Here is a 144,179-nt window from a genome sequence, read left to right as displayed (position 1 = left end):
ACATCAATTCAGGACTTATGGCACTGAAGTCAAATTTTTCCTGTAAATGAAAACAACTGTGACTTATCCCAAGCAGGATGCATGATTTTATGGACTGAAAAACACCTAAGGCAAGACAACCTTTTACAGAAACATAATCTTGTTACCCAGCTTATATTATACAATTGTGCTTTCATTAACTTGTTACAGTAGCAATGTCAGGAAAGTGTCAGTGGTATACTGGTAGAAATATTCCAACTTGGAAAGGACCTGGTACTTCTAATACCACAGACTAATAATTAGACAAAAATAGTGCCAACGTATTTTGAAAAGTACCGACAACATGCAGTAATCATAAAGTGGATTTACAGATTAAGCAGCTGGATTGTTTTAGAAGAAAAGACATTTGAAGAGAATGTGTTAATGTAGCTACATGCAGTCTTGGGTTTTCCCAAACCCTAAGAAACCCGCATATGTGTTTGTGTGTCAAATACACTATGTTGTAGGGAAAATCCTTGTAAGTCTAATTCTATGCTTTAGATAAGAAAGTTTTATGATACATAAACCTTCTTAAAATTTTTCAGTGTTTTCGCCATTTACATTTTCAACATCTAAGCTTAAAGATACAGAAGAAAGTACAGTAGATACTTCATGAAGGAGAAATGCACTGAATTGTTTGTACATTATGTCTTTCTTTCAGAAAGGTTTTGTCAGTTTGTAGTCATTGATAAACTATAGCACTATAAAATATATTTAAATGTTTTATAAAATAAAATTAATTTTAGCTATATAGGATGGACTCAGGAGAACAGCTACACACAGTATCATGAAATTATAATTTCTAAAATTGGATCTTTATTTTTTAAAAAACACATTTTATGTAAGTTAAATTCTTTTAGTAAAGCATTAATGGAGAAACATTTCTCCAAATCTACAATCCAGCTATTCCCATCATTAATTTTCTTCTAAAGAGGCTTAATTGTTTAGAGCAGTTTTAGATTTACAGAAAAACTGAGATGATGTAATAGAGGTTTCCCATATCCCATACTCAGTTTCCCCTATTATTAGTATGACTCATTTCTTAAATTTAATGAATGAATTCTGATGAATCATTATTAACTAAAGTCTGTTTTATTTAGCTGTCCTGAGTTGTTACCTAACGTCTCTTTTCTGGTCCAGGACCTCATCTTGGATAACATATTATAATTAGTTTCCATGTCTCCTTAAGGTTCTCTTGACTCTGATAGTTTCTCACATTTTCTTTGCCTTTGATGATCTTAACAGTTTTGATAATTACTGATCATATGTTTCATACAGTGTCCCTTTGTTGGGGCCTGTCTTGTTATTAAACTATGATTATGTCTTTTGGGAGGAAGATCACAGAGGTAAAGTACCATTTTCCTTATGTCACGTTAAGGGTGCATACTATCAATATTAATTGTAATTAATTATAATTGACATTGACCTCTGTCACCTTGCTGAGGTGTAGTGTAGATCAGGTTTCTCCACTGTTACTTATTCCCGCTTTACATATTACATTCTTAAGAAGAAAGTCACTCTAGAAATCCCACATTTAAGGAGTGGAGAATTATGCTGCAGTTCCTTAAGAATGTGGTATGGACATAAATTACTTTGAATTCTGCAGGGGGAATTTTTTTCTTCACTGTATTTTAAATTTAGTCATTCATATACATCAGTATGTACTCATTTAATTTGGCACTTTTTCTCCTTTAATTGATATGTTCATGTGGTAGATTCCATTATTTGATTTTCAAATGCTGAACCAGTGTTAGCTCACCTTCAGTAAACCTCACTTGTTTGTTACGTATAATTTTCTGTATATTGATAGAATCAACTTACTAATATTCTGTTATTTATTTTTAAAAACATCAGCCCTGGTATATTTTATGCATATACATTGATAATAGATTGACTTATATAAATTGTTACTAAAATAGTTAAAAATCCTTATGCTGTAAAGAAACTCGTTAATCTTTAACATTAAAAAATAAGCTAAAGTAAAAATAAAGAACTTGTGGACGTTTTAATTTAAAAATATTCACAACAAAACATATTGATCTCAAAAAGGTTATTCTAAGGATAAGAAAAGTAGTTATGGGGCACCTTAAGACTGGAGTCTTTTGGTAATTTTTAACTGTTTTTATTTTAAAATTCACCAACTTACTAAGTCAATGGGATTCTTAAACATCTTCTAAATAATCTTCTTTCTCATTTTTAAATTATTGTTAGTATTATTATAAAATTATTATAACATAATGTGAAGGAAAAGCTGGGCTGGTCTAACAAGATAACTCACAAATCTAAGTATTGGAATACTGATCTGAGTTCTGCTAGACTAACTTGTAAATCTAGGTTAATTAGTGTTGGTTTGCTGTTTATGTGTTTTTGCTAGCCAGCTGGATTTTCAAAGATACATACCTGGCTTTGCAATGTTGGTTTGCTGCCTCCCCACCTCCACTTTTGTGATGATAATGCTGCTAAAGCTGTTCCATGCCTATTGGCCGAATACCCCAAGCTTGTACTTTACCCTATAAAACCTCATGTGCACATCTTGAAGGTGCTCAGAGCTTCGGAGCAGAAGCCCCTCTGAGCCCGCCGGCGTAATACTCCCTCCGAGTGGTGCTTGTTTCTTGACTGGCCTGTCGTTTCCGTAACAATAACATTTTCAATCTGTTAGGTAAATATTTATATTAGTCTTATTTCAACTGGACTCATCTTCCGGGCTTTTTTCTTCTTGAATTCTTTGTTTAGACCACTTCTTAATCAGTTGGATTTTTGTCTTCAAGTAGAGATACCAAGGAAGGCTCATGCATGTTGTCATCCCTGAGTTCTTCCATAGTTGACACTGCCTACTCGTTTATATCCTGAACTTGGAAAACGTCTAAACTGAATGCAGTATTCTTAAGTTATACCTTCCATCATTCAGAGCTTTTCAGTCATCACTGCATTGTTTTTAAGCATTTCACGGTATTAAGAGATGTTTGAGGCTATGCTGACTGGTTTCCCTTTATACAAGTTTTTTGCCTCATTTGGTGACTAAGATAATCTTTTCTCAAACTTGAAGTTCTGTAATGTTTCTCTGTAATATAAAGGACCATAAAGAGCTCTACGATTATGTCATTTCTACCTTGTGCATTCTGTTTCTTGCTGGTTTGAATTTTATTTTCTCAAATGCTGTTTTTTTCATTGATCTGACTTTTAAAGTCTGCAAAGCTACATTTATATCCCATTCTTCCCTTTACATTGTCCTAGAGGCATTTTTTTACTAAAATATTGTTACATTATTTTAAGCATTTAAATCATTTGTAGGAAATTTTGTTCTGTTTCAGCATTATACAAACTAGTCTGTGTTGTACATAATATAATCGTGGCCTTTATTCATGAATTAGTTTGCATTGCTACCATTCCGTGTCTTTTCACATGGTCCAGATCTTTTCTTCACTCTTTGTCATGTCCACACTATGATACCACAATATCTATATTGTTTGTTTATTTTCTGCTTTTTTTTTTTTTTTTTTTTGCTGTGTAATACTAAGTTATTTCCTTTTTTAACCGCATCTCTGTAACATGAGAGCATGACAGATGAAGGAGAAAGCTCCAATTAGGCAGTGTGTGCAGTCCTTGTCAGAAAACGCAAGCTCTGCTTTGGTTTCTGCAACAATGTTGAATGCCGCCCATATGTATGTCAGTGCCTGCCGTGGAATCTGGCACATTGTAGATGCTCAATAAATGGTTATTAGTGAAAGAGGGAATAACTATCTTAGACCAGAATACCTGTCTTGTAACTGAATGGTTACTGCTCTTCTGCTGTGGGTTGTTTTCCCTATTCATTGTGTTTGAAATTCACACTTCAGGTAGAAATAGCAGACTCATATAATGCTACATAAAACTGGAATTGACACACTGTTGCATTCATTCATAATTTATTAGCCCAAACAGGACACACTGTTGAGCCTGATACTGGGGAAAAAATACATCTGCTATCCTCAGGGAGGCACTAAAAATACCAATGGGAAGAAGTGTATACTTCTCTTCAAGTGAAGGGAATAAATATTCAGGAACAAAAATACAATAGATCTTAAATTGTTCCACTCCTTCCATGTAGACAGCCCTTTATAGATTTCACCAATCTTAATAAACGTAAGATAAGGACACAGTCTCAGATTTTTACTCTTCATTTTTGAGGCTAATATTAAGAATTTTCTGTCCTCTGCCTATCTGTGGGCTTCAGTAATCTTGACTGCCAATACTCTTGGCAGTTTTTCCAGTTTCTAGAATCATATGTTACTTTGCCTAGCAGACATTTTAAAGGGTTTTCTTTATAATGTTCATTTATTTTAATATTTACAGAAAATGGTAATGTGATACAGTTCAGTTCTGCCGTTTTTACATCATCTGTTCAGGCTCAAATTTTGACCAAGCTCTCTAAAGCAGTTACATGTTCTCTAGTATCTTACGTATCATCTCTTAACATTACGACACTATGCGTAAGACGGTTTTATCTGTATATGCTTTCAGATATTTAATATATGATACATTCTGATGGTTAGTCTGATGTTAATGTCTCTGCTAATATCTTCTTTATTATCTGCTTATATTCATATCAGAGATTGAGAATTTTATTTAGTTAATAATTTGATTTATACCGTTCTTTTAAAGGTTCAGGAACAAAGACGCTTTCTAAAACTTGCCAGTGTTTTAAATTTTATGTTAATTTCTTCATCTAGTAAACTAGTTTTTGAAAGCTATTAAACCTTTTTTTTTTTTTTTTTTTTAATGTGCCCTTCAACTTAAACACACTGAGCAATATGGTGTTCTGCACATCTTTGCGACGTTCTGTTAGGATCTGTAGGAAAACTGCTGGACAGTAGGTCAGATTTTTTGTATCAGAGAGCAGCTGCAGAACTTGTACATAACCAGAAGCTACATCCTCACCGTCATTTGTTATCACTGGTCTTTTTGATGATAGCCTTTCTTACAGAAGCTGTGAGGTGATATCTCTTTGTGGTTTTGATTTGCGTTTGTCTAGTAATTAATGATGTTAAGTACCTCGTTGTGTATATGTCGGCCATTTGAATTTCCTCTTTGGAAAATCATCTCTTCAGATCATGCCAATTGTTTAATTAGATGATGATGATGATGATTTGCTATTGGATTGTATGAATTCCTTACATATTTTGGTTATCAACCGCTTCTCAGATGTGTGGTTTGCAAATATTTTCTCCCATTCCTCAGGCTACGCTTTCATCTCTTTTGCTCTGCAGAAGCTTTTTAGTTTGATCATCCCACTTGCTTAATTTTCATTTGATTTCTTTTGTCTTAGGTGTCAGATCATAAAATCTATTGCCAAGATCGAGGTCAAGAAACTTTGTTTTATTCCAGGAACTTTATAGTTTCAGATCTTAAGTCTTTAATCCATTTTGAGTTCATTTTGTGAATAGTATAAAATGTTTTCTTTCTTTTTAATGTTTGTTTTCATTCTTACTCTGTTTTCATTATTTTGCATGTGAGTGTCCCATTTTTTTAAATTAAAGAGACTGCCTTTTCTCCATTGGGCATTCTTAGATTTCTTGTCAAATATTTTTATAGCATTTTGCCCCCTTAGCTATCTCTCTCTCTTTCACATTACAGGATATGAATATATGTAGATACTGTTCTTTCTTTCCAGTTTAGTGTGTAATATATTTTTTCACTGTAAGGCATTTGAGTTTTATAATAGCTTACAAAAGTGTGGAGGTGTTTGATATGTGAAAATATGTCGGCATTGTTAAAGCTAATTGCCCAAAGATTTGCAAGTGAAGACACATTTAAAGGCACAATCATTACAGTAATTGCTGCAATGAATGCTGTGAAATTCCAGTATATTATTAAGCAATGCCCTGGAGAGGTGTCATTTCTAACACATTGTTTTGGATATGCAACTTAGACATTAGCCAGCAAATGCTGTATTTATTATTGAGTATATATTTCTACTATTACTTATTAAATCATCTGTAATCAATGAAAAATTATTGTTCCAACCAACAGATCGAATCTACATTCTAGTTAAAAAGTATGGAGAGTTAGATTTTAATATCTGTGACAATGAAATAGCTTAAAATAAAATCAAAGAGCTTTACTTGGTTGAAAAACAATTTTAAGGAAAAAATAGATGAAGATTATTAAAAGTACAATACACATCCACCTAGTTTTTTAAAGTAAATACAAATGACAGAGTTTGCATAGTGTTGAAAACCAAATGCCTTGAAGAAGGATAAATTATTAATTTTACAGTTTTGTACAGGATAAAAATAATTTAGGATAAATTATCTTTAGAAGGATGAATTATTTAATTTAGAAGGATAAATTATGTTTTTTTACTATTTAGTTTCACGCTCTGTGTAAGGTGAATTGTAACAAAATAAATTTTTACTCAATCCAAAAAGAACTACACTCTTCTAATTACTAAAATTTGTCAACTGAAATAAATGCACAACCTAGAAGTTGAGAGTTATGTTTTATTCAGTGGACAATTTTGAGGACTCAACCTGGGATGACAGCCTTTCAGACTGCTCCAAAGAGGTAGGGGAGGAGCTAGGGTATATAGGAGTTTTACAACAAAGATCAGGTAGCTGGAACATAAAAAGATTACTTGTTAACTAAAGCAAAGCAGGCATCTCAAGTTGGAGAATTTAGCGCTTTTCTATGTATGGGAGGAAGCAAACATTTGCATTTGGGCTCATTGAATTCATTCCTTTGACAAGCATCTAGCAATCTAGGGTGAGTATCCTGTCCTTTCTTATTCTGAGTCCCCTCTGAGTGCACCATTGTGAGTGGCTGCAGAGGCTGGGCTGCAGGCTTGTCTTCCCTAGGGGGTGGCGGCCGCTGCTGACTTGATGGTTTCAGCATTCTTTGTTTACTGATATGGCTTGCAGTATTTTTCATTCACAAATTCAATACATATATCTCTGAATGTAATGGAAACTTAAATATCACTCAAAGGGGCTTGAGTCTCATGCTCAGGTTACAAGTGGCATCATTTGAAAGATCTACATTTAGTTTGAGATTTTCAGTTTTTATTCATCAAGATGGCCTTAATGTTCCTGCCAGCTTCCCTAAGCTTTAGACAAGCTTCTTCGCAACTGCAGGCCCCTGACCTCCCTTTACTTAGAGCACTTACTTGTAATTGTAAATTTCTCTGCCCTTTTGAGATGTAAAACTTTTTAAAAGCCTCTTGGAAGTTTTACAACCTAGGAATGAATGTTCTTCTCAAGGATTTGAGAACCATTTATTTGAAAGATAATCATCAAAGGTGATAGTACAGGCGTACCTCCCTAGTTTTATTGTACTTCATTTTATTGTGCTTTGTAGATACTGCGTTTTTTATAAATCGAAGATTTGAGGCAACCCTGCATTGAGAAAGTCTGTCAGCACCATTTTTCCAGCAGTTTGCTCACTTCACCTCTCTTGTGTCGCATTTTGGTAATTCTCAAAATATTTAAAACTTTTTCATTACTGTTTGTTTTGGTGATCTGTAATCAATGATCTTTGATGCCAGTGCTGTAATTGTTTTGGGGGTGTCACGAACCACGCCATGTAAGATGGCAAACGTTATCAGTAGAAGTTGTGTGTGTTCTAACTGCTCTGGCCACCAGCTGTTCCCATCTCTCTCCTTCTCCGTGGGTCCCTCTATTCCCTGAGACACACAATATTGAAATTAGGCCAGTGAGTAACCCTACAATGTTCAAGTGAAAAAAAAAAGTGCCAGATCTCTAACTTTAAATCAGAAGCTGGAAATGATTAAGCTTTATAAGGGAGCCATATCAAAAGCACAGACAGGCTGAAAAGTAAGCCTCTGGTGCCAGTTAGCCAAGTTGTGAATGCAAAGGAAATGTTCTTGAAGGAAATTAAACATGCTACTCCAGTGAATACAGGAATGATAAGAGGGGAGGCTATAGCTCAGTGGTAGAGTATATGCCTAGCATGCACAAGGTCCTGGGTTCAATCCCCAGTACCTCCATTTTTATTTATACATACATACATACATACATACTTACATACGTACATACCTAATTACCTCCCTCACAATGAAATGGCCTTGTTGCTGTGATATGGAGAAAGTTTGAGTGGCCTGGATAGAAGATCAAACCAGCCATAACATTCCCTTAAGCCAAAGCCTAATCCAGAGCAAAACCCTAATTCTCTTCAGTTCTATGAAGGCTGAGAAAGGTGAGGAGGCTGCAGGAGAAAAGTTTGAAGCTAGCAGAGGTTGAAATATGAGATTTAAGGAAAGCACCTATCTCCATTATTACCTAAAAGTGCAAGTTGAAGCAGCAAGTTATCCAGAAGATTTAGCTAAGATAATGAGTGAAAGGGGCTGCACTAAACAGCGGTTTTCCAGTGTAGACGAAGCAGCCTTCTGTTGGGAGAAGATGCCATCTAGGACGTTCATAGCTGGAGAGGAGAAGTCAATGCCTGGCTCCAAAGCTTCAGAGGACAGCTGACTCTCCTGTTAGGGACTAAGGCAGCTGATGACTTTAAGTTGAAACCATTGTTCATGCACCAGTCTAAAAATCCTTGGTTCTTATAAATTATACTAAATACTCTGCCTGTTCTGTGTAAATGAAACAACAAAGCCTCAGTAAAAGCACGTCTGTTAATAACATGGTTTACTGAATATTTTAAGTGCAATGTTGAGACCTGCTCAGAAAAATAGATTCCTTTCAAAAATACTACTTCTCATTGGCAATGCACCTTGTCACCCAAGAGCTCTCATGGCAGTGCACAACAACATTCATGTTGGTTTCGTGCCTGCTAACACAGCATCCATTTTGCATGGACCAAGAAGTCATTTTAACTTTCAAGTCTTATTATTTAAGAAATATATTTCTAAGGCTGTTGCTGCCATAAATGATGATTCCTCTGAGGAATCTGGGCAGTCAATTGAAACCCTTCTGGAAAGGATTCACCATTCTAGATGTCATTAAGAACATTTGTGATTCCTGGGAAAAGGTCAAAATAGCAACATTAACAGGAATCTGGAAGAAACTGATTCCAACCCTCATAGATGACTTTGAGAGGTTAAAGGCTTCAGTGGAGGAAGTAACTGCAGATGTGGTGGAAACAGCAAGAGAATAAGAATGAGAAGTAGTGCCTGAAGTTGTGCCTGAATTGCTGCCATCTCATGAGAAACTTCAATGGATGAGGAGTTGCATCTTATGGACGAGCAGAGAAAGTGATTTCTTGATGGGAAATCTACTCTTGGTGAAGATGTTGCAATGACAACAATATTTAGAATATTACGTAAAACTAGCTATTAAAGCAGTGGCAGGTTTTGAGAGGAATGACTCCAATTTAGAAAGAAGTTTGTGGGTAAAATAATATCCCATAGCATCACATGCTACTGAGAAAGTGTTCATGAAATTAAGAATCAATCAGTGTGGCAAACTTCATTGTTGTCTTATTTTAAGAAATTGCCACAGGCACGCCACCCTTCAGCAACCACCACTCTGATCAGTCAGCAGCCATCAACATCACGGCAGGACCCTCCACCAGCAAAAAGATAACTCAATGAAGGCTAAGATGGTGGTTGATATTTTTAAGCAATAAAGAATTTTTTTAAATTAAGGTATGTACATTGTTTTTTAGACATAATATTTTGCACACTTACTAGACTGCAGCACAGTGCAAACATAAAACTTTTGTATGCACTGTAAAACAAAAAAAAATTGTATAACTTGCTTTATTTCAGTCTTCACATTATACAGTGGTTTGGAACTGAACCTGCAGTACCTCTAAGTTATGCCTGTCCTCTTACCTCTCAGTTGCTGTGGGAGAGTAGGAACCTAACTTCTGCAGGCACCTTGCTCCTGTACTTCATTGGAGTTGAGTTTAAACTTAGTTCTAGCCTCTCTCTCCTGTTCAAATATCCTTGAATAATGTCTTCATTGCCTGATTAACTTTGTCCAGTGTAATGTTTGCTTTCAAAGAATAAATATTTGAATTATTTTAGTAATGTTTGAAGAGGCCTTTAACTTATTTAATTGCACGGTGGAAAACAAAGCAAAATAAAATATCTGACCTTGGATAACAAAAATCTGGATTTGAGTTCATTTCCTCCATTTGCGAAACTATTGAAGAATGTAGTTCATATTTTTCCTGTAATCACCAAGTGAACACTAGCCACACACCGAAGATGGGATACGTATTTTTTTTAGCACTTGTTATCTACTGGATATTTGTGTCCCCTCAAAAAGTCATGGGTTGAAGCCTAATCTTCACTGTGAAGGTATTTGGAGGTGAGACCTTTGGGAGGTATTTAGGTCATGAGGGTGGAGCCCTTTTGAATGAGATTAATGCCCTTATAAAAGAGACTCCATCACTTCTGCTACATAAAGACGCAGTAAGAAGACAGTGTCTGTGAACTAGGCAGTGAGCTCTCACCAGATACTGAATCTGCTGGTACAGTAATCTTGGACTTCTCAGCCACCAGAACTGTGAGAAATAAATTTCTCACTCAGTTTTAGGTGTTTTTGTGATAGCAGCCCAAATGGTCTGAACCCCTTATACTTCTGTACCATTACCAGATTCATTTTTGTTTTCCTTTTAGTATATCGACTTAGTGATGGCATAATGTATGAATAATTAACCAGGGCCATGATTAAATTTGCTATGAACATTATTTTTCAATATTTTTAAATCAGTATCTCCTAGAAAAAAGTACAGATTTTCTTAATATAGTGTGATTGTAGTTCTGGCCACCATTAGCATATCTAAAGATGAATCAATTTAAATAAGAAGGAACACAACAAGTTTTATGTAAGAAGCATATGCTTATTCTAAAATGGTAAAGTGGAGATGTTATGAGATTTGCATAGACGTATCATCAAATGACAGCCTGTGATCAGCAGTGACAACATGCCTTTGCATATCCTTCTTGGTTGTGTGATACGCCTTTGATATAATACTGATGTTACGATAATTATAATCACATTCACTAATTTACAGTTGCTTTGTAAAAAAGTATTCTCTGAGTTGAATTATTTCATCCAGAGCTCCTGCTGCTTAACTTGATTTTGGTTAGGAAAAGATGACAAGAGAAAATCAGAAGCTATCAGGAAAAAAGGCCAGCAGTTTTGCCTACACAAAATGAAGATCTTCTTTATTAAAAATATCATAAATATAGTTAATAGACAACATTTAGGGAGGAATATTCTGAACAAAGAGAGAAGGCTAATGATTAATATGTAAAGATTTCCTATAATAATTGTGGTTTTGATTTGTCTTTCCCTGATGATTAAGGATGGTGAGCATCTTTTTACGTGCCTGTTGGTCTTCTGCATTTCCTCTTTTGAAAAATGTCTATTCAGGTCTTCTCTCCATTTTTTAACTGGGTTTTTTTTGTTTTTTGTTGGTTTTTTTTTTTTTGATGTTGAGTTGTGTGATCTGTTTACATATGAATTATCAATGGTAATTAACTGGTGTCCCAGGGACCCCGTGATGATTTAGTCAAAACCAGGTAAACTCACAGGTTATTTCTGATCATTTCATTCTTACCAGATAACCTTTACTTCCGACAATAACTTCTTAAGTGGAACTCGAATTACTCTTCCAAAGGATATCACATCTAAGGGAGTGGACTGTCAATGATTGCTGAGCTAACCATAATTTTCAGAGCCAGCCTAACTGGCATAGGAGTTGGACATAAGCCTTCACCTACCTTTTAGGGTTTGGCTTCTCTACTTCACAGAGACAGTGCCTTAGTTTGTCACTCATGTAACTTGTTTCTACTGATACTTATTCCTTTGTTTTCAATTAATATAATTAAATCACATACTTTTTTATTTTTTTGTTTCATAAGCACTGTCAGAAATTTTTTTATGTTTGTCCATACTCAAGTAGAGAGAAAGCACTTCTAGCGGGGGTTGCAGTCCATATTTTTTGCAAACCATATGCTAAAACCTGAGAAGCCTGCAATGAAAAGTAGCCCGTTATGTCCCCTGGTTTCTGAATAGACTGAGTGGCAATAATAGCTAATACTTGTACACTTCCTAACATGTACCAGATATGATTCTGAGTTACACTCTTCATGATTCCTCACAGCTGTATGAGGTGACTGGACTTTTATTCTCACTTTACAGATGAGGAAAGTGAGGAAGAAAGAAGAGACATAAGTTATCCAAGATCGTATGTCTGGTAAGTAGACGGGCTCTGATTTGAATTACGGTTATTAGCCTTCAAATGTTGTTTCTTCTTTCTTCCTTTTTGTTTTGTTTCTTGTGATTATTTCAGCCTTTAGACTGCATTTCAGGTAAGACACCAAATCAATTTGTTAATGAAAAAAATATTCACAGAGCTGAGATTCAAACCCAGTTTGACTTGGAAGCCAAGCTCTGAACCACTGTTCTGTACTATGTTTCTGTATCTCTGTGCCTGTGTATACCTATCCGTTTATACTTATGTGGCGTATATATGGGTGTATATGCTTAATTTGCATTGCGTGCACAAACACAGTATCGTATTTCAGGGAAAATATACATGTACCTTATAACTTAAGGTTTTCCTGAAAACTAACTCATCAAGCCTAACAGAGACCGATACGTGGAGCTCCTCTTGTTTGTGGTGCGGGAACTATGTGTGGGATTAGTCCCTTTGCTGTGAACCAGAGACCACTGACTATGGCCATCTGAGATGGAAAACTAAGAGAGGTCCCTTGTTTCCCAAACAGAAACAGAGAATCTTTATGAAACACTGTAGTCACCCATGCACCACTTCTAGGGAGTAAAGTGAGAGTTTTGCCTCTAAGGATTAAACATAGCTCTTCTGCCTTGTCATCTGTGGCCGCTGGTCATTCACGGGTTGGGGTTTGTGGTGAAAAGAGAGGCTGTGTGGACAGTGGATGAAGTTATTCAATTTCACGAAGCTTAAATTTTCCCCTAACACACTACTGTTTGTAACAAGCTTCTGGTAAACATTAAGTCCCCAGTGAACACAAAAATTCCCACAAAATAAAAAAAAGTGCAAACCATGTAGGTTAGGGGCATGATCTGAGGGTCGTCCTGAGGAAATATGTCCCTGGGGATGCAGAATTAAAGAATAAGAGCCCAGGAATGGAAGGGAGACCCAAGGACCCCATTCATTCTACACCTACGTTAAAAGAACCTGAAGAGAAATGCTGAAATTTAAAGAACTACCTCCATTTTTAAATTCAGCATGTTTTGGAAAGGTTCAAAGGAGTTTAACAATTCTCTAAAACTGTTTAAAAATTCTTAAAACTAGTTCTTAATTCTTTTATAAAAGAATGTTTACGTTGAAATCTGGGCATTCTCAGAAAAAAAAAAGTTTATAATTGCAAACAGGATCATTATGAACCCTTATGAAGAAATCTGTTATAGCTGTAAAAAAAATCATAATATAGATATGGTATTGTTATTTAAAATTTCCTCTTGTTTCAATGCAAGTAAACAGGTAGAGTGGTGTCCACTCAGGGATAAGTATGAATATTAATGAGAAGTTTAATGACTTACCTTTTATAAGCTGAAAGCAATCAAGCAAAGACATCTCTTACAAGGCAGTGAGAAATACCAGATACAAAAAAAGCTGAGGATTAAAAACATCTATGCAGAAGTCCTAATGAATTTATGAGGAGTGAATTACTACTAATTTTGCCAGTGTTTATACTGACTCAAGTGCATTAGAAGATTGACATATATATGCTTTTTGTTGCATTGTTCTTAGTAGCAAAACTGGAATGAATGTAAAAATCAATAGGCGTGCTGAATTAATTGTGATAATCTGATGCAAAAGCTATCACTTACTAAAGAATAAGGTAGATCAAGGTATACAGACATGAAAAAGACAATCTAAGGTGAAATAGAGTGAGTTACAGATTTGTGTGTGTATATGTGTGAGTATCTGTGTGTATATGTGTGAGTATCTGTGTATGTGTGAGTATCTGTGTGTATGTGTCTGTACACGTACGGGTGTGTGTGTGTATAAATACATATAAAACTATTTGTATGGAAGGTGTGCATATGAAAGTGTATGCTTACATACACTTGTGTTCAGAATATTTCTGGAAATGTATAAGAAAAATGTTGTAAGTGGCTACCCATATGAATTTGGAAGGTGAGAGTGAGAAATCAGAAGATTTTAAATTTTACTATGTATCAGTTTAATAGCTTTTAAATTTTTTTGCCATGCATGCACATATTTTCTCACAATGTCCTAAGGTTATTTGAAAACTCTGTGGCTGTTATTTACTTCCTTGAGAACTTTCTATACACCTTTCCTCCCTATCACGTACAACAGTAGACTTCTCGTTTCTGATGGAGAAAAGGACTGGGTATTTCCCTCAGTCCTGTTCAGCGTAGGCCAAATAAAGTAGTGAGAACAAGGTGGGAAACAATACACAATGGAAAAGCAAACAGTTGAAATTTAAAACTTCCTGAGTCTTCTTCCTTCATGGTTTTATTTGCTGAAATCTCAAAGGACTACACTGGGGAAGACTGATAACTGTAACTATAAAAGGAAATAATAGAAATGTAAGTGGAAAAAGAGGGCAATTATCCTTAGTACCAGAAAAAGGGATTTTAAAAAGAATAAACTTGGAGGAAAAAAAAAGAAACAACTATATAATGGCTATCATGGCCATCAACGGCCAGCTCTGAGGACAGCAGCAGCGAGTGGCAAAGCCTAATACTGGTGTTCTCATCAGGTTGATGAGAAAATTCACATTTCTAGGAAGAAATGTAACCCGCAGCTCTAATGTCTACTTCCATAACTGCTCCATTTTGGACAGAATGGAAAAGAGTGGCTGTTGGACCCATTCAGATCATTCCTTCCCTGCCTAAGGGCCCTATAATGCGGGAAAGCAACGTAAAAGAAATTGTGCCTGTGTCTCCAGTAAACCACTAAACCTCTCAAAGTATTAAGTTTAAGAAGCAGGTTGCAAAGAAATTTATATGAAACAAATACAAAGCAAAACTGCATATTTCTATGCATGCATGTGAATATGAATATGTCAGTGCACACAAACGAGTCTGGAAGTTTAGCCATTAAATTCACCTGGGTTACCTCTTAACGTGGGAAAACAAGTTTGTGTATTTGACATGGAGCAATATTAATTTCTCTGGTTTTTGAGTTTTTAACGGTAAGGTTTTATTAGGATTTCGTGTATTTTAAAAGTGAATAAAAGGATAGATGAATAAGTTAATGATAGACAGATACACTACAGGAAGAAAATTATATGATCTACCAAACTTAAGAGTTTTTTCTGATGTTTTTCATCTAGATTTGAATTTTGAAGAATTCTTACCCCTTTGAGAGGCTAAATAAAATGTGTTATGTTTTTATACTCAATGCCAGTAATAGATACTTTATTCCTTAAAGACAGAGACATAGGTAAGTTTTTCTGCTCTGCAGATTCAAATTCCATCGTGCTGATCTAGAGTCTACACTTCAGGGAAAGAAATGGCAAGTAAATCATTGGGTGTGTAGTAACTTACGTCTTCCAACCCATTCTCTATTGTTAATAAAATTAGTATTTTTTCTCTATCTGCTGACTGGCTAAGTTCTCAATTAGCTCAAAGCTCAGAGAGGAAGAGGGGTGTTATTTATTAAGCCCCTTTCAAATATCTCACATTTCATAAAGTGTAAGGGTGCATGTCTACCTCCATGGGAAATAAGCCACAGTTGTTTCTATTTTGAATAACAAATATAACCTCATAGAATTCCCCAAAATAAGATATCAGTCATTCATATTCTGACTAAAATAAAATAACTCTAGAAATTAAGATCGAGTTTAAAATGAAAACCTACCAATCAAAGAGAATTTGGAATTTGGACAAATGTGTTTGTCATAGCTGAATAAAATGTGGAATGTTTGAATCAATGAATAAAAATATTTTTAAAAACAGCAAACATTATTGCCAGACCAATCCATGCATCCTGAGTATTCAGAATGAATGTTAATAAGCTTTTCAGACAATTCACGTAACAGTGTATCCTAAACTTGGCATCCTAAAGAAGAAAGCGAAGGAGGGCTTACCTTAAAGTTGTTCCTTTTAAGGTCACTTCCAAAGTTGCTCAGAATTAGCAAGGCAATAGAATATCAAACAATGATATTAAAAATTAAACTGGCTAAGCTGTTTACCTCACCAAATAGTATTCTGGTCTCTCTGTTCCTCACTGCACTTCCTTAAACCTAGTTTATATGTGTTGTACATGTGTGAAAACATTCTTCCCTCATAGTCAAGTGGATACTCCTGGGGGAAAGTTAAAATGGGAAACGGTCCTTTGAAGCTCTGTGGCAGGCACAGGGCTTGTCTTTTACTTCTCCCCATGATTTCTCTAACCTTGGATGATGTATCAGTCCCAACATGACCCTCAAATTAAGTAATTGGAGGAGAGTTTAATAAATACACTGCTTTACAGAGATGTGGGCAGGAAACCAAATGAGGAAAACACAGGGAGCCGTGGAGTATCCTCGTGCCAGCAACAGTGCATGAATTTGTGGAATGACCCAGAGAGAGAGCTGTCATTATTACCCCAAAAGTAAAGACCCCCAGTTCTTGTCATACCTGAAATATAAGTAAATAGTCAGGAGATGGTGTGTTGTGTAGCAAAAGATTTTAAAGGATTTATTTTAAAAAGGAAGAGCACCCCTCCAAGAACAGGAGGCGGGCTGATCTAGGGAGGGGAAGCGGCAGGTTTTGTCTCCCCTTCTCTCACACCCTCGCTTAGAGGTGGTTTCTTGGTTGATTGACAGCTCTTGTCCCTGGAGTGCTTAGTCATGCTCGGCCCCCTTGCGCATGTCCTTGCCCACGGTAAAACCAATGGGCGAGGGAGCCTAAACCTCAGTGTTAATTATAATACAATGAATATTGGGTTGTGTCCGATTAAGTCCTTTCTACTACTGTGCAGTCGTGGCTGTTGGGTTCCAACCAGTTTCGTCATCTTCGAGTCCATCCTCCCTCTCCTCCACTAGCTGCCCGGTGCCCCCGCTTATGTAACTACCTAACAGTGGGATGTAATCAGCCAAAGAGCCCACAGAAGAGAGCCAGGATCTATCTTACCCTCCTCCCTCTTTTGGTGCCTCAACCAGTGAGTGCTCTTCATTCTCTATTCTTAACTGGAGCACAAAGGATCACATGGGTAAATCCACAGATTTCAGTCTCCCAGGGCATAAAGCTGGTTGGAGAAGGCAGAACATGTATGTGGAGGGACAACCAAAATAAACCCGACTCAGATCTCATGAAAGAGAGATGGGGAACATGGAAAATGGCATTGGGTATCAATGCTAAGCCTCAGAACTGACAGACCTCTGGAATAGTGAAATGTTTCATCTTTGAAAGAGCAATTTCTCAGCAAGATAAAGGAATGAGGACACTGATAATATTGAACCAGAGGTAAAGTTCAAGGTTTTGCGTTGTGCTCATTTTTCTAGGTAAGCCACCCTGAGAAATATGTTAGCCTCTTAATAAAGTAGATTCACAATTGAGTCAGACAATTTAAGCATGACTGTTTCCTTACCCAAGAGAAAACCTTCAAGAAACACAGTGTGAAAACAAAACTATGACATCCCACAGAGATCTTACAGCACACTCTTCACTGGAGAGGTAGTCGTCTATTTCATGTGCCTCAGGCTAACCGCCTCCCCTACAGCTACAGGAACCACTGTGTCTGTCAGAACGGTTGCAGTATCCTCCTTTTTAAAGGAGAGTGCCACATAGACTTCATCAGTTTCGATTTGAGTATGACATTGCTTAGATTATGCAATGAGTTTGAGATACCATTGTGTAAATTGGCTTAAGGGATTAAGAAGTATTTTAATTGCTAAGTATCAGTAGATTTCTTCACTCTCAATAAGTTGAGCATTATGCCAATAGTAATATAATTTCCTGCTTCTTGGAGCATATCTGAGAAGGGCAGGAGCCAAGAGAATGACTCCCCATTCCTGATCTAAGCAGAGATGTGATCCAGTTGAAAGTTGTTCTACTTTGCCAGACAGAGTTGGAGATGTCATTAAATAGGGCTGGTGTGGTGGATGTTTTAGACAAAAATAAGGGGGAAACTGGAGAAACGGAGAACTAGGTGTGGTGTACATTTTGCTTGTTGAGGTGATATTTGAGATCCAACTGGAAATCCATAATTTTCTACAACAAACACTTGGGAATGAATATAATTAAAATGAGATGATAGTCAAGTAATAGTCCAAGAGAAGACATTAATAATAGACATCAGTATGAATAGATCAGAGCCACATCCACGTCAAGAGATAAAGCCTGGACCATAAGTATATTCTGACATGATACTATGAAGGATAAAGCAGGACCCCTCAACCCTATACCTCCACCCTTAAAGGACCTGGTGTATTTAAATGAGCTAAACTTTAATTACTCTATCTACTTTAAAACCACCTGGGTACCTTAACAGTAATATAATATAAAGATATCTTTATTCATTTTTACTTAATGGGATATTTATTGAGTGCTGTTATATGCTAGGCACTGTTTTAGGCACTGAAGATACAAAATAAACAAAAGACAGACAAGAATCTGACCTAGTGGAGTTCAGATTCTAGTTCCTTCCTTCCTTCCTTCCTTCCTTTCTTTCTAGTATATTAGTAAATTTCTTTCTTTGGATGTTTCTAGTTGAAAGCATCATCCCCAACAATCCACCAGGTTCCCAGCACAATGTTGAATGAACCAAAAATTATCCCACTGATCAGGTGGTTTTGATTTGAACTCGTAGGGAACACACAGTCGTGCTCTCTTGTTGATGCTCTGATACTATTACTTTTACAAAAGGACCAAATCATTTTTGTCCAAAGCAACCAAATTAAATCTATAGAATACAGAATAGATTCTAGTTTCTAAGACAATGAGTAAATAAAGCAAACAGATGGATAACAAAATACAAGCAATGATAAGTAAAGAAAAATAAAGCAGGATAAGCATATAGAGTCACTATAAATTCTATTTCAGATAAGGGGGCAAGAAGGTGTGACATTTGAACATAAACCTGAATGAAGTTTGAGAGCCAATTAATGCACATGTCTTGAGGAATATTCCAGATGAAGGAAACATCAAGGACTAAGATCTTTTTTAATTTTTTAAAATTAAGAAAAAATTTTATTGTTGTTATTTTTAATGGAGGTACTGGGGATTGAACCCATGACCTCAAGCATGCTAAGCATCCGGTCTACTGTTGAACCATCCCCTCCTCCCAACGGCAAGAATCTTGAAATGGATTGATAATTCACATGTTTGATAAACAGCAAGATGTCTACTGTGTTTTCAGCATGGGATAGAAACACGGGCTGAGAGAGAAATAGGAGCCAAAACATACAGAGCTATTCAGGCAAAGGGGAAGGGTTTGAATTTTATTCTAAACATGGTAAAAGACCTTGGAGGATTTGGGGTGGAATAATGAGATGACCTGAGTCAAAAAAAAAAAAAAATGTCACTCTGTATTCCCTAGAAATAATTGTCTAAGGGAGGAAGATTTATTCAGGGAGACCAGGTAAGGAGTGATTATAGTAGTTTAGGTGAGAGATGATGATCTTATGCCTGTAGAACTTGTGACCTTTCCTTTTAATATTCCTTTCATGTATAGTTTTATGCTTGTTTTGAAATCAGAACTCTGTTCCTTTCTGTATTTCTGAAATAATCATACAGCTTTTTCACTTAGAGGTAAGAGAGTCAATGGAACTTTGGGTCTGGAAGACATACTTAACCTAAATGCAGTTTGACACCTGCAATAAGTCTCTGATGGTTTCTCTTATTACTTGCCAAAACATTCCCCAATTACTGCGTTGCATTTGCTTCGTGAGACTCAGCCTCGTCTTCTGTCATCTCTGGACCAGCTGTTCTGGTTGTGAAACTTCAGATAGTTTCTCTAATCGCCAACCTCCCATGACTGTGTTTTAAGTTCTTAAAACCTGGGATAAGTTTAGAAATCAAGAACAAAGCACATATGAGACTCTAGATTTAACAGTTTGTGGCTTTTAATGGCATCTGTCGTCGTGTCTTTGAAAAGCTGTTTATCACCACGATTCCCTCCTATATTGTTTTGAAATGGTGGCCTTTTTATCTTCTTTACCCAAACATTTCATGTGAGCAAAATCACGAAGATGAGAATAGAGTATCATATTTGATAAATAACTGGTTTCTGTGTGCTTTGGAAAAACTTAAAGGTTTCTGGCATCAGATATTCAGAAAAAAAAATGAAATATGAGATTTCCTCTAGTATTGTAAAATATTTATTTCCGGTATTACCAAGTCACATGGCATCAAGTTAGACTTTTTCAGCTTCACACAAGCAAGGACAACATGCGATACAGCAGAACAGAGTGGCAGGTGAGAGTAAGGGTTCGTATTAATGGTTTGTTCTGTGCCATTGGGCATGTGCATTGTCCATATGGGCTACAGTTACCTCCTCTGAAAAACTAGAAATTTCAATTAAATATATGTAAGTTCCATTTGGGGTATGAACATGTACATATTTTTGAGCAATCAGATCTTCCAGGTTTGGTTCCCAAACGAAATGGTAGCATGAATCACTAAGAAAAAGGATAAATTAGATCTCTAAGTTTACTTGTTCAATCCATTATCAAGATAGATTTTTACTCCTAAGGTGCTTGTTAAATTAGTAACACACGATACAGACTAATTTAGCTTGTAGTAATTTTTAGTTGCACAGTAGGATTCTCTACTATGCTTTTAGAAAAGTAAATTATTTTTACACATCTTAAGAACATAGATCTGGTAAGATTTTCTTTACAATAAATGGCAGGCTTTTTTTTTTCCCCTCTTCCATCTGTAGTAATTCATAATTAATTCATGTTTTCCTCTGCTCTTTTTTTTTTTTTTTTCTTCCTTTTATCATCTCCCTAGTATTCTTCTCTGAGAGTGTCAGAGTTAGTCTGGTAGATTATAAAACAAGCTAATGTCATCTGCATGAGGATGTCATTGGGCGCTCAAAATCTTGCCTGTCTGTGGACAGATTTTCCATCAGGGTCCTGCCATTTCTCTTTCTCCAAATTCTCTTCTACAGGTTCTTTATCTGAAATGAACAAGGCAACTTTGTGAAATGGAACATGCTGTTACTTACTACCTTTTCCCATTATATTCACTTTGCAGGAACTCTGCAGGTCACATCAGTTTAAACTATGAATAAATGCCATATTATCTTGGAATAATAACTCAAGATAATTTTTATTTTATAGGCAATTTCTCATCTACAGAAAATTAATATTTAATTTCACAGGGAATGGTTTGGTGTAAGTATGTGTCAGTTTGCTATTGTGGTGTTCCTGTCAGTTTCCTATCCCCCTGTTTTCTGAGTAAGAGTGAGTGATGCATCAGTAGCACAAAGTGCTCCATTCAGCCCTTCAGGCAGCTCAGCTGGCATCTTCCTGCAGTGAGATAACAGCCAGTATAGGCGTGAGCATTAGCAGAGAACTGGGTTAGTTTTACAACCTTAGAAATAGTGAGCTCAGGTTTTTCAAAGAAAAGACAAATCATCTGTTAGTCAGTTATAAACATGTGCAGAGCAAAATTCACTTTCTAAAGCTTCAACCTACCCTCCCCCCCTGCAAAAAAAAAAAAGAGAGGACCAGTTGAGGCAGCATGAATGCTAGATGTGTTACCATCAGTTTCCAATGACAAGATGTATCAGTAAGTTACCTGGATAGTGATCTCTCTTCACTTTCTTTTATCTGGTTAAATACAGCGTTGTATGCTTTGTAAAAATAAGGTTTTGTTTCATTTTTTCTTAATCAAGAAGACTTTCTTCTAATTCTTCGTTATACTTGGACACTGTCATATCCTGAGACAAGAATACAACAAATACCCTTATTAAACTTGTTCACACATTGGAGAGGTAGATACGTAATAACATAGGGAATATCACCCGTAGCAGTTTCCTTGATTTAGAGTTGGTAGGTTTGATGGTGATTCCTATGTTAACTTCACATTTCAGCTGTCAGTTTTACATTACCTTTCTTCCCTATACACATTATTTCTATCTGTTACAGCAAAGTGCCAATATTTTTGTACTATAGCTTGTTAGAATTTAATAAACCTTTAGTATAGATGAAACTAAACAAGGAGAAATGAGGATCCATGTGACTTATCACTGGGTTTTAAGAAAAATGTACCTAGACATTTATAAAGCTAAATTAATCTGCCTACATATCTCATTTGAAGTGATGAGTATTGTCATACAGACTACAGAAACCCCTGAAATTGGTTTATTGGGTCCTGTGGCTCTTGAAATCATTTGAAACCGTGATAAAATGCATGCTCTATTTGCTGTCTCTGATTTCTAAGTGTGTGTGTTTTTAATTGGCTGAATTTTTAATTGGAAATTTATTTGATACGTATTTATATTCTGTTGATACTTGTTTTGAATATTTGTGATATTTATTTTAATAATATTTAACCAGAATTGTAATTCAATTATATCTGATAAATATACATTTATCCCTTGATTCATATGGATTATTGATGCATCTATGTGACTTTTTAAAAATTTCTGTAAATTAGTTTGTTCTGCCAGCTGCTGTGCTACGCAGAATTTTTTTTTTCAGTGTTCATCTTGTTTCAAGAGTAAAAGGAGTCTGAAACAAATGTCTTAAATGTTAACTATACATTTAGCCTAGCAAACATTCATTTCCAAATCAGTGAGGATTGTTCTACAGTTCAGTATTAAGTGTTCACTACTAAACTGTTAGTTTTGATAATTTATAAAATGTTTTATATGTATCTAAATTAAAAGAATCATTTAAAAAATATATATGCATGGAATGAAATGTTAGTTTAGGGATTCATTTTCAAAATATTCTTTACCCTAGAGTGGCCTCAAGTGTGCCACTCCTGTTTTATAACCCTTGATATATGTATTTAACTGCTTACCTATCCTCTTTTTTATTATACTCTCAGGTGGCTCAGCTCTCTGGAGCTTCCCATGATTTATGTTGTCACCAACAGTTATCTCCATAGGTACTGCTATATATAGACCCTCTCAATCCTTAACCACAGTGCCAAACCGCAGCTTTATATTGGATTTAAACACAATACTAAAGGCTCCTGTATGTGTAACTTCATGTGACCATAGCTTCAGAACCTAACAGCAATATGTGTTCTTACAAATATAAAGAAGATTTCTAGATATGTAAAAGCATATTTAACATTAGGATCATCTTTGAATATCCAGTAGAGAAAAGATTTGAATGAATACTAGATTGGATACAAATTAGGTTCCAGGGTCCCATCTGGGAAATATTTAGTTTCCAAAAGCAGAAATACAAACTCAATTCTAAGTCTTTCATTACATTATCATACCACTCAGACTCAGAGTGAATTATCAGACCTTTAAAAGGCTTTTTATAAGAGTAGCTTTTTAACTTAACTTTGCTATAGATTTTTAATGAATCATTAACTTGTTTTTTATATCTCAAGTCATAACTAGAATCCTTAGATACACAATGTTCTATAAAATGATTAGGCACCCATCACCACCCATGGCCTCGCATTTCAGGATGATCATCATTAGATAAATTAGGTTCCCAATTGCCATAAACTAGAGATAAATTAGAACTCAGAAACCATTTTATTTTTAACATAATTTGATCTCAAAAGGGTAATCTTAATGAGAGCTTCAAAGTGATTCTTAAGATTCCAATTAATTTACCATGTGAGCTGGAGGGGAATGAGTTACACTAAAATGAAGCAAAAAAAAATTTAAGATTAATATAGCAAAAATTGTCATACTAAAAGCAATTACACTTATATTTTCAACAGAAAAATATTAGAAAACCTCAAGTGCCTTATTAGTGGGTATGACTATGGGACACATTCTTAATAATCAGAAATATAAGTCAGATTGCTTTTTAAAATTAGTATTTATTTGCAATAAATGTATTAGATGAATTAAAGAAAAACTATCTCTGAAATGATTATTTTAAAAAAATTATTCCTTGACACTTTCAGACCAATCCTACACCTCAAAGGCAAACACATTTAATATTTAACTCTTTTGTTTGGTAATTATTTTCATATGTCTAAAGAATCTGAATACACTGTTGTATCTCACTTAATCAATTTAAACCTTAAATGACAGATTCTTATTGTAAGATTTTATCATTTTGACTGTTTTCCTCTCAATATAATTATGCCTCAGTTTTCGCTTAAAAAACCTTTAGTGTTTCCATGATGACTTTAAATATTCTTTACTGCTGAGCCAAGAAATATGCTCCTCTACTTTTGTTTTTCTTTTTACTGGAGTTAAAAATTGTCCCCCTTTTGATTTTGTTTACTTGCAGATTATGAGTGTCACCCCAGAAAAGCTCTGTAAAGTGCTTCATTAATTTTTTCATATGATCGCAGCTTTTAGCTCATTTTCAAGCATATTTTATTTTTCCGAACACCTGCCCAGTGGAGACACCTGACTTCCTACTGAAACAGGACTTTGGTGCGCTCCAGGCCTACAGTACAGCTATCGCGTGAATACTTCCCTTTTGCCATGCTCTTGAGAATTTTTGTCATCTCTCTGCAGTACTACATCTCCTGTTCCCTGGATCACAGTTCTGGGTTGGTTTATTTCCTCGTTTTGATAGAAGTCATCCTCAGAGAGCTTCCTGATTCAAGGTACAGGAGAGTCAAATTTTCTATACTTTGAAAGTCTAAAAATACTTTTATCATTCTCTGTATTTGAGAATCTGATGGGATGAAGAATTTTAGGTTGCAAATATATTTTTCCTCAGAATTTTGAAAACATTGTTCAAAATTTTTCTTGCTCCTGCAGCTGGATTTGAGAATCCATCATTCCGATTCACCATCCTTTGTACTTGACTTTACCTGTTCTTTGAAATATTTTAGTGTTTTGTCTTTTAGTCACCCTGTTAGGGAGGGGCTCACACTCTAGGGTTACAGGGATGTCTGCACATATGACCTCTGACCCTGAGCAGAGGAGATTAACAGTTCTATTAGTCACATGTCCTTACAGCCCAGGGGAGGAGAATAGTTCAGAGAGGTGCCCTTGGGTAAATCACAAGGGGTCGTGGGAGGCAGGCTTTGTAACACCAGGAGGTTGGACTGCCCCTCATTCCTGTAGGAGAATAACTGGCTTGTTTAATCCATGGGCTGACAGAAAACTGAACCCCAGGGATAAGCAGGAACTCTTGGTATCTCTTTGATAAGAAGCCTTGTTTGTCTGGGGAACCTCTTCAGCAGGTGCAGAGTGGGGTGGGGAGCAGGCCATCTGAGGAGGTATGGATTTTCCCAAATATCAAAGCAGTGAACAGTACTGATCTTGGGACTTACGCCCCATTTAGGAACTTCCTCTTACTTTCTATGTTCTAAAATGTCATGGTAAAATGTTTTAGTAAGAGTCTATTTTTCATCCTCTGTGCCAAGCATTTTTTGGACCCTGTCACTCTGAAAATCCAGGCATCTATTTCTGAGATTTTTTTTTTTTTTAATAATTGCTTTCCAAAGTTCACTTCCTTTAGTTTCACTTTTCTCCTTTTGTTGAAGTTCTTGTAGCCAGATTTTGGATGACTTCAATTTCTCTACAAATTTTCTCATCTATTTCCTCCTATTGAACATCATCTTGTCTTCTTTTTATTTTCCCTGAGAGAGAAGACTCGACTTTTCTTCCAATCATTTTACTGTTTTTTTTTTATAGCTGTTATATTTAAAATGTCCAAGACCTCTTTTCTTTTTCTCTAAATGATTGTTAAGTATTGTTCAATACTTCTCCAATATCTCTGAAGACATTACTAATATATACATTTTTTTCTTCACTGTCACCATTTCCTTTTTTCTCTCTGCTTGCTTTCTCTAAATCATTCATCCTTAAGTGTTGGCAGCTCATTTATATTAACAAATGAGGTACTAAAAATTGATTGGAAGCTCTGTGTGCATTGAATTTACTGTAAGGCCATCAGGTGTCCTGCCTGGGTGCCATAAATTCGGCTGCTGTTTTTCTGGATCTGCTTAGGCAAAACAGGCAGGTAGTCAGAGACTAACTTAATACAAAAAAGGTATTTCCACATTGGGCACCTACACTGGGTATAGGACTTAGGGGCCAAATATAGACTGCCCCCCACCTTTAACCACTTTTCCACCATGCTCTCATTTTTTGTACCACTACCCATACACGCACGGTACCAAGTATGTCTGATCCTTAGTTTTCCAAAGGTTACACTGGGTTTCCGTTAGTACTCCCATCCCTTCTTCCTGGCTCCAACTTGAAGGCTGTTAGATGACTTCTTCCTCTTGCTCAGTCTTTCATCATTTATTCTTCTGCCTGGTGTATTCAAATACTGGGACAGGTTTGCAAGTTTATCCTACTTCCATTGAAAGTAGATTTTGTGGGTGTATAGTCTTGAATTTTTCTCCTTTTTTGATTTTCTTCTTATTAAGGGAAGTATTCTTTAGGTTAAGATCGAGGTTCCGTAACTTCAGAAATGCCTTTTTTGAATCCTGAGGTTGTCCCTTCCTTTTAACTCTCTGGGTGTCATTTTCCCCATATTTAAACAAAAAAGGAAAAATAATAATATAGGCATCAGATACATGTTCTAGGGATTAAATCTGAAAATCATTAAAAATAATTGGCAGAGTGGTTAGCACATAGGAGAAGCTAAAGGTCATACTATTCCGTTTTCATCACCAGCAACATCAACTGAACCATTTTCATCATCAGTCCAAGTATCTCTGCTCTTCAGTCTGACTTACCTATTTACTTCGCTTACCTTCTTTCATTTAAATGTAGTAACTTCCTTGAAAGTCTCTTTGTAGTTTCTGTGCTTTGAGCGATACTCACTTCCATTGTTTTAATCATTTCTGTGTTGTTGATTTTTGGCAAAACCTCACCCCTAGAAATTACCTCTTTCTAGAAATCTTGCCCTATGATTATGACTTTACTCTACCTAATTCACCTCAGTCTTTCATTTGCAGTTGAAATTTGCTGTTCCCAAACACCAGTGCCCCCACTGTTTTTAAACTCGTCTTTTAACACCTGTAGGTTGATGACTTGCTGTCCATTCTTTTAAGTCTTCCAGATCAAAACCTTGGAATCAACTTTGACTCCCTCCTCCCCCCCCCCACCTTTTTTTTTGCCCCTTAAAACTCTTTCTTTGAATTCATTACCACTGCCCTGTCCTGTCTCATGCCTTAGTTCTACTTGATTAGATGATTAGTCTTCAAACTCATTTAGTCATTTCTGTGCGTTTTATTCTTTCAGTCATTCAGAAAAGCTTTTTTGCTTCCCTTTTTGGGTGTCAGATACTGTACAAACTTCTGTAAATGAGTGCCTTGGAGGTGCTATGTGAGGTGTGCGTGTGAAGTGATGGACTCAGATTTAGGGTCAGTACTCTTTAATTTACATAACAGCCTTTGAAAAATAAACGAGTTGGGAAAGTGGTTCTCACAAGTCATTGTGTATACAGTTACTAAGTTAAACTTTCTTATTCAGAGATACATTTAATCAAGAAGCTTCAGTTTCTCTACTTCCTAGTCTGTAAAATCTAGCATCTCTTCAGCTTGACACTCAGCCTTTGGACAGTATGACCCAATCATACTTTTCAGCCTTCATATCCCAGTTCCTGCTAAGGGTCTTAAACTATTTGCTGAAGTACCTGAATTACTCACAGTGTCTTCTTACACTACCCCTCTTACTTTTGCAAAATTTCTTTTTCCTCATTTGGGGTGTCCACCTCAGGCTTTCTCCTCTGACATTTCGGTGTGTGAAGCCCTGTTCACTTTCACACGGAAGCATTTTCTGATATTTTCCCCTGTATTATCCTTTTCTCCACTACCTTTCCCCACTGCATGTTTTAATGTCTTTTGCAGTATCGGTGGTATTCAGCTTTTTATTCTGTCTGTGCTGGATTGCAAACTGCTCGAGAGCAGTCCCTGTTACTTACTGTCTGTGTATTTCATCACAGACTGTGCTATACTTACTTAACAGGCATTCAAATAGTTGTTGATTTACATTTGATTTTTAATACCAAGTTAATAATATAATCTTCTTCCCCCAAACCAAAACTTTGCTGGAAGTTTTCATTTTCATAAATATTATGTCTTCAGCAATTATGCTGAGTTTAACATCTAATTTTTTCCCCAAGTAAGAGTATATTAAAATAACAATGATTCCTCCAGTGCATGTGCCATTACTGAGTTTCTTCAGAGGTAGGAATTATGATAAGATGTTTGCTATATAAATTTCAACATAAGCTGAACTGCCAGCAGGCAGAGAACACAAGTTGTCTTCAGAGCTAAGAAGAGCCTCGCATTTTCAATGCTGCTTAGAATTCATAAAAGTATATGGTCTGTTGTCTTATGCTAGTTTTGTCCTATTAGGCATATATAATTAATGCAGTTTGTGGTTTGGTGTGTGCATACATATGTGTACAACTCATGCCCATACTACATTTTTTTAATCCTACATAATACAGCACAAAATTGATATTAATACAAAGTTTAATAAGAAACACTATAATTTTCACAACTTTTTGTGAATAACAGTTACACAGGTAATGGTTACAAGGAATGTTTAAAAATATCACCTATTTGAGACTATTTATAGAATATTTACATTTATGTGTAATTCTTCTCAAGTTCCTATACTGCATCAATTTAACAAGGTGCAAAATAATTCTTAATTGACCTTCTTAGTTATTATATTATTTCTATATTTTGTTAAGCTTACTATTTGCTATTCTTTAATGCGTTTGCCTATTTCTATCAGAGATGTTATTTTGAACGTCATGGGTACGTATTTGTCAATTTGAGTGTTTTCTTGTGGAAAAAGTATCTGAGTACATAGAGGATGGCTTGAGTGAGAACTCCAGATCCTACAAAAGAAAGAAATGAATCCATAGTATTTTCTTCCAGTTAGCACCTCTCATGAGATTAGATTTATGCCATTCCGTTTTCAGCATAATAGCTATTTTAGTCATAAGAATGGACGAATATTGTGTCTTTTTCAGTCCCCAGCATAATCTCTGTGATGAGAATATGGTATGGAAATGTTCATGTTTTATATATTTCTGACAGTAATAATGTACAATTCTATTCTGACCTTTCCAGTATGATACAGATCGATTAGCTGGCCACTTTATATATTCCTTTGCCGACTATAATAGTCTATTAAGAAAAAGGACAAAGTGATCAATCAATCAAACTTTCTAATGTATTAGATCGTAGTCCTTCAGTTTTGCCTGGTTAAGGCAGACATATGTTCCTTGTTGAAACATACCCATAAATATATTCATGTCAGCATAGTTTTCTAGTGTGTTGAATATATCATTATAAAGTTTTTCTTATGAATTTTAGTTTTATTTAATATCTAATCTCATGCTTTCCATTGCCAGTTAACAGATTTTGGAAAAAAAAAAAAAAGATGGCTTTTAGCTTCTAATCCCTAAGCGTTTGAGGTGCTTTATTTGACAAAATGGAATGAGAATTCTAGGCATATTCAACAAGGTAACGGGGTCCCTCAGTGTTATTTCAAAATAATAAAAGGTCTGGAGGTTTCTGCACACACAAGCGACATGGCTGAACTGAGTATCTGAATGCACACTTTCAAGTTATTTACTTACGATAATGCAGGCAGAGGAAGGAAGAGCAAGTCTCTCTCATTCATGGAGTCAGCATATTACTATATAGTTTAAACTGATTGGTTCTTATTTGTTCCATACAAAGTTATCTCTTTTCTGAAAACCAAACATTTCACTCCAAAAACTGTATAAGCAGCATCAAAATCACTGCATTACAAGTGGGAAAGAGGTCTAATAAGTGGTGTCCTGCTGGGTCTGGCTCACTCCTAAGGAAATCAATTAATAGCAATATGGTGATTAACAGCACTGTAGGCCAGGCTCCCAGAGTCAATAATTTCCATTTTCGCCACTGCAGGGATATCATAAAAGAAATACAATATGTTATCTTGAAGTTAAAATTAGTGTTTTTGCCACCTATTTGGCAGCCTTCAAAGCAGTGAGGATTATTGAGGGTCACTGCTTATAGAGTCCAGGTGACTGTTACGCTTTTGATTTCCAGTAGGAACATATTATTTGAATATTTGGAAGAAAAAGTGTAGTGTGCACCTCTTTCCAAAGTGAAATAAAAATGTAATACAATCTTACTCTTTTTGGAGGACATAGCGTGGGTTAAGATGCTATGACTCAAAAGAACTGGCATTGCCTATCTTTCCCCTGGTGATCTTTGATGTCCACTCAAGTTTTCCAACACAAGGTGGGTTATAAAATTTCATTAAAGAAAGGAGAAAGTGAAGAAACAAAGTTACAGGCTAACATTTATTTGTGTTTATGTGGAGATAAATGGTACGATTAAACACGTTAACACTCATACCTGTAACCCTTGAGCAATCCCTTCCTGAATTATCTCAAGAAGAAATCTAGGAGTCAGTTAGATAACTTCACCTGCCTCCCCATCTGTATCCAGTGGATGTCAAAGCTCTGCATCCCCTCCTCACCATCTCAGCTACCACTGTCTTCTTTAACGTTCAACCAATATTTGTCCGGGTCCCAGTTTGTGACAGGCACTCTGTCTTGAACTTCACCCATATTTGCACACCTGTTTATGTTGCTCTTACCTCCAGTTTAGCCTCATCTGTGACATTGACCACACTGCTGTTAGGTCATTTTAATGTCTCTGGGTACAGGATTGAAAGGGAGTCACACATCTTTTAAGGTTTTTAATCCATAAACATTGATGTAGTCACATACTCCCTAAAGACTGGCCACTAACTCCCTGTCCAGTACAATCTCTCTTCTCTCACCTGGAGAGTACTTAAAATTACCTAATACTCCTCAGAAATAATGTTTTAGACTAAACTACATTGTTTGCAGAAACTAATCTTTGTGCCTGGACTTCTTTGACTGACTTGCTAATTGCCTGATTTCATTCTACTGAATCTCTTTAAACTACCAGTCTAGATTATGTAGCCCTGTTGTGTGCTCCCATAACAACTTGCGTTTCCTTTTATCTTAGCACTTGCCACATTGCATTTCAGTTTTGCTTTAATTAAACCTTTTAGTCTGAGATCGTTGTAGGTTCACATGCAGTGGGAAGAAATAATGCAGAGAGATTCGTGTGCTGTTTACACAGTTTCCCTCTCTGGTAACATCTTGCAAAGCATAATATTACAGCTGGGATATTGACAGTGATATAATTCAGTGATCTTACTCAGATTTATTGGACTGTGTGTGTTTGTGTTGTGTGTGTGTGTGTGTGTTATTTAGCTCTATGCATTTTTAGCACAAGGATAGGTTTATCACCGCCTCTGTCAAAATACAGAACAGTTCCAAAACCACAAGGATTCCTCAGGTTGACCTTTCTTGTGCTTAATTTTCCCAGTGTTCTAACCTGGCCTGATTGCGTAAGAAATTCCATGAGATTGGGCTTACTGATGTTTAGTAAATACTGGATATTTTCTGGTTGTGTGTGTGTGTATGGATGGATAAATAGATACATATATACATACAAGCATATATATAGTTCTTTGAATTGGTATTCTGTTAAATTTCTGTTGATGAAAGTTCTTGTCAGTATATTTGATTCACACATCCAATTGTTTATTTCTCCTAACATGATAATTGCTATATAATGCTATAACAAAACACGCTGTTGAGAAGAGTGTGTGTGTGTGGTGTAACTCTAGAAGTCTGACCCCACAGAGCTTAGTAGAACTTCTGGCGCACAGAAACTAGTGTTTTGGGAAGCTTGGATAAATCATGAAATGTGTGATTTAGCACTTCACATGATTACTGTGATTCACACATATTTGAATTCATGCTGATGCTCTGTGCTAAATTCAGTTAGGTGCCAAGATTTGGAATTTGGGCGCATCCACAATATTTCCCCCTTTTCTGTTTAGCCGCTTATTGTGACTGGTGATTACCGGCAGCTGCTGTGCATATTTGCTGATAATAAGAAATGTTTAGAGTTCTGTATCCAGTTTTTCTTGCTTCAAACCTTCCATGATAATCAGCTTATCTACATTTGGCTTTGATTCGATAAGATTATCTTTCCCCTCTCAGTTTAGTCCTTCCATCGTGGATATAAATCACTGTGATTGGACACACGGAGATGTTGGCTAGAGAGCAGGCGAGAATATGGCTCATTCTGGCTCAGTAATTGGAATCAGCCCCCACCCCTTACAGAAAAGATTTAGATTTGGTCATGTAACATGCTTGTCTGCATATCCTCTGGTTGTTAACTGGTCCCTGGTGATGGAAGACTGTTTCTTAACAGTGCTTCTGCGAAGAAGACCCAACCAACAGCCAGAAGTCTGCAAATAGATGCTCAGAGATTCCTCATATTTGGATGTTAATGTGAGTGTGAGGTTGCCAGAGGAAAGTTCCAGAGATGGTCAGCAGGCATTCTTTTCTTCTATTTGCATACTTCAGTCCTGACAAGTGATCCAGAAGGGTACATCTGGAAGCAGAGTAAAAGCCCACATTCTCTGATTCAGTTCATGTCCTTGTCAGTATCTTTTTTCCAGAGTAGATAATACAAGAGAGGGTAACACAGAATGAGACAAGTCCATTGACTGAGAGGAAGTGGTGGTCTTTACTCATCTCAAGATACGTCGTTTTAGCAAAGATCTTATTATTAGTTAAGTAGCATGAAAAGATGGCTCCCCATGCTCAGCTTTTAACAGGTTGTGTATTGAAAACATTTATCTATGTCAACATTATGTACCCAGTAATATGAAATACTTTAAATGCTTCTAAAGCCGTTTTTGTTTAACCTTAGGTAAATGAGTTTCATTCTGTTAGCTTCAGCTAAAGAAAGGATATTAATGTATGTATCCAGTCTGCCACCTGGAAGCAGAGTCCCTGTTTTGCTTCCAGGAATCGCAGCTCACTCACATATTTTCAGTGACTGTGATCAACCCACAGTATGGAAGTAGTATCTCCTTGCATTGTTACTCTCTTCTTGAAGCTAGTAATCATCATATTATGTTGTTCACTGTTCTTTGTGTTTAACACAAACAATGGAGACACATGTCAAAAGAAAAAAGTAATATTATTTGACTTAAACTATTTGCTAGTATCAGTTTATTCTTAATACCTGAGCCTTTTTGGTTGGTTGGTTGTTTGTATGTGCATGAATCTGTGTGCAGATGGGTATTTGTTGGAGTTCAGGAGCAGTTTCAAATTGAGATAATCCTTGACTCAGAGTTATTGATGAAGAGGGCATAGTGGGTGCTTGATTCCATAAACAGATTATGAGAACCCACGCTGCCTTCGCTGCTATTCTGAGATTCCTGTTACTGCCTTTTCTGAATTAAAAATAAATAAATCCCAGATTCTCAGAATCTATAGACACCAAGATACTTCTGTTCCTAATCACAGTCTAAGATAATGAGAAGAAATTGGGCAGCATTAAAACTGGTTTGGAAGAGTTGTAACAAGTTACACTAAGAACACAAGAAGCCACTGACTTAAGAGAAAAGCACTGGAATTTAGTTCATACTGAAGGCCTGCTTCCCTTTTTTAAATTGTATGTTAAGATCACTATTGCACAAACTCTACTGGCAGAAAAGTGAGCTGCAGTAAAAGTCCTCTTTGATACAAGGTCCCTCTAGGTATTTTAGTATTTTGATCATGGCTCACGGAAGAAAGAATTTTTGTGAGGGGTGTGTGTGTTTTATTGGGTTTTTTTTGCTTATCTATACAAAAAGTAAGATAATGGCATAGGAAGAAATTTGCCTTGGCTTATATAGTGGAAACCCTTAGGACTCCTTCATATTCATAGCTCTAGCCCAGAGGCTGCCAGAGACCTTGACCTTGAATGTTCCTGGCATAATATATACAGCTTGATAAGTCACAGCCCTTCCAGAGCATCTTGGGAAATTTTAGTAACTTCAGGATCATGACCAGGATTAATACTTTCCCAACTAGGTGCAAATATATTTTAATAATATACAGAACTGTGGCTTATTAATATGTTTTACATTTTTAAAATGTTTAAGAGTTTATGTGGAAAAGTTTGAGAACTGTGCTTCAGAAGAGCCAACTAAAGTTAAGCATACTTACATAATGTATGTTGAAATAGAGAAAATTTCAGGTCCAAATTAGGATTTTATCATTCTGAATCTTTATGTTAAGAGTTATAGAGAAGTATTATAAGAACTTAATTTCACGTATCTGAAATACATGATTAAGAGTATTAGGGCACTTCAGCCAAAAAGTGGTACTTTAAGAGAACTCTCCATTAAAATAAAACATTTTTCTTGGGTTAATAATGGTATTCCTAATACTTCTAGGTTTTGCTTGTAAAGTGCAAAATGTAATTAGCTATAAAGCAATAATAGCTATACAGTGGGTTAATTTTTGATCTTATCAAATGACTTTATTTGATCAAGAAGTAGGTGAATCATATTAACTGGCTCCAAAGTTTTGTTTACCTGTAGAATGAGAATTTAGAGATTCTGTGCCATTTAAGCTGCAGTAACAAATGTACACAGAATGGTAAAGGCTTAAGCAGAAAACAATGTATTTCTCTCTTACCTCAGTGAGAAAAGATGTGTGTGTGTGGCAGTTGTAGGGATTGGGGGGGTGGGGGGTTCCTGCTCCAAGCTTTCATTTAGAGTCCCAGACTAATGGGGACTGTTCCACCTTCAACACTTGACTATTTAATTTCCTCATAAACATTATCCTTCTTATTTTAGAATACTATAAAGCATGACTTAAGCAGAGAGAGCCTTTTCGCTCTCATGCGTGTGTGCGCACACACGCCACACACACACAGATTGATTCTGTACTTGGAACAAACCAAAAGAAGAATTTGAAATCTAAATTTGCTGACCCTTGGGTACCAGCTTGGTTTCCTCTTGAACAATCAGCCATGCTACATCATGCCAGGAAAAGACTTGGGGTCAGGGAAGGTCTTAGGGGTGGGAGAGGCGGCAGGATGTGGCCACAGAAAGCGGCAGCCCGTTCCTCAGACTCTTGTGCTGTAAGTAGTTGTCGCAGCTCCAGCAGCTTCCCCTCTTAGGAAGAAGGGTGCTGCCCCACAGTAGGAACCAGGGAATTCCGGGGAATTAGGAGCCCAAGGCAGTAAAAGCAGGCAAGAGGACTTCTGTCATCTTACAACCACGGCCTTCTTCAGACCTGCTTCTAAAACCTCCCCATCCTTTGCAGAAGGGTCTGTGAAGCACAGAGTTTTCTGACTAAACAGTTAGATTTCAAGCACGTAACCATCTAGTCCTGGATTATCTTTCCAGAATCCTCAGACACTTGGAAGAATCTTCCTTCCATACTGTTCTGACAGTTCTTTTTCTACCTCTAACACCCCCTCAAATCTTTTTAGCTGATAATTGCTTTCTTCAGACCCCAGTACTCTTGATTCCCTGAACATCCTAGACTGAATTAACTCTCCCAAGTAGGGGTTGCTCCTTTACCCAATCTGTGCATTACCTGACAGATGCTACACTTCCTTTGATCTGTTAAATGCTTTGCACTCCCCTATTAAACTGTAAATTCCCTGAGGACAAGGCATATCCACATCGCCACCCAGGGCAGAGCACAGCCTTTGGCAATTATAGGTGCCAGTAAATAGGGTGAAAAAGGTTTTTTTTGTAGTCGTCAAATATATAGCATGCATCGGTCATCACTTACCATAGACCACTCACTTATATGAAGTACTTAGTTTAACTTTAGAGTCCCTATATTAATTCCAGAAAATCATAAAGGCTCAGAATTAAAGATATCCCGCTTTGTTCTAAAACCAAGTGCTCCCCGTGTTTATTTCAGTTGACCAAGCCCATAAGCGATCAAGACTTTAGGACACCCATAGATTATCTTGCTAACACATGTTTTCACCATAAAGGATTGCAAGCCTGTGAATGGTCATTGCATTTCCATCATTATAACCAAAAAAATTATTTAAAACAAATATTGCACCCCGAGGCAGTAGATTCTTGTGTTCAGAAGAGTTCAGAGAACTCTTAAAGGTGTTAGGAAAGCAGTATTTTCCAAAGTTATAGAAAGGTGACATATCATAGTGGTTAAGAACATTGATTCTGGAGCCAGATCATGAGAATTCAGATGTCCGTTTCACTGCCTGTGTGACTTTACGGGAGTTACGTAACTTCTCTGTGTACCTTGTTCCCCACTGGTGGTAAAATGGGATGAAAATAATGTCTTTTATATAGGTTATTTCATATCTATTTTGTTCCTTCTCTAATATCTCCTCCTCCTTTTTCTTTTTCATTTTTGCTTATTAATTTTCAGAAGCATCAGACATAAATGTAATTTTTATTTTGGGAAGCAGCAATAGAACGTGATTTCTGGAATTGTGCAGTAAATCGGCCAGTGAAATAAGAACTACTGACTTGTTAATTCAATATTATTTTGTTAGATTATACTTGAATAATGGTTGTATAAATGGCAAAGCTTAAATCAATACCATGATTGTATTTTTTTTTTTAAAGGTACCCTAGAGAAACTAAAATTTAGGCCCAAGTTATTTTATCAAGACTTTATCCTTACTCTCAAATAGAGTAATGTTGAAAAATACTAGTTATACCTAATAATAGCTTTAGGATCTCAAATTAAGAAAGTTGTATCCCCAAGCAACATTTTGCTTTGTGAATGAATTTAGGTTTTTCCTAATAAATGCTGATCCATTCTACTGGAATCAACCTGTAGATACTACTTATAAAATATAATATTTTTCAAAGAGGCTCTTAAAAATGAAAGGGAAAAAATTAGGTAGCACACAAGAAAGGCCACTTTTAATACTAACCAGAAAATGTTATGTGTGAGATGATATGTGTTAACAAGTAAGAGACTGTGTTGCAACCAGAATGAACCAGCTTTGGGTACCAACCATAGTACAGTAGCTCTGCTCTCATATGCTGACACACAGACTGGCTCCATAATTTGCCCTGATTGCCATAATATTGCCTCTTGGATTACAATTGTATGATGCACTCTTCTGTGGAAGCATTTAGTATTGTTTCTAATGCTCTAGAGTTTTTCTGTAAGATTCATATGTATTGCATAGAATTTGGCTATTGTAATTATAACCTGAAACTCAATTGCAATGTACTTTAAACTTAGCTATCAGTAGCCTAAAATTTTTTAGCTCACACTGTGTAGAATATCATTCTGACTATATTTTTTAATCTAGATGACCAGTTACAGTTATTCAACAGTATCCTATCACTATCATCAATTTACCCATGTCTGCTCATGGAAGAAATATGTGATCATCTATGACAGAAAAGGTGGGAAGGATTTTACACTGTAAATCTGGAGGATGTTCCTTCCTGGGAACCTAAGAACAGAGATTTGGCGTAATAATATATACATAACGTTGGAAATGTAATTACTAAGATAAAATATCAGTATTATATGTTTCCCAAATTTATCAGCCCTTTTACAATGCAAACTCTGTCACCTGTGTCTTAGAGTCCCTACCCCAAACTTCCTTATCAAATATTGCAAACCAAATTCATATTTTCACAGCTTTAAATCCATTGGCCGCAGGGAAGTAGAACTATCCGTGCTCCCTAATATATTCTGGTGACTGAAATGCCTCATGGACTCCATCCACTTAGCAAGACACAATCCAGTACTATGTTCAAAGCCCAGATCTGCCTTTACTTGCGGTAGCTTGGGGTAAATTACATTTTTACTTTGTGCCTGTTCCCCCAAATGCATACATATAATAATGCTAACTAGAGTACAGTGCCCATGTCACAGAACCCTGTGAGGGTTAAATGAGCAGATACTTAGAAAGCATTTACCATGTGTCTAATAAGAGTTTATTCCCTAATAAATATTAAGTATTAGTGTTAATATTTTAAATAAGAAATATATTAACTCATCTTTACTAGTATTCTTTCCAGTATTCATACTCCTGACTAATAGTCCCAAGTAATAGTCTCTTAAAATAATAGATACATATGTGCAAATGTTGTACCTAAATTAATGATGAAATAAGAATGAATGTAGGCAGGATAAAATTTGAGGTGAAATATTTCAAAAGGAGCAATTCTGTGATATATTTTAAGTAATTTCACTTTTACGCAAAAAATCAATTTACTTTTCTATTTTTAAGTGCAACACTTTAAAACATTAACAATTCTCTTTTTAAAGGATTGGATTAGCTCATAATAAGCATTTAGAATTCCCTGTAAACTATTTAATTAGTATTTAATAAAATGATCCCAGCCTTATTACATTGTAACTAAGTGAACATGCACATTCCCTAGAGTTCATATGTTTACAGAGCATGCAGTTGTCAAGTATTTTTGAAGAGGCAATCAAAATACTGAGAAACTATTTTTTATGGATGACATAATTCAAAAGCTGAAATTCATTAGAACGTTCTCTGCATATTCCAGAGTTTAATGACCAACCTCATCTTCATTCGCCATTTTTCATCTACTTATGCTTAAAAGGATAGAAGTAATTCTAAAATCATCTCTCATACACAGTATAACCTCTACAAATTGCAAGAGCGTTAGGAAATGCAAATGTAATATGTTACCTGAGCAAAACATTAGCCCCTTACCTCTGATGTTTCTTCACAGCTTTACCTTTGAAAGTCCTTGCCAATTGCAAATCAGCAAAATGTGTGAAATCTCTTTATAGTGGAAGTGCACGAAATCGAGCAGTTACTAAAGTTAGATAAAGTCAAGTACAACAAAGCTGCATGATAAACAGAATGAGACATCTTTCTTATAAGTACATTTATTGGATGCAGATAACATACTGAAATTCTTTTGGCCCTTTCTATTTGGGGTAAAGACCATCACTGAGTTTGGGATACTGAATGATCAGATGTTACCACGCCAAATGAAAATGATCAAAGTGATCTCCTTATCCAGCAATTAAAAGGCTCATCTAACACACAAAAAAATCTTACTGGAATGAAAAACCTCAGTTTCATATTTTTATTTATAGATAATGAAATCCTTTGTTGACAATGTTAGCATTGTTCTTTATGTTAGATTTTAAAATATGTTGTATTTCATAAGCAAACATCTCAATTCATTTCAGAAGACTGAGTTTTGAGTCATTTTTCTGGAGCCATAATTTTTCACTAGTTGATTTGTGTATATCTAACTTTCATCTAATCATCCCAGTTACAAACATCTTCATGGACTAGGTTTGACTAGGGTTTTTGTTTTGTTTTGTTTTGTTTTGTTTGGTGATTTTGAATATAGTGCTTTCAGGCTAAGGAAATTGTTGACCAAGCATATTTTTAATTTATTATCAGAGAGCATTCATATGTTAAACTGGGTAAAGAGGTGAAATGTTTTACCCCAATCTCAGGATTTGGGGTTCCTTCTCTTAGCAGTCCCCGCTCATTCCCAGCCCTTTTCCTACTCCTCTGAGTAAGGTAATGCACTGAAAGCAATCCAGTTGGCAGCTTACTCCCTTCTGATTAGTTCGAAATGGTTTCCCCATCATTATTTTCCCTGTTCAACAATCTATTCACTTCCAGGATAGTGATAATGATGTTTTCTCTTACAGAGCTATTGTGTACTTAATTAATGTTTGTTACATACTTGGAGATCCTTGGATGGTAGATGATATTCTGGTGCCAAGTACATTATTATTTCATTAAAATTAATGCCAAGATGAAACATAATGTGGAAGGTGATGGCCTGGAAATTATTTCCTGTTACCAAGTGGAAAGGATGTATTTGTTTGGCAGCTTTCTAAGTATAGTGTAAGCAGGTGGCCACCAGCAAACGGATATGTAGAAGAGAAATATTTCATCTAGATGATTTAGATTTTAATTGGATTATTTACAAAGTATACAAAGTCTGGGTTTTGTTTGCAAAGTGGAGATTTAGATCAATTACTTTGTGAAAGGACAAATAGAAACCTGTAAGAGAAAAAAAAAACAAAAGTTTCAAATTGAACTCACCAAAAAATGCTTATTACTTTAGTGTAGCGCAAGAGTATGAGCTTGGAGTCAAAGGAGATGGCCCTGAATCCAGGGGGTGTCAATGTTGGAGTTCCCTGGGCACATACCAGGGACTCAGCATCTATTTGTAAATTAATAAATGTGCTTGACTTTGGAGAAGACATATAATAATACTAACGTTTACTTCAAAGTCTTGTGAAAACTCAACTTAGATAGTGGATGTAAATGCTTTGTAAGTATCATATGGCATCAGTGTTGATGAAATATTCTGTTGATCTAAAACCTTTCTGTATAACATCACATAAAATTAAAAATAAGCCAGCCTAGGGGGAGGGGTATAGCTCAAGTGGTAGAGTGCATGCTTAGGATGCATGAGGTCCTGGGTTCAATCCTCGGTACCTCCTCTAAAAATAAATAAATAACCCTAATTACCTCCCCCTACCAAAAAAAAAAAAAAAATCAATCTACTGACTTTCAGATGCTTTTTGTTTACCCTCCCCAGTTTCAGTTTCCTCCTTTCTGTTTTAAGTCCTGACCTGGTCATTACCATATGTTTCTGACATAACAAACATGAAACAATATAGCTTAATCTGTAAAATACTGATTATAAAATTCTGAAGCCCACAAATGTATATCTTATAAGACATGTAAAATATAGCAAAGGATAAAGAATACATTTGAAATATACTCTGGTCCCACCTCTTGGAGATCATAATCATTGGCCCTTTCAATGTGTTTCCTTACTCTGGTGCACACACGCACACGCGCTCACACACACTCATATACATATAATAAATAAATAAACGTGCATTCTGCATTTTGAATTCATATTCTGAGTCATTAAATATTCCTCAAAATGTTATTCTGAATGACTACTAAATATACTTTATATCACTATTTAAAAATCAGAAATTTATCTCACCAGTGTTTAATTAGCATAAATAATAGTGTGATAAAATGAGTATGTGTCAAACTTCACAATCATAGCATTTTATTTCCTTAGCACATGTCATTTGATGAGGAATTGTTTAAAAGAGCATTAATAGTACATGTCCCTGATACAAAATGTACAATAGCCCTCAAGAGTAAGAATTACACTGCCAACTGCAGTTCCCTTGTACATATGCTTTATTGCTCATTTATATTTCATATTCTGACATATGTGTCCACATTCTTTGCCAGTTTTTAGCATCACATGTGATGGTTTGCATTTGGTTGATAATGAATTATATGTAAAATGTAGAACTTTTTATGTAATAAAAACATTAATTATTTGTCATATATTTTCCCATTTGGAACAAAGTTTCACAAGCAGGAACACGCCCAGAATGTTAGAGGGAAGGGAAAGTGGCCACCTGAATGGAAGGGAGTGGAGCAGATCATTTTAAAAGATGATATCTGAAGTGGGGCACTGAGAGTGTGCGGCCCTTGCAGGATATGTAAGATCAGTAGCATTAACTTGGGGAAAGTGGCGAGCTGTGGCAGGATTTTGAGGCGAGGAGTCACTTAGCTTTCTAAGCTGTAACTCTGCTCTGGCAGCTGCTCTCTTAAGAAGAGCCAATGAAGGAGGCAAAGTAAAAGCAGAAAGACAAGTTAGCAAGTGTTATAGAAATCTGGGGAGAGAGAATGTAGCCGTTAGACTGAGAAGCAGTGAAGGTGGTGAGAAAAGGTCTGATTCTGGAAATATTTTAAAGATACTGCTAAAAGGATCATTAATTAGAAGTTCGTTCTGATAAGGATATCAGCAATTATATACATACAGGTCTGGATGTTAGGAGGGAAAATCGGCCTTGGGTATGTAAATCTTTCAACTGCTGGTGCAGAAACAGTACTTCCAGCACCAGATATGAGTGAGATCTCAAAGGGAAAACAGGAGAAGAGGAATGTGCAGTGAGCTCTGGGCTACCACAACGCTTAGAGCAAAGAAAGGAGAGCAGAAACAGCGAAGGAAGCTGCGAAGGGGTGAAAAGTGAGCTCTGAAAAAATTAGGAAAAATGGAAGAACATGAATGAAAGAGAAGAGCATGGTCAGCCGTGACAAATGCTAGTTCTAAGTGCGCCAGTGGTGTCACACCGTGAAAGTCATGAGCACAGTGTCTGTGGGGCAAAAGCCTAATTGGATTGGGCTTAAGTGAGAATTACAGTGAAGGAGAGGAGGATAGAAAAGTCATTTAAGGACTGGTGCCATGAAAGGGAAGCAAAACAATGAGTAAATAGCAGGCAGGGAAAATGGGTTCAGGAGAAACTTTGCATATCACGTCATACTTAGAATGGGAGAAATCCAGTCTACTTGTAAACTAATGAGCATTATCTCGTAGAAAGCAAACATTTGAATGTATAGGTTAAGCAGGAAGGAATTACTAGAGCAGTGTTCTTGATACAAAAGAGGCTATGGAAGTTAGCACATAGGTATGGGGCTCGGTTGCACACGGGAGCAAGAACAGGCTAACTCTGAGCCGTGAAGTCAGGTGCTGTAGGTGTGCGCAGATGCTCGTGGCAGTCGGTGGAAACGGTTCTCACAGTTTCTGATCCTCATTCCTTACCCTGTTTATATATTTTTTCTTGATTAAACGTTCTAAGTTTTGGTGTAGTCAGTTTATACTAATCTTTTCCTGTAGGCTTTATAGTTTTCATACCTTTCATTAAAGTCTTCCTTGACTTGACTTGATTAAAATGCGTTCCTATACAGTCTACCCTTGAACAACACGCGTTTAAACCACCTGGGTCTGTTTCATGCAGATTTCTTTCAGTAAACCCACACTGCAGTTCTGCACCCTCCACAGCTGGCTCAGTTCGAGGCTGTGGACCCAGGGGTACAGAGGGCTACGTGTAAAGTTACACGCGGATTTCCGACTGCACGAGGTGTCAGCGCCCCCAAACCCCATGTTGTTCAAGAGTCAACTGTATTTTATAAATTTTGCTTTTTACATTTAATCCTTTAATCTACCTGGATTGCATTTGTTAGACTAAAAATGATGAAAGGTAGGAGAAACATTAGTAGTCTAATTTGGATTTTTAAAATTAGAAATTTATTTGGGGATATATGTAATATACTAATACTTTGTCTCCTAATAGATTATATTATACCTTTTCATTGTGGCTTACTGTTTTTGTTTTTTTGTTTGTTTTTTTCCAATAAAGTCCTACACATATTTTGTCAGAGTTATTTAAAGTAATTAATTGTGTTAATATTGTAAGTGATATACTTCTTACAAGTTATTTAAATATCTTATTAAAATACTGAACTTGGATGAATACCTCAAGAAATATCTGTATTTTTATCCAACTGCCCTTAAATAAACTGTTTAATCTCCTTCCCCTAATCCGTGTCTCTTGAGTAACTCCTAAGACAGAAGCCAGCACTTTCAGAACACTTTGTTACAGTTACGGAACAAATTTTCTCTCAGTAATTATAACTCACTTTTAGGTATTAAAATGATAGTTCCAGTCAATTTCACTTTAAAATTTAAATCTCACTCCCAGCTCAGATTTTCCCTTTCTTACACCTTGGAGACCTGGAGTAGAAGTTCTTTTATGTTCCTCCCTTGCTCATTACTTTTCCAAGCTCTTTGCAATTTCTGGGTTTCCCTTTCTTCTCAAATGTAAGTGTGGTGTCAAAGCAAAGATTTCATTGGACAAAATTAAACAGGCAGGGAAGATTTATTCAAAACTATTGCAATAGGGGAGAGAGGCCAGAGCTCAGTCTGAGACCAACACTGCTGAAATAGAGTTGGAGAGTTTCTTAGTTCACCTGTGTTTGCTAATTGGCTTTAGCTAAGGGAAGAGTAAACTTTGTCTTCTCTTCCTAAGTGGAAGCAGTTTTGCAACTTGGGGCGAGGCTCCAGTAGAGTCAGGCTCCTGTCCTCCCACAGAGGCAGGGAGGAAGGCGCTCTGTATTCCTTAGTGATACTTTTTTTCTGAAGTAAATGCCCTACATAAAGGGAGGTCAGGGCCTTGAGTCAGGAAGAAGCTTGTCTAAGGAGATGAGGGGGAGATTAAGGCCATCTCATCAGTGGGCGCACATCACTGTTCCCTGTCTTGTGCGTTAGCCAAAATTTAGAGACAACAGGAAAATCCCCGTTTTTCATCTGTAACTTTTTCTAAGCATTTGTGCTGGTGTTCAGGAATACAATTGATTTGTGTAAGCTGACTTTCGTATTATTCCAGAAAACTTACAGAACTCTTTTTTTTTATTATAATAATTTCTTACAAAGTCTCTTAGCTTTGTATGTAAGTGATAATCTCGCCAGCAAATTTTGACAGTTTTGTTTCTTTGGGATGAATCTCTTTTACCTTTTGATTTTTTACTTTTGGTACCCACTAGTACTGCTCTTACGATGTTCAGTATATGCAGTGATGGAAGGCAGGTATTAAATGAGATGCAAAGTGACTGTTATCAAGCTACTCCTATATTGTTTCATTCACCCAAATCAGATCTTATTTAGTATAGTGTTAGAGTACACATTAATATCTGGTATAAATGTGCTCATGTTACTTTTCTTTTTAAATATATTCTTAGATATTCTTAGATATCCTTACTCATTTGTCCTTATTCTGTCAAATTTAAATCAGCATTATATTTATTAGAAATATTTTAACATTTATTACATTTGATTCTACTTTTTTTTATATTTTATTTATTCTTGTATTATATATTTTATTTTGGCAGAAGGCTAGGTAATTAGGCTTATTTATTTTTAGAGGAGGTACCGGGGATTGAACCCAGGACCTCGTGCATGCTAAGCATGTGCTCTACCACTTGAACTATACACTCCCACGTATATTTGATTTTATTGATAAAAATAATAGATTTCATAACCAGACAATTGTTATTGAGTATGATTATTATGTTTGTGCTCCCTTAAGAACTACTTTTGCTATTTCTCTTACTCGTATCCATTTTTATGTTACCTTAGATTGGCTTTTCTTTCATTTTCAAGGATTCATGTTATATTTTGTTGCATTCTCTGCCCTTCATATCTGTAATTTACTGTTGTCACATTATATTAATACCCCATATTTAATATATAATGTCCTCTGATTTTAATTCTTTATCTTCTCTAGAATATGAGACAGACTTACATTTTTCTTTACAATACTGATTCTAATTTATATAGTTTGCATTCAAAACAGGTCAAGTTTTAAGAATTTGTTAATTTTCCTTATAATATTTTTATATCTCAGTGAGATCCCCCTTCATTTCTCCCTCTCTCTGCACTTAATTTTTATCAAAATTTTTCATTTGAATTTATTGTGTTATCATCTCAACTTTTACCTATTTTTTATGATCTTTTTTCTTGAATTTTAAAGAGTACACAATTATAATTCTCATATTTATCTTCACTGCTATTTTAGTTTTTATTTTGCCTTTTTAAAAATTGGTTTTATTATAAAATGCAGGTGCTTTTTGTCTTCTCGTGTTAAATGGAGTGAGCTCCAGTCTAGCTTAGGTCTTGACATGAATAGAATAGGTAAATTGTTTCTGCTCTCCTAAATCTCTGAGTTAGAAAATAATCTGGATTATAAAACATGTGTCCCCAACTGTCTGCTGTTTAAGGTTCATTTATCTAAAATGATTCTTCTGAAATTAAAGGGTTTTCCTTGACTCAGGGAGAGGAATTTATTACTGGGAGATTTGAAGCAGGATGTAGTTCTTTCCTTTTCAGAGACAGGACATGAACCACCGTAACCCTAACATACCAACACTCCAGCTTTTTCCATCTCTGTCCTTCCCTGTGATGGACTTGATGTCCTAGGGTCCATCCAGGTCACTGGGTGCCAGACTCAGCCCTGAAATGGAAACAAGTGAAAACAAGAGCATCCAATGTAGTCACATTCTTGGGGGAAAGAAAAACCAGAAAGCTAATCCTGTAAGGTGTATACATGTATATTTTGGGTGGAGAAAGGAATAGAAAAGTTTCCTTTTTCTAATCTGAGAAGATTTTGCCTTCTTTGTGATTGGACAGAAATCTGCTATCACCTTGCTAACTTTTTATTTCTTGCTTTAGGGTCTTATTTCTGATGTGGTTGGTAATGGTTTCTTCAGGGACTTGGCAAATCTTTGATCAGTGTTCACAGGTTTTAGCTGCTTTATGACTTTGTATCTCTTGTGTTTTCATGGGTATTTCACTGGAATTCAGTAGCTTCAGCTAGCAGTCATCATTTCAAGTGGTAGCCAAATTTTCCTTATTTTCACTATACATTTCATAAACCAGTTAGTAGCAGAAAATCATGTAAGATTTTGGCAATAGATTGACTGTTGACCTTTCCTTGCAAGGCTGAAATTTAGGGTACTATTTTGTATCTTTACAGGTATTTCAAATAATTTATGAAAACTGGGCAGTGCAATGTCTGGTGAAGTCTTAAATTCTGAATTGCAGTTTCATTTTTCTTAATCATCATTTTTTCATTTTTATAATTATCAAATCAGCCAACTAATCTTTCCACGTATTTTCAAGTTATTCGGTCATGAAAAGATATTTTTGAAATACTGTGGAGTTTAGCCACACTTTTCAGCGGAGGAGTTTACAGTTACATGTCAGTAATACACCAGCGTGACCTGGCGGTGGTGATGTGAACGTCCACAGGCTGTGTGTTATTCTGGTGCTGTTCTGCCAGAGCAGTGCGACCACATGATGAGATTCTGTGTGGACGCAGACTGGGAGACTACATGTTATTAAACTACTTTTAAACAGTTGACATCACAAAGTCTGAAATGTTTTGACCTGTTTTAAGTAAGTCACAAAGGTATCTCTCACCCAACTTCTCAGTCTCTATTATTGTTTTTCTGTCTTATTCTTTTGAAAATAATTGACTTCCATGCGTCCTTTCATCTTTTTAAAAGCTGAAAGAGGGCCTTTAAAAGAAGCAGACTGAGCAAAAAAAAAAGAAAAAAGAAAAGAAAAAAATGCTTCAAAGGAAAACCGAAGCCCAATTTGAAACTGTCATAGAACTAGGAGCTGCTAAAACCAGAAAATGTGCTCAGACTTATGGAGAGCTGCCTGGGTGGACCGTGATTTCTTCAATAACTCTTACAAGCAGCAGTGCATTCACTAAATCACAGCTTTGAACCCAGGTCATAGAAGTGTCTCTCCTTTTGTGCAGCACTGCGGGTATTTGGCATCAACTAGGCTAGCTCTTGGCCCTTTCCTCTAAGACAGACCTCTTATTTATGTTGTGCTCTTCTGTCTTAGCTCTGTTTCTCTCTAAAATCACAAACACATGAAGGGAAAACGGAAATATATCAGGGTATTTGATGGGAGAAACCGTTCAGTGCCCTCTCCTTCTCTTTCTTCCACTCGTACCCACTCCAAGTCATGACCACAGGATATTGTCATGAAATGGAAAATGGAAAATATGCAGAAGCCGTAGAAATAATCAGAAGACTAAGTAGATTTTTCTCATGCCTGCAGAGCATGATCTTTTGGTCTACTGATAAGTGGCCGACAACAACATGCCGGACTTTAAATAACCACCGCTTAATATGTCTCACTGTTTGGTGCGGCAGCAGTATGGGCACTAGCTCGGGGTGATTCTTCTGTTCCATATGCGTCAACTCCTCAGTCACGGTATTTTGCTGGCACCTACACTGATCTGGATGGTTCGAGGTGGCTTCACTCATCTGGTATCTTGGGAAGGAAAGAAAGGCTGACGGCTGAGCTCAGCTAGACCCGTCTGTGATGTAATTTCAGGGTCTCTCCAGATAGTCTCCACAGCAAAGTCGCTGGACATCATTCATGGGAACTCAGAGTTCCAAAAGGCTAAGACAGAACTTGCTAGATGTTTTAGAGCTGAAGCACAGAATGTTGCTTTTATTCATCAAAGGAGTCTTGAGCCAGCCCAGATTTAGGGAGAATAAGAACATACTCCAACTCTCAGTGAAAGGGGAATTAAAGAATTTGTGGCTCTTGTGGCATACCTCAGGACACTATGTTTTCAGGGCTTAATAATCACATGTAGAGTATTTGTTATCCTTCAGTTTAGTTCCATGTGTGCATTGAGCTCAATGGTGATTAACGCAATGCTGTGTGTGGCAGACAGGACTTCACATTTTAGTATAGTCACTGTGTGTTCCCTATCCTGTGTGTGTGAGTGCATGTGCGTGTGCACGCTTACACATGCACAGTCACACCCACGTGCACGCAAGCAAGTCTCCCTTCCCCCACTCCTCCTCAATATCATCTATGTTACAGAGTGAATTTGAGGCAGTTAGCTTGTGTTCCAAAGCATTTTAAAGTGGTATACAGTAAGAGCCAAAGATAGTGTCTCTCTAGGATAGGAAACAAATACGGCATAAGCACCATACTAGTCAGCAGTGGGTTAACCAAGTATTATTTTAGAATAAGAAGTGAAAAACAAGTTGCCAGTGGTTGATGAACGGAGGCGTAACCTCTCTGAACTCTTCATCTGCCTTCTCCTCAGCCAAAGACATTGGTGGGAAAGGCAGCGTAACAAGAGCTAGTGAAGTTGAAAGTGGTAAATCAAGGTAAAGAGGAGGCTAGCGGGGATATTCTTATTACCCTGTCTGACTATAACAGAATGGAATTCAGAGGAAAGGAGAGAAGGAAACATGCAAGGGAAAGATGAAAACAAGGGGAGATGGAAGGAGGAAAAATACAAGAAAAAAGAAAAAGGTGGAGAAAGGAAACACTACATCTCAGATGCTAATAATTTGTGTCCTGCCAAGTATCCATCAACGCAAGATAAGCTTTATTGCCATGATGACTATCCCCAGGTAAATTTTGAGCTGTTATTCACTAAAAGGGAAGAATTATTCATTTTGTTAATTTGATGGCCTTTCAGGTACTTGATATAACGCTAGGAACTGTACACACATTAATCCCAGGTTACAGGAAAGAAAGATAATTCAGTCTAAACAGTTGACCAGGTTGAGGAATAATGAACGGATCACAGGTACTGGCTTTATTGTTACATTAAGTGTGCCATTTTATATCACTTCTGTCACTTTATATGGAGCTATCATCTAAGTAAAGAGATTAAAGAAATACAAAAATTAGATATTTTGTCTTAATAATTAGGTAATTATTTTCACTTCCTTGATACATGGTTGCAAACTTGGTTCAGGATATGTCTAAGACAGCAATGTAAGTATTAACATGTATCTAAAGAATATCGCACTTATATTTAGAATTAGTCTTTTTCGTCCATAAGGCAGTTTCCCATACTCATCGCAGTGCTTATGAAAAAAGCCACCATTGCCTTGTAGCGTAACACAACCCATTTTTCGAAGCAAAATTGTGACTTGCTTCCAGACCTCTGTTCTAGGAATCTGGAGGGAGTTTGCCATCTTAAGAAGGGCTATTCAGGTCATTAAGAATAAATCTACACAAATCTATATTGGAGATCCAAAGGTATCTTCAGTTGAACATAACACCTTGTGGGTGTAGATTTAAAAATGCATCATCTCTAATTATGTATTTCTCCTTTATAATGTATCATATAAATATATAAAGTTTAGGAACATACACATCAAACTCTTATGCAAATCTAAAAGTGTAGCTTGACAAGTATTATTGTGAAATTATATGTCTAATAGAAATGATTCCTGGAAAGTAGTTATCATGTTTATATGACCATAATTTTGGACTTGTTTTGTCAGTTTCTGGAATCAATTATAATATGTATATAAATATTTTAAATACCCCTCATTTGAAACTATCAAATTATAATGGTTTTATACAAAGATTATTAACTGCTGTAGAATTTAGCTAGAGCCTCTACTTGGTGTGTCTGAGTGTGTGTCTATGTGTATGTGTGTGTGTATATAGTACATGTAGTAATTTCCTTGAAATGCCTGGAACTTTATTAGTGCTGTAATATTATGCACCTCATTATTGGTTTAAAATGTTTATCTAAGGCAATCTGTATCATATTTTTCAAAGAACAAACAAGAGAGACTACCTAACATTGTTGTTCTGATATAAAGCCAGGAGGAGGCAAGGATCTCCACTATTTGGAAGCTTATGATTTTTCAACATTTGTTTTTGGTTCAGAGAAAAATAATCAAAAGACAGAAACTTCTTTACCTTATTATACATACTTCTCATAAATTACTCTTCTCCAAAATTTCCTGGGTTTTGTATACAAGAAATACACTTTACATAGACATTTCAGAAACCAGGTGTTTGGGGCATGCTTATTCCTACCAATGACAAATTTCAAAAGAAATATCACTGTGTTCAAAGCTTAAACAGTTTCAAGTGCAGAACATTGTCTTAAATTTTAGAATAATTGAAAATTTTTTTCTCCTCTCTAAACTCTGCAGCCAACTCACTACCAGATTTTATATATATGTAGGAGATAACGTATGCAGGAATGGATTTGATAACAAATGTGAAAGTTAAAATACTAATATAATTTCAAGGTATTTAAATTAATGCTTAAATTGTTTGTGCATATATCCTTTGGACAGATAGTGTAGTGCCCAGTACATACCAGGTGTTATGATGGTGCTGGGGGTTTAAAACTTACACACATGCTCTGTACACAGTTGATGAAATTCCCTGAGAGAAAAGATATATCCAACTTGAAGTATATTCTTTGGTGACATGAAAATATTTCAGATACTCTTTAATTCTAAAAGAGGCAAAGAAGTTTTGAAGAATCAGAACAAATTTTGAAATTCAATCACTAATCAAAGTCAGAAAAGAGTTTACTTATTTAATCAAATAGCTCATGTAACCCACAAATTCTTCATTATCTTTAACATATAAAAATTCAACTATTTAATTCAGGAGGCAGTCTGTTTCATTGTTTTCAGATACCTAGAGGGCAGAGTTTTTACTTAAAATGAACAAAAAACTTCTGGTTGTCATTCCCAGGTTCTTGGGGGAGTGAGGAAGGGAGATGCAGACAATTTATCTAAATCCTAAATATTTTCCTCTGTCTCTTAAATATATAATCATTTGCTTTTTTTTAACACCTGTCTTTCTCGCTGGAATAAAATTTCCATAGGAGTTAAGGATTCTGTTTTGTTGACCGCAGTTTTCCAGACATTTAGAACGGATCATTCCCAATGAAAGGTGTTCCATAAGTATTAGATGAATAGATAAACAGAGGATCATAGGTAGAAAATAGAGTGTGGCAGGTGAGGTCGATGAGGCAGCGCATGGCCTTGAGCCATTTGAGTTCACCTGTAGCTGCAATTTCCAACATGCTCACTGCTTCTATACTCAGGCAGGCCCTGCACCTGTCCCCTTCCCTGCCTGAGGGCTTTCTCCGACACCAGGGCTCTTACTCCGCACCGCTAGATGCAGTCCTGCAGGGTGGACTTAGCACCCTTGAGAGTGGTGCTCCACCAGTGCAGAGTGAGAGTTAGTAGATGAACACTACCTTCCCGCTGGTCAGACAATCCTGGGGTTTGTTCTGCAGTGTTTTTCAGATGTCCCCCACACCCCTGAAAGGTTGAGCCTTAGTTGTCCTTAGGAGCAACTCCCTCATTAACATATTCTTTATTAGCTTTTTCTCTGTCCCACTTTCCCCAGCCCTTTCCCTGTGCTCCTCAGGACTGCACTTGGGAGAACCTAAACTGTGGAAGTGTTAAGTCGTCAATGATGACATTTGCTCTGGGCAGTGTTTGTTATTACATCAAGTTGCAAATACTGAGTGAGTGCAGGAGAATTAACTTGGCTTATTTTGCTCTGTGTCTGAAATAGGAAAAAAACAAACTTGGGAATCACCAAAATTATACATTAAAATAACTTGGTCAATAGTTAAATTAAAAGTACTTACAGATTTCAGATATGCTTTGTGTAGAAATGTGTATTCATCCTTATGCTTTATGTCAGTGCCTAGCACCATGCTACTCTGGAGAGTCCCTCTGGGTTTAAATTGTAGAAGAGAACCCATTTTCTCTGTATCTTTTCATATAGAGTATATCATTTTACAATTAACAATTATCTTTCCTAAAGTTTAAATAACTACATTTCAAGACAAATATAAAACCCTGAATTCTTTATTCTTGTACATTTCTTATCCACAAGGATTTCAGACTTGGTATATAAACAATCCAGATATCATTTTGCATATTACTTGTTTTCAGTGAGTTTTCAATTACATTTGATTTTTGAAACGTCTCTTCTTTAAAGGATAATCTCTAAAAAAGAAATGTGGAATAACTCATTTTAACTTTAAATGAGAAATATCAAAACTGACATGTTTTTGCATACGGATAACTTAGCAGTGGTCCTTTTTGATCTTTGGTGTGTTAATTTTGTGTGATGTAAAATAATGTAAAACAAGGTCCATCTTTTCCATTATCAAAAACATACTAACTAACCCATGTGATGAAAAGTGATAAAAAGAGGAACTCGACATTTGGTGAGAGATTCGATCTTAACATCTCCCTGTGTATGTACTATATAAGAAGGTAATACTAAAATTACTATGCCTTGTTGCTAAATCAAATGACTATAATGAGTTCATTAGTGTTAATGTAAGCCCCATAACACAGTTGTTTGAAAAAACAAACAAGTTAATTTCACTTTTATGTACTAGTTATAAATTAATAGTTAATATTTACAAGACAGTTCTGTTCACATGGACATTCGGAGACTCAGATGTCTTCCATCATGTTGCAGTCACATCCCACAACCCATTTTCACTGTCTCAAAGCTGAATCACTGAGTTCTAACTGTTCTGTCCATGGAAAGGATAAGGCCACCTTCTTGTGGACTAAACACCAAAGTGATAAACGTCACTTCTGCTCACATTCCATTACCAACCACTTAGTCATATAGACACCCTTCACTGAAATGGAAGTGGGACATATAGTCTCACCATGTTACCAGAAAAAAGAGAGGACACATTTTGGACAATAACTTGCTATTCCCTAAGTACAGGGTTAGGGCTGAATCACTTGTCGATATAAAAACATTTTATACAGTTTTAGAATTCTTGAGATTGGTATAAGGTTAAAAGACAATATATATTGTATTCACCCCCACTGTGTTTGCTTAATAAGTCTTGTTTGACCAGCTCTTGTGAACAAGGATTTATAATTTTTAATATACAAGTCAAATCGAGTTTATGACATATTTTAATAAAATATTGATGTAAAGCATTAGCAACCTGTCACGTTCAAAGAACTTTAGAAGCAAAACGTCTCATGTAGGCATGTCTAACTGCTTGAATGTATATATATTTCAGAATTATTAAAGAATCATTCTGATTCATATCATTGCTAGATTTTTTGCAAAAGCTGAAATATAGAAACTGCAGTTATTGTACACATTCTTCCCTGGTGATAAAATTAATGGCACTGAGCAAGGAGACAAAGACAGCTTCACTTTTCAGTGAGCTTATGTGGACATTAATAACCTAACAAATAAAATTCTCAAAACCTCTCCTATTACTACTCCTTAGAGAGCTGAAATCTCAGTAATTTCATCTTTCAATACAGCATACTACAAAGTTGAAGAAATTGACTGGCCAGTATTGGTGGAAACATTTACCTCATCTGGGTATTGTCATAAACTTTATCAGTATATTATAATTGTTATTTAATAATTATTGTATTGGCCTTTAGTTTCAGAAACATCATTTCTTCACCTTGTTCTATTATGTGGAGATTGAAAACTATATAAAATTGATGATTTGTATACAAAACTCTAGCATTAATTTTATAAATAGCCAAATGAGTCAGCTGGATAATGATTTCATCTAACAGTGAAATATTTTTGAATATTATGTATTTTTGAAATGAAGTAGGCCAATGGCAGGGACATAAAAATGCTAGGGTATTTATCTAGTTTATCAGGTATGTAGATCGTCTTATTTAATCATGAGTCTTCCTTTCTCACTCCTGCCATGGTCTAATGTGGGGAAAAAATTATTTTCCCACTGACTTTTGCCTTGGCCAGGTAACTTTTGTGACCAAGGGAAGATGGGCAGAGCAAAATTTGCAGGTGCCAGGCAGAGGTTTTCAGAGATGTTACATGTGTGCATTCACCACTTAATTTCCTCTGTCTTCTACTATGAGAACATGTCTCCTATAAGATTTGCTCCTTCATCCTGGTCTTGTTCCCAAAGCAAGGAGACACGTGAAGCAGTGTTTCACCGAATTTACATCCTACATCCAAGTCCAGCAGACGTAAGTCCAGTAGAGTTCTGAAGAATCATAGTAAATTGTTAAACACTAAAAAATGCAGGGCATTGTAAATGTCAGAATTGTCAGCTGAATATTATGCATAATTATAACAAAACCAGACCAACACAGAAATTGATACCAGATGTAGAATACTGCCATAACACAACCTAAGGTATGTGGCATTGACACTGGAGATACATGGTAATCAGCCATTAGGCTATTATAGACAAAATTTTCAAGCCATGTCTAATAGTGGAACTAAATTTGGCAAAGCATATCTTGAAATAACTTGGGGTAGACATATTCCTAATGAACTCCTGAATGAGGGGACAGAAGTTCCTTGAGCAGAAGTGATGTGTGCTAGTTCTAAGCAGAAAACTTAAGAGGCACTGCATGTTTGTTTACTCCCCTTGCATTTTTTCCTTTCATGAAACCCCACGTCCCAGATGAGAAGTGCTCTTCCAGTGTGTGTCCCACACTGATGAGATGGGTGGAACAGATTTCATCCGAACACTCACCCTGTGGTCCGTCCCAGGGGACCCTAGCAGAGGTAATCTCAGCAAATCACAACATATAAAACTAAGTAGAGAAGCAGCCAAAAATGCATGGATCTGTGAGCAATTAATAATGTTAATTGTTGTAACCCCCTGCTTCCTGTGCAGTGCTATCACAGTGATGCTGATGAATTACACTAAGATGCCATCCCTCGTTTGCTTCTCTGTCATTATTAGATTAGCTTTGTGAATGTAAAGAAAAACAAACAACATAAGAGTTGTGAATTTAAGTTTTATTCAGGATCTTACTGAGAAGTATAGCCTGGGAGGACAGCCTGTCAGCTCTGAGAGAACTGCTCTGAACAGGCAAGAGAGAGGTTAGTTTATATATGATTTTTTGGCTGAGGAATGCGTTCAAACATTCATTTTAGTAAAAGACTACTGCTAGTCACAAAGAACAGATATCTCAAGTTAATGATTTTAGTGATTTTCTATGTATGGGAAGATGCAGGGATCTGGGTTCATGAAAATTCATCCTGAGAGACACATCTAACTATCAGTGGGCCTGTTTTCCCAAAGCACAAAGTGCTTCGTCCGGGTTTTCATCCTGAATTCCTCTGATGATTCACTGTCTGTCAGTACCTGCCGTGGGTTACAGCTCAGTCCTTGTAGAACTGGGAGGTGGGCAATGTTCTTTGTCCTTCTTTGTTTACCCCTAGGTCATCACTTTTACTTTAGTTTGACCATTTTTTCTTAGAAGGTACATGATTTCCTGACGGTATTTACTCTAATACAAAAATAATTGCAAATACTATTTATGGGCAAGGCCTTTTAACATAAACAGGAGTATTTCCTAGGAGGAAGAGAGTGTATGATACATTGTATATGAGGGAAGAGATCTACTGCACAACTTTATAAAGAGTCAGAACACTGCCTCGTGCAGTCTTGGGTCATAGCAGCACACACAAACCTAGGAAAAACCTGAGGTTCACCTTCAACTCAAAACTTACCACCATTATAGAAATTTTATTACACAGATACGGCATGGCAGATATAATCAGATAATAAAATTTCACTTTTACTGCCAGAAATGTATTAATGTTGTTATTAAAGTATTTTGAAAACAAAATTTCTTTTTCTACAATATTTCAAATTTATTGATTATATTTGTAATGTTTAAATGTTCAGACTTTTATAATTTGTCTTTATATTGCTGTCCTATATGTTAGAGAGTTTTGTTATAGATAAGTAAAAAAAATTTTAAGTACTGTTTCACCTAATAGATGTGTGTCTGGGATGTGACTAGCTTCTTATAAGGAAAAAAATTAGTTGTTGGTTTCAATTAGTGGTTGAGGCACTTTTTAAAAAATAATTTCTGCTAAGTTAGTTAGCTGGTGTTTGAATTGCAAGTACTATAATCTCATTAAAGGCACATAGCGGTAATTTACCTAGAGATAATATTTTAACAGGCAGTGCTGAAAATGGTTTAATGAATTACAAAAATCATTCACAAAATCACTCATCATCTGTGAAAGATTCCTTCAATAATTTGCCTAATTTCAAATTTTATATTAGTAATTACAAGGTTTTAAACCTACCTACTACAATCAGCCATGTGCCTCAGTATCTTTCCAAAGGCAAATACTGTATACTAAATCAGACTTTCCACAATGCTTAAGAAGGTAAATCTGTTTCAAAAATGGCTGTATTAGTAGCTGATATTTTATATTTTAATCTAAATTTCAGGCTATAAAAATATGGTAGCAAGGAGATGAAAATATACTAATAGTTTCAACTCTTTCTTGTCAAATGATCCCTAAGTAACTTGTATATCCATTTAACCTGGTTTTCTTGAAGGTGGCTTTGTCCCTGTGTCATCTTTATATTGGGTCAATTCAGTAACTCCTTCAAACAGAATATTACATTTAAATTTCAAATTATTACCAATTATGCAAAGTGAAAGTAATTCACTTTTGTCTCTTCCTTCATTTAAATGTGGATAATAATATCTCACTCATTTAGTTACTATGAGTAAAATGTGCTTTTCCATTTCCCTGGGAAATCCTCATTCCATCCCTATGTGATCACCAACATTGTTTCCAACAGTTTTATTTCTTAGTAAAAATAATTTTCATACTTACCACTGACTCTGAAGAGTAGACAAAAATATTCTGATGCTACCTTATACAAAGGAAACCATTTATCTGTACACATACACGTTATAATTCTCAGTATGTATATATACAGCTGTATAGGGAAATGTATACAGATGTGTGTGTATTTATGTATAAACACTGTGAAGGAGGGAAAAGGATATGTTTATAATAGATGACACAGGCTCTTGTTGGAGTACATCTCCAGTATTAGTTTCTCCGCTTCCTTCCATCCAGCTGCTAAGTCCATGCCACATATTTTTGATTCTCACTAAGGCAGAATCTTACTTCAAAGAGTCACTTTTTATATTAGTTAGGAAACTTTCTGTATTAGTTAGAAGCTGTATGTGATAATGAGAAAGAAAAATTATTTATCAAATAGCCTCCACCCTGGTATTTAAATGAAGTCAAAGAGGCTGTTCCTTAAACCAGTAACTTTATGGTAAATATGCAGATAATGCAAAATATGAAAGGGTGCTCGAGAAGTGTAATGAGAATGAAATATAATGAAGGTGACATTCTCCCCTGCCCCCCCCCCAAACCCAGAAATACAAAAAATACAAAATACTTCTATGGCACTTTTAAAAATTGTGAACTAGGGGTTATGTATACATAACTTAATCTTTCTCCAGGTATCAAGGAGACAGATTTTTTTTAAAAAAAGTCTTCAAATAGAACAAAAGAAATTGTTTCCTTACTACTTAGCCAACATCTTCATATAATCCTGACTTTTTAGATGAATAATACTTAACAAGTTGTTTAGAAATGGCTACTGATACCTTTCCCCCTAAGTCTAATAAGGATATATCAACAGCTACAGAAGAGAAATATATGCAACAAGGGATTAAAGTCGCCCACCTCATTTTATTCAAGGGTAGAGAGGGAGGTAAGTTTGAATGAGGATTTCCTAAATATAAACAGAGGGAAAAAGGAAATTACTTTGTTAAAGAAATGAGCCTCAAGAAATTGATTTTTACTAATGATAATAAATAGAAATGTTCTCAGGAAAGCAAGTTCAAAAGGTAAATGAGTCCAGGAAATCACAGTGCCACTTTTGGAAATTATTCCAGCTATGTTTTCCACACGGATAAAGAGAATAGGAAGAGGAACAAAAATAAACCATCTAAACTGAGAGCTACATACTAATGTGAAATTTAAATCCACCAACATGGAAATAGAAGAACAATCAGGATAAAGGTAGTTCAAAGGTACACTTCTAGAATATAAAACAGAGGAACATTTTTTAAGATATACTCTGCATTTATGAGGAGATAAACAAAATAAAGCATCAATACTTTATTTGAAGGTCAATGGAATAGATTAGATACTAATGGTAGCAATTAATGTGTATAATTCTTTTTAATGTTCTATTTACATTTTTATCTGTTCTTCCATTGGGAACAGTACCACACGACGGAGAAATGAACCTCTACCTTAACCCTGCCCTGGCTTCTCATTATCCTCCCAGAGGCGGCCATTGTTCTCAGTCCTTGTTTGTGCTTTCAAAGGTAGTCTCAGAAATCAACACATTGTAACTGACTATACTTCAATAAAAAAAGAAAAACAAAGACAGTCTCAAAGATACTTTAGGTAACAGAAGCATACATGCATATACAATTATCCACATACGCACATTTAGACACCAAAGTTTAGCCCACTCTACACAGCATTCTGAATACTGATTTATTTAATTAGCAGTATATCTTGAAATTTTTATATAAGTAGATAAGCAGCTTCTGTATTCGTTCTAACAGCCACATATGTAGGCATATATACGCATACCTGTGTATGCCTGTATCATAGTTATTGTCAGCCATATACAAATCAAATAATACCATTGCTATGTCAGAACGCATGTGAAATCTCAATTTTGATAAATATTCCTAACTGCCTGATAGTTGAACTCCAAGGAGCAGCGTCTGCATGGCCGCTCCCCTGCAGTCATCACCCCTGCGCCTTTCTGCCTGACAGGTTGATAGCTTCAAAATTCCTTGTCTTCTTAATTCCTCAGTGAACATCATCTTTTTGCTTATCTTTAGAATCATCCCAGACCATGCACAGATATAGCTGTTGTTTCAGATAAGACATGATAGGTTTTTTCAGACAAGGCTTACTCCATTCATTGGAGTAGGGGAGATCTTATTGGTTCTATAGGATTGTCCAACACCCAGAATGGTAAGTAGGCCAACATACTGTGAGTCAGGTATTTCCAAGAGTTTGTCAGGCAGGGCCACTTACATGAGAACTGTTTGATATTACTCTAATAAGAGTATATCTTCTAAAGAGCATTCTAAAGTAAAATACTTGAAAAAATTATATTTTTAATAGCATAACTGTGTGCTATATGTATAAAATAAAAGTTTGGTAAAATATGTTGATAAACTGCAGAGGGCAGAATAAATAAGTAGAGAAGCATTATTCAAAAATTAAGTAAACAGTTTATAATAATATACTAATTGTAAAACCAATATTTGAAATCGCCCATTATATGTTTTGTATGAAACGTTTGTTATAAGGAGTGTAATCTAAGAGAAACAGAGACATTGAGGATGTAATGGAGCTTAAATGATCTCAGTATTTTTTCTCTTAAGCAAGTGTGTGCAACAATTATTTACAGTATGCACATCAACCTCTTAGAAGCCGAACTATGACAGAAAACTATAAATGGGTAGAATTCAAGCAGTTGGTTGGAAAAAAAAAAAAAAGATGTCTTTAGTATTTGCATAATTTTCTATTACTGGTGTATGTTTTAAATGAGGGTTATTTACTTAATAATCTGTAAAAGCCATCTGATTCCTCCATAGATTTTTCTCATGCCAAAGCCTATTAGAGTCTTTGCAGTGAAATATTAAACCCCTAGGTTATAAAACTTACAAATGAGCCATTACTGTCTATTAGGTCAGTACAGGTGCTATGTATGGGCCATCTTCTGGTTAAAATGGCTTATAATATTTCAGAGATTAAAATACCAAACCTGTATTGCAGTGATTTACTATCATTTTCAAGAAAAATCTTGGAAGATGTTTGAAAAAGTTAATTCTTAAACATTTTAGAAGCATTATATTTCAAAAAATATTCTACAGCTGTAAATTTTTGGAAAAGTATATAGAAGTGTTATTCTGATCTGTTCCCAGTCATATGGGAATAAAACTGGAGGAAATGTCCTAATTTATACATAAGGCTAGAGGAATATAAGATAAGGGTGGAAATTTAGCAGTGTTGGGAAGAGGAAAAGACCCAGAACTCAGAATTCAGAAATCTGTACTGTAACCTGAGCTCTGACACTAACTAGCTCTGTTGTCCTGGAAAAGCATTTCACTTGTATCTTCAAGCTGACTATCTCTAAAACAAGGAGCTTAGAGTGTAATTTCTAAGGAAAATCTCTATGTTAAATTAAGTTCTCAATTATAAGTACCTTATTAAAAAGAAGTTAAATTTCAAAATCACATGTAATTTTTAAGAAAACAGTAAACGTGGATGCTTAAAATATCTAAATCTACCAGCTTTCTCAAACTAAGAAAGACCTCTACATAGTATAGAGAATATATCAAAACAAGTATACGTTTCTAGGGAATATATCAAAACAAGTATACGTTTCTAGGGAATTCAAAAATTATGTCAGTTAATCAAAAGTGAGGTTGACATTGAATTTGAGAAGTAGAACAATTACTTCCTAAATGCTTCTTTTAAACAAATGTGGTATTCTGGATTGAATTCTGGAACAAGGAAAGGACCTTGTTGAAACAAAAAAATACTAATATAAGCATGAACTTTAGTTAATAATAATGGGTCTATATTGTTTCACTAATTGTGATGTATGTTATTAATATAAGATGTTAACTGGGCATAGGGCATATGAAAATTTTACTGTCTTCAAAACTTCCTTATAAATCTATTCTAATTTTTTCTAAATGAAAATTTCTTGTTAGCCAGACTAGTTGATCGATTTTATTGAAATTTTCAAAAACTAGTTTTTGGGTTTGTTAATTTTTTAAATTCTTTTGTTTTACATTTCACTGATTTCTACTGTAATTTTTACTGCTTTTTTTCTTCTACTTGCTTTGGACTTAAATTATTCTCATTTCTCTAATTTCCTAATGTGAAAGCTTAGATTATTGATTTTAGATCAACCTTCTTTTCCAATACATGCATTTCATGCTGTAACATTCCTTTTAACCACTGCTCTTGCTGCACCCCACAGATTTTTATATATTGTATTTTTACATTCACAAACTTCGAAGTATTTTAAGTTTATTATACCTTTTTCTTTGGCCCATGTAGTATTAGCAGTATTTTGGTTAATTCCCAATTATCTGGAAATTTTTCAGTTATCCTGTTTTTGAGCTCTAGTTTAATTCCATTCTTTCCTGAGAACATAATTTACATAAGTTCTATTTTAAAATGTTTTCAAGTATATTTAACGGCTCTGAAGTTAGTAAATTGTGATGAATGCATGTGAACTTGAGAATAATGTGAATAGTGTACAGTCTGCTGCTGTTGGAGGGAGCATTCTCTAAACGTCACTTAGAACAAGTATATTTATATTGCTGTTTGGGTCAACTGTATCCTACTGATTTCCTGGTTGACTTGTCAGTTCCTAAATGAAAGATGCTGAAGCCTCCAACTAAAATAGCAGATTTGCCTATTTTTAATTCTCAGTTTTTTCCTCATGTGTTTTACACTGTATTGTGGAGTGCATATACATTGTGGGTTTTGGGGGGGGGGGGTTGTTTGTTTTTTTGAGGATTGAACCCTTTTTTCATTATTAAAATCACCTCTTTAACCCTGATCATCTTTCTTGTTCATAATTGGGCTTGACATTAATACAGCTTATTCATTTATTTTGATTACTGTTAGCATAATATTTTTCTCCATCTCTGCTCTCCTTACATCTGTTTCTTTGTATTTAAAGTAAGTTATTTTTAGACAACACACAGTTGTATCTTGGTGGGTTTTTTTTTTTTAATCAATTCTAATTGGTGTACTTAGACCATTCATAAATAAAGTAATTATTGCTATAGTTGGATCAATATATGCCATATTTGAAACTTTCCTATCTGTTGCATTTGTTCTTTATTTCCCCTATCTGCTTTTTCTGTTTTTTTAATTGAGCATTTTACAAGATTCTCTTAGTACATCAACACTGATTTTTAAAAAATTTTAGTAACTGCTCTAGAGTTTAATACACATTTTAAACTATTCTGTTCACTTTCAAATATTATACTGCTTTATATGCAGTACAAATACTTAAAACAGAATTCCCAGTTCTTTTTTCTCATTCTTTGTAACATCACTGTCATTTATTTTACTTATTCATGATACAATGCCCCAAACACTTACTACTATTAAAGTAAACAGATACCTTTAAGATCAATTAATAATTTAAAACAAAGTATTTTATTTTTCCTTCGTTTTCTTCTTTGTTCTCTTTCTCTTTATTCTGATCTAAGTTTCTGACTCTGTATTCTTTTCTTTCTGCTTTGAGAACATCTTCTAAGATTTGTAGGGCAGTTCTGGTTAGCAATAAATTCCCTCAGCTTTTTTGGCTGAGGAACTTTGTATTTCTTCTTCACATCTGAAGGATGGTTTCAATAGATGTTTTTCAAAATTTTATATATATTTACATATATATATATAAATATATTTACTCCATTCTATTCTCTCTTACGGTTTCTGATAAGTTCACTGTAATCTTATATTTGTTCATCAGTAAATTAAGATGATACTGTTCTTTGGCTGATTTTAATATTTATTAATGAGTTGGGGTTTTTTGTTATTGTTTGTTCATGTTTCTAGTATTTTGTTCAGTGTTGTCTGAACTTGGTTCTGTAGTTTAATGTCTGTCATCAATTTTGGAAACCTCTCAGCCATTATTACTTCAAATATTCTTATACTTTCTTTACTCTGGAATTTATTACACATATTTTACACTTCTGAAATTGTCCCAAAGTTCCTGGATATTCTGTTCTACCTTTCCTTATTCTTTTTTCTCTTTGTGTTTCATTTTGTTGTATTATAAGGTATGAGGAAAGGCAGCATTCTCTCATCTTCCAGTTAAATCTCTTTATTGTTGTAGTGGCCTGTTTTTCAGACCCGTGACCTTCATGTGTGTTTGTCCCCTGGTACAGCTGTGTTTTGTTTTTTTTTTTCCCTTCCTCTGCCACCTATTTCTTCTCTAGTTACTGGGTTCCGGAGCACCATTGGCTCTGTTTTTCCCCTCTTACTTAAAACAGAAGCCTTTATGAAATTAGACTTAGAACTATGCTCTGCTAAAGTTCTTTCCCCTGGACGGTGTATCTTTATTATGGTGAAGGCTCTGGACGTATTGCATACAGATTACTCCTCCCTTCTCCCTGCCAGCGCCACCAGGCATCTTTTCAGATCCTCACTGCAAGAAATTGGTAGGATTCCTAGAGGTATTGGAGTCTTCCAAGATGGTAATCCTGAGGACTTTCTTACACTAATTACATTCAGCAATCCATCAAAATTGTCCAGCAAGTGTTCCTACTACGTAAGGGCTCCAGTGCCAGCTACTCCAGGTAAGCAGATCCCAGTTGTTAGAGCTCTCTGGATATACCAGTTTCTACAGATTTGGGGCTATGCAACCTCAGGTTTTTGATGTGGCTTAGAAATCATTAATTTTTAGTTTTCCCAGCTGTTTTTAAATGTAGGGACAGTGTGATTTCCAAGCTTTTTACATGTAAGAAATGAGATGCAAAGTTTAATTGCTTTTAAGCATAAAATTCTTAACTAGTGATTCCCAGATGCCTGTTTTGTTTTTTGTTTTTTTTAAAACATATGGTTGTATAAGTACCATGCAGGAAAATTTTTAGAAAAACAGATCCCTAGAGATTTTCTTTCAGAAATTTTATGATCCAGACACCAGTATTATTAAAAACTACCCTTAGTGGTTCTTTTGTACAACCTGGTTATAGAAACTAACCTCAAAAATAAAGGTTATCTTGGACTAGAGCTATCAATTTATTCCCTATTTTCCACCTCTTTTAAGTGTCTGACCTATGGTTTAAATTGTTTTAAAGTGGTTACTATGATTGTAGTATATTCTCCATTTTCCTTCAAGAATCTGGCCCCCCAAAATACTATGTAATTAAACTTCTGGTTATCATGAATATGTCTCAAGCTTGACTGGAACCAAGGTACTTATACTAAAATTCTAGAAAGCCCTTCAAAAGATGACACATGGAAGTGTACTAATCAGTTTCCTTAAAACGATATAGAAGTCTATTCAAAGCATTGGCAGGAAGGGACTACCCAAAGACATGTTTAAAATTCTGCAGTAGAAAGTGATTAAAATTAATTAGGAAGATATAATTAGAGAGGTGGAAAATTTGATATGTAAATTAAAGTTGAGGACCATGTTTAATATTCTAGTAATAAAAAAATTAATTCAGATTCCAGACACTCTTGGCCTGTCTCTATATGATGTGAAACTAAACATAAATAGAACCCTGGAATGGAGGTGAGTATAGCTCAGTGGCAGAGTGCCTGCTTAGCCTTCATGAGGTTCTGGGTTCAATCCCTAGTACCTCCATTTAAAAAAATCAAAAGAAAAAAAGAACTCTGGAGTGTCTGATGAAAAATTCTCATAATTTGGATGGTATATTTATTGTTATAAGCAGTATGTGAATATGTATTTATATGTCAACATACGTTTCTCATATTAAAGTGACAGAAGATTTCGGGGGGGCCAAAGGAAGAAACGAGAAAGGGCTAGAAAGCTATGTATGAGAAAAGTTCTGATTTTATTTTCCTCCAGGTAGAGCTGAGTGGAAGAGCTAAACTTGGAGGATGCTGTTCCTTTGAGCTCTGAAGTTATTAGTCCTGCAGAGAATGTTATCTATCCCAACACTTTGATATGGATAAAGGAAAATTTTAAATCAAAAAGTTTTGTGCATCTAAATTATTAGTTCTCCAAGTTTCAGAAGGCTGAGCTACAGATGTCACAAGGCTACAGTCTGTGAAAACTCAGGCTCACCAAAGCATCCACAATGGTAATAATTTCTTTTATCCAAATACTAAGGATATAATGGTAGTAGCCTTGACTAAAACGTTTAGAGACTCATGCCCTCTACAAAGGGTACTGACGCTACCACATTGAATCCCTTCCTAGCCAGTATTCCTCAAAGTAGGAGTTAGGATACAGTGCAGTCAGGTGTCAGAAACAGCAAGCTCACAAGGTAATTTCTCCTTTTCTCCTCCCACAAATTTCAATTCAGATATTTAAGTTTCTCGAACACTAGACAAATCTGAATTTACTCCTTCAATCTTTGATCCTCCTTGTCTAAATTAAGTGTATCTTGCCTTTGGGGGAGAAACGAGGTAGTTGGCTTTGTGTGGTTTGCTGCCTGCCAGTTGCAGTATTAAGAAAGTAAAACAAGATGTGGAATCCAGAAGCATGCTCATGATTATAAACTAATAACTGCAGTGAGAAGATGCTTCATTTGGTCCCATAGGGTGGGTACAAGCTCATTTAAAGTCAGCTTAGCTAGCACGTTGTCTTCATGGTAGATAATACAATTTCCAGTACCCTGGATAAGAATGAGGAGCTCAGACTTAAATCATTGTACATGACACTTCAAAAGGTTTTTTATCTCACCTAATTTAAGATTCATAACTAAAGCCAGGCTATGATTTTATTCTGACATTTCATCTGCTTAGCATAAGGAAGAGTCATCATGACCTCAGAATTGGAGCCAGCCACCGTCTTCCAGCATCTAATTTTATACTCAGTAGGCCGGAATACTTTTCATCATTCTGGAAATGTTCGGGTTCATCTAGGAAACACTGGTTCTTGTATTCTGTCTTCTAAAATAGATAATGGAGTAGTAGCGATCATGCAGATTTAGCTCATTTGATGGTTTTAAAACGTAGATTTTAAAAATCTTGTTCATAAGAATAATCCTCTTTAGGTATTTTGCCAGATGCTCAGTAACAACTGTTCTGTGGTGCAGTTTATCCCGAGATATTTGCTTCTTGAAGTTTTCCTGATTAAGTGAATCAGAAGTACTTAGAAGGCAATTTGTACTCCTCTCAGTTCCAAACTGAGCTGCACCACAAATTGAATTAGTGTTAACTGCTAAAAATTTTCATTTTCATGCTTGCTTTTTCAAATTCTTGTGTACTGAATACTTTCCCTCTGTAACTTTAATCTGATTCAGTTCTATTCAGCATGTATAAAACTGGCCACATAAGAATAATCTAACATTTTTAAAGAATTATATTTCAAGATTCTGCCTCTTCTGCAGGTAGATGAGTAACGTATCTTTGAAGGTGTTATTAATCCTATTAAAGTCCAGATTGAAATTTAGGACCATTCATGATTAAAGCATCAGCATTGAGGGCTTTACGCAGATGAAAATGACTCAGCAAGTTGGGTGTTTGTGGGTAAGATTTTTTGATTAAATGAAAATACTTCTAACAATGACATAGATCTGAACTCGTATAGTCTTAAAATATATATATTTAAACTCCCCACCACAAACCTCCAAAAAGTAGAATACTGTGGCTGAAGCAGAAACTCAAAGGGAGGAATATCCTTCCAGCCAATTATCTATATCCTCTGTCCCCTTGCAGTAGCCCCAGAAGTATCTCCAAATAACCCAAGGGTTATGAGTAACAGAATTGAAAAACTGCTATTCAGATTTTTTTTCACATTCTTACACACTTATCTTCAGCAGTTTTTCAAAATTATTTTTTAATATTATGTCTCTCAGCAATGCTTTTAGAAATGTCTTTTAAAGATGATGAGGTCAAAGAGAGTTATGACATTTATTAATAATGTTTAAAAGGTCAAAACCATTGAGCATGTGAAGCATGAAATAAAATAGCATTCTATGGGCAGATCTATTAATACCTTACAGTTAACAGCTGAGTTGGCTTGAAGCATGTATCACTGAGACTACAGGTATAAAAGGACATGGAACCTCACAGACATGCACACAATAAGATTAATGGTTCTCCAGATGTGACTGACTTACAGGAAACTGGTTCTCCTCAAGGACATTGCTGGTTGTCTGCCAGCCCAGGTCTCTCTGTTGAATTAAACATTAATTCCAAAGGTGATTTGGACTTAAAATACAAACTAGAGGAAAATCGAGTAAATGAGTAAATTAGCTAAGATCCAAAGTATGATATAATCCATGGAGATATTACTTAATACAGGAGGTCCTACATCATTGTCAGAATTGAAATAAACAAATTAGAATGAGTTTATAGATGTCTAACATAAGGAAAAATAATCATGTTAATTATAGTGTCCATGACATAGTACCTATCTTCTCAGTGTTTACAGTCCAGTCTGTGAAACAAATGCATAAATATCTGATTTCAACCGACTTCCTAAATATTATGATAAATTGGCCAAAGCACATGGCCTAGTAGAGTACAAGATAGGACACCCAATGACACACATTGGAATGATGTTCTAGTATTCCAGGCTACTAAGGTAGTCATAGTGGGAACAGAGACATATAAAAGAGATAAATTTACAAAATTTAGTGATTGCTTACATACGGAACATGAATAACGAGGAAGAACCAAGAAAGAACAGCACTGTATCTTTGGCTGATTGCACCATTCTTCAAGACAAAGAAACAGGAGGAGGAATGTGTTTTGAGGAAGGAGAGGTGAGTTTCATTTTGGACAAACAGGGTTTTCAGCTGCTTAAGAGAAGTAGAACTATTTCTAGAACTAAGGTCAGAGTGAATTTTTCCCCACAGGTCTTCTTTGGGAGAAGACAGCATAACACAGTGAGCCACTTCCTCAAAAACGTCTTTATAATAAACATAAAAATTTCCTAGGTCATTTCTTATATATTCCTCTACATAGTCCAAAAATAGTATTTAAATACAGTTAAGTGAAAGCAAGTTTAAAAGCATGTATCATCCAGGTGGGTACCTTAACATGTTGGACTGTGGATGGATAATTTTCCCAAATTCTTGGAGTTATTACAGTGGAAGTGTCAGCGCTTTGGGGATTATTGGGAAAACTATTTTTGCCTCTCCCTTCACCCTTCTCTTTCTTTTCAGGAGGAGCCATTTATCTGACGGGTGGAATGACAAGATTCTCACAGCTGTCGGTACTCCTCTGTTACCTAGGGTTCAGGTGTTAGAGACTGGAGGTGCTTTTCCCTTTTCACTTCTAAGCTAGCTTCTAGCAAAAGGTCATTCCTTCCGGGAATCCAGGTTTCGTAAATTAAGCACATCTGGGTACATGTCTGGGTCTGCGGTTTAGAAGCAGGTTTGAAGGGCAGCCTAATTTATCTCCCCCTCTCAGGATGAGTATAAAACAGTGATTTTTCTTAGGCCACCTTAGTAAACGTTCAGCTGCAGACCAAATCTTGTGCGTGGGGCTCAGATCTGGATTTGGGAAGAAGTGGCAAAATCTTAGATAAAAAGTTGCAAAAATAATTTGGTTTTCCGAGAAAGAAAACTGATAGTTTGATGCCAGTCTGCTTTTTTGTGTTTTTCAAATCTTAACGAATCTGTCGTAGTAGAGGGTACAATTTTACCTCTAAACGAACTCAAGAAGGTCTCTCAGTGGTATGAATTTTGGAGTATTTAGAAGAATGGAGGGTATATATTGCAGTTAAAAAGTTCTAATGTAGCATTTGGTTAGTGTTTCTTTGGAAGTGTTTGTAAGTATTCTGATACTTAGATTTACTGGAGAAATAATGAAAAATGCGTATTTCCCAACTATAACTCCAGATTCTAGATAAAACAGATCTGGAGTGGAACCCAGTTTGTGTATTTTTAACAAGAACCACAGAATAGTCTAGTTTCTATGAACCATACTTTCCTTTGTGTATGTTTTCATTTTAAGACTAACAAAAAATATAAAAAATTATCAGTCAAATAAATCAGTTACCACCCTGAATGTAGAATGACTCTTGAACACAGGATATTTTATGACTATTCAACTTGTAGGTCCATGAAATGTTTCATCCCTTCTTTTCCAATATTTACATTTAATGCTGTGTCTCTATGTGCTGTGCTTCCGTTGCGTCTCACAAGTTTTTAATAAGCCATGTTATTTTCTCAGTTCAAAGTATTTTATAATTATCTTTGCAATTTTTTTTGACCCATGGGTTGTTTTAAACCTTATACTTAATTTCCTTTTCTAATTTTTCCATTGTTGTTTTCCAATTTAATTCCAGTTTGATCAGAAAACATCCTGTGTATTATTTCAGTACTTTGAAATTTGTTCATACTTGCTTAAGTGTCTAGCATATAAATTCGTTTTGGAAAAAATGATGTACATTTTTCTTGTCTTGGGTGTAGGACTCTGTAAGTGTCAAATAGGACAGGTCAATTAATTGTGTTGTTCCTTTTACAGTTTTGTGCTAGCCTTTTCTAACAGTTACCAAGATTTGTGTTCAAATATCCAAATGTGATTGTGGCTATTTTTCTTATATCTTTAAATTTTGGCTTTTTGCATTTTGAAGCAACTTAAGATTGTTATATCCCCATTTTTTTTTCTCTTTTTTTAATTGAAGTACAGTCAGCTACAATGTGCCAGTTTCTGGTGTACAGCATAATGTCCCAGTTATCTCCATTTTACAATACCATTCTATTCTCATAAACTGTTTTTACTTGCCTCTAATAATATTTCCTATATTAAGATTTTTCATATTATACTTACATCAAATTTATTTTGGTTAGTATTTGAATATTTTCACAGTATATATATATATTTTTTTTAAGTCCCTCTGTGTTCACATCTGAAGTGTGACATTGTAAAGAGAAAACGTTTGGCTCTTCTATATTTTTATTCCATCCAATAGTTTTATCCTTGTCATTTAATTGAACCATTGATATGGGTAGATTTAAATCATCATTTTGCTATTTACTTTCTAATTGTTTCATGTTTATTTTTCTTTTCTAGCCTCCCTTTGAATAATTATCTTTACTATTTTATCTCTTCTATCCACTTATTTCTTATATACTGTTATGTATTATTCTTTTAGTGGTTAGCTAGTAATTAATGTAGAGATTATTGCTGCCTCTAGTCTACCCTGAATATGTATTTTTACTACATCTCAAACATGAGAACCTTACAGCAGTTCAATTCGATTTACCCCTTTTCTAAAATTGTGCCATTATCGAAGGTTTTGGTTTCCTTATTTACTTTAAAACTCAAACATTTTGTTACTTTTTTTTCTTTTAAATGTAAAGATACTTTTAAATTTTTCCTACGTATTTTTCACACATGCTGCCATTCATTCCCTTCTGCATTATGAAGCATCCATTGGGATCATTTCCCTTCTGCGTTAAGACGCACTTAAGTAATTAGCAAAAGCAGTGTCTCAGGTGAATGTTAATTTCCAAGGGGAATAGGAAGGCCCACCCGGAAGTTACCTGAAGATCTTGTCTCTGTGCATCCCTCCCCACCCTCCTCTTCATGAACAACAGGCAGTGTAAAAGCCTGTTTCTAGAACTGCAGCACCCTCCAAAGAAACTAGGCAATCGGACCAGAAGAGTATCTAACAGAAAATCTCAAATGCAAAGAAAGTACAAACATACTAGGAAAGCCAGCACCATAGAAGTTTTACAGCTCAAACCGAGCAGGACCCTGCAGGGCCTCCTGGCACAAGCCCCTTTGTGTCCCCAGCCTCTTGTCTGTGGGAAAATCTTTAGTCTCCTAGGTATCCCTGAGTTCCAAAGGACAGGCTCAAGCAGTTAATCATTTAAGAAGGGGCAGAAATGGGAGCAAAGAAAAGGCAGTTGAACAAGGAAAGAGGTAACTTAAGCAATAAGTCAAACTGTGAGGATCAGAGGACCTTAGTTCTCCTCGAGGAAAACAGGTAACAATGTCAGAAACACATTCTCAAGTTGTTTTTTTCAGAAACCAGACCCCCACGAGGTGGAAGCTGCTGAATTCAAATCATTGACCCTAGACTGGTTGGAGTTAGAAGGTTGATGGTCGAAAATCTGGAACCACCACCCTGCTTCTTCACCACCAACCAACCAGAAAATTGTCCATGAGCTGATGACACATCCTACAATACTTTCTCCTAACCCTGTCTTTAAAACTCCTTGCCAAAGAACAACAAAACCTTGCTTTAAAGCCACTGGGGAGTTCAGATCTTTCGCACACTAATCGCCCATTCTCCTTGCTTAGTGCCCTGCAGTAAATGCAGTCTCCTTCACCACAACCTGGTGTCATTAGATTGCCTTTGGTATGCATGGGGCAAGCAGACCCAAGTTCAGTTCAATACCAATTTTGGCGACCATGGAGGGACCACCACCCTGAGAGGGCAGCTTGCCCATGGCACATAGGCCCCCGGCTAGTGGCAGCTCTCAGGTCCTGTTGAGCAGTTCCCTGAGTGCCTCTTGTCTCATGGACAGCCCTGAGCACTTGCCATCGACAGGGTGTCATGGGTCCACAGCACATTTGATGTGGTGTCGAAAGAAAGAAGGCACTGGCTGATTGAGATGTCTCTGGTGAGAAGCAGAGCTCGCCTGAGAGGACTGCAGGGTGTTCTCTGTTGCACTGCATTGACTGCATTGTGCTTTGAGACCTGGTCATCTGGCTCCATCCCCAGCGTGGAGCATTGCACTGATGGATTTTCTCTTTTGGACTGAGGAGCCTGTGGGTCATTTGGCACTATCTGTAGTGATGGCTGGGAATCTCCTGCTCTAGTCAGAGAACTGTGACCCTCAAAGACCCATTTCCTTGCATCGATTTGATTGTTCACTATCTGACAACACTGGCCATGAATAATTAACAGTGGGTAAGCAGAGCTCTGTTGTACCCTGTAGTCCCCCTAGGGTCTATTTTGCAAAATTGGGAACTTTTTAGTTATGCTGCTGTAACAAAAAGAAAATGGCATTTTAAATGGGCTGAAATTCCTTTTGTATAAGCTTTTATTGCTGTCATATCAAAATGAGCCTTTTCGAATTGGTTTGGCTTGGATCGTGTGTGTGAGAGCATATATTTATATGTGAACCATTTTAATTGGCAGGCATGGAAAACAAAAGTTCATTTCCTAAAAATAGTCCTTTAGGATGCATCCTACAAAACTGGACAACCTTCAGTTCTAGTTCCATGACTAAAGCCAAAAAGGCATTTTTTATACTGTGTGGCCACAATATTCTTTAGATTCCAGAAAAAAATGGTCAAGATGGAGCTCTTTTGACACTCTAAAAGTGGTTTTTCATGCAGTTAAAGAAAGCCAGTATGATAAATGTATCTTTTCAGAATCCTGACCCTAAGGAACAGGTCCTTATAGGAGGAACTTGAATTTTTCTCCCCATGCCTTTAAGACATAAATACTCTACCTGAGCTCTCAGGAACTTTTATCTGCTCATCTAATTCCTGGCACTGAAGAGAAAAAAAGGTGGGGAGGGAAGGAGATGCCTTTTTAAACTCAAGCAGGAAAACTATTAGATATCTGTGTCTATATGGATATATATATGTATGACTGTGTACATTATAGATAGGACATGTCTTTACCTTCATATGGTATTATCAAAATTAATTTGTAAATAATCTTTACTCCAATTAAATAAAGGAAATTAAGGACTTATATAGATTTACAGAAACATAAAAGAAGCTAACCCAAATGAATTTTAGGTTCACATGACCTGGGAAATATTTAATATTAATGTCTAGTGTTAAAGTTAGTTTAAACTTTAACACAGACATGTCTTTAGAGTTGACATTAAATATAATATTTTTACTGTACCTAGCCTTACTAGAAGTCAAATATGATCTTATAGATGTTGCAAAAAAGAAAAATAACTTGATATGATGAAAATTTAGATACAAATGAGAAAAGTTATTGAGTGAAGTCTTTGAGAATAATTATGTTTTAGGAGTGTCTACTTAAAAATAGTCTCTAGATTTTGGTAACTTGAAACTTTAGAGTTTTGCTAAATTAAGTGAAATCATGGAGGTTTATAAACTACCTAGATCATTCACAAATAATGTGTTGAAGCATTAATTACTAAAAATAGTCCTAAATATCTTGAATTTCTCTGTAAATGGAAGCCTATTTATAAATGGCACCAGACATTTTCTATAAGGAAATGCATGATTTTAGAAATAGTATTTATACATTTTCCAAGCTACAGAATGCAAGTATGAGACAGTTCATAATTTTTTACTTAATAGTTTTTACTAGAAATGAAGGTTTTTAAGTGTTGAGAATTCTATCATATAATTAAAACTAAAAATTAATAAAGAACATTTTATGTGCAAGGGGAAAAAGTATAAGGAATAGAAATCCTTTTTTTTAGGGGAAAATAAAGTGATATTGTCTTAAAGCTGATTATTTCTCAATGGAAAAGAAAATAGGGGGTAAACTGGTATATAGATAAAGAAAATTATAGAAGATTTATGGAAAAGGAACCCTAAGAGTTTTGTGCATGCTTAGGTTGCAAGTGGATTAAATTAAATTAGGTAAATACAGTTTATTATTAAATGTAGGCTGGTACAGGATTGGAATTTGGTTTTGTTCTGCCTATTAAGATAACAAAATTTTCTTGGAATGTTGACCTGCTTTTGATAAAAGGCAAACTCACAATCTGTTAAGTCCCATGTTGTAACTTTCTGTATTGCCTTTAAAATCTTCTATTGTCACTTTGGTTAAGTAGGCAAGTATTATTTCACAATGACTTATAATCCTATTTGCCCAAGTGTTTTGAAGCCTTTGGGTATTTTTGACAAAATCTTAATTCAATTCCCTTTGACCTCTAAGCTAACTCTGAGTCTTCCAAATGGCCCCTGAAGCATCTCAGAAAGAGATATTAAACCAATCAGGATTATTTGGTATCAAATTATATGGGATACCTTGGTCAAATGAGTGGTGACAAACCTTCTTAGGTTATATTATCTGAGTGAATGTCATAAATAAAAATGTCCTGGAAATTACACAGAAGTCCTAAAAATTTGTTATGAAATGATAAAATGTTAGTCATGATTCTAGTTATCTTAAAATGTATGTCATAGCAGTAACCACGTTTCTTTACCAATTGCATTGTAATCGGACCTTTAACAATGCCTTTGAAAGTCTTTCATCGTTCATAGACAGTTACTATTGTACCCTGATGCTCTTGCAAAAATGCTTCATTTTCAAGATTCATAGAAAGGACTTTTTGACAGGTACTGGTTTCTGATACCTTTCATAATACCACTGAACTGGATAAGAAATTAAAGAATCCTAGTGAAAAATAGGAAGTGTTCATAAAACTATTAGCAGAAAGGATTAGTTAGGTATGACTGAATGAACTAGTGAATGTGATTAATTTTATGGTTTTTGTCTGAAATATTACCGGCTTTTAATCTGTTTTCAAGATATGAGGTAACCTTTCCACCCTCCCAAGCTAATTTTGACTTCCAGCAACTTGATAAATTATACTTTGTAAGCAGAATTGAAACCCTTTTATCTTTTCTTTTCTTGATCCCTCCAGAAATTGGAAACTCCTATGTTCACAGCATTACCAGGTGAATAAAGTCAAGTCACCGCCTGACAGGTGCAGGAATCTCAGGATATTTTGGAGACCTTGGGAAGAGAAGAATTCCCTAAAATCTATAGATATCATAGGCAGAATCTGTGACAAGCCTTTGGCATGGCTTTCCTGGCCTTGAGAGGCCTTTTAAAAGATCAGTCTGATGTAAATCAGACAGAGAAAGACATATATTTTATGATATCACTTATATGTGGAATCAAAAAGAAAATTTACAAGCCAAAAATAGACTCATGGACATAGAAAACAAACTATGGCTACCAAAGGGGGAAGGGTGGAGGAGGGAGTTTGGGGTTAACAGACACACATTACTATATATAAAATAGATAAGCAACAAGGACCTCCTGTATAGCATGGGGAACTATACTCAATTTCTTATAATAACATATAATGGAAAAGAATCTGAAAAACTGTGTGTGTGTGTGTGTGTGTCTGAATTGCTTTGCTGTACACCTGAAACTAACATTGTAAATCAACTACACTTCAATAAAAAATAAAATTTAAAAAAAGTTCAGTCTGAGATTTCTTATGAAAAATTCAAGCACAGCCAATTTAAGAGAGCCTATGTGATCAATTAACCATAATTATTTTGCAAACAAATCAGTCTTAATTTAGTAAACTTGGAAGAAATGAGGCTAATTTCAGAGAGAAAAAGATGTTTTACTGGGTATTCTAGTTTTGCTAACTGAGGTCTATATGTACTGCTTATGACTCAATTACCAGATAGTACCTTGTTGCTGTGTTAATTATTATAAAGTTTAATTGAATTATTAGAAGAATACTCTGATTCTGAAGCTTACGGCAGCAGTCTATCTGTGAGTGAAGATCAAATGCCCGATGATGACTTGTAAAGCCAGCAGATTACACATACTATAAAAGGCAACATTTAAAGAACTGTCTCCAATCTAGATAAAAGGACTCTTTCAGGTGCACTTAACTAGCTCATACACAGTGAAAGAAAAGGAAATTACCTCTTGAATTAAGAAAGTCCCTTAAGAAGGGCCCCAGCACTGGACTGGCCTACAGAAAGAACTGCTGACCTCAAAGGACAGCCACACCAAGACGAAAAGATGTCTGTCTCCCTATCACAACTGAAAGTCACTCTGTTACTTCTAACCATACTGTTGAACTCAATGTTCAGGGTAGAAAGAAAATTCTCTAATGAAGCTGTCACAGAATAACTACTCTTAATATGTATCACTTTGGGTTAACTCCACTGCTAAAAGCACATGTACAATGTTTCTGTGACAATGTGGTATAAATGATAAAATGTGTAGCCTATAAAGTATTTCCCCATTAGCATACCTCTGAGTTTGTTAACTATGTCTGTTTAGCTTTCCCCTAGCATGGAACACTAAGCAAATATGTTTGTGTGTATGTTATACACAGACAGACACACACACAGACATACATACAAGAGTGGACCTAAAACCAAAGGAAAGGCAGCAATCATCCTGTCACTGAAGGATAAGTATTTTGATTATCAATACTTTCTATCAAAAGATTTGCAAACAAAAAGAGGAAATGATGGAAGGAAATTTCACATATTGAGGTAGGGGAAGTCATTCTGGCTTACACATGATTTAACTTACACTAGAACAGCCTATTTTTGGCTATCAAACATGCACTGTCTATCTATATGCATTCTTAACCATTAAGGAAAAGAGTTCATTTAAAAATCAAAATAGAATAACTGTGGTTCAGGCATCTTACTGAGAGCTTGAATTTTCTGAACTGTAGCAGACTCAAGGACACCACCGACCATTCTCAGAACAGTACCTGCCAGCAGCTGACAACTGAAACCTTGTAGTCTCAAGGTCTCCTCTTGTAACTATGAAGTCTTTCTCTTACTCTAGGGATGGTAGTGGCAAATGAAACAATTCAAGCCTTAGCCTCCCAGCAGAAGGCAGATTCTTGAGACAGAACAGTACTAGACAATAAATTTGCTTTGGATTAATTTTAGCAGAAAATGGAGACATATGTGTAATGGCCAATAGCGCCCATTATGTTTATGTTAATACCACATCAGAAGTTAATACCTTCTTAGATAAAATTAAACTGGCTACTTTGCTACAAGAAGTCTCCCCAGAAGTGCCAGGTTCAGACTGGTTTTCAGGCTTATTCTCCTGAATTCCTCGGGATGAGATCTATTTCCAATGTTCATTAAAAGTTCAGATTATCACTCCTCCTCCTGTTGGGTCTGTTGCACCAAAATGGTAGATCAAGGGACTGAGATCTAAATTATGCAAGACTTAGATCCAAGATTGTGTCCATTCCCAAACTGAGGCAAGACTATGCCCTTTCTCAGCAGGAAGTACCCAGAGCAGCACTGTCCTACTTCCTCAAAGATTTGGGAAAGTTAAAACAGGCGTGAGGATTGAAATTGAGTCCCCCCAAAACCGAATTCCCCTGCCCAGTTTAACTTCTATCCGAAACTTTATTCCCTTCCTCGTTATGCCCTGGTTCCCCTTAGGATTGAGAAGTATCAAACAAAAGAGGGGACAGAAACCAGGCAGGATCCGGGGGCACCTCCCAGCACAATTCCCCTCTGTGTCCCCCACCTCTTATTTGTGGAAAATGCTTTAGTCTCCCAGGTATCCCTGAGTTCCAAAGGACAAGCTCAAGCAGTTAATCATTTAAGAAGGGGAGAAATGGGAGCAAAGGCAAAACAGTTGAACAAGGAAAGAGCAACCTAAGCAGTAATTCAAACTGTGATTTAGGATCATAGGACCTTAGTTCTCCTTGAGGAAAACAGGTAACAATATCGGACACACATTCTTAAGTTGTTACAGAAACCAGATCCCCACTGGGTGGAAAACTGCAGACCTCAAACTGTTGATCCTAGACTGGTTAGAGTCAAAAGGTTGATGGCAGAGAATCCTGAACCACCACCCTGCTACCTCACCACCAATCAACCAGAAAATTGTCCACAAGCTGATGACACATCCTACAACCTTTCCCCCCTTAACTCTGGCCTTTAAAAACCTTTGCCTGAAAGCCACTGGGGAGTACAGGTCTTTTGAGCATTAACTGTCCATTCTCCTTGCTTAGTGCCCTGCAGTAAATGTTGTACCTTCCCCCACCACAGCCTGGCGTCAGTCATTGGCTTTGCTGCACACTGGGCGAGCAGACCCAAGCTCCATTCAGTATCATAGCAACAAACCAGATTAATTACAATTGCATAGAGTATTATAAGAGTCTACCATGAGCAAAGAGTTAAATCAATCCCTATGTATTATAATCCCAAACTTTCAATTTGTACCTTTTATGCTGACTCAACCTTAGAACTTTCCTATACGGTTTTTCATTATCATTTCATATTATATCTGTTTCTGTCTTCCAGAGTAGAGGCAGAGAAAAAAGCATTTGTGCGTTTACTTGGCCTCTCCAGGGGCTTAGATAAATTTTGATTTTTAATAAATAAGTGTTCATAACATTAAAGTCTGCAATAAAAGTGACCTGTGGGATTCTAAAATGAACATAATTTTAAAAGAAGTACAACAATATAATCAGTAAGACAGAAGAGATAGTTTATCAAAGAAAATATAGAGAAACAGTTGAACATTTTAAATGGCTGTTGAAATATTTTTTAAACATTAAATATTAAAATGGTAGTTGGGCTGGCTTTATTTTTTTAAAGAGTTAAACAGCATATTACTTTCCTCAAGGATCTAGCCATGGAACCTATTCAGAATGCAGCACAAAGAATTGACAGTGAAATTACGGGAGGAAAAGGCAAAAGAAACAGAAAAGGGAAGTAGACATTTTTAAATCCCTCTAAAGGAGACTGAAGGAGAAAAGAGAATCGAAGAAAAATTCTCTTTAAAGAAATAGAAGAATACACCAAGGCTGAGGAAAGATGTGCATGCACAGATTGAAAGGCCAGGAAATACTGGGTGGAAAAGTAAACAAATACATAAATATTTACAAATAAATACGTGTAGTAGAATTGTTAACATCAAAAAAGAAAAAAAAATCAACCCTTTCAAACGGAAGAATATTAGATCTATAAAAAAATCAGATTCAAAGTGACATCTGACATCAAAACCTAGTAAACAACATTTTTAAAAGGAGAATTAACAGATTCTATAAGCAAGTATGAGGTGGGAGGAAAACAGTGAAACATGAAAATTCTCAAAGTATATCACCTATAAATTTTTAATGGAAAAATTCCTAGAGTATACCTTACTTTAATCCAAGAGAGAAGGTTGCAGGAAGAAAATATGAGCAATGAAATTAGGCAAGCTAAATTTTTATGTACAAATACATATAAATGGGGCAAATCAATACATCTGGAAATAAACTGACAAAATCAACAGGGATGCTAAGGAATGACAAAGACTCTTTGATCAAATTTGACAGACGATAGCTAAGAGAATCAACAGAATGATTACTCAGGGTCTTTTTTGTTCTAAGATACAGAATATAGATGCCGAATAGTTCTATACATACTTGGAAAACATAAGTTTAAACACATGTGCTAAATATTGAATGCTAAAAGAATTCTGATTCCTGACAACTATGTATAGAAAAAGACTCTTCTACTAAAATATAAATAGCCTTGAATTGCAACAAACATACTTTTTAAAGCATTCCTGGGCTCACAGGGGGGAAAAAATCACCAAATAGAACAAAATAAATAAGCAAAAATTCAGCTAAAACCAGATTGGTTTAATCAGTGCAAACACTTGTTTTACATTGGGTCAAATGTCAAAAAGAAAGCTAAGATCTGGAACTAAAGCCTGAGTCCACACCAAGGTGTGAGCATATTAGGGTGGAAATTTCAAAGGTAATGTAGTTGATCCAGATAAGTAATACCTTTGTTTCCTAGAAAAAGCAAATGTAAATTTCATCTAAGCTCAAACTAAATCTCCAACTCCACTTTCTTAGGTCCCAAAAGTCTCGGTAGAGACAACAATGCCATTTGACAAGAGGGAAAGTCTGGAGAAGTGGAGACCAGATTGGAAAGAGGTAGTGATTAAGGATCACATATTTTTTACTTGAAAAATTGACAGGAAGAGCTGATCAGCAAAACACTGTGAAAACTCCTATTGCAAGGAAAAACATTTTTCCTGCAAAGGTCCGGCCAAGCTAGGGACCCTAAAATGTCAGCTTCTCTAGCTTCATAGTTCGTCTGTTGCCCTGCCTTCATTCCTCCCAGCATGTATTTTCCACCCATGTACCCTTGAAGGTAACTAGCTTTGCAGTGGCACTGGAAGGAGACTAGGCATATTAATCATCACTTTGTCAGAGTATGTACAGAAATATTCCAGTTCAGACGCTGCTTCTTTAAGTTTACTGTCCACGGCTTGTAATTGCTTTGGCTTCTGGAACAGAATAGCAAGACCAAGCTCTGGAAAGAATACAAAATTGTGGAATAAAACCTAGACCAGGAAACAAAGAGGCTTAGGCTCTCACATCATTCTACATACTGGCTTTCTAAAACAACTTACCTGATTTTTCTGAGATTTTTCTTTTTGGCAAAGAAAAGATGCAAAACTGAATGAAGAACACATTAAAAAACCAAGTATATTTAATGGAGCAAAAAACCTATACTACAAAACTCTCTCAGATATGTCACAAAGAGAACAAAGGAACATGTTACCAACTAGAATGATACACTAGTTTATCTAATAAAATCAGCCACAGCAAGAAGTTATTGCTGAAATCTATATTCCCACTTAAAACACTGAGGAAAAGGACAAAGAGATGAAAATGCTAAGAATGAGATAACAGACACAAAGAGACTGATGATCCCACAGAAGTGTCCCAAAATGGAGACTGCATCAAAGGAGATCTTAGAAATGAATTCAGAGAAATGACACAGCAAAACTTCCCTGAAATGAAAAATTGCCTAAGTAGATTAAACATGCCAATTATACAAAAATGAATTAAAAGATAAAAATCAACACTGAGTTCTATACTGGATGTTAAAAAGGTCATGTATTTTAGAAGTATACTTCATCTAGGTAGAAAAAGAAAGTCACCCACAAAGGGAAAAAAATCAGACTGGACTCAGACTTATTTACAAAACCAGAAATAAAACAGCAAAATTTTGCAATTAACTAGGAAATAACTGTTACCAGGAAAATTATACGCACTCCAATTTTCGTTCAAGTATGAAAACAAAAGGAATATATTGTCAGATGCAAGGAAACCCAAAAACAACAGCATTCATGAATGAGCCCTTCAGGGAAAACCACGTATTGGGATTTGGCTAACCAAGAGACAGTCAAAGCACGCAACTCAGAAATGGAGCAGCCACTTCGAAGGACTGGTCGTGTTTACTGAAATCATAAAAATACGGAACTAAGATTGTGAAACATGGAGGACTGAAGAGACAGACTAGGAACGTAAGTGCTCCAGACTCTGACCAGGTCCAAATATATTCTAAAAAAAAAAAACCGTAAGTTGTAGAGAAGGAGAAATTGGAGTCAAAGTTATAGTGATAATAACTTCATCTCTCAAAGTGGAGAATTAATAATAAACTATTATGAAATAGAAATATAGAATGATCATAAAGAAATAGTAGTGCATTAATGAGAAAATAGGAATAGTTTAAGAAGAAATGATTTCAGCATCCCCCATACCCATTAGAGCAAAAACTCTGAACATTTTGTTTTGTTTTCTCTCCTGAACCTGATACAATCAGTCCTTCACTCCTTCCCCACAGAAGCCACTCTTGTTAGCATCACCAGTGAACTCCACGTTGCCATACCCAATAGCAGTTTCTCAGCCTGCATCTTACTTGCCTTGTCTGTAGCATTTGACACTTAGATGACACCCTTCTTCTGGCAAGACTGACTTTCTTTGTATCACAGAACATCTCCTAATTCTTCTTAGACCTCATGGCTTACAATCTTTTAACATTTCAATGAATCTTTCTCATACTAGCAGCTGTAAAGATTACAGTCCTCCTAGAGTATGTCCTTGAACAACTTCCTCTGTCTATTCTGACTTCTTCAGGGATTATATGTAATTTCCTCAATACATGAAATGAATCGACTGTCCATTTTTTACAATTTTGTATTGCGCCTAAACCTGTCCCTGAATTCTAGACTCAAATATTCAACCACTTCCTTCACATCTAAATTTGAGTATCTAATAGACATCTCAAACTTAGCATGTCAAAAGTGGAACTCCCAATACCACATCCCACCCCACTCCCCTCTTCTCATCCTCCTGCTCATCCAGTCTTCCCCACAGTAGTAACTGGCAACGTGATCTTTTCCATCGGCTCCTGGGCTTTCATATCTCATCTCCAATTACTCACCAAATCCTGTCTACTCTACCTTCAAAAGATAGCCATCTCCACTGCAGCTTTTACAAGTTACTATTATCTGTCCCTGTCATCAGTCTGATCGACTCCTTACTGGCCTCCCTGCTTTTATCCTTGTTCCTGTCATCTACTTTCAGCAGCGCATATAGGAGGAACTTATTAAAATTAAAATCATTTTATTTCCTCTTGTGCTCAAAACCAAATATATTCCTACGTGTCCCATAGTAAAACATGGTAATTAGTAGTAGTAGTAGTAATAGTAATAGCTTTCATTGGTTTTTTTTTTTACCAACGTGAGTCTGACCTCCATTACATCTCTTGGCATTATAAGTGATAACTTCTGGACATCTGGAATGAAGGACTTACTGAAGGCAAGGCTTTGAATGACCAATAATGCTACTGTCATAGGAAAATTATATAAGTAAGCAAGCCAAGAAGGTGCTGGTTTGCTGATTGCTTCTAACCTACTGAATTTTTTTAAAGAAAATCAATTAGAAATTTGAGGTCCAAAATTCTTGGCTCAAAATCTAACCAGGAGATGAGGGATTCCTCTGATTTTGTGTAAGAATTAATTGTAGCAATTTCATTTAATCTACATTTTTACCAAATTATAAAAGCTGAATTCACAGCTTTGAGCAGACTTATATGTGAAAAGAAAAGGCCCTATAAAGAGGCATAACAGAGGAATCAGAGTCTCCCTTGGAAAAAGAAAAAATTCCTGTTCTATTTTATGAGTCTTGATACTTTCCCCGAAGACATTGTGATGGTATCTCTAAGGCACTTTATTGGCAAAGGGAAGCACATTTATTTCACTAGTTCCTTCCAAATGTCCTCCAGGCTTCTAGAATCAGAGTCCAGTATTCCTCTAAGGAACAATATAAATTTAAGCCCCCATAAAGTATAAACTCAACTCTCAAGATAGCCATCATCTTACATAATTACTTTTGTGTGTGTGTGTGTGTGTGTGTGTGTGTGTGGTGAGAAACTCTCCAGTATGTTATCGTGAACTACAGTCCTCATACTATACATCAGATCCCCAGATATTATTCATCTTATAACTGGAAGTTCATACTGTTTGACCATCATCTCCCCATTTTCCAGCCCTTGGCAGCCACAACTTTACTGTTTCTATGAGTTGGGCTTCTTTAGATTCCAGGTATAAAGGAGATCATGCAATATTTGTCTGCCTGACTTATTTCAATTATTAAAATGTCCCCAAGGTCCATACATGTCACAAATGACAGGATTTCCTTCTTTTTTATGGCTGAATAACATACCTCTGTGTGTGTGTCTGTAATATGCATGTGTATGTATATACACATACATACATACACACACACACACATTTCTTTTTCCGTTCATCTGTCATTGGGCACTTAGGCAGTTTCCATTTCTTGGCTATTGCGAACAACAGTGCAGTGAACATGGGCGTATAGGTATCTCCTCGAGGTAGTGATTGCATGTTCTTCACATATATACCCAGATGTGGGATTGCTGGGTCATATGGTAGTTCTGGTTGTAAGATTTTTGAGCAATCTCCAGATTCTCTTCCATAGCAGCTGCACCAATTTCCATTCCCACCAACAGTGTACAACAGTTCTGTTTTTTCCACATCCTTGCCAGCATTTGTTACCTCTTGACTTTTTTTTCCAGTAACAGCCATTCTAATAGGTGTGCAGTGATATGGCACAGCGGTTTTGATTTGCATTTCTCTGATGATTAGTGATGTTGAGCATCATTTCCTGTGCCTGTAGGTCATCTGAATCTTCTTTGGAAAAATGTTTATTCAGTTCCTGTGCCTATTTTTAATCAGATTTTTTGGTTTTTGCTATTGAGTTGTTTGAGTTCTTTACATATTTTGGTTAATAATTTATCAGATATATGATTTGCAAGTCTCTTCTCTCATCCTGTAGGATGCCCCTTCATTTTATTTTTGCTGTGAATAAGCTTCTTATTTGATGTAGTCCCACTTACTTATTTTTGCTTTGGTTGCTTGCGCTTGTGGTGTCATATCCAAAAACTGTTGCCAAGACTGATGCCAAGGAGCTTCTCTGTGTTCAAGTGGCTGTTGCCGGGAGGGGATGAGCATTAGAAACTCCTGTACCACCATCTTGCTAATGTCACTCCCTCATGGTAGCCTTTTTGGTATAAATTGTCAAGCCATTTCTAAAATGTATATAAAAATTCACAGAACATAGAATAGCCAAAATTGTCTTGAAAAAGAAGAACAAATTTGGAGGATTTGCACTATCTGATCTCAGCACTTCCTATAAAATCAAGATAGTGTGGAAAAAGAGGAAATACAGACAAACAGATCAATACCAAGAACAGAATTACTAGAAATAGACCCCCCTACACACAGTCAATTGCTTTTTAACTCAAAGCAAGTTGATAGGGAACGGAAAGTCTTTTCAAGATGGTGTTGAAATAGATAAGTACATAGGAAATAAATTAAGCCTCATACCATAACAAAAATTAACTTGAGCAGTATCATAGACCAAAGTGTAAAAGATAAAATAATGCTTTGGAAGAAAACAAAGATTATCTGCAAGCCTGAGGTATGCAAATAGTTCTTAGACACAAAAAGCACTGACCATATAAGAAATAACTATTAAATATGATCTCATCAAAATTAAGAAAATCTGCTTATCAAATCATTAAGAAATGAGCAAGCCACAAATTAAGAGAAAATATTCCCATCTCGTGTCTGACAACCAACTTGTATGCAGAATATATTTAAACAACCCTAAAACGTAAGGAAAAAATAAGTTTGGGGCCATTTGAACAGGTGAAATTTCTGCATTGAGTTACAATTAAGTGTAAAGTGAATATGGGTAATTGTAGTAGATTTTATAAAACAGCCTTCAGTCTTATCCTTTGCAGTATGACTTTAGAACGTCCCCCATTGAGAGAGGCTGGAACTGTGACTTCCACTGGCCAATAAAATGCAGGGTAATTATGATGTGCCATTTCCAAGCTCACGTACCAGGGAACCTTGCATGTTTCTCCTCTGATGTAATTTTGCCTAGATTTCATACAAACAAGCCCAGGAGCTCCTGCTGGGGATTAAAAGTCTACAAAGAGAAGAGATGAGCTTCCTCACTTTAGACCCTCCTAGGCCAGCCCACTCACTCAGCAGCTGACTACAGATTCATGTGTGAGCTCAGCCAAGACCAAGAAAAGCACGCACCTATCAGAGCCCAGCATACATTGTTTACTCACAGAATTATAAGCTGAATAAATGATTGTTGTTTTAAACCATCTTTTGTAAAACTCCCTCTTTACTTACTAAAGGTCTATTCATATCTTTTGTTTTTCTTCTTTAAATATTTGCTAGAATTGACCAGTGAAGCCATCTGGGCCTGGGCTTTTCTTTGTGGGAGCAATCACTCTTCCATTGTGTTGCATTTCACTCCCTCCACACCCCGCTGTATTCCCAGCAGTTAAAGCAGTGTTTAGCAATTAAAATGCTCTTGGATCAGTTCCCCAGTAGAAAATGGGTGGCACACTCAGCCTGGGGTCATTCAAGGAATGTTTAACGAAGGACAGACTAAATAGATGTGACCGGGTAGAGGGGATCAGAAAGGATATTTTAGTTCCCTAGGTCTTGCTGCACGAATACTCTTATAACAGTGATACCCAAAGAATCAAAATAGTGATTTCTTCTTCTCAGGAAGAAGAAAGGAGATGTGCCCTCCGTGTGAGGGATACACTCAGCCCAAAGATGCCAGTCAGAGACTGAGCTTCAGCTTTACTTTCCTCCCTCTCTCTGCTCTTTTGTCACATATCTGAGGTTGAACCCAGTTGGAAACCAGACCATTTATACAGTTAAGTAGAAGATCCTTCTGGGGCAAAGAACAGGGCACAAAAATGGGTATATAATGATCTGGGAAAGAAAAATGACTACAACTGCTGTAATGCTCAAGGAAATACACATTTTTTTAATTTATATTTTTTGGTGAATTAATGAATGGATGGGTGTCACTGTATATAAATTGTTGAAGTCTCCCTGAAGGCAATTTGGAAACATTTACTGGCCTTGAAAATATTTGATTTCATATTTTAGAAACTATAAAGTAGAACAAATGCACCAAGAGGTAAGTTCTGGAACGATAACTAAAGGAAACTTTGGTTGCCATCTGGGATTAGCATAAACTTTAAAGAGAATCTTTATTTTTATCTATGATTTTTTTAATTAAAAGGATATTTTGTACATGTACTGCTTGGATAATTAAAAATTTTAATTTTAGGAAAACAAATATAGTAATTGTACTATAGCCAAGATAAAATAATTCTTGCCATTAATCATTCTGTCTATTGGCTTTTTGGTTCCTGACTGCCAAAGGAAAATGAAAATAAAAGATTACATAGTGTTGTCTGATGAAATGAAGCAGACCAATTGAGATGTTTTATTTCTACTAAGCTCCTCCCAATATTAAATACTATGCTTCCATAAATTTTTTGTATAAACTATCATATAAATGAAAGAAATAATATTCAGGGTACTATCTTATTAGAAGTTTTAAACAAATTACAAAACCATTCTTCTTCATGAAACACTTTCTTTCACCAAGTAGTTAAAAATGGTAAGACATTACTGTTTGAAGGCTCAGGGAAGCAATTACTGTAATCCAGACACCACACTATATTCAAGTGATATAATCTGAATAAGGATAAAGATACCATGTTTTCATTACTTTTATATATTATTTACATTAAAATGTTTTGATAATGATGGTTACCATTTTTATTAAATATTCTCACCAAAAAGTGGCAGTTCAACAATAAATGCACACTAAGATACAGTAGATAATCTGCTTCTATTTTTCAATTATTCGTCTTTTGTGTATGGGTAGAAAAAGTAATTAATAAAATAATACATCAGCCACAAAAACATGGTTTATAACAATGAGATTGTATGATTTTTTAAATGTATGCACCTCTTCTCACCTTGATCAGCTCACACTTAAGCACTCCTTTATAGAGTGCATTTCTAATGTTTATAGGAGAGATTTTACATTCATTATACATATTTTGGAAACTCACCATAGCCAAACTAGCTTTGGCATGACATACAAAGGCAGTTATATCTTGATGGTTTTCAAGGGTTTTATTACTGAAAGCACCAGATGGAATTGTTGTTGTACTTATAACATTACTGAGGCATGACTTTTTGTAAAGGGTTGTATTTAATCTGCTTACAGATACCAAAAACACAAGTTAAGTCTAAAAAACACAAATAGCAGAATATAAAAACAGGATTTTCTCTTCTGAATAAAAAACAGTAAGATTATGAATATTTAAGCCACATCTCTTGGATTTCCTACAAAAAAATATAACTTCTTTGTATCTATAGTTATTTGATTATATATTTTGGTAATAGAATAGTGATAGTTTATTTTCCATGTATACAAACATCTGCAAAAATTTCAAAGTTGGATAACATGCATTAAATATTTTTAAAATTGTCATGTATTATAGCCCACTCTCACCCCCATAAGCGACTTTAGAAATTGGAAAATTTTTATTTGTAACTCTTGCCTCTCTGGGGCAACTCTTGCCTCTCCAGATGGCAATGAAATCTATGTGTATTTTTATCAGACTTCTAAAAAACAGAACTCAGGGAATACACTCAAGTTTAAAGGAATTTTTAAAAGTAAAGTAACACTGAAGGTTTTCTACTAAGTCAAATAAACCATTATTTTAATATTCACATGGAGCAATCAGCAAAAGACCAAATCAGTTAGGTAACTCAGCTATTGCAGTTTCTAAAGGTATAATGAAAGGACCGAAAATTCCTTGCTGAGTCTTGGTACTGCACCACCAGGAATGGAAAGACAAGAAGATGGTCAGAATCAAAGGTGTTAAATTTGACTACATGGTATCAGAAAACTGCACTAGGTCTGGTGAAACTGGTAAGAGAGGGGAACCGAGAATCTTCATCCATGCAGTATAATGAGGGCTGACTAGATTGACGGGGGCATTTTGGTCAGGATGTGCTATTAAAAAAGAGAGAGAGAGAACGGATAGGGTAACAACCGTTCCAAGTCAGAGGCCACATAAGGTTTCGAGTCCAGTAGGCTGTTACACAAGGAGACCTACAAGCAATGTTGAGTTCCATTAGCAATCACTTGCAGTTTCTTTAAAAATCCCTTTCCAGATCACGCCATGTCTTTATTCCAGATAAATAAATAATGAATATTAACTGCATTATTGATGCTTGATTCACCTCTGGAGGATGAGGTCAAAGTCAGTGAGGAGTTTGAACGGGGTCCTTACAACTTAGTCTTAGGCCAATGCTTAAAGGAGCAAGACTTTTCTGCATGGCAATTGTTTTCTCCCTCTAAACGTAGAGAATTTCCTTAAAGATTATTTTCCTCATAGAAAATGTGTCATCTACCTTTTCTTAGTACTTGAACTCAGTCCAAATGACTATAATGTTGCATTATCTTTCCCAGCTTGACCAAGTGATTTGTTACAGTCTCTCTTCCTTTGGAAATACAGATATAGAGAGGAAGGAGATGGCATCTACTTGCATTGCTTGGTTTTAAATGAATCCATGTGTCTGACATCACCTGAGATAGTTTTCAATCCAGATTTTACAAAGGACAGTGGATCACTAACTGGCCCAAGGTGAAAAAGAAGAAAGAAATTTGAATCTAGGTCTGTCTGATTCCAAAGTTTATTTTTTTACTAATAAATGTCAATTTCTGCTGAAGTACACAGTAAACCTCCTAGAAGAAAACATAGGCAAAACATTATCTCACACACATCTCAGCTATGTTCTCCTAGGCAGTCTACCCAAGAAATAGAAATAAAAGCAAAAATAAACAAATGGAACCTAATTAAACTTACAAGCTTTTGCACAGCAAAGGAAACCATAAGCAAAACAAAATGACAAACTACAGAATGGGAAAAAATATTTGCAAAAGATGAAACTGACAAAGGCTTGATCTCCAGAATACATCAACAGCTCATATGACTTAATAAGAAAACAAACAACCCAATCCAAAAATGGGCAGAAAATCTAAACATACAATTCTCCAATGAAGACATACAAATGACCAACAGGCACATGAAAAAATGCTCAATATCACTAAGTATCAGAGAAATGCAAATCAAAACTACAATGAGGTATTACCTCACACCAGTCAGAATGGCCATCATTCAAAAATCCACAAATGATAAGTGCTGGAGAAGGTGGGGAGAAAAGGGAACCTTCCTACACTGCTGGTGGGAATGCAGTTTGGTGCAGCCATTGTGGAAAACAGTATGGAGATACCTCAAAAGACCAAAAATAGATTTATCATATGACCCAACAATCCCACTCCTGGGCATATATCCAGAAGGAACCCTAATTCGAAAAGACACCCACACCCCAATATTCATAGCAGCACTATTTACAATAGCCAAGACATGGAGACAACCTAAATGTCCATCAACAGATGACTGGATAAAGATGTGGTATATTTATACAATGGAATACTATTCAGCCATAAACAATGACAACATAATGCCATTTGCAGCAACATGGATGTCCCGTGAGAATGTCATTCTAAGTGAAGTAAGCCAGAAAGAGAAAGAAAAATACCATATGATATCACTCATATGTGGAATATTAAAAAAAAAAGATAACAAATGAACTTAAATATAAAACAGACTCACAGACATGGAACACAAACTTGTGGTTGCCGGGGGGAGGGAACAGGAAGGGACAGACTGGGAGTTTGAGATTTGTAGATACTGACAAGTATATATTAAATAGATAAACAAGTTTATAACTGTATAGAAGAGGGAAATATATACAAGATCTTGTAGTAGCCCATGGTGAAAAAGAATATATGTATATTCATGTATGACTAAAAAATTGTGCTGTACACCAGAAATTGACAGCACATTGTAAACTGACTATAACTCAATAAAAATTTTTTAAAATTTTTCAACTGAAGCAAAGCATTGAATTTAGTACTCTAAGCTGTAAATAATGTTATACTAGATTAAACAGTGTCCCATAAAAATCCACATCTACCCAGAATCTCAGAACGTGACCATACTTAGAATTAGGGCCATTGCAGATACAATTAGTTAAGATGAGGTCATATGGATCAGAGTTGACCCTAATACAAATTCGGATATCCTTCTGAGAAGGTCATGTGAAGACACAGAAACACAGACACACACAGCACAGGGGGAAGAGACAGAAACTGGAGTGATGCAGCTACAATCCAAGGCATGCCAAAGATTCCCAACCACTCCCAGAAGCTAGGAACAAGCAAGGAAAGATTCTTCCTGGAACGTTCAAAGGAAGCATGGCGTGGCTGGTGCCTTGATTACAGACTTCTGGCATTGAGAATGCAAGAAAATAAATTTGTTATTTTAAGCCACCAAGTTTGTGGTATTTTGCAGCCAGCCCTAGGAAACTAATACAAAGGCATGTAAGGAGCAAGGTATGACTTGCTTGTCACAGTGCTGCTAGAAATGTTCTTTAATTTCTAGGCTTTAGAAGGAGGCTTTAGAATCTAGTGTTTCCTCAAAATCATAATTAAAATCACTTATTACCAATCACAATTTTATTTTTTTTTAATTTGTTTTTGCCTATCACCTCATTTGATTACCACATTTCCCCGTGTGGCTAAACCCAAGCATTTAACCTAGCATATTCTCGATGCTCAAATGTTTGTTGGAGAAATGATTTAATGAGAGGTTGGCAGAATTCATCACTGAAACTCTCAAGAGTTGATGTATGGAAAAGCTGACTAGCTGAAAATCTTAATAAAATTTTTGGCAAAACATTGAAAGCAAATATGGGACCAACGTCACTGACTTTTCCTCTTACATATACAAAAAACATATAAAGGTGATGAAATGGCTAAAAAAAAAAAAAACATAACTCCATCATTTTTACTCACAGCTACTGCCACTTGAAGGAATACTTGCCCAAGTGGCAGATGAAGTATGAATGGAATACATGGTTTGAAAAAAATAACTTAGATTGCCCCATCTCAGTAAAAGAGAGGTTATTACCAGAAATATCTGCATACAGGAGTCATGTCTAAAAACAAAAACTGGAAAACTGAAGCTATTCAAATACAGTTTGATAAAGTTTCTGCAAATAAATATCTAAACTTTAAACAATTGCAAAAAATCCCCAGAATTCATTGCAGTTATGAAATTATCTTTATCCAAGGATCCACCTGGAAAAATGTGAAAGGATTTATAACTGGCTTCTTAGAAGAGAAGCCAATTTCAAGAATAGAAAAGGAGCTCTAGACAGGACCGAGATAGAAGAGATCTCCACTGCCCTTAGTTCAGTAATTAATTCTACAACCGCACATTTAGATATATTTATATGCTATGTTTCTTGTCTTTTGTATTTATGCTTAAGTCCTCCGTTTAAACATTGTGTCTTTCACAGCATGTCTTTTCTGTAGTAACTCTTTTCTTACCAGGCAAGAGGAAACAAAACTCACAACCCTGAAAACGGAGACGAGATCAGCTCAATCTCCTCCTTATGCTTTCTGTTTCCTTGGTTCTGCTCTTCTGTAAAAAAGAGAAATCTTCTCTTCCATTCATGTATTGAACTCATGCAGTCGCTATCAGCTCTGCACCCCACAATTAATCACTTTTAATCAAGCTTGAGGAAAAAAAACTGTGACATAATTGGACATCTGATCCAAGAGTCTAAATTGTCTTTTGTTTGGCTCACTGGTTTCCATAGCTTCTCTGAATCCTCGGTGTCGCTGAGTGTGGTGGACATACATGTCGTAGGTATTCAGAGCTTCCTTGATGTGAACAAGGCAGGACAAGAGAGATCTATCCTTGTACACAGTGCAGAGTTCCACAAGGACAGCCCATTTCCTTTTGTTTTCTAATGCTGTAAAATATATATATATTTTTTTTTCCTACAGCTCAGTGTTAAAAAACAAGATGAAGTTGTCTGAAGTTGAAAATTAAGAAAAATTCTATTTATAAATTCATTGAACTTGGTTAGATGCTCTCAAGAATCTCAGTGCTTTTGATAATTTAAATAATTACTAAATGGATACATTTTTTTCATCTGTTTTCACATCATATACCAATACTTTCATAATGGAAATAAAGCACTGTGTTTAGACTTTTCCAGTAAAATATATCCTTGTGTAGAAAGCATATTAAACTTGCAACCAAAATGTGAATTAATAGCAATGTGTAAAAATAGAACACTAACCTGGAAAGGGACTCAAGTTATACCCCTTGCACCACTTAGGAAAATGTAAACCTAGGCATGTTACTTCATCCCTTTGAGGTTCAAATTCCTATCTGAAAACTCTGAGTAAGAACATACGCCCTACCAAACTTTATGGACTAACAACTAAAAACTAATAACATATGAAATAAATGCATCCTTAAAATATGTAGATTATTGATATTTTACTTTTAAAAATTGTTCATTATTTTTTAAATAGTGTATTTTTAAAAACTGACTAGTGATGAAAAGTATATATCAAAAATAATCTCCAGACTTCTCTTACCCTAAGTCTCACTTCTGAGAGTCAGCAACTTGCAGTACCCTTGAATATTTCCTTTGCCATTAATCTCCAGATTTCTAAATAATGTGCTTATATAATTTTCATATTTATAAATTTCATAGAATATCAACATTCTGTTATGAGATAGTTCTTTCAAATCTTCTGTTCTACCCTGTATTCCAAACTCCTTACTCTGTCCATTCAGTCAAATATTTGATGAAATTTTTGATGGTTGCATTACTGTTGACTGTGTAATATACACGGATTAAGTTTCCATTCCCATAGCTTTGTCTAGAACTATTACTCATTTTATCTATGACTCTGTAGCTAGTTTTTAACATGCTTTAACAGATCTGTAAAAGCACAATAATTGTCCCAAATGCCCAGTTACCTCAGGCTCCTTTTTTCCCCTTGGACACCACCCTTCCATACCTATCTTCCTACTCTGATTTCGCCCGGGCAGCTGTCATTAATGGGAATTCCTGCCATGATTCACCTTTGGGAATCTCTTGTTTCACGAATGCCATTTCATTCATGTTTCCTCTTTAACATTTTCTCTTCTAAAAGAGCAGATTACAGGAGACATACTGTTTTCTGACTCCTTGCATATTTAAAAATGTTATATTACATCCTGTCACTTGAGTCAACTTGGCCAACCATAGACATTTCTCTCTCCACCCTCCCTGTGTGGTCTCCCTCCTGAGAGGCCGTAGGCAACATTCAGCTGTTGTGTGCTACGGTCTTGATTTGACTGATAAGCGCACCCAACAGCATGAACCCTAGTGCGTCCCAGCCTAAACTCTGTCCTTGCAGGGATACAGGTAAGTAGCAGACAAAGCAATGTTGACCTGCTAACACTGAAAAACGTTAAGTCCACCAGCCTCCACGCCTGTGAGAGAAAAAGGAGATTTATGGAACCCATCAAGCTCCCAATGCACAGGTTGGCATTTACCTATACACATCATTCTCTCTGTCTCAGATTTTGACATTACCTAACTTTCCATCTAATGTCTCACCCAGGGTAGGGCCACAGGTAGGCTTGCTTCTCTCCCCAAATCAGCCCGCTTACATACAATGTCATAATATCCTGAGTGAGCTGAGGTTTTAGGCTCTATGTTTCACGCCTCCACAGTCATTTTTTCTTTTATTGTGTATCTCTTTAAAATCTTCACAGAGGAGAACATCCTTTCCTTAATATCTTATAGACAACAGTTGGTATTAAATTGAATCCATCTGTTTTTTCCTACTCAGTACTTTGGGTTCCATTTTTTTTTTTAAACGCAAACCACATTTTTCCCCTTCAGATAATTAGCATACTTCTAAAATGCTATGTTAAGTTGAATCTGCTTAGTGTATGTATGTATGTGTGTGTGTGTGTGTGTGTGTGTATATATATATATATGTACATATATATATACATACATACATATATATACTTTTTTTATGTGTGTCAATTTTACTCCTCTTCAATTTCCACTCCAAGGTAGAAAATGCAATACCTTCAGGGATTTGAAGTCATTTCTCCACTGACTTCAAAGACCCAGTACTGCCGTCTCACTCTGACTCCTATCTGGATGTTTGCTTGTTTTACCACAGTGGACTTCACTAACGGGCAGGCAAATAGTAAGCTGAGCTTTTTTGAGGGTGTCCAGAAACTTCAAGGTAAGAGGGTGAAATAAGCCATTCATAAGCAGAAATAACTTTGCAAGAAGACCCAGGGTTTCAATTACTTCCCCTATTTTTGCAGTCTCAAACTTTAATATTTTATAAGTGTACTAAGAAAATTTTAAACCAAACACACAGATATAGAGACGCTTACCAAAAAAAAAAAATCTCTTTAGTAGCTAAAGGAGTCTGCATTATTCGCTAACTTAAAGAGATACATGTGATTCTTTAGCATAATTCTTACTGTTTATCATTAAAACGTAAAATGCCAATAATTCCAGCTAAATTGCAGAAAATATATCAAGTTTTGCTTGTTGGTCTGTTTTCCTGCTTCATGACAATTGTCTCTGCTTAGCCTTTATTTCTGTTTCTCATAAATCCAACTCAAAGTTACCTATGATCTTAAGACTACTTTAAACAATTGAGGAAAATTGATACCTGTCAAATAGAACTAAATATAAATATATAATCAAGAAAAGCTGCCAAATTAAAGAAGTATATAAAAGTACATGTCCAAAATCTTATATATTGACCATCTGCACAATCTTAACTCACCAGAAAACTGGTCAGATTTTAACCTCATTTTTCAACGCATTTTCATTGAGTAATAGTAAGGGTAAAAGAAATTTCCAAGTTCCTGTCCTTTCTGATCCATTGATTTGCTCTATGACCTTCTGTCTTGACACTGTTGGACCCCAATTTCACAATCTATAAAACCATTCCTGTTAGATTTACTATGGGACCAATTACCCTAGTCTTCAGATACTTTAGGGAAAAGAAAAAGACGACACAATCCATTCTATCTCTTTATAGTATGCAGTTCAAAATAATGCATGATTTCTGTATTACTTATATTACTCCATAATCTAAATTTTTCAGATTAATTTTTACTTTTGTGTATTTATATCAGTTTAAAAATTTTTATTCGTGGTGATTGAAAAAAGAATCTTCAATCTAAATTTAAATAATTTAAAATACAATTGGAAAACTACAGAAAATAGCATGAAAGATTTAATGGCCAAAAATTAGCTTTCTACGATAAATTTTTCTTCTTCTCCTTGGAAGAATAGAGTTTTCTTCTAATAGCACTGAAGACAAAGATACCTAGACTTCTCAGTACAAAATGCAGCCTCCAGGGATCCTATACAAAGACTCGAGGTCCTAGTCTCCTCTTTGCAGATATGAACATTCTTAGTTCTCTAATGTATGTGTTATAAAGTGGAGAAACTGAAAAGAAAGTTTAATGATAATGAAGATTGGACTTTTCCTCCCAAGATGCATACGCAGAATATACATTATACATCAATTTGGTGCAAAATATATCCAAGCTGAGATGTGTTATCATCTCAACTTCTTCAGTTTTTATGCCTTTACATGGCCTTTGCAAACACTGTGATGGAGACTTAGCATCTTCTCCAAACAGTCTTTGTTTGCCCTTCTTCAACCTTAAATACTGTAACATGAATACAGCAATACCATGAGAGGAGTTAATAGTCATTTCATTCATAATTCAGGACTGTTAGTCATGAGATCGGTGTAATTGAACATTTAAGTATTAGCCACTTAATACCTTCATAATGAAAAAGTTACTTTCAATTTTGTTAAAAATGAAAACTTTACATTTATTTTAATTATCAATACGTATGTTCCTTGAGTGTAAGTCAATAAAACTGGTTAAGTGGGACTGGTAAACTAAGAGAGCAAAAAGCAAGCACATATACCCCTGGTATAACCACCACTCCACTTTCAGGGTACTTTTGAGAAAGACTTCCTCACTAACCACAGAAATAGGATTAAGACAGGCTGAACTCAGATTTCCTTACCCCATGCCTAAGCTTCTGGAATCCTTGCCCCCTTCCCTCCTAAGGTCACTAACAGTAAATCACATTTCTTCTTAAAATATTTATAGGCCATTTTTGAAAAACCCAGAAAATTCTAGCAAGAAGACACAAAGTCAAAAGATACTTTATTAATGTTAAATACCTAATTTGTAACTTAGCAAGAATAAACTGGATTTCATAAAATAGATATTGGATGGGATATTCATTTTATAGTTACTGTGTAATTAGTAGTATATATTTGTATACAGTATATTTGTACTAATACAAATACAATGTAATTGGTACAGCTGAAAATGTTGAAATGCAACTGAATCAAACAATTGAAATAATATATATATAATTAATATACTTAGTAAAAGGAATTTGGGAGCACAACTTTCTTTCCATTGATAGAAATATCTCTGGGTTTAAAGACCTAAATTTTCCTAAAGCATTGCTCTCAAAGTATCTAATTGCAATTTTGTAACCCTAAGCATAAAAAAATATATATAAAATCATTTTTATGTAAATATGACCCAACTTAGTTTGAGTCTTATACATTCAGGTACAGTACTCCCAGATTCTATATTAAAGGGTTGTTTGAAGGGTTATCAAAAGTAACAACTATTTCTCTATAATACAGACATTTTAGGTTGTTTGATAATTGTTCAAAATGCTATGCTTTATTTTCTCCTCAAAGATATTTTGCAAATCTCATTTCTTAGATTGACTAAAGCTTAAACATGCTTAGGTACAACTGTTACACTACAAAATATATATATTTATTTTGCTTTATTTGTATGAGAAAATTGCTATGAACAATGTAAGATTTCATCACAGTTTATTGATCCAAGATTCACAGTCCTTGATTAAATGGTCAGGAATGCCTCAGTTAAGCAAAATGCCTCATACCTCAGGTTACTGATTTACCGCTATGTTCAGTATTGGGATGTTGTTTCAAGAATATGAGTAAAAAGACAGCTTCTGGTAAATGAAATTCCAATTTCAAATTGTGTAGTTTGAGGCTAAATTATCATGTTGCCTTATTTGACCAAGCAATTAAGTTAAGATACATATTTTAAGTGTGTTGGACGCTTGCCCTCTTGCCATTATATAAAATGTCCTCAATGCTGCCTACGTGGTTTTATCATCTTAATTGTTAATAACCTCAGGAATGAACTTAACCATCTATCACCTCTATATTGTAGTTCTAGGTTGCCCTATTGTGCACCCCCACCACATTTGGGACACTTCTGATGAAGGGGACAACACAGTGACTTTCTTTTCTAGGCACCTCTCTATAAGTAATTTGATGTGCTACTTAGGCCCTCATACCTCTGCATGGTGTATTTTAATGAGTATAAGAGAGAATAAATTGTCCAGGATTTGTGTGTTCTGCTACTGTACAACATAAGGGCAACAGAAGGCTAAGCAGATTCCAGTTTTATATGATGTATGGCTAGCAATCAAGATTTTTTGAATTGACATGAGTCTACATTAGCTCCAGATTGCAATGCTCATGTCTATTGCATATGATGGCAGGTTTGCTGAAAATGTGGCAATAGTTTGGAATTTAATCTTTAATTTTGAGTGTTTTAATTTTGATGACTCTTCATGGATACTTTAGAGGCAAAATAAAATACCACAGAAGCAAAACCCTATTATGGTCACAAAGCTGTCAAAAGGAGATATGATTCCTCTTCCTTATTGACTGCCGCTGACATCAAGATTCAAGTACTATATTGATATAAAATTGAGTGATAATCTGTAGGGTAATATTGAAATAGAGAGCTATGTATTGTCTAGAGTATAAGGCAGACATTTCTTTGAAAACATTCACATACATTCACTCTCACACACACATATCCACACACAATGTTCTGTTTTATATGCACTACATCTGAAATCTACATTGGAAATAGTAAATAATAAAAGTTTTATCTGAATCAGCAGTTGTCTTGAAGGACAAATTTGTGGGTTTATTATGGAAAGGAAAATGAAAAATAATTTAAAATAAATGTGAGGATAGCATAAGATAGATCAAACAAAAAACTTCCAAATAATTATAGATATTTCTTAGGAAGAATCATAATAAATTCCTAGAAATGTACCATCTACCCAAACTGTATCATAAAGAAATATAAAATCTGAAAATACCATTTATGAGTAAGGAAATTGAATTGGTAATTAAACATCTCCCAACAGAGAGATGTCTAGGACCAGATGGCTTCCCTGGGGAATTCTATCAACTATTTCAAGAAGACCTAATGTCAGTCCTTTTCAAACTCTTCCAAAAACTGAAGGGTAAGGAACACATCCAAACTCATTTTACTAGGCTGGCATTACCCTGATACCAAACCTAGACAAGGACACTGTAACAATAGAAAATTACAGGCCAATATCCTTGATGAACTTAGATGCAAAATTCCTCATCAAAATATTAGCAAGCTGAAATCCTAGAGGACACTGAAAGGATCATATATCATGGTCAAGTGAGATTTATTCCTGGATTGCAAAGATGGTTCAACTTTCACAAATTCATATCCTGACCTAATACAAGGTGGCAGAGTTAGAAGACACTGAGCTCACCTCATCTCAGGGGCACACCAAAATTACAACTATTCACAGAGCAACTATTGACACGAAAGACAATCTATGAGAAAAGATCTTCTAAAAACTAAAGATATAAAGAAGGAACCATAAGTAGACAGATAGGAGCAGAGTCACAGTATAGTCAAGGCCCACACCCCTGGGTGGGTGGCCCACAAACTGGAGGATAATTACAATTGTAGAGGTTCTTCTCAAGGAGTGAGGAGGCTGAACCCCACCTCAGGCTCCCCAGCCTGAGTGTCCTGCACTGGGAAGATAAGCCCCAAGAATGTTTGGTTTTGAAGGCTAACAGGGCTTACTTAGGGCTTACAGAGGACTGCGGGAAATAGAGACAACTCCTAAAGGGGACACAAAAAAATTTCATACTCCAGGACCCAGGACAGAGGCAGTAATTGGAAAGAAGCTTGGGTCAGACCCACCCTGCTTAGAGAGCCTCCTAGAGAGGCAGGAGACAACTAGAACTCACTATGGGGACAAAAAGACACTGGAGGCTGCCGTTTTGGGGAGCTTGTTCTAGCATGGAGACATTGGTGCTGGAAGGTGACATTTTGGAATCCTCCCTCTGGATTATTAACATCAGGACACATCCACAGCCCAACCAACCAGCCTGCATTGTTATCAGGACACTTCAGGCCAAGCAACTAGTCAGGCAGAGACAGAGCCCCACCAACAGGAAGGCTGGCTTAACACCCTCTGAGCTCTCAGCCATCCCTAGACACAACACGGCCCTGTACTCCAGAGGGCTCATGACCCAGGCCTGCACACCAGCATGCAGGGCCTCGACCCTGCTCACCAGCAGGTAGACACCAGCCCCAGGACCACAGCAGCACTACAGCCTGCCTTGTCAAGACTCAGCCCTCCCACCAGCCAGCTGGCACCAGCCCCTGAACCAACTGAGCCCCAACAGCAGACCAACACCAGCTCTGAGACAATTTGGGACCCTCAGACAGCTGTCCCAGGATCTGGCCACCCTCATAAGAGGATGGCACGAGCTTTGGTACGCCCTGGACCCTGTGGCCAGCTGTCAGGAACCAGCTCTACCTACCAGCAGTCCAGCACCAGCTCTGGGGGCCCTGGACCCTCCAGTCAGAGATCCCAGGACCCAGGCCTGCCCACCAGTGAACTGGCACTAGCCCCAGGACTCAGCTTTACATACCAGTGGGTGGCACCAGCCCCAGGATCTCCTTGAACCTGACCCCACCCAACACTGGATACAAATCAGTCCCAAGATAACCTGCACTGTCAGAACCCAGCCAACACACCAGCAGGCCAGTACCAGCCCTGAGGCCTTCCAGGCTCCAGCCCACCAGCAGGTGAACTTCAGCTCTGGAACACCTTGGGTCCCTAACCCAGTGGCCCCTGGATCCAGTGCCACCCACAGCATGCTGACACCAGCTGCAGGACACATCAGCGCCCTGTAACCAGAGACTCTAAGACTTGGCTCCGCCAACCAGTAGGCCAACACCAGTCCCAGGACCACCCACCAGCTCTGAAATACCTTCAACTCCTCAGCCAGCCAGCCTGGGATGCAGCCTCTCTCACCAGCTTGTCAGCATAAGCTTTAGGACACACCAGAACCTATAGCCAGCCATGTCAGGAACAAGCCCTACACAAAAGCAGGCCAACACTAGAATTCTAGGAACACTGCTCCCCAACTACCCACCCCAAATCCTGGTTATCCCCACCAGTAAGCCAGAACTAGTCCCAGGACCCCCTGGGGTTCTGCCATCCAGATGCCTCATGACCCAGGACTACCAAACACTGGCTGTCAGCCTCCACACAAAGCAGGGCTTGGCAACCAATTGGACAGGAGCCAGCCATGCCTACAAGATAAGCCACACCAGTCAGACCATGTGGGACCCATGCAGCCACATAAGGAGAACCACTAGAGCATATAGCTCTGGTGACCAGAAGAGAGTGTGCTGCTAGGACATAAGAGCTTCTGTAAAGGGCAATTTCTCAAAGACAGGGAAATTTAACCAGCCTACAATATACATAGAAATAAAAGCAGCAAATTAGGAAAAGTGAGGAAACAGAGAAACATGTTCCAATGAAGGAAAAAGATTAATCCCAGAAAGAAAATTAAGTGAAGTGGAGATAGGCAATCTACTCAATAAAGGGTTCAAAGTAAGAATCATAAAGACAATCAAAAAAACTTGGGAGAAGAATGAATGAACAGAGTGAGAAGTCAGATGCTTTTAACAAAGAGTTACAAAATATAAAGAAAAACCAAACAGAGAGGAAGAATACAATAACTGAAATGAAATATACATTGGAAAGAATCAATAGTAGATTAAGTGATGCAGAGGAATAGATCAGCTAGCTGAAAGACAGTAGTGGACATCAAGGAACGTGAACAGAAAAAAGAAAAATTTATGAGGATAGTTTAAGAGACTTCTGGGAACACTAAGCATGGTAATATTCACATTATAGGTGTCCCAGAAGGAGAAAAGAAAAAGGGGCTGAGAACATATTTGAAGACATGATAGCTAAAAACTTCCCTAACCTGGAAAAGGAAAGAGATATCCAGGTCCACAATGCACAAAAACTCCAAAACAGGATCAACTCAAAGAGGGCCACACCAAGAAAGACACATTGTAATTAAATTGGAAAAAATTAAAGAGAAAGAGAAAATACTAAAAAGCCACAAGTTACATACAAGGAAACTCCACAAATGATTAAGTGACGTTTCAGCAGAAACTTTGCAGTACAGAAGAGAGTGGTATGATATATGTAAAGTGATGAAAGAGGAAAACCTAAAACCAAGGATACTCTATCCAGCAAGACTTTCATTCAGGTTTGACAGAGAGATCAAAAGTTTCACTGACAGGCAAAAACTAAAAGTTCAGCACCATCAAATTATCTTTAAGAAATGTTAAATAGAATTATCTAAGCCAAAAAGGAAAGTATACAACTGGAAACATGAAAATTATGAAAGGAAAAAGCTCACTGATAAAGGCAAATATACAGTAAATATAATAAATCAACCACAAATAAATTTAGTTAGAAGGTTAAAAGATAAAAGTAGTAAAATCATCTATATCCACAAAAAGTAGTTAAGGGACACACAAAACAAAAAGATGAACAATAGGATTTCAAAAACAGTAAATGAGGGGGGAGGGAAGGAGAGTAAAAATTCAGGGTAGTTTAAATGCACTTGAAATTAAAAGATCAGAAACATAAAATAATCCTCAATATAGACTGCGATATATAAACCACATGTTAACCACAAACCAAAGATCTATGAAAGATACACATACAAAAGTGAAAATAATCTAAACAATATAGTCATCAAATAACAAAGGAAGGGAACAAAAGAACAAAAAGAACTACAGCAGCCCCCAATTAACAAAATATCAATAAATACATACGTATCAATAATTACTTTAAATGTAAATGGACTAAACACTCCAATCAAAAGACACAGAGTGGTTGAGTGGATACAAAAGCAAGATCCATATACATGCTGCCTACAAGGGACTCACTTCAGATATAAGGAAAGATAGACTGAAAGTGAGGGGACCGAAAAAGGTATTACATCAAATGGAAATCAAAAGAAAGCCAGGGTAGCAATACTTATATTAGACAAAATAGACTTTAAAACATAGATGGTAACAAAAGACAAAGAAGGACATTATATAATCAAGGAATCAATGCAAAAAGATAAAACAATTGAAATATATATATGCTCCACAAATAGGAGCACCTAAATACATAAAGCAAATATTAACAGACATAAAGGGAGAAATTGAAAGTAACACAATAATAGTAACACAATAATACTAAAGGAATTTAAAACCCCACTTACATCAATAGACAGATCATTCAGATAGAAAATTAATGAGGAAACACTGGCCCTAAATGACACATCAGATGAAACTGATGTAAAAGATCGATCTATCTATCTATATAGAACATCCCATCTAAAAGCAGCCAAATACACATTCTTTTCAAGGGCACATGGAACCTTCTCCAGGATTGATTATATGCCAGGCCACAAGACAAGTATCATGGTAAATTTAAGAAAGCTGAAATCCTATCAGTCGTTTTTTTCCTGACCAAAATGCTATCAGACTAGAAATCAACTACAAGGAAAACCTGCAAAAACAAACAAGCAAAACCACATAAACACTAAATAATATGCTAATAAACAACCAATGGATTACTGAAGAAATCAAAGAAGAAATCAAATAATACCTTCAGGCAAATTAAAATGAAAATATAGCAATCCAAACTGTGAGAAACACAAAAGCAATTCTAAGAGGGAAGCTTGAAGTGGTACAAGCCTACCTCAGAAAACAAGAATAATCTCAGATAAACAACCTAACCTCACACCTAAAGGAACTAGAAAAAGAACAACAAACAAAACTCCAAATTAGTAAAAGGAAAAAAATCATAAAGATCAGAGTATAAATAAGTGAAACTGAGACTAAGAAAACAATAGAAAAGATTAATGAAACTAAGAGCTGGTTCTTTGAAAAGATAAAAAAAAAATTGATAAACTTTTAGCCAGACTCATTGAGAAAAAAAGAGGGCCCAAATCAAATGCAAAAGCAACTTACCATATGATCCAGTAATCTCACTCCTGGACATATATCCAGAGGGAACTATAATTTGAAAAGATGCATGTACCCCAAGTGTTCATAGCAGCACTATATACAATAGTCAACACATGGAAGTAACCTAAATGTCCATCAACAGATGACTGGATAAAGAAGTTGTGGTGTATTTATACAATGGAATACTATTCAGCCATAAAAATGACAACATAATACCATTTGCAGCAACATGGATGGACCTAGAGATCATCATTCTAAGTGCAGTAAGCCAGAAGGAGAAAGAAAAATACCATATGATATTACTAATATGTGGAATCTAAAAAAAGAAAAAAAGAGGACACTGATAAACCCATCTACAAAACAGAAACATACTCACAGACATAGCAAGCAATCTTATGGGTACCAGGGAAAGGGGGTGGGAAAGGATAAATGTGGGAGTTTGAGATTTTCAAATGTTAGCCACTATATATAAAAATAGATTTTAAAACCCACATTCTTTCTGTATAACACAGGGAACTATATTTAATATATTGTAATAACCTTTAATGAAAAGGAATATGAAAATGAATATATGTATGTATATGCATGACTGGGACATTGTGCTGTACACCAGAAACTGACACATTGGAACTGACTATACTTCAATTTAAAAATTAAAAAATAAATCATAAAAAAAGTAATGGAAAAGCAGAAGTTACAACCAACACCACAGAAATACAAAGGATCATAAGAGACTATTACCAACAACTATATACTAATAAAATGGACAACCTAGAAGAAATGGACAAATTCTTAGAAAGGTACAATCTCTCAGGACTAAACCAGGAAGAAATAGAAACTATGAACAGACCCACTGCCCATAATGAAAGTGAATCAATAGCTAAAAACTCCCAACAAACAAAAGTCCAGCAGCAGATGGCTTTACAGGTGAATTCTAACAAACATTTAGAGTAGAGTTAACAGTCCTTCTCACATTATTCTAAAGAATTGCAGAGAACAGAACACTTCTGAACTCATTCTATGAGGTCAGCATCACCCTGATAGCAAAACCAAAGATATCACAAAAAAGAAAATTATAGGCCAGTATCACTGATGAGCATAGAATCCCCAAACTATTAGCAAACCAAATCCAGATTACATTAAAAGAATCATACAGCATGATCAAGTGGGATTTATCCCAGTGATGCATGGATGGTCCAATATCCACAAATTCATGTGATACACCATATTAACAAACTGAATAAAAATCATGAGCCTCTTAATAGATGCAGAAAAGGCTTTTGATAAAATTCAACATCCACTTATGATAAAAACTCTCCAAAAAGTTGGTATAGAGGGAACATACATCAACATAATAAAGGCCACATATCACAAACAGGTAACAGCATACTCAGTAGTACTATTCAAAATAGTACTAGAAATTCTAGCCTGAGCAATTAGGAAAGAAAGACAAGACATCCAAATTGGAAAGGAAAGAGTAAAATTGTTTTCAAATGATATGATCTTATATGCAGACATCTCCAAAGACTCCACCAAAAAACTATTAGAATGAATAAATTCAGGAACATTGCAGGATAAAAAAAATCAATTTACAAAAATCTGTTGCATTTCAACAGTGTGATGACAAAAAAAATGTATCAAATATCAATTAATTATTGATAGTAAATTCAGGGGCTGGGGGCACTCTTGTCCTATAAACTGTATATGGACATGACTGAATTCAAACTGTTCCCATCTTCTCCCTTTTATCTTGTCTTCCACGTATATTTGCACAACAATAGTTTAGATTTTAATGGGGAGGATGACTGATTCTTTTTCCCCTTTACAAACTTGAGTCAAGAAAAGGGAATCCATTCAGGGAAAACATCCAGGAAAACCACTCATATAGGATGGGGTTGGGGGGTCTACAGGAAAGGTGTCTTATTCCCCAGCTGACCTTTTTGTCTGTATATATAGCAGATTGTGCTGTCCCTCCTGTGCTCATCTGAGCCAAGGCTGAAGAGACTTGGAGAAAAATAAGCTCAGACAGGCAGCCACAGAATGGGCTGCGTTATTCTCATTGATAAGACACGTATACGTGGGTTTCATGTGGGTCAAGTGTAGGATATTGTGGTAGTGGCAGGGATGGAATGTGGGATGAAGAAAGCTGATCACAGACAACTTCCAAAAACAGTGAACTGTGCAGCTGGAGGTTCCCTGTGGCCCTCCCATAATCACTCAAAAGCTCAGCATTTGGAAACTTGCCCCCCAGAGTGCCTTGTTAGATGACCATTGTTACTGAAAAATCATCTCCGTTTCCTCTTCTCCATTCTAACCTGCTGGAGGAGTAAATTAAAAGAAGAGGAAAAGAGGAAGGGCATTTAATGTCAAGGAGGGGGAATTTGTCTTCCAGGCCAAGTGAACACAAGTTAAACAAGTATGGACGGGAAACAAGGAGGCTACAAAGCTTTAAACTGGGTATGGGATTGGAAGTTTCAAATAGACTAGACAGAAGTTCATGAAAATTGAAAGATTTAAAACCTAAGTGTAACCCTGTGGGATTTTCCAAAGATGTCATTTAGGAAGGAAAGAAAAAAAAAAAAAAGGAAATTCACCGGCATGATAAAAGGCAGTGACTTAAAACTAAAACCATTTCTTTTTTGTAGTTCACAGATTACTTTAATACTTGGTTAAAGTAACTGCTTGACAAGAAAATAAATAATGGGAAAATAGCCTAACATTAACAGTTGTACCAAAACTCCACATCATTCTGGCTGCAGTCTACGAAAGGACTATGCTAAATAATTCCATTCAGATAGGTCAGTTACTTAATAACCTAGTTATGGACGGTGTAATTTTTCACGACTAACATTTCATGACAGGCCCTAATTTGGTAGGATTAATTGACTTCTCTTTCAATTAAAGTAGTTAATTTCTAATACCTAGCTTTAGAATTTTAAATACTAAATTATCTATTATTAATCTATGACATGGAAATTGAGGTTTCCAACCAATTATCTGGATAAATAGAAAGGTACTTCCCTAGGACAGTGTTAGCTACAGGCCTCCTTGAAATGGTTTTGTAGGTTGAAGGGTGATAACAATGCCTGGAAACAATTCCTGGAAGCAAATGCAGGCTGATGACTTTATGACTTCATTTACTTTGTTAAAGCGCAGGGATCACCCATCAGTCAGTAACCAGAACATGCATTTACCCAGATCCTAATGATTCCTGATAGCACAGTAGATGCCCTGAGGCAACAGTCCTAGAGCCAGACTGAGACCAAACTGCTTTGCCTCTTCATGTTTATTCCTTTGGGCAAGTTACTTAACAACCCTGTGCCTCAATTTCCTCATTTTTACAAAAGGAGCTAATAGCTTTTTCATAGGCTCCTCATAAAAGAGAAAATCCAATAACATTCAAAAGTCAGAATATTAATACTATCCAAGACACTGATTTTGAGTTTGTTATAAGCAGCTCTTGCCAAAACCCAAATAACCATTATTTAAGACAAATAAAGAAAAAGGATAAGTATATATGGTCCTACCTTCCCCTAAATTTTATTCTTGTTTTCAGCCTCATACCTGAACCATATTATTTTTAACATCCTGACATTTTTTTCTGGATTATATTTCAATATTCAGCCACCTCAATGTAAGAAATAGGTAATAAGGGTTGCATAGTCATGCCCTTTTATTAACAATATACATACTTCTATAATTAAATAGCAGCAAAATTACTTTTCTTCTCCTAATGAAAGGATATACACTGCCTTTCAACAAGCAATAAGATTATGTCCTTTTTTTTCACTCTGATAAATGGGAAACAAGATATATTGATTAACTGAAACCATATTAGACTTTATCATTTCTTTTTTTTTAATGGAGGTACTGAGGGTTGAACTGAGGACCTCGTGCATGGTAAGCATGCCCTCTACCACTGAGCTATACCCAACCCATAGACCAGAATTTTTGTATAATAATCTCTTCCCTTCTTCAAACACATTACATTTTAGTATTACAATTATAAGAGTTCAAATTAATTCAAATCCTATTGTTGAAGCAGGAGTAATTTAAATTATAAAAATAATTTAGAGGACTATGTGTAAACTACTATTGAGGTAACTTTCTCATCCTATAGAACTATCATTTGTTTGTAGCATGAAATGTAGTCAATTAACATTTACCAGTCATCTAATACAAGCAGTATGGATCTGTATCTAACTCAATTTGCCTATGATAAAAAGTCCAGCTAAATCCTCTACTTCTGGTGGCCTAGACAGAGACTAAAATAAAGACAGACTGAAGGGGAGGAAGAGGAGAGAAGGAAAAGATAGGGGGGAGAAAGGAAATTTAATGATTAGGTGCAAACATCATACATCACAGCTTCCATAGTCAGTCATGGGTTAGAGGTTAGTGGGGATAAGTTATCTGTGTCTCATTACTAACTTCCTCCGGAACAAAGCCCTTGGGATTATTTTTAAATGGGAAAATAGCATGCAATTACACATGGACTTGTTAATTTCTGGTGATTATTTTCCATAAGGAAAAAGACTCACATACATGATTTTTTTTTTAATTTTGTTAAATACGTTAAATAAGCCTTGGGTGTTACACAACTGCTGACTCAATTTCAATTTGTCCTCGGTTGGGAATCTGAAAGAAGATTCACAGGACACAAAATATGCCCAGCTCACGTAAATTCAAAGTACACAGACAGTAGTATAGCATTCAGCCAAACAGCAATTGCATCAGGAGTTCTTGAAACATCTCAGGTGCAGATTCTAGGTCCTCTGCCTCAGAAGGAACATTTCATTTCAAGAGATGAAACTGAACTTTACGGAAACCACTTCAATTTAGGAATGGAGCCTAACTCTCATTCCTCACCTAACTTTTATACTGTACAAATAACCGTTCTTGGAGACTATGCTGATTCAGTACAGCTGAAACCCACCAATCAGAGACTTAACAATGAACACCTTTGATACCTGAGTACAGTCTGCTTGATACAGTATGAACCAGTCAACATCCTACATTCCTTAGCTCAATACTTTTCAGAAGACAGAGTTGCAAGAAGGTAAATTCAGTCATATTGCCCAATCATCCTGGAGTTCAGAACAAATGAAGGAAACATTGAAAACTAAATTCTTAAGTATAAGTATTACCTATAGATTTGATTGATTAAAAACCCCTAGACAATTTAAATTGAATACAATTTTTTAAATTATGGGTGGGTGCCTTTTAACATTTCAATCATCCTAAACAGCAGATAAAACATATTGCAAAAACAATTAATATAAAAATTTAAAGTATTATTTACATATAACCATCATAGTAAGTATATGTCTCATTATATCTAATATTTTATTCATAATGTTGTTTATAACTTTAATTGCTTTAGTATCTTTTATGGTTCTAGTAATATAAAGTAGGTACTTTATAAAATGTTTGCAATATTTTTACTAGAAGTCAAGGTAAAAGGGTATCAAATCAAACTAGCCAAGAATCAGAGTTTATCCATCTACTCTTTGTTGGTCAAAATACAGGATTAGGATTATTTTCTTTTGGAGATTCAAACCTAAGACACTTGCCATCAGGGTGACATTTCTTTTAATAGTTAAACTTATTAAAATGTAGAAAGTAGGCACCCATATCCCAAACATGGAGAACAAAGTCTAAAAATTAGTGAGTGCTCAATAAATAAACAAGTATTTGTTAAATTAACTTGTTAGCTTTTTTGTTCATTCTTATCAGTTTTTTGAAACCTAGTTTGAATCTCAACATGTATTTCATCCACTCCCAATTTTAACAGTATTACAAAATCCATTGCCCTAATATCATGTTATATTGACCTGTTATGCCAGCACTATTAAAATTTTATGCATGACTCATTAATATTTTATGATAATTAATAGTATCATTTAGAAAATTCATCTCCTGGGAGGTGAGAACTTTGTGTCTTCTTTATCGATTCTCCTTTTTTGAGACATTTGGCCAGGGAAACACTTAGATCACAGTATTTAAACATGTTTGTATTTGCTCATTATGACAACCAATGCTGATAAACTGTTGGCCCCAGTAAAACCAGTCCTAATATTACCATTACTTATCAAGTTCATCATTTACCCGGAACAGCTGTGATTGCATCTGAACTACCTAAGTGTTACACTCCATTCCCAGTCTTTACTGGGTCCTGCCTACATCCTACATTTTTTTGTATCACTATTGCCTTTTGTAATCACAATTACTATTACCTCTTTCTATTTGAGTATGTGCTAGTTAGAGTAAGTAATATTAGCTGTTTAATAAACAAAGCTCAAATTTTGAAAGACCGACAATATAAATGTTAATTGCTGGCTCCTGCCAAAGTACAAGATGGCCCCCCAGGAGTGGGAAGAAAAGGTTTAATGTGTGGAGAATTTCAGAGAGCCAGTACAACCAACACTTGGCCACTTCTAGTTCACGGCCTCAAATTCACATCCAGTCAACAGAACAGGGAGATTGTAAAGCAGTTTGTAACTGCCATACACGAGATGTGACATCACTTCTGTTCACATTTCATTGGTGGCAACCACTCTTATGACTCCACCTATAATCAAAAGGACTAAAAAACAGTTTGTACAGAAGAAAAGGGAAAGTCTAATAAGCATCTGGCCAATCTTTGACACAAATTTCACATAAACTCATGGATCTTACAGATTCAACTTGTTCCAAATAATTGTTTTTCACCATTATCATCTTGATACAAAAATTGCCGTGACATTTCTAATGTAAGCTTTCACACTACTTTCTGAAAGGATGTTAAGTCTGGAAAAAAATTCTTTCATTCTAGGCCATGATAGATATAAAAGAACCCTACTGATCTTTTCTTTACTCAAGACAGGGATTCAGCTAAGCTCCCAATTCCTTTCAAAAGAAGAATAGTAGTAAAATCCAACATAAAAGTACTAGGGATAGACATGGGCCAAGAATGCTGTAACTAGTGGGTCAGTTTCAGCAGTGACATAATGGAAGACATGTTTAAGACTATAAATTGAAATTTATTTTTTGATGTAATGTAGTATGTCACTGTACTTTTTAAAAATATTAGTGGGGTTTTATTGACAACTGAGAAATTCTACAACTTTAACAGTAGTTATTTTGGATTTCAGTTAAAGCCTTTCCAGGCTCCTTTGGGAGCCTAATCAAAGTATTTCCAGGTGAATGATGCCTTGGTCCAATCATTTTTTAAATATACATTTTCACTGATGATTAATAATCAGACAGTTGGCCTGACTTCAATAAGCCAAACTGTGTCAAAATTTTCCTTATAAGATAAATGGTAAATTATACTAAAGATATACTATATTCTCTTAAAGGGAGAATTCAGCTTACAATTCTGTCACAAATTGTTATAAAATTCTAAAACTTTATGTAACTAAGCTTCAGGTTTCCTTTTTCCCTTCACACTTTGAACGGAAAAGCATCATCACTTATTTTTATTACTGAGGCCTGAAATTCTAAGTTATTTCATATATTTCATTTGCTGGGCCTTTTCTGTTCCAAAATTCATTCATATGCAGAATTACGCATGATATTCTGAAGAAAACAGGATGTCATTCTCTAAATGAAACACTTGGAAGGAGGATTATGTCTATTTCAAGCCTCCAGTTTATTTTAATTTATTTGCTGATGGAGCCAAGTTCTGCAAGAACAGTCCCACATTCTCATGCTGATTCTAAGTGCAAAAATCTACATCATGACCTTTGTATTAACAGACACAATATACCTTTAAAAATAGAGTATTCCAGCTGTAGGTGCCAGGGCCCTAGTGGCTTCAAATATAAACAGACAACATTACTATAGAAAAGCTTCTATCTTGAGAAGAGTGGCTTTCACACAATTGAATGAGAATTTTTTTTAAATGAATGCTGAGCTTAAAATGCATTGTCAAAGTACCAGCATCCAAAATAGAGTGAAAATGTATGCCTCAACTTAAGCAGTTTTTGTCTGTCACTCATTGCATGGTTTATGATCATGTGAATATTCAAGTGAATATTATTAAGAAGGTGCTTTGTCCCCATCTCCCTTGGGTACCCCTCTTTATCTCTATGAACAAACCTCGGAGGAGCCTTAGAGGGAGACAGTTGCTATTCACATTTAGATTGCATGAGCTCCTGGGATGGGGTCAAATCAGTGATTTAGCAGCCTTTCTTTCTGCTCATGCTCAGTCTCCTCACTCTTCTAGGACCAAAGAATATAAATAACGACTAGCACATTTAGAGTAAGCTATATGATGTCAACATAATTGAATACCTGGTTTTTGTCAAGATATATATATATTGTCACTGACTAAATATATACTTGGAGGCCAAAGTAATTATTTTAAAGAAGGGGCTGTTGATACAGAGATTCCTCAAAAGACTAGGAATAGACTTACCATATGACCCAGGAATCCCACTCCTGGGCATATATCCAGAAGGAACCCTACTTCAGGATGACACCTGCACCCCAATGTTCACAGCAGCACTATTTACAATAGTCAAGACATGGAAACAGCCTAAATGTCCATCAACGGATGACTGGATAAAGAAGATGTGGTATATTTATACAATGGAATACTACTCAGCCATAAAAACCGACAACATAACACCATTTGCAGCAACATGGATGCTCCTGGAGAATGTCATTCTAAGTGAAGTAAGCCAGAAAGAGAAAGAAAAATAACATATGAGATCGCTCATATGTGGAATCTAAAACAAACAAACAAACAAAGCATAAATACAAAACAGAAATAGACTCACAGACATAGAATACAAACTTGTGGTTGCCAAGGGGGCAGGGGGTGGGAAGAGATAGATTGGGATTTCAAAATTGTAGAATAGATAAACAAGATTATACTGTATAGCACAGGGAAATATATACAAAATCTTATGGTAGCTCACAGAGAAAAAAATGTGATAATGAATATATATATATGTTCATGTATAACTGAAAAATTGTTCTCTACACTGGAATTTGACACAACATTGTAAAATGATTTTAAATCAATAAAAAATGTTAAAAAAAAAAAAAAAAAAGAAGGGGCTGTTGAAATCGTTGAGCATGTGGTCAACGGGGACCAGAGAGGACCTTAAAGGAACTAGCAGTTTGGATGTATTCCTAGGAAGGTGGGGAAGTAGGTGCCAATTACAGTATCAACTAACAGCGTATAGCATTGTAGAGTTTCCTGTGGGTGACTTATGTCATGAATAAGTTAGATGGCATAGGTATTACTTATAGTTCTCAGCTGAAGAAATGAAGATTTTGAGAATTTAGATGATTTTGCCTGTCTCCAAGTTAGCATGTGCCAGAGTTAGCATTTTATAAAACTAATCCTTTGATTCAAAATCCTATGCACACTTTTTTTTTTTCTTTTTACTACACTAGTGATTTTCAGATTGTATTCTGCAATGATATGGGTCTCTGGAAAGAAACTTCAAAGGTCAACTGTAAGGGGAAAGGAGAAAATCCAAGCAAGTAGGAATGCCAATAGCATCTTTTCTTACTTCAATCAAAGCAACTCCATTTCTATTAGTTAAGTTGGAATTTGATGTTAAGATTACATCTGATCATGTTCTCTGACTTCAGGCTATACTACAAAGCTACAGTAATCAAAACAGTATTGTTCTGGCACAGAAACAGACATATAACAATGGTACAGGACAGAAAGTCCAGAAATAAACCCACACACTTATAGTCAATTAATCTACGACAAAGGAGCCAATAACATCCAAAGGAGAAAAGACAGTCTCTTCAATAACTGGTGCTGGGAAAACTGGACAGCTACATGTAAAAGAATAAAATTACAACATTCTCTAACACCATATACAAAGATGAACTCAAAGCGAATTAAAGACCTACATGTAAGATGGTATACTCACACTCCTAAAGGAAAATATAGGCAGAATACACTTTAACATAAAACCAAAAAAAAAAAAAAAATCACTGTGATTTATCTCCTAGACTAATGTAAATGAAAACAAAAATAAACAAATGGGATCTAATTAAACTTAAAACTTTTGCACAGCAAAGGAAACCATAAACAAAAAGACAACCTATGGACCGGGAGAAAAATATTTGAAATGATGTGACTGACAAGTGTTTAATTTCCAAAATATACAAACAGCTCATACAGCTTAGTATCAAAAAACAACCCAATCAAAAAATGGGCAGAAGCCCTAAACAGACATTTCTCAGAAGAAGACATACACAGCCAATAGGTATACAAAGAAATTCAAATCAAAACTACAATGAGGTAACACCTCACACCAGTCAGAATGGCCATCATCAAACTATCTACAAACAATAAATGTTGGAGAAGATGTGGGGGAAAAGGAACCCTCCTACACTGTTGATGTGAATGTAAATTGGTGCAGGCACTGTGGAGAGCAGTATGGAGGTTTCTTAAACTAAAAACAGTTACCATATGATCCAACAAGCCCATTCTTGGGCATATATTTGGAGAAAACTCTAATTCAAAAAGATACATGCACACCAGTGTTCATAGCAGCACTATTTACAATAGCCGAGACATGGAAGCAACCTAAATGTCCACTGACAGATGAATGGATGAAGAAGTTGTGGAATATGTATACAACGGAATATTACTCAGCCATAAAAAAATGAAATAATGCCATTTGCAGCAACATGGATGGACCTAGAGATTGTCATATTAAGTGAAGTAAGTCAGACAGAGAAAGACAAATATATAACACTTGTATGTGGACTCTAAAAAAAAAAGATACAGATGAACTTATTTACAAAACAGAAACAGATTCATAGACATAGAAAACAAACTTATGGTTACCAAAGGGAAAGGGGGGAGGGATAAATTAGGAGTTTGATATTAACAGATACACATTACTTAACATAAAATAAACAAGGACCTACATATAGCACAGGGAACTATATTCAATATCTTATAATAACCTATAATGGAAAAGAATCTGAAAAAGAATATGTATGTATGTATGTGTGTATATATATAGCTGAATCACTTTGCTGTACACCAGAAAGTAAACACATTATAAATCAACTATACAACAGTTTAAAAAAAGATTACATTTGAAATTTTTAAAACAGTTTCAATAATTAAACAACAGCAGAGACACTACAAAACACTGTATGTTTTTCCCTTTTCCAAACAAACTGCTCAGAGTGATTGCTAGGTAAAAAGTTCATCGATCAAGCTTACCTGGAACTCAGGACGTTCAGATTGTGTGACTGATGCATTGCTGACTACCCCCAGGATGGCAACTCTAAGTTAACCTAGAGAAACACAGGAATTGTAAAATTAGGGTATTTTTAAGGCTAGCAAATTTATGTATATCTTCTCTCTGCTATCCCTGTTTAAAGATCAAATTGTAGTTAATTTGTTAGATGCAGCAAATGTACTTGTCACCTACTGCGGGTCTGCACACTAGCTCTTCTAAGAGAAGGGCAACGGATCCTTCTATGTCGGGATCCTGAAACTTGGCCACAGCGGATTGAATTAAGGTTGACGTATAGTCCAAGTTAGGCCGATTTTATCACCTTCCACATAGAAGAAACAGGCAGGCAGGTACAGCCAGCTGAAGTGGTCACATTAATAGTGTAGCTTCACCAACTACAAAACCGCCCAGGTTTCTTCTGTTCCTGCAACATTTGTTTTTTGAAGTTTACTTTCATTCCTTGACATTCTCTTTTATTGTTTCTTGGCTCAAGCTTTTGTTTTTCGAGTCTTTTGCAACCAAAAATATTCTACCTAAAAGAGCAGTGATTTAAAAAACTATTTGTGGAGGCAGTTGTGTTCCGTAAATCGGAAGTATATTCTTGCTTTTTATCCTGTGCCATTAATGAGCTTAAGAAAAATACTTAATTACTAGTATATTTTAAGTCTTCAGTCATAAATCCATCAATAAGTATAAGAATTTTCTTAATTTGCTTTTAGCATATTTTTATAACAATACTAAGACTCAAATATAGGTAAAATTATATCTCTGTAAAGCCTATTAAACAAACCACCATTAAACACAAATAAATGACCATGTTTTTCAGATATTAAATTCAATTTCTCTTTTCTTAATTTCTACCACTAATCCCAGAAATCCATTTCTGTATTTGAGGACTCTTTGGTTTTTGTATGGTATTACTCTAAGATTTTGAAAATAGATAAAATGCCATATATAATAATCATATTTGAGACAACACTAAATTTAAATAGTCTAAATACATACTCTAAATTAGGATTATTCTTAAATGATACCCATATGATATAAAACTATTTTATATCACACTCTTAGCAGAAATGTGGACTATACAAAATGAGTAATTGTAAATAGGGAAGATTTTACTGATGATTACATTTCTGCAATTTTATTATATCTCACAGCATGTTATTTTATTAACCTGGGGAAAAGAGGACCTTACACATCTTTTAGCACCCATCATTATTCAATTAAACAACTATTTGAAAATTAAATTCTCATGGTAAACTGCTGAATTGGACCATTCTGAAAGTCTTCTAATCATTTTTATGGTTTAGTTCTTAACAGTTGTACATTACTGCCTTATGTTTCCTTGGTTCGGATACCTATCGATTCACAATTGATTCCAATAACCTCTCCACTGCCCTCCGTATCTCTGGCTCCTTTGTCACCTCAAATCCAATTCAACCTATACCCAACTCATAAGGTAATCCTCGTAAACACCATATTCACCTCTCAGTTTGTTAAATGCCAAAAAACATTTTTTTTTTTTTTTGGTATCACTGTATTTGCCTATAATAAGCTTGAATCATATTACTATTTAGCTCATTAAGACAACCTTGTCTTAGATCAAATTCTCTAGAAGCTTAGTCCCTGGATAAGGATTCTTGAGCCAGTGACTTACTGAGATACTGTTCTCAGATGAAACATATAAGGGAGTGAGAAAAACAGAAGAAAGCAGCCTACAGACAGGTACCTCCAGATAAAACGCAGCCTCAGTCTAACCCCATGGGGAGTTCTAGCACAGGAATGTCCACAGAGCCAGCCTACCCTGAAGCAAAGCATCTCCCACACTCTAAGGGCAATTCTAGGGAGAAGAGTTTAACCGCAGCGGTTAGCAGCCAACATACAGAAACTGGGGAACAGGTGATCTCAAGCTAGTAAAAGTGATCTCGGCAAGGCAACAGCAGTCTACCACAACTACCAGCTGCCTTTCAGACACACTTGATCTGCACAGTATGATCTAGAACTCAGTCATTACAATCAGATTAATCTAGGTTAAATTCCAACTCTGGAATTTAATTTCTAGGTTCACTTGAACAAGTTATTTCACATCTGTTGGCCTAGAAATATCCCTTTGTCATGGCTAGAGGTAATATTTGAAACTTTTGTTACATGGTAGCTACTCAGTAGCTGGTAATTGTTAATACACATAGAAATCGAGCACTTGGTGGCTTTTCTAATCTCTACCAAGTCAAAGAACACTTATTTGATATACAAAAATAATTTAAAATAACTTGAAATTTTTGCTGCAACCTCTCCCTCAAAAAAAAAAAAAAAAAAAAAGAGGCCAGTAGGGATTATTCCTAATGTCAAACTGCTTTACCATCTTCATTCTTAAACTCTGTTCTGTCCTGAATTCCAAACCACAAGGCACCTTCACCTAAAGTTTCAGTCTTTCTTCCTGGAATAGTCCAACCTCCATCCCAGAACACAATCTTTATTTGGCCATTTCAGATTTTTCCTTTTGTGTTAGTTTGCAAGGGCTACCATAAGAAAGTACTACAAACTGGGTAGATGAAACAATGAAGTTTATCTTCTCAATTCTGGAGGATGAATGTCTGACAGTGTGTTAGCAGGGTTAATTTCTTCTGAAACCTGTGTTCTTGGCTCATAGATGGCTATCTTCTGTGTTTCTTCACATGGTCTTCCTTCTAAGGAGGTGTCCATGTCCTAATCTCTTCTTATAAGGACACCAGTCATATAAGGGACCAGCCTAATAACCTCATTTTAACTTAATTACCTTCTTAAAGGCCTTATTTCCAAATATGGTCACATTCTGAAGTACTAGGACTGAGACTTCAACATCTGAATTTGGAGAGGACACAAGTTAGGCCTTAACACAGTCACCTGTCCTGTGGCAATCTGCCTCTTCTCAACTGCACCTGTTTTTCCAGTGTAAACCCTACTGGCCTTTCTGGCTTCATGATATTGCAGGAAAACGCTGTTGGGTACTTTTTGGGCAGGTAAGAGTAATATGAATGGTCACAAATTAACACCTTTTGTCATATTTTAATAATAAAAATAGATTAAAAATTTAAAAATAGATCTTATAGGAAAACACTGAGATTCACCATTGGTAGTAGTAATATTAAAACAAGGCTGTGGGAGGTCATCTTCTCAGGAATATGAGGAAGAGCTGAAAAAAAAAACTTATTTTGTGAACCTGAGAATATTAGTTGAAGACAGTATGACTACTTCACCTTTTTCTCAGGCAGGGTTTTGTTTTACTTTAATTTCAAATCCAGAGTGGAAAACAGACTGAACTCTTACAGAGACGGTGTTCACTTTATAAAATGTACAGCTCTTGCAAACAGGTATGATTACTGGAAAGAAAACGACTAGATCAAGATTATTTTGTTTACATATCTATCATGTCATAGTTTGAGAGAGCTCAGTGCTAATGTTTGCCTGTAACTTCTGCCTGAAGGCACTGCCACGGCCTGACAAGCGCAGTCATCAAAGAGGATCGCTGACATTTTTGTAGTGGGAGCGTCAGCTGGTGGGCTGCCTAGCAGGCAGAAGTCACCAGGCTGGGGAGAGCAGTGTATCCTCCAACTCAGAGGGATGGAAATCACTGCTGAGATTGCCTAAGGACCAAAATCAAGAGCCAAATAGTGAGGAGATGAGAGGTAGAGGCTATAACTTCACGAGTAATTTAAAAGAGAGAGAAACCTAAGACCAGTTATTAATATTTTTATTTAATTTTTTTCTATAAAAGGTGATAGTCACCATATTTTCTTATCATTTAGTAATTTTCCAAGATCTGCCTGATTATTGATAAATAATCCAAAGCTTTCATTCCTTTATTTCTTTCCAGTATGAATTTTTAAAAATGAGCTCAATAGCTCAGAACCTTCAGAATCATCATTAACTTACCAGCCTTTATTTATTAATGTTCCTTCCTTACATCTCATGCTCCCTTTCCTCCAAAGTATTTGTAAAATTCTATTCTCTTCAAACCCTTTGGCTACCATGAATTATTCCTGCCTTTTTCTTGTACTGAAAACTACAAATAATGTAACATGTCTTTAAGTTTCTTCTTTTCCTTTTTTTCCACTGTCAGTGTCAGCTTTTTATAATAAAAAAAGGGACAGTAATCAGATTTTTATAAAATACTAATGATTTACTAGTATACTTTGTTATAATTATCTATATATTTCCAGGCTGTTTGAAAAATATAAACATATAAGACCCATATAATTCATGATAGATATATCTGTACACAAATAAACTTATATATAATGGTATATTTACATGTTGTTGGTGACATAATACTAGCAATATGTGCTAGGAATATTTGACGAAGTATTTTAAATAGATCTTCTGCCAACCTCACTTAAAATACAGCATATTTCTGGAGTAGTGGTGTGTGCCACCTAGGGACTCCTTCTAAAGTAAGGAACACCCTCCCCCAGCCGCTGGGAGTACTAGCTACTGATGGCTCTTAGCTGATTCCATCGCAGGAAACTGTTCTCAGCTGAAAATAATACACTTGTCTGAGGTCACATCTCCCTCCTGAAGGTCAGCATGAAGACAATGACTGGTTGATATCTGGATATAAACAGCTGGTGCCCTTGCCTCGCGTTGGAGCAATTCTGAAGTGGTTTTCCATCTCCAGAGCTCCCAAAGGATAAACTGAGACCTCTAGGTCTGCATCACATTTCAGTTCTTCCCTCTGCTTAACCTCAATTCCTTTACCCTTCCACAGATGTTGACCCTAAGGGTAGTCCCTTATAAATTTTCATCATGAAAAGCTCTGCCTCATAGTCTGTTTCCCAGGCAAAATCACCATAAAACTGTTGGCACCAGGAATAGTCCAAGGAAGCAGGCTCTAAAACAGAATTTTAGAGCTGGACCACCTGACACTCAGGTGCAAAATAAGACCCCACTGGCTGCAGGCTGTTGCAATACAGCTGCTAAATTTTGCCAATAGTTAATATCTTATTTTTGAGATAAGATAGATACACATTGGCGTGTGTGTAACATTTAAGTTCCCTGGAAGCACAAGTTATAAGAACGGTCATAGCTTGACAACTCTTACTAGGTGCCATTTATGTACTGAAGGAAGACATTAAAAAGCAGGTGATTAATCACTGAATAAAAGGAAGTGTGCAAGGCATAAGTCCTCCTTGGCAGAATAAAAAACTCATCTCCTATAGCCAGAGGGCAGTAAAGCTAAGGAAGAAGCCCAGACTTAATTATAAAGGGCAGTAGAGTTCCTGGGAAGAGGGGAAGAGAAATCTAATGAATTGGGCCAGCAATTCAATTTAATTCAATAAGTAGCAAAGTTCAGGGAAGGTTAACTTTTAGCTTCATCTATAGGCCCCACGTTTGTTATGCCAAGCGTGGTTGGGAAAGAGTAAAGTTATCGAGACCTGGCTTGAGGGCATACGTTTCACTGAACTCAAAAGCCTTGAGACACCAGAGTCCAGAGAACTCTCTCTGGACCTGCCAAAGTAGCCCACGCCTTGCTGTTACATGGTAAAGCTACTTTCTAGCTTAAACATATAACTGAAGCCTCTGCCTTTCAAGACAACACATGCACCTTTTTTCACACTTCGCCTCATGGCCAGTCACCAATTACCAAAGCCACAATATGCCTGGGGAAGTGCTGGGCATTCTTCTATGATACGGGACATAATGCTTTGGCAAGGATCTCTGGGAACAGTATTAACATGCAGCTCTTGGACTAAGGAGAGAGTAATGGTCCACATTAACGTAAACAGGAACACCTGTGTAGATGCTGAGAGGATCAAAAGCCTCAGAGAGGTAGGCATGTTAGAGTGGATAGAATGTAAGACTAGAAGATCCTCTAGCTTCCTAGGTTCTGCAGAAGGACCTGAAAGGCACCCCATGTACCAAAGTGATACAGAATGCACTAGTGAGAAGAACACAGCATTACTGGAAAGTTCAGTAGTTGCTGTCCCATAACAGGAGTGGTGGTAATACTGTTATAGGACCAAGCTCACTGATCACAATGAGGATTGCCTACTCCCCCTCCCTCCATAACAGAGGCCAGGTGGACGTATTTAACCAGAAGCAAGTAGAGTTACAATTATCCTAACAGAGACAAGTTGAAGTAAAAGCCAAGAAAGCCTGATTGCAATGAGGTATGCATGTGGTTAATAAAACTCAGTCTCTAGGGTCAAGAGAGTTGGATAGCCAATGACGTCTTGCTCAATTTACAAAATGGACGGGGGGGGGGGGGAGGGAGAGGAGCGAGGGAAGAGACAGCGAGGAAGAGGAAGAATAGGGGAGGAAAGGGAGAGATTTATCAGGACGTCTCAAAGGCATGATCCTTTGCCAAGTTTATGGGCCTGAGCCTATTTCCAGACCCCGATCCCACTGACAAAAGGAGATGCCTGCAATACCACATCAGAAACACACAGCCCAGATCCCCGTGGCATTTACCACTGCTGCTGTCGCTATCTTTCACCTGGGGCTACACAGGGGTAGAGCGCAGTCTCCAATCACCAGACCACAGAGGAAGGAAAGTAGCCCGCTTTGTTCACAGGCAGATTAGCTCAGTTTGGGGATGCAGGCTAAAATGACCTGCTGCTGTCCTTCTGCCCCACTGAAGACAGCAGTGAGGGGAATCCTCTTACTGAGCAAAGCTCCAGGTGGTGTGCTTTGTGATGGAGCCCAAGGTAAAAATACTTAAAGACACATGCAGCAACAAAAGACTTGGCTAATCGGTCCAGGCCTGGGAAGAGAAAACTCTGAAGATCAGGCATGGGGAGTGTCAATGAAAAGTTAATCAGTCAATCTAAGAAAGGAATGTAAAATTTTATTTGAGCCAAATTGGGGGATTATAACCCGGGAAGATCACTTTGGAAAGCTCTGAGAACAGTTCTGCATGGCAGAAGTCAAGACACAGTTATGTAAGGTTTTTGAGACACAGGACTGTACTGTACATGATGTATTATGACAGTTTCCACAATCCAGATCTAAGCACCACGTGACCCCTTATAAAGAAAGAACATCATTTTTAAGGAGCCTCTCGTTGATACTAGGAGAATGTTGCTCTTTATAGCTGAGCAGGTATTTCTGCCGATGGGGGAGGTATGGTGGATGCACAGTGCAGATACACAGTGCAAGGTAAGGGGAAGAGAGGAGGCCAAAGGACAGAGGAAATTTGTTTAAATTTTTCTTGCCTTGCCATAAAACATGAATTTTATGTCACAGAAGGGACATGTTGATGGTATTATTGAAGTGGGTGCAGAGGGCGAGGTTCTTTGTATTTCTAACTAACCCCACCAGAGAGTATCCTCTACAGAAAGGGCACTATGACAACCAAGACGACAGAATTATTGGATTAGTAACTCTGATTTGATCAGCCGGCCTGTGTCTTCATCCACCCCAGAGTAGACACAATAGTTTCAAAAAAGACTCCTCGTGTTAAGGATGGAAGATATACATGGGACCAACGGCATTAAGTTCCCACACAGCCAAACTAGTTCAGCCACCGAAACGTCCAACCTGCCAGCCACAGACACCAACACAATATCCCGATACAGCTTCCTACCTAAACGAAACAGATCAGCTACTTGGTGGTGGGACCGAACCCAGTTCCTCTTGCTCGAGCACAGCAAGCCGGAACGCCAAAACCTCAACGTTTGCAGCAAAGTGAGGGTTTACTTACCAGGCAGCCAGGCTTGGAGACGGAAGAACAAATCTCAAATCCACCTCCGTGAAAGCAAGGGAGCTGGACCTGAGTTCTAGGATAACAAAGAAGCAGGGCGGTGTGAGGCACGAGGGCGTGGGCAGCGTGGCGAGCGTGGCGAAAGGTGTTCTGCGCAGGCGTAACTAAGCTATGGGCCTCCCACGCTTCCAAAAGGGCATGCGCGGACACTTGCGCATGCCCAGTTGGAGGGTCAGGGGTCCTAGCCAGCCTTAACCAGCTCAGCTGGAACCAGGTGCAGCTGATTCCAAGTTCCTAAGAAACAACTCAGGCAAACATCTTATTGTTTAGGCTACTTGCCATTTGGAGGACAAGCAAGTTTAAAAGAACCTTGATTAGTGAAGGCAGGTGAAATGGATTTAACCTACGGTTTCAGTGACACATTGATTACATGCAACTCCTACCCTGAAAAAGCCAACAGTTAATTTTGAACAGAAAGAATACGTATCTAGGGCATAGGTTTGCCTTTTCTGCTCCACTATTTAAAAAACGTAAAAAGCATTTAACCCACTGGCAGACTCAGCATGACACTGCCCTGGACTTGGACAAAGGCACCACTTTTTAGCAAAGGGGTGCAGTACGATGCTCATGACCCTCGACTCCTCTGGTCTTATCAGTTATCACGACTCCCAGTAGCTGTGTCCCCAAGGGGTAGAATATATACATCTAGCAGCCATGCATGGAAGGAGAAAAAAGAAAAAAAAAAAAGAAACTATACATAATCTCATCAAATAGTTGCATTATTTTAAGAAAGATTAAGTAAATTCCCAGTGTTGAGATAGCTAGAGTGAGAATTTCAACCTTGAGCTCTTTGACTTATCATTTGTCTCTCCACTGTGCATCGCCGCCTTTCCATATTTACACCAAAATCAAAGGAGTGAACAAAGAGGCAGGACAGCAGAGAAACAGCACGTAAAACATCGACCAGCTTAAACTGGTTTTGCTTCCTTAAAACAGGCTGTTGATTAATCAAACCTGGAGTTACTTTACACCCACAGCACTGCGCATGTGCAAGGCGGGGACCCAGGCCTCCAGGGTGACACGGGGAACAAGAATCTTCAGAATGTGAAACTCAGGGGTGTTGCCACCTGAGCCCTTTATAAAGCGGGAAGTCCCTCAGTAAGGAAAATCCAGTTCCCAGCAGCTTGATACCCACACAGGGGCTGATTTGAGACTACCCAGTCAGCTTCTGCTAAGTTTGAAACTCCCTTAGCCCCTTAAATTTTACCTCAACCCTGGATGAAGGAGATAGATTTGAATCCCGCCTCCCGCCTCCCGACTAGCTGACCTCACAATAAAGCTCTTTCTTTTCTCAAAAGCCTGTGCCATAGAATTGGGCTTCCGGCAGAGAGTCCTTTCTCGGTATCAGCAGAAGTAGCCTCTCAGGGATAGATGACCCATGTTGCACGTTAGGGCCTCATTTATATACAACAATGTTCACATTTGTTTTAATATTGATAAACTGGAATCAACATAAACATCCATCGATAGGGACATTCGTTATATAAAACATGGTCTATACATATGATGGATGAGCATGCAACCATTTAAAATCGTATTTTTTTATTGATTGATTTACCCAGATTATAATTAGTGGTCGCACCTTGCCTAGAATACAGGATGTTTTGGGTCTAATCCAGTGAGCTATTGATCGCATATTATTGGATTGGTCTTGATTTCCTTAGACATAACACACGAGTACCATCTCTCTGCCATCCCCAATCCATTACCCATCCTTCCAAATTATATGTTTTAGGTTGGCAAATGTAATCAAGTCCTGATTCGTAATTATTATGTGTGTCTATAAGTCACAAATAAATTTCACATCTGCTATTATTAAAAACTAATATATTTTATTTTGTTTTTTAAGTACATAATGGTATAAGATAATTATCACTATGTAACATTTTAAAAATAAGAATAAATATAAAATGTATAGCATGATCTCATAAACATTGGTTATTAACCATAATATAAAATTTGGTGCAAATGTATTTCCTTCTTGTACTTTTCCATATTTTTCAAATAAATGTACAATTTTGTAATCTGAAAATGAGAGCTATATTAAGGCAAAAATACAGAAAAGTAAGCAAGAAAAAAGCAAAAAGAACATGTTAAATGATCTAAATCTCTACCCAGGATCTCTTGTGTACCTGATTTGAAACAGTTCAAAAATATTTTTGGAAGCAGTGTTTCTTTGTTGAGCATATTTTCATAATCTATAACTACATTGAAGTAAATAACATTTCTCTTCAGTGAATGCTAGCAAAGTTGCTCTCCAGAGAACAAAATTTGCTTGAAGAAAAACAGGGTCCATTAGGATTTAGGAAGAACACAGAAGTTAGTACCCAAGGTCAAATGTGAGCAGGAATGGCTTCTAAGGTCTGGTATTGCCTCCTTCAATCTCATTCCTCCTAATTCTTCAATATTAGTTACCAGTGAAGTGGCGGTGAATATTTTCACATTCTTTCTCAGTTAACAAGAATTAAAGCTCCACCCTGATGTATATAAAAAAGAAATAAGGATAAATCAGGCAATTTATTACTTAGAAAGCCACTTTCCACCGTTTTGTCTGTGTTCTCTCCAAGTGATACAGTTACATTGAAGACAGCTATTCTCTCCAGTTTTATAACAATTGACATAAAGAAATAAATAAAGCCTTGGACATGATGCATGGTATTAAATGCCTCCTCTTTTCATGCAATGATACTTTGTAGTGGCTGTATCAGAGTCCAATCATTTCTTTTATTTTTTTTTAATTGAAGTATAGTCAGTTACAATGTATCAGCTTCTGGTGTACAGCATAATGTCCCAGTCAATCATTTCCTATTTTACTTCACCACTTACAGGCGGTAAACTATTATGGTTTCTTTGTTCATTGGTATGGTTGACAAATTAATAGATACTGTTTGTTACCTGAATAGCCACATTAAAGTTCAAAATCGCTTTGAAATTACTACCCATACTAAAGTAAGCCGTATCATCAGAAGGCAAGGAAGGGGTTATTTAATGTCTAGCATATTTAACCATATTTGAAATGATTAAATTCCCAACAGGAATCCATTTGCACACTCAAAATAGGATCTACTTCAAGGACTGTTTGTTTATAGAGGGGTTATTTACAAAGAGTGGGAGTAGGGTAGAAAAGCATAGTGCAGCAAGCTGGAGTGACCTGAAGATCAAAGGGAAAAGAACAGACTAGTTCCTAGAATCTGAGAGGGAAGTGTCCTAAAGAATCGATAGTCTTGGGAGAAGCAGGAATCTTCAGTTGGGAGGCAGAGCCAACCCAAGGCATCCTAGCAGGGGCAAAGCTGGGTTAAGCCCCCCAATCTCACTTTCCCCCTTCCCTCTGACTTCCTGCTTTGCTTGCCCATTTTCAAAATCCGATCTGATACAGAAGGCAGGGACACTCCAAAATACAACCTATAAATTTCAGCTTCTCAGGAGGGCAGAGAGCAGGGGAACAGCATAAAATGTGTAACTGGAGGGACAAAAAGAAAACATCCCACGCCATCAGTGATTTTTTTCTCTTTCAACTTGAACATTAAAAAAAAAAAATAACAATAATGATAATGGTTTATATTTGGGTAGATCTTTAGTTAATATTTTTGTAATTTTAGAGAGTCAGACTAACTTGGTATGATTTCTTCATCTAATACAATCTGAGATGATATCCAGAGGAGAATTTTGCTATCTGAGGGCTCCTAGATATCCAATAATAGAAGTCTGAAAAAAAAAATTGGCTGGTTAACATTGGTTAACCAGTGAAGAAAAGTCTCTATTTTTAAGGTGTAGTTTGAATTGCTGTCAAAATTATTCATGTTCCTATTGAACAAGTCAGTTCTGTAAAGTTTGCTGTGAGAAATAATAGTTCCCACCTCCACTGTGCTCAATTATCCCTCTCTTTTAGAATTTTATTTATCTCCCTTGCTCTACATAACATTCTTGTGACTTCTTGATTGTCCAATTTCAGGTATTTATTAGTTTGCTAGGGCTGCCGTAACAAAATATCACAGGCCTGGTAGTGTCAACAAAGAAATTTATTTTCTCACAGTCCAGAGGGCAGAAGCCTGACTGTTGGGATTATAGGAGACAGATTATAGGAGTTGGGGGAAGGACAGGATGAGGACTGGTTTGTTATGTAGGTATTTGCTTAGCTCTCTTGTTCTCATTTATCCCCATGTGCTCTATCCCAAAGGCCCTGCTATTATATCTGCTCTCTTGCTCTTTTTGGGGGCTGGGAAGTCGCCCCAGCTGTGATGAGAGGGGAGGAGGTCTATGGATCTGACTGCTTGTGAAACAGATTTAAAGTCATCCTCCTTTCAAGCTCCTCCCACCTTCAGAGACGCCTGATCTGACAACTCCCAGGAGTTTGGGGGGATTATGTGATATAAATGGGATTACTTTTTGGTATTTCCCCATTGCTGGATTAATTCTCACTTTTGACAGTATGCTGAGTAATTTACCACTTGTCTTTCAGCATTTCAGCTTTGAAAATTGTGTTGCTCAAGTTTCTTTTCCTTTTCTCCTGACTTTATGAATCTGCATCTTAACAAATATTTCCTTTTATTGTTTTAATGGGTTCTCTGGAGAAGGCAAAAGTGTATGAGATTAATCTGCCAACTTTAACTGAGTGTCCAATTTTTTTGCTGTTTTTTAAAGAACTAAATAAAGTCATAGTTGGCAAATTCTAAAACAGTATTGCAGTCCACTCAGCAACTACCATCAATGTTTTATTTTATTACTAATGTAACAAAGACCTTTTTTAAAAGGGGGGTTAAAATACTCTCAAGCTCATCCTGCCTCTTTTTCTTACTTCATTCTTAATATGGGGCAACTCTTATATTTCCTAATAAAGTAACCAAACCATTCAGAATTATTGACCTAAAGCTTAGTAAACTGTGACTCAGTTCTTTTTTGCTAGTACCCCTTCGTCCTTCCCTCTGCAAAAATAAACCTCCACCCTGACCTCTGCCTTATAGGATCTCAGTTTTTTAGTCTCATTATAGTTATTTCTTTGAAAACTTGCCACTTCCTTGTGTTTGATTTTCACTTAAGTACTGATGATGTCATCACATATATATGCTTGCCTGCTCATTGGTCAGTCAACTTTATATTCACAAGGCTTACGTGGTATGGTGTTGCCATATTCAAAATAAGCTATTGAACATGCTATTTCAGAATAAGCATGTCTATAAGTTAACTCCTCTTCCTCCCAGGATATGTATCTTTTCCGTACTCCTCAATTTTCTTTTAAGAAAGTATCATTCTTCTGATGACTGAGGTTAGACAGTAGACATTTTCCTGTCTCCATCATCTTGCTACATCTAATATGCCAATCAATCCTACCGTATCTTTCTTTAAATAATCTCTCAAAATTTCCACTTCCTCTGCTTTCCTGGTATCTCTATTCTGGCTCATCTTCATGTCGCTGAAATCCCCACTCAGTAAGCACGAGACTATTCAACAAATTTGTGTTATATTATCGAAATGATAGATTTTGCACACATCTTAATCTGAAATGAATGTTGGAAATGTTTCAACCCCAAATTAAGGTAAAACTTGCTTCTATTAATTTAATCCACATGAGTATCACAATTTATTGATATCTGAAAGTGGAAGGAGAATAAACAAGAACGAAGTGAATAAGTAGTCAGTGTTTTATTATTATTACATCATCGATTTAATTCATGTGGACTTTGGAAAACACTTTCCCCCATATCTATTAAGGTAAAAGCATATTAATATTTATTAAACATTGACTGGTTTATTCACTACCTACTATGTGTCAATTATTGTGCTGGGGTTTGGTTGTACTTGGTTAAGGATACACATTTAAATAATGAAGTTGGAATGTGACCTCCCATGTTCCAAGACTAGCAGGAATGACAAGCTTTTATACAACAGGATGTGATATGATGTGCTAAGTGCTAAAATAGAGGTAGGGAAAAGGCAGATGGGGACAGAAAGAGTGTCATTTTAAACTCCAACCAACAAATTCCTGCTGTTAAGGAAGGCTTCTCAGAGGAGGAAGCACTTGGAATGAGCATGGATTATTGTGGGGGAATGGCATTCCAAAGTGAGGGCATCAAAGAGACAGGATGATGTGTTCAAGCAACAGTGTATTAATTATTTTTTCACAATTCATCTTTGTATTTCTATCACCTCGGATATATCACGCCTCATACTATGTACTGATTAAAATGGTTTTGAAAATTCATTACATTTTATTAACTTAAATGGATGCACCATACATATTAATTAAAAAAAAATACACCACAGGGTAATGCCCTTGGTTTTTTAATAGGTATAATTTTTCTGTGCTCCTGGAACTATGTTCTATATGCCTTGGTTCCTTCCTTCTGAGTGATGAATAGCTGTGTTGAAAATGGCTGAGATTCATGCAAACAGCACAAAATGAACAATCTGTACAGTATGTATGCAAAGTAGGAGGTTTTGTAGAAAGAGCGCTGAACCAGAAATCAAGAAACCAAGGTTCTATTCCCAGACTTGTCTCTAATTAGCTGTGTGACCTTTTTAGAATCAATTATCATTCCTGTGTCCCATGTTCTTAATTTAAAGAGTGACTGCACTAGATAGCGACCGTGTTTCTTTTCAGTTCCTAAGTTATATATGTCAGTAAAATGACAAATGAACAATTTCCCTTGCCTCTATTCCTTCATACTTGTGTCTGGCAAGATTTGACCTTTGTTTCTAAGGTCAGCACAGAAGCTGGCGTGTCTCTTTTCTGAACTCCCAAAGAATTGGATTTCTAGCTCTCTTAGGCTTTAGTGTAGAATGAGATTTAGAGAATGAGCTCTGGTGCCAGACTGCCTGGTTTTACAATCCAGCTTTGTCACTTACTTGCTGTATGATCTTGAAAAGTTTTCTTAATCTCTCTGTTTGTCTTCTCAACTATTTATGGGGATTCCGATAATACCTAGCTCATAAAGATGTGACTGAAATGAGTTAATGCTCTCAAAGGGTTTAGAAGAGGAATTGGCACAGAGTTCAACAGGTAATAAATTATTATTTCTTAAGATATTTACATTCCCAATGACACCTAGAACATGCCCTGCAGAAAGAATTGGGAAGATACAGGATGGATAAATAGCTGAACTCTTTTGCAGGTGTATATTTTTGAATGCTATTGTTAAGTGTTTTTAAAAAGTTTTTCAATCTTACAATTTTTATAATTGTTCCTTGTCAGTTATAGGAACACAATCTGACTAGCATTGACTTTGTGTCATGCAACCTTGCGAAGCTAATTAGTCTAGTGGCTTTTTTGTAGCTTGCTTACTGGACTGATTGGATGACTGTTTCAGGTTTTCAATGCACGTGTAGCTGTGGTCTGCATAGAAAGGTGACTTGAATTCTCTTCCAATTGGCAAGGCTGTTTTTCTTACCTTACTGCAGTGGCATGGGTCTCTAACACAATGTTCAGTTGAAGTGGTAAAAATGAACACTCTTGCCTTGATGTTGACCTTAGAGAAAAAGCAGTCAATCTTTTACCTTGATGGATATGTTAGCAGTGTATTTTTCCTAGATTACTATTACCATGGAATACTTGCAACACCCCAAAATGTTTTCTAAATATAATTAGGCATGAATTCACAAAATACAAGTTATAAAACACTGCTGAGAGAAATTAAAGGAGGCCTAAATCAATGGAGAGCTATACTATATTCATGCATTATAAATTGACAATTATTCTCAATTGACCTATAAATTCATTGCAAATTCAATAAAACTTCCACAGGCTTTTTAATGTAGAAATTGACAAGATGATTCTAAAATTTATGCCAATATACAACAAATCTGGTAAAGGCAAAACAATTTTGAAATTATGAACACAGTAGGAGGACTGTGACTACCTACTTTTGAGACTTATAAACTACCTATTATAAAGCTACTACCACAGTCAAAGAAATATAGTGCTGATGTAAGGAGGCAGTTATAGGTAAGTGGAACAGAACACAGAATCCAGAGACAGACTCACACAGTTATGACCAATTAATTTTCAAAAGTTACCAAGGTGCTTCAATGGGAAAAAAACAGGTCTTCAAAAATAGTCCTGAACAAACTACATATTCGTATAGAAAATAATAAACTTTGACCATTATTTTATGTAACACACACAAATTGACTCAAAATGAGTCACACACCTAAATATAAAAGCTAAAACTAAACTAAACTAAAATCTTTAGAACAAAATATAGGAGAAAAGTACAAGGGTTCCTGATAGGCAAAAATTTTTAGGGCACAAAAAGCAGTAACATGAAAAATAATTGGTAAATTGAACCGCAACAAAATGACAAACCCTTCAGAACAGTCTACAAAGAAAATGAAAAGGCAAGTCACAGAGGAGAAAATATGTACAATACCTGTATCAGACTTTGAATCTGCATAATTAATTTTTTTAACTGTTAAACTCAAAAATGAGGAAATAATCCAATTAAAATAGGCAAAAGATTTAAACAGATGCCTTGCAAAAAAAAGTGATATAAGTGGACAAAATGTACATGAACATGCTCTACATCATTTGTTGTTAGAGAAATGCAAATTAAATCCAAAATTAGATAGCGGCTGGTTAAAATGGCCAAAATTCAAAAGATTTACCGTGCCTCCTGTTGGTGAGGCTATGGAGCAACTAGAACTCTCATTCCTCACTGAAGGGAATCTAAATTCTATCACCCCTTTGCAAAATAATTTTGGTGGTTTATTAAATAAATAAACATATGTATAATAAAACCTAGCAATTCCTATCCTAGGTATTTATGCAAGAGAAAATGAAAATACATGTCCCCAAAATACTTATAAACAAATCTTCCTTGAGCATTTATTCAGACATCAGGGGCATACCCTATGACTGCTTTTATATGAACCTTTAGAAAAGAGAAATTTAATTTATAGTGGAAAAAAAGCAGATTAGTGATTTCCTGGCATTGATTGTAGGGGTTTGAATTGACTGAGAAGGGACATGGAAAACATTTTTGCGTGATGCAAGTGTTCAAAGTTTAATTGTGGTTACTCATTAAAATATACACTTAAATGGGAAATTTTATTGTATGTAAATCAAACTGAGTTCATTTTATTGCAAAAAGGCTTCAGGGTGTGTTTTTTTTGCATAGGATCTTAAATGAAGGGAACTATTCATCTGCAGATTTATCACATCCTTTCATATCCTGTGGTGCGAATTACCTAGGCAAGCCCTGAAGCTAAGCTAGTCTTCTTAACCTCATTCTCAAGTAATCCTTCTCTTTACTAAGATTCTAAGGTGCCTAGTTGTGGGAGCTTCAAACTTGTGGAGGAAAATAAACCCATGTCCTCACACGTAACAGCATTTCTGCTGTCATATCTCCTCTGGAAATAAATTTGCTGATGTTAAAGTTTGTATTTAGAAGATATACTCTGTTTAAGCCCTTCATGCACTCCACTGTATTTCAAATGAGAATTGTCTGATTGAACATTAAAAAAATTTAAAGTGCCTACAACTCTAGAAATAACCTATGATTATATTCTATACAACCTGACATATATTTTCAAGGGGATTTAGAGAGATTTAGAAAGAAATTCTATCAAAAATATAAATTTAAATTAGAATTATTTCCAAATGTTTGCCCTTCCTTCTTTCTGTTCCCAGAAATTACCCCCTTTGCTGGGTCCATAAGCATAGAATTAATCACGATGCAGTGAGTATGGCAGTATAGTTTAGAATAGACAAGTCATATAATCATTCATCAATTTCCTGTAGAAAACATTAAATTTTACTTTATTTCCATCAAGTTAAAATTATCATAGTACTTTTTTAAATGATCACATTTGCCCTTATTACAAGTGTGTGCACTTTACTGTAAAAGTCAAAACTCAGGCAAAGTTTACTGATACTCCATCAGAAAATGATGTAGGGATTAAAGTAGAATATATCCAGTTTTCCATCCCATAAAAGTGAGAACCACGTGATACAGGATGCCGGCTGACTTGACTCTTCAACATGTTATCTAGACAATTTATTTGGTGCCCAGCTGAATGATACACATATTAAAGTGACCTTGTTGGACTGGATGGCTTACAATCTACTGTATCTGTTTATATATCCACTTAAAAACCTTTGGTAAATTAAGCTTTGATTATGATTTTCTTGCCACATATTCTTAAAATCTACGTTTATGACTTAGTATAACATCCTTTTGTTCAATTATTCAAACTCTAACATTGCTATTTTGGGTGTTGCAAATTGTCTGCAGATTTTTATTTTATTCAAATAAGTATAAAATCGCATGTAGCTGGAGATATCCCTATTGACTATACATATGAACAAGCTCAAAAGCTTGATGTAATCCCTCCGAAGATTATAAGACTCTGCCTAGACATAAGAATTCAATAATGAGCATGTTTTATGAACTGAAATTGATGAGAGAATAGTTCTATGTAGAGTCTAGATACTTTGCAGCTTGTGACTTGAAGTCAAATTGTTTTTCCTTTCATAAAATATATTTCCTGACTACAAGTGTCTATCCACTAACGATATTCTATTCATGGATAAGAATAATGCCACCAAAGTTTTGAGGGAAGAGAAGTACGTAACAGTCTAATGAATTTGGGAGCATACACCATCACTATTTACCATCCCTAATTCCATGTCCAAGTAATACAGCTCATTATATAGCAGAAATCCATATACAAGCAATGTTTTAAATTTATACTGGTAAACTATTTTTATAGTGCCATTTGGGTCTCTCAATCAATTCTGAAATCTTTCATTAATATCTATGCCTATAAACATGCCTCTAAAATGATGGATAAAGTCAAAGTTCTTTTAAGATGATGTTTTATTACCTTTCTGTAACTTAGCTTGTTTTAAATTATGTTTAGTCACTTGATAAATGTTTCTCGTGTATTCCTTTTCTCAAGGAGTAATGCAGGACGGAGCAGTAAAAGGCATTGTATTTAGGGGCAGAAGATGGCGCCTACTATGGATCTATGAAGTGAGATGCAAAGGGAAATTGAATACTATTCCATCTTTGCAGAATTTGAAACATGGTGAATACTATTATACAGGTATCAGGTTCTGTGGGAGTAAAGAGGAGAAAGCATGGAGCTTACGGTTCTGAAGAAAACTATTCAAGAGTAGGGTGCGTTTGAGCAAGGAGTTGCCAGGTAGAGAAGGGGAGGAATGGCATTTAGATCAGAGGATAAGGACACAACAAGAGAGAAATACAAAGAAAATTAGGAAATATTCTGACAACACAGATGTATGTTGGTGGTCGTTTTGTAGTTATGGGGAGGGAAGGGATGTGCGAAGACTGGAGGAAATGAAGTGGAACCACTGCAGGGAGCATTGTAATGTTATGTTCCAGATAATGATGAACTCTTAAAGAAACCAGCAGAGGAGTGAAGTAAATCTGTATTTTGAAAATCTTTTCATTCCTGACTATATCCCCATGCACTGTAGACTTTATCTTGGTGGAAAGAGAATTTGTTGCAGGGAGGCCAGTTAGGAGACCACGGCCTTGGGCCACATGGAAAAAGAGAGTATTTAGAAAGAAGAGGAAGGAAAAGGAATGCATAGATTTGAGAGTCACTTTATACCTTGTTACAAGCACTTTACCTTTGCTTACAAAAGGAGTTAGTCAACTTTTCATTGACGCAACACAGAGACGCTACAAGTATTTCACTTCAAATTCTTACTTTACCCTATTCAATTAAACTGTTCTCCTGCAGCCAAGGGCCATACTGTTACTTCAGGAAGAACTGCCATATTTTTTCCTCATCCAGGCGTTCCACCTCATTATCTAAAAAATGACTCATCTTGTTAGGAACACTCACATCCTAATACATCATTGTGCTTCTCCGCATTTTCCTACCTACGGTAGACTTCATTTCTCTTTTTTCTTTGCTCCCATGTTACATTACTTAAACCTTCTGTTCTATCTTTTTTTTTTCTCTCTCTCTCTTCTACCTTTACTATCTTATAGGATCCTTGAGGGTGGGGATCCTCCTGTGTTTGATAGTCTGTGACACATTTCTTTGATCATAAACACTCGATAAATGTATGCTGAAAAGAAAGATAATTGACTCAAACTCAACACTAATTAATTTCACAATATTATCTTCAAGTGATAAGAAACTGCCAGCTGATATCTGTCACAACACAGAATCTCTACTGTATGATTTTTATGGGTATATTTATCTTTATTCATGCTTATATGCGAAAGATAAGCATACCTTTAAATTCCATCCGTAAATGTGAGAGTTAACTCATGTTCTCAAAGATATTGTGCAATCTTTCATATTTATTACAATTTTGATTATGAAGAGGTTTATCATAATATCTAAGCTTTGGATTGACTTATTCAGGATACCATTGTTACTAATAGCAACCTATTGGTCATATCGAGTTTTACTAGATTTAAACAACATCATTTCAATGATTAAAACAGAACACTAGATGGAAGTTTATACTTAATTGCACCATAGTTTATTAATAAGACTTTGAGTAATGAGTCTTGACAAGTTACTCTAACTGTACCTTCATTATAAAGGCTATTTTGATATGAGAACTTGACTGTAAAAAAACCCCCAAAATTAAGTCTTTAACGCATGGTTACCCATTACTTCATGAACACTACACCACTTTGTACTCAAAAATATGGTAATATTTTCCCATACATTACAGTTGTGATAGATTGTACTTTTCAAAAATGGCTACAACAGTATTTTTAACCCCATATGATCTTCTAAAATCTTGCCCTCCTCCATCAAAGGTTGGAGGCTATGTCTCCTCCCCTTGACCTTGGAAGAGCCTGCTGAGGCAATGATAAAGTGGAAGTGGCACTATGTGACAGCCAAGGTTAGACACAAAAACAATAAAGCTTCTGTCTGGGTCTTGTTCTGGATGTCTGCCCAGCGAATCCAGCCATCATGCTGTGAGGAAGACCTGGCCACATGGGGAGGCCTGCATGTCTGAGCCCCACCCAACAACTGGCACCGACTGTCAGCTACACGAGTTTATGTCACACGGCTCAGAGGCAAGACTTCCTCGCCAAACCCTAACCATGTTACAGATTAATGAGCAAAATAAAATGACTGTTATTGTTTGAGGCCATGCGGGATTGATAAAAAGCAATAGTAACATGAACAAAAGTAAACAAAATGTTCATAAGAGGTCCAGCTTGCATTTTAGAGCATCTCCTTGTAATGTGAATGTGACCTCCAGAACAGCAGTGCTCGCTCTGTTTGGTTGGCTTCTATATTCTTGGTGCTTAGAACAGGACTTGGCTCAGCATACCCAGTACATAAAGTAATAATAAATTTATGATGAGATCGATATAAATCAAGGATGATAAAGGCTTTTGAAAAAACATGCAATCAAAAATATTTGCAAAGTGACATTTGTCAGAATGTTCCTCAAATTTATGAAAGTGGTAGTATACTTAAGTATTAGCAAAAAAAATGTTTGTACATTTAGAGCTATCAGAATCTCAAACTATAGCACATACCCCCTTTTTCACATTCAATTCATATTTTGTTTCAAATATACATTACTTATGTTGACCCTCAACAGTACTTCTAGTTTGCACACCAATTTTTGATTTAGTTGTCCATATTTGTTCATTTAATATTTTACTAGTACCTGAGATACAGGAATTTATTTAAATATCTCAAAAGTGTATATTCATGCATTCTTTCAAATATTGCATAATACTTGTAATTTTTATTCAAAATGTGTTATCTTCCCCAAAGCAACTATATTTCTGAGTTCTTGATTTTTAATGTAGGTTGCAAAGTAGGTGTGTCTTTCTTAATGTTTTCTCCTAGATGAAAAAGTCCCTACAGACATTATCCAGACAAAGATTCAGATTCAGTAATGTGTTTTTCGCTTTACTGCCCCTTTTTTGATGCAAAACATATCTTCTCTAAGCAACACATAAGGCTTTAGGGAAAAATTCCATAACTATGAAAAATGTTTTATTATTTACTCTGCATTGTGATGCAGAACTCATTCCAAGTGTGACTGACAAGGAGGAACATTAACTAAATAGGCAGAGGCACATAAAAATCAGTGTGAGAAAAATGGAGTAAAAAGTCACTGAGTATGATATTATTAGCCAATTCATATTTCTGTAATATAAATTTATCTATGATGAATCTTAAAAACCTCCCACAAAGATAGTCAACATGTTCTCAAAAACAGCAAAACCAGTCATTGATTCTTGTCATTTATAAGCATTGGGCTCAGTAAATTCAGAAGAAATTTTGAAATTTAAACATTTTTAAACTGAAATTTATTAAAATATCAGAAACACCATCCTACTTATGGAAATTCTATGTGGGACAGAAAATTATGAAATAAAATAAAATATCTTATTAAAATATTTTTATTTATTTTACTCAAATAATTATCTAGCTATAGTAAGTCCCTTAACATTTGTCAAATGACAAGATTCGTGTTTTAAAAACGAGAAATACTCTATGGTTAATGTTAAATTGCAGAGTTCACACTGTTTCACTTTGAAATTATCTCCTTTGGGAAGCTTTTGGAATTAAAAAAAAAAAACAAAAACGAAATAAAATAACAACATCAGAAACCTACCGCGAATGGATTTTGTTCTAACCTGCTGCTCTTTTTATTTTTTCCCAAGCTGGTCTAGCAAAGAATGAGGATGAACAGCCCTGTTTTTCAAAGGCAAATGTTTAAGAGCCTTACCCATGCAGACACTCTATTTTACAGACACTATATTTTAAGTTGTTGACACAGTATTTCACACTGCATACAATACATAAGTGATAAACTTCATTTTGTAGATGCATTACATTCTGAAACTTATAGGGTGGTTCTTAAACTGACAAACACCCCAAAACATATAGAACAAAATGCTAATATCACTGAATAAAAAATGCCAAATTCATTGTCTCTTCTAATATTTATCAGAATTTATGAACAGGATAAAAATGTACCACAGTCTATTTCAAGGAGCTATTAAGTTGAAGAGAATTTCAATATGATTCTCTTCTAGAAAATGAAGAATGCCAAATAGCTAATTTTCTACTTTCCAGACTAACAATTTACAATAATGTAAATAATGTTACTCCAAAGGGTGAATAATGAGGATAAAAATCTATCTTATTTTTTCACGGTCCCAAATATCTATTGAATCCTTCAATTTTATTTAATCTTCTTCTTGAACACTTCCTAAAGTAGTAAGAAGTGATACTTAATAGAAGGGCTTCTGAGATCTGCCCTCTACTTCTATGTTCTGACTCTGCTTAGGAAACAATGAATGGGTTGTAGATCCCCATTTGATTCCCATTTCCATACTTTTTTTTTTTTTTTTTTTTTTGCTGCTGTACCTTCTGTCCAGAAATGGTCTGAATGCCATCTTCACTTGACAGAATCTGGCTTGAAGAACTTAAAACTCAGTTCAGGAGTCTGCTGGGTGACCCCAAGACTGCCCTCACTTTCAGGGCTTGGCTCGAGAGACTCATGGGATACACCACAGAGATTTACTACAGCAAAAGAGTGAGACTACGTACGTGGCTGGATCACCTGAGGAAAAGGCATAGTGCTTGGAGGAATCCACTTGGTGGTTTTCTTATGTCTCTCCATCCCATCCAGTGTCACACAGAGTCCACTTCCTCCAGGCACAAAATATAGCAACGTGTGTCGATGCTTCTGCCCAGAGAAGCCCATGAGAGACCTAACTGGGAGCTGGTCAGGCAGGCACCCTCTGCCCAGCACCTACTAACATTCCAGACGCCCAGAAGGAAAAGAAGCGTTCAGCATAAACCATACTGGTTGTGCCGTCTGGGCTGAGGGAACCTTCATCTGCTAAGTATTGCCTGGGGGCCAGGTTTCCAGGTGCCAATCAAGGGCCAGTCTTTCAAGCAGGCCTTTCTAAAGAGAGCAATGTCAGGCCGGCTATAGTAACTCTTTTCTGCATAGGAAGTAATCCCCTAAGGATTTAACTCTGGTTCCTAGAGAGGGAGATGCTGCTCTTCAGTGCTCCCAGGCCTGGATATCTCCTTGTATTTCCTACTTTGGCACCAACACTAGTACCTTGAGCCTTTTCTCCCACGTTGCTCCTGATATATATATAGGAGTTTAGCAAATAGTAATTTAGCAGATAGTAAGCACTTAGAAAAAGCTTGTTGAAATTGTAAATAATAGATTATCAAGTCTCTTTACTTTAAGGTTTAAAATCTATAGAGTTCATCCCCTTTCTGTCCTGAACAATTCGTTCCTCATATCACTGAAGTGGCTGAACAAATATATGTCCACGTGAGACCTATTTTGGAAAGGTGGGAAGGAGGCTGGTTGAGCTGTGATGACCCCATGCAGGGTGTTGGAGCTGCATGAGGTAATGAGGGATTCCATAGGGTAGGGGAACCTGCATAGGATGTTGGAGCCCAAATATGATGAGGAAGGTGTCCCGATGGGGAGATAAACCAGAATGTTGTGTCACAGCCTAAGGGGTGAGGAGGGCAGCCAAGCAGGAGGAGGTCGAAGGGAAGATTTGGGATCTTGGGGCAGGGAGGGGAGGGGGACCACACAGTGGTGGGCAGTGTCTGGTGGAGAGTACTGGAAGCGAAGTATGGGGAAGAGTGGCAGCAATGAGTGACTGGCTCCACAAAGGAGGATCAACGAAACAAATAAACATATGTAGGGTGATGAGAGATAGGACTCTCGTTGTCAGAGAAAGGCACTCCAACCATGCGAAGCTTGGGCTGGGAGTACTGGGGTGAACTAGTGGTTTTTAAGATGGAGAGAGACAGAGACAGAGATGAGACAGAGAGAGACAGAGATGAGATGGAGAGAGGCAGAGACAGACAACAATTTACATGTATATATTTAAATTATTTATAACTTAACAGGCTACATATTTGTTGCTATTCTCTGTGATCCTACTGTATGAATATGAGAGAATTTTAAATACTCTTTAATGTTCTTTAACCAAATAGCCCACTGGTTATTTTCATGAAAATATATTCCACTGTTAGGGAGAGAGAAGTTATTAAGGAAACAGAATATGAGCACCAGTGAAATGTATTATGCCTCTTGATCGCTAATAGGTTCTTAAAGTGTTTCATTTTCCCCATTTCAGTATTTATTCACTGCATCTAAGAGAACTAGAAGTGGAACCGGAGATCTCGAACAGGATACTAATGTCCAAGTGTTTAACATCAAAAAATAAATCTGGAGAAAGGGAACCATAAACTCAGGTCTTCCATTAAGCCATGCTGGCCTCTGCGTATAAAGCGTACTGCAACCTCTGTCTTAACATGCCAGTATGGAAGACAGTTCTTATTTCCCTAAAGAATTTTTCCTTCTGTTTTCCCGTTTCTCATATTTACTCTCCAGTCGCTGGGCTCACCATCAGTGTCCCATATCTTTTTCTACTTAGTCTTCCATGCCCAACATTCAAACAATCATACACGCTACATTTTTTTCTCATAATTTGTCTGAAGTCCATCCTTCATGTACTTTTTTATTGTACCCTTTATTTGGAGTAGCTGGGTTGGTTGGTTGGTTTTTTCTCAGTCTCCTCTCTTTTAGCTTTCTCCTGTATGTGGCTATAATCAAATAAACATAGTTATTTTCTCTTTAAATCAGTTACAGAAATAGACACAACTGAAAAGTGTTGAGATATCTTTTTGAATTCTTTTCTCCTCTAACTTCGCAGTTTCTTTTCCTTGGAAGCCGCACCTGCTTCCCCTACAGTACACTCACCTCACATCATGCATCACCCACCTTCCTGTTTCCATACTGCATGTTTGGAATGTGTTTATACATTGTAAAGTATGGTTTAAATATTTATTAAACGCTTTATGTTTCCTTCTCACTGTGAAATCTGTTGCTAGGTTAGAAGAGCTGAAGCTTTCCAAATTTTGCTACTCAGGATACAATTCATGCTTCCGAAAAATGGTGTTGAAAAGTAGACACCTATAGACCAAAACATCAAAGACAATTACTTAATGCGGATTCCACACTTGCTGCTTTCCCCAAATCTATATGCACAGAACTTTTTTTAAAGTCAGTAGGAGTTCTGCCCCAACAAAGGCTTCACACAAGGGGAAAAGGAAAAGAATTCAAATATACATAAGTAGAACAAAGCTTAATAAGCTCTCTCAGTAAGTATTTACCTGAGGGACTAGAACAGCTGCAATATAAAAACCTGTTTAATAACCCTCGATTAAGCAATTTTCTCTATTTAAATTAAAATCCAATGCAGGCTAGGCTGTAAACAAACAACATTTACATAATATCAATTTCTAAAAGTACAGCAAGGCAGAGATTTTCTATGAACCAAATATTTTTAAGCATTGCATTGTTCTGCTTTTATTTACACGCTACTATTTCGAGTGATTTATTAAAGCCAACTACTATAATTGTGTATAGAAATAATGAAGCAAATATACTTTTGTGTAGCAAAGTGGCTTTGCTAGAGCATGTCAAGTAGTTTTAAAGAAAGTAAACCAATTAATTGTCAGTTTTCTCACAGAATGTGGCTTCGTAAATGATGAAAACCTTATAAAACTTCTTGAAGGTTTTCCACAGCCATAAACTACTGAGGAGTAATTTATCTGCTTTGCCAACGCTAGTAACATATGCAAGAGTTCACTTTTCTCCGGTTTCAGAAAAATAAGGCTTTTGTTTCTTCAGAACTCTCGCTGCTTCTTTCTCATTGGTAGTCAGAATTCTCAGTTTATGGCACTGGAATTTTTCCACAGCAATTAATCCCAAAGTTATAGATACGATAATGAGTCCAAGAAGCAAATTTACATGTTCCCTCTTATCTTTCCTCTTTCCCCATCTTCAACAAATAAACAGTTTCTCAGAATAAAACACTTAGGGAAAATATTCTGAAGTGAAACGCACAAGCAAGGTTACCTTTCCGTTGAAAGAGATTTCCATGCTGTTTTTTTGTTTTTTCCATCCCAGATGTCAAGCTCCCTTAGGACAGGTTGACCTTGAACACCTTGGGCCATGCTAATGTCCAACTTGGTGCCACATCATAAGTGATCAATAATGACAATACGTTAAAAACTGACTTTGCCCTCGAATTTGCCCCTGCTTTCTTAGATCGTAGCACCAACATGTGCATCACCATTCATGAGGTCATGAATATTTTAACAACTAAAGTGCATATTAAAACAACCACTGTGATTTCTCCTAATGACAGCCAGTCATGGGGCAGAATTGAAGCTGTAACACGAGGGTAAGACTGTACATCTATTTACAAAACTTGCTCGCCTTTACAGAGCTCCAATCACACATAGAATGTGACAGGGTCTCCGAGTAGCACTGTGGGAACTTTCAAAGTCTAGTCCATTTCATTATATAAAATATATTTAAGATTTTCTGTATATGAGAAATAAAGCTCCTGGAAATGGGTTATTTTTAACAGGAGATGTTCAAAGTCTAAAACCTAAAAAGGGGATGATCCTTTGAAAAGGACTTTGAAAAGAACTTTGACAGCACTAATAAAGGGAAAAAGAAGTTAAGCTCAGGTTGCCAACTTATCTTTTTATTAGTGGCCCAAAAAAAGACACAGGGTCACTGCCCTTTTCCTTGATGACCGTATTCTAGGGACACTGTGAGGTATTTGAAATCTCAAGTATATTTTAGGCATTTAACTAGCCTTACCTGTGACTTTCTCATGTCCCCTGTATCTTACTGGTATGTCAGATTTTATTTCTCTTGGGAACAAAGGCCAAAAAAAAAAAAAAAAAAAAAAGAAAAGAAAAGAAAAGAAAAGAAAAAAGACAGCTTCTGTATATCTTCCAATGAATGAAGAATCTAAACCAAAATTAACATTGTATAAAGTCCATTTATTAAACACAAAATAATATGGGACCTAAAATGTTAAAGAAAATAAGCTATATGTTTTCCTATAGAATCACAGCTTTTGTGAAATGTTTGCAATTTACGATCAAATATTTGAGGGTAAAAATGTTGATTTCTTTTCTTGAAACTTAACACTAAACAAATGTGTTATTTTAAGAAAATGTCAATGTATAAAATTTGAAGTTGCTGGACCTTAAGATTTAACTCATGGAATTTCAATTGCTGACTAAAGCTTTTGCTTATTTTACCTGTTGATTGAATTTCTTTATTTAATCAAGATTTGTCTTTCTAATGAGATAATACTATGTTAAAATAACCTAATACAGGGTTATTAGGAAATGGGTGAAGGTAGTCAAAAGGTACAAACTTCCAATTATAAATAAGTCCTGGGGATATAATGTATGCATGATGACTATAATTAACAACCCTGTATTGTATATTTGAAAGCTGCAAAACTACAAATACTGTCTATTCCAGAGTAGATCTTAAACGTTCTCATCACAAGAAAAAAAATTATAACTACATGTGGTGATAGATGTTAACTAAACTTACAAATTTATCATGGAGATCATTTCATAATATATATAGATATCATATTACATATCAATCATGTTGTACACTTAAAACTAATGCAATGTTATGTCAATTGTATCTCAATTAAAAAAATAAAATAAAGTAAAATAACCTAATATAGACTATTACAAATTGTAGTCTAAGAAGAGGTTCTAAGAATGTGGTCAGAAATACTAAATGTATACATTTATAATCTATCCATATAAAAATACATATATATATAAAATCTAGGCATTAAAATTTGCTCATCCTTCTGGAAAGTTAGCAACCCTGGGTAAAATATGGGATGAAAAGTCGTAGTGCTCCCCTTCTACATGGTCACAGACTGATCTCCTGTCCTGCCCAGAGATCTCACAGAGATGAGCCATGGAGGATGGATAAGACAGTATGTGCCTGTCTGTGCAAATTCATCATCAGTACTAAAAACAACAACAAATTGGCAAAGAGAATTAATTCTTGCATATATCGGTGTGTTTATCGACCTAAAGGGATATGTGATTTAGGGTCAGAAGTCCTTGGGATGAGTCAGCTTCTGTGACTTAATGTACCATATAATCTTGGAAAATCATTTAACCTCCTTGAGCTTTGTTCTCTTTTGGCTAAAATAAACATACAAAAAAACACCCACCTCCCAAGGCCTTTTTGAGAATCAACTGTAGTAAGCACATTGAGAAAGCACTTTTTACATAGCTGTAAGCATGTTCATTTGTCTCACTGCTAATTTGTTTTCCTTTGTACATCTTGGTATTAGATCGGCTTGATTCTTTATGAATTGCTTCGAGAGTTATTATAATAATCTAAAATGAAAAAAGTACATATTAATTATCCAATTATTCATTCACTCACTCAACAAACATCCAGTGTATTTCTACTGTGTGGTAAATACGATGGCAGATACAGAGGACACAAAGATAAAAGACAATTGTCTTCCTTCAAGAGGTTAGAGTCTAGTGGCTGAGAAAAAGAAGGAAGGACACAAGTCTCATCTAAGCTCTTACAGTCAGCTGATGGAGCACTTGAGGTGGGCATCATTTTGAAGAGATTAGGAAATGGTTCCTGGAGGATGTGACTCTTGAGCTGAGTCCTTGAGATCTGTGGGAAAGAGATGCATGAATCAAGACGCAGAATCAAGATAAAATACACCCAGTTCTGAAAACTAAAAATAGCTGAGCAAGACTATGACTAAGCTAATATTAAGATAGCATGAGATGAGGCTTAAAGGGTAGAGGAGGTTGACATCCTGAAGGGTTCTATATTCTCTGCTAAGGACTGGTTTCTGAACAAGATGGAAGACTATTGAAAGGGGTACTGACATGATCACAAGTGCATTGAAAAAACACTCTAAATAAAAGTCATAGAAGACTGCAAAGGAAGAAATTAAATTGACCCTATCTTCAGGTGGCATGATTGTCCAAATAGAAAACCCAAGAACTAATAAGGAAGTGCAACAAAATTACAGCTACAAGATCAATACACGAAGACCAACTACATTTCTATATACTAACAATGAACATATAGAAACCAAAATTTTAAAAAATGTACAATACTATTTACAGTTGCTACAAAGAAAGTGAAATACTTAGTTATAAATATAATAAAACATGTATAGGCTCTGAATATGCTGATGAAATAAATTTTAAAGAGACCTAAATAGAGAGACATTCTGTGCTTATGGATTGAAAGATTCAACATAGTGAACACGTCCATGCTCCCAAATTGATTTATAGTTGTAATGCAACACCTATTAAAATACCAGAAAGGTTTTTTGTAAACTTAGACAAGTTAATTCTAAAATTTATATAGAAAAGCAGGGACTGAGAATAGTTAAATCAATTTTGAAAAAGTATAATTACATGGAGGGAATAACTTTACTTGATGTTAAGAGTTATGATACAGCTGCAGTAATCAAGAAAGTGTGGTATTAGTGACGGGATAGATACATATCAATGGAAGAAAATAAAGAACCTAAAAATAGACTACTCACAAAAATATATCCAACTGATTTTTGACCAAGTTGCAAAAGCCATTTGATACAGGAAGGACAGACTTTTCAAGAAATGGTGCTGAGTAAACCTGATATACATAGGCAAAAAACCCAAAAAAACAAAAAACCAAAACTGTCCTAAACTTTATATTGTATACAAAAATTAACTCAAAACAGATCATGGACTTAAATTTAAAATATAAAATTATAAAGACATTTAAGGAAAAAAACAGAGAAAATCTTTGGAACATA

The 144,179-nt window shown here is 36.1% G+C and overlaps 2 long non-coding RNA genes across 2 annotated transcripts; both read right to left on the bottom strand.

Moving 5' to 3' along the window:
• Nucleotides 1-39,652: 39,652 nt before the first annotated feature.
• Nucleotides 39,653-121,600, bottom strand: LOC116664866. The gene is made up of 4 exons (XR_004321362.1): nt 121,483-121,600; nt 113,786-113,859; nt 45,608-45,697; nt 39,653-39,866 (listed from the first exon to the last, which is right to left on the bottom strand). It is a non-coding gene; the product is annotated as an uncharacterized LOC116664866 (long non-coding RNA).
• A 17,568-nt stretch (nt 121,601-139,168) lies between these two features.
• On the bottom strand, nt 139,169-143,433 carry LOC116664865. The gene is made up of 3 exons (XR_004321361.1): nt 142,942-143,433; nt 142,572-142,740; nt 139,169-139,465 (listed from the first exon to the last, which is right to left on the bottom strand). It is a non-coding gene; the product is annotated as an uncharacterized LOC116664865 (long non-coding RNA).
• Nucleotides 143,434-144,179: the final 746 nt, after the last annotated feature.

The sequence above is a fragment of the Camelus ferus genome, chromosome 7 (genome assembly GCF_009834535.1).
Source record: "Camelus ferus isolate YT-003-E chromosome 7, BCGSAC_Cfer_1.0, whole genome shotgun sequence".
NCBI classification, from domain to species: Eukaryota; Metazoa; Chordata; class Mammalia; order Artiodactyla; family Camelidae; genus Camelus; species Camelus ferus.
Note: the sequence above shows the minus strand (reverse complement) of the source record. Positions and strands in the feature narration are given on the sequence as shown.